The sequence below is a fragment of the Sturnira hondurensis genome, unplaced genomic scaffold (assembly GCF_014824575.4).
Source record: "Sturnira hondurensis isolate 20B ecotype Veracruz unplaced genomic scaffold, ASM1482457v3 Scaffold0013943, whole genome shotgun sequence".
NCBI classification, from domain to species: Eukaryota; Metazoa; Chordata; class Mammalia; order Chiroptera; family Phyllostomidae; genus Sturnira; species Sturnira hondurensis.
Window position 1 is genome coordinate 275,390 of NW_028086574.1, and position 144,179 is coordinate 419,568.

The window sequence follows — 144,179 nt, forward strand, 5'->3', positions numbered from 1 at the left end:
AAATTAGCATATGAAGACTGGACATCTCATGAATGCATAAGAACCTGGTAAGTTTCGACTCTATAAATAGGCTCAGAAAGATATAATAGACTCTTTAATTCAATGGACACAGTACTTCCACTTGTTAAAAACAGCTTTTGTTGTGGTAACTGATCTTCAGAACTAAAATAGAAAACAATTTGGGAAGTATGAAAAGATGTTTTGTGGTCACAGTATGCCCTTATGCCCTATCTTGTCAGTTATTTCTGTTGACTTTTATACCTCTGTCTGGAGTATATTTGAAGAGCTCCTCATGATTAGTTGTGTTTTTTGGAAGCCAGCACACAGCCACAGCATTTAAGCATAGGACCATCAGTCTATATTTTTAATAAATGTACCAATAAAAAATAACAATAGCCAGCATGTACATGAAAAGGTGCTTAACAGGAATCATCAGAGAAATGCAAATCAAAACCACAATAACGTATCACCTCACACCTATAAAAACTGCTGCCATCAAGAAGAGATAATAGTCTTGACAAAAAAGTGAAAAGAAGAGAACCCTGTATGCTTATTCATGGTATTTTACCTGGTCCAGTTACTTTGGAGAACAGTATGTAGGCTCTTCAAAAAATTAAAAACACAACTACCTTATGACCCAGTGATTCTACTTCTGGATATTTATCAAAAAAAAAAAGAAAGAAAACAGGTTGTTGAAGAGACATATGCACTTTCATGTTTATTATAGCATTGTTCACAACAGCCAAATGCCACCAATGAATGAACAGACGAAAAAGGATGTGACGGCCTGGCTGGTGTGGCTCGGCTGGTCAGAGAGTCATCCCATAGATCAAAAAGTTGTGGGTTTGATCCCTGGTCAGGCCATAAAGAAAAAAAATGGGATACACAAACACACAATGGAAATACTACCCTCTACGACAACATGGATGGACCTTGAGGACATTATGTTGAAACAGGTCAGAGAAAGACAAACACTCTATGATATCCCTTATTATGTGGAATGTGAAAGCAAAAACAAAGTTGTAAAAATAAAGGATACCACTGATGATTACCAAAGACCGGTGGTGGGTGGGGGGAATAGGAAAGACTGTTAAGGGTACATACTTGCAACTAGTACATAAATAGTTCCTAGAGATCTAATACACAATTTTGAGGTCACAAATGGTAAGTGTAAACATCAAACTTGGTAAGAGACTAGATTGTATTTGTTCTCACCACTAGAAGTGAGTGACAAATCTGAGATATGATAAAGGTGTTGGCTAATGCTAGGATGGAAATCACTGTGCAATATAAATGTATTATATCAATATATTGTACATGTAAACTTATGCAATTTATGTAAACTTATGTCAATTACATCTCAAAAGCAATAAGTAAATCTGAGACCTTAAATGGTCCAATGGTATAGTAAAACATACCCACTCACAGGTGAGTACTCAGCTCCTTAGAAATAAAATAATTTTAGGCAACAATTTTTTAGCATTCTCATTGAATTTTAAAGTGCATCATAAATGAAGTCTTCACATTTATCACAAAACCTTACGCTTCTCAATGACTGAAGCAATGTTTATACAATAAAGGATTTCAATAAATACTTGCAAAGCTACACTCATGGGTGGCGCTCCTGACAGGTGACGGGGACAGGGCCATTTCTCAAACACTGCTGCTACCTACCACCCAACAACAACAAAAACAACAAAAAACAAATAATCATGGGTTTGCCAAGGAAACCCAAAAGAAGTAAGAACATTTTGGGGGGTTACATTTACTTTTCTTCCTCCTCCTTTATATGTTTTTTGTTGTATAAACATTCCTGTAACTGCTTTTCAGTGCTAAGGGTAAAACTATAGCTGAAGGTTTTTGTAATTACATGACAACCACAAATTCTCAGATGTAGAGTAAGGTCCTACAATGAGTTAACTTCCAGTAATTCTTTAGATGACAAAAGGTGGTGATTGGTGAAGATTTTCTCCAAGTGATGACAATTTCGGGGTTTCTCTTGAGTAAAATTTTTCAGATGCTGAGTAAGACATCTCTTCAGGTCAAAAGATTTTCCTCAGCCCTGGCTGGTGTAGCTCAGTGGATTGAGTGCGGGGCCTGTGAACCAAAGGACCGAGGTTCGATTCCCAGTCAGGGCACATGCCTGGGTTGCAGGCATTTCCCAGCCGGGGACTCAAGAGACAACCATACATTGACATTTCTCTCCCTCTCTCTTTCCCTTCCCCTCTAAAGAGAAATAAAGAAAATCTTTAAAAAATTTTTCCCCTCAGGAGTTTCATTGGGAAGGTCTTTCCCCAGTATGAGTTCTCTGAATTTACTAAGGTAAGTCCACTTGCAAAAGGCTTTCTCACGTCTCTCTACTCATAGGGTTTCCCTTCAATGTGAAGGGAAAAGGCTGGGTGAGAAATGAACAAAAGCAGAAGGTGAGTCCACATTCACTACATTAGCAGGTCCCCCTAGTGTGACTCCTCATGTGTTGACTTAGGGAAGAGCTACCACAAGAAGCTCTCCAATACTCTTTAAAAGGATTCTCTCATGTGCATCCTGTTATCCCACAAAGAAACCCCTAAAAAGCAAAGGCAGGCCTTTCCGCATTAGTGCACTCAGGGCTTCTCTCCTGTGAGAACCCTCACGTGATGAGGGAGAAAACAGCTGTCGCAAAAGGCTCACCCACATACTCTGCACTCAAACAGAACTGGTCCAGAGTGGGAAAGTCACAAGAGACTCACATTCTCTGCATTCATGAGGCTTTTCCCCGGTGAGAGCCTGCTGGTACTCCATGAGGTCTGGCTCCGGTTGCTGGCCCTCCCTCCCTCACCGGAAGCACCCACATGGCCTGAGTACAAATCCCCACATGCTGACTGAGCTCTGCCCTCCTGAGAAAGGCTTTCTCACATTCACTACAGTCACAGGGCTGCACTCAAGCATGACCTGCTGATGGTACAAACATGCTAGTATTTGTTGAGCCTTTTCCTGTGTTCCTGCCACTTGTAAAGATCCTTTCCAGCATGGACTGTGGAGTGCAGGTTATTATTTGTCCCCACATCATTGTGTTCAGAGGTCATCTTCCTGGGGAGACTCTGCTGGGAAACTGTCCCTGGGCTCCCTGCACTGGGAGTCCTTTGACACTGCCCAAGTCAACTGACCCCAGAGTGAGGCTCCCTCCAGTAGGGGTGGCTGAGAAAAGGAAGGCTTTATCACCCGAGGCTATGCTATCCTGCCTAATAGGAATCTGAGACTCATACAGACTTATTAGTGATGTCTGCACAGAAAGGCCTCCCCATACTGTGCCCCTGCGTGGCTCCTCCCCACTGGGGGGCCTGGTGATGGACAAGCCCAGAGCTGGCCAGAAGTTCTGACCCTCCCTGCAAACATAGGCCTTCTCTACCACAGAGAAGCTGCAGCTCTTCACAAACAAGGCCTGGCCCTTTCACTTCTAAAGAATTTCTTTGCACACTGCTGCTTCTGCCTCTGATCAAGTTTTACACTGAATCAGAAGTCTCCCTTATGTGACACAAGTCACTGCATGGTTGCTGACCAGATGGTGTTCCCTGTAGCTCAGCCATGTGCAAAGATGTCTTTCAAGGCTGGACCATGCATGTCACAGCAGTGAGCCTGTTGGGTGAAAGGACCTGTCTTGGGAGCTCTCATCAGAGACACTCTCACAGAACGCCCTGCTCAGAGCACTCATCCTCATCCTCTGCTCCACACCAGCCGCCTGGGGGAGATAAATGCTGGTGAAGTCCAAGTTTAATGGGGGCAAGTGGGATCTTGTAACAAACATGGTCTGATGCAACCAGGGATGGGTCCATGGGATTGTGGCCAGAACATGCACACCAGAATCAGGATGAGGAGGGGGTGTGGGCCTCAAAGGTCACAGAATGGAGGAGACGTCATAGGGCAGAGGACTGAGTACCAACAGATGAGATGCAAAACTGAAAGGCTGGGGGACTAACAGGTACTAAGGTCGGGGTAGAAATGACAAGTGAGCAAAGCATTAAAAAAAAAAGGGATAAGTTAGCCACCGTGGCAGAAAACTGCTAGTAGACACAGCACAGAATGCTCAGGTAATGCTCAGGTAACGTGAGGCCAGTCCTGATGTCACCCTTCAAACAGCTTCTCACCAGGGCCAGGCCTCCTTCTTGTCTTCTTTCTGCACGTGGAGCTGTGTCTGCCTTCTCAGGAACCCTGACGCCCCTCTGGCTCCCTGTGTGTGACCCCGTGGGACCTGGAGACTGCAAGTCCTAAAGGGAAAGAAGAGCTAGTGACTGGTCAGCAGTGACACATGGCGACTCTCTCCACAGAGAAAATTAAATATTAAAAAAAAAATCTTAGCCCTGGCTGGTGTAGCTCAATGGATTGAGCGCAGGCCTGCAAACCACACAATCGGGGTTCGATTCCCAGTCAGGGCACATGCCTGGGTTGCAGGCCAGTTCCCAGCAGGGGATGCAGTTCCCTGCAGGGAGCGCAGGAGAGGCAACCATACATTGATATTTCTCTCCCTCTCTCCTTCCCTTCCCCTCTAAAGATAAATAAAATATTTTAAAAAATATTTTAAAAAATCTTGGCAGAAGGCCTTGCAGGAATAGCTTACTGTTCTTCAAAAGGAATGTTTACTTTAAGGCCTATAACTCCTGGAACAGTCAGGCCCCAGGAAATGTCAGTTAGACGAAAGTGGAGGGCGCTAGGAACAGAGAGACCAGGGATATAGACGGTCACCCCCCCCCAAAAGTGTAGCCAGGCCATTTGTACCTAAGGGGACGACCATGAGACTCATGACACCCAAATCACTTCTTTCAAAGCTTTAGGCAGTAAATGTTGGGGCTCTTCTAAGAGGAGGACACAGTGCCCATTGCCCAGCATTGGCACCCACACTACGTACTCCAGGGAGAAGTACCTTGATAGAACCATGAGACAGAGAACTGCCCTTTGGGAAAAAAAGCGGGGAGAAAACCCCCCAGCCCAGGACACTAGCAATCACACCACCCCCTGGCATCCAGGCCCATGTTAGGTACCTCCAACTGAGTGTGGGCTGGACCTAAATGCTTTTATAGTCAACAAAATGATGGGACATCACTTCTGAGAATAGGTTACAAAAATACAAAATTCTGTCTTGGACCTTGTCTCTTGCTCATGTTCACAGAAATCACCTGCCTTGTCACCTGCTTACAAAGAAGACCACATACATGGTAAGAAACTGAGGAAGGGCTCTGACCAATTCCCAGCCAGGATGAATTGACCTAAGAGCCCCCTGCTTGTATGCATGACCTTGAAAGGAGATTCGCCTTTTAAGGTCATACCTGGAGGTGAGATAGCAGCCCAGGACAGTGTGACAGCAAGGTCACAATTGGCGCCTTGGGCTACAGGTACCCAAGTAGACTATGTCTGATTCATTTTTTGGGAAAGATTTTTATTTATTTATTTTTTAGAGAGAAGGGAAGAGAGGGAGAAAAAGATTCCTGTGAGAGAGAAGCACCTACTGGTTGCCTCTTACACATGACCTGACCTGGACCAGGCATGTGCCCTACCTGGGACCAGAACCGGCAACCCTTCGGTTTGAGGGGCAAAGCCCAATCAACTAAACTACACCGGCCAGGGCAACATACCTAATTCTTGGCCCCCAGACACTGTGAAATGATAAATGTGTGTTTTCAGCCTACTACCTTTGGGTAGTTTGCCATGTAGTAACAGACAGCGACACCAGGGCCTTACCCAGTGAGGACACCAGGGCAAAGTTCTCCAGCATCACATCGCGGTACAGGCATCTCTGAGCCTCGTCAAGGAGCCCCCACTCCTCCCGCGAGAAGTACACAAACACGTCCTCGAAGGTCACACAGCCCTGTCGTGAAGGGGACAGTTGAGCTCACAGGCAGCACAGCACCTCTCCCCACATCTCATTGCTCACACGAGCACTCCTGGGTCCCTCCCTGTCCCCCAAGCCTCTCAACCCAGAGGTACCAGGCCCTGGACCGCTAGGACCTGCCACCTCCTTACATCCCTTGATCACCGAGTCTAGCCCTGAGCAGACCCAGGCAGATGGCTCAACAGGTACTATGTAAACCATGGATCTGGCAGGAAGTGCCCCAAACAGTCCCCTGCCAGCCAGTTCTCCTGTTGTCGTTCAGACCAGGTTTCCAGACACGTCCAAACGTGGGCTTAGCCTTCCGCATAAGCTGCAGTGCCCGGACCTCGATGCTGTCAGTTCGCACTCCTCCCGGCTCTCCCCCGTCTCCACTCTGCAGCCAGAGGGGATCCGCTGGATGAAATGTGTATTAAATTACCCCCGTTCTCTGCTCCAAACTGTCAGAAGGAAAGCTTAGCTCTTTAGGCTGCCGATCCAGGCCCGACTTCCGCCGGCGGCTGCACGTTCCCATAAGTCCCGACTGAGACCCTGGTCACTTCCAATTCAGTCCCACTTTCAGGTCTTTGCACATGCTTTTCCCCGCGACTGGGACGCCCTTCCCAGTGTCGTTTCGTGCATATAATCCATGGCCTAGATCCAGGACCCTGGGTTAAAGTGATCCCCACCCAGACACTCCACAACCGAGAACCAGGATAAGAGCCCAGGATACCATCATCAAACCAAGGAGGAGCGATGACCATAAAGGTGAGATAGGCTGAGACCCTGAGGGACTCTCCACTCACCTGCGCAGGATTCATCAGCGCTGCCGGGAGGGCGACTCGGGAGGGTCACCTGCTATGTCCTGCACTCCGAGCGTTGCTATAAAATGGCGTAAAAAGCTACCTAGATCCAAGCCGCAGCCTTTGGCGGCTGGGGCGCGGGAGATGGGGGCCAGAGCTGGTGTCACAACTGCACAGACACAGGACCAACCAGCCACGTCACTCGTCTTCCTTGCTCAGCCCCACAGACACCCACACGCGTGAAGCCACGTGGTCCCCCTTCTCACCAGTAACTGCACGCGGACGGAAATGCTCCTGGAATTGGCAGGAAATACCGCCCCATTCGGCAATAGCGCCACTCATTGGCCCAGCACTTGGCAATAGCGCCAGCAGCCGCTTCCGCATAATACAAGCTATCTAACCTCTGGGCGCATGCGCTCTTTCCATTTTCCATGGCAACCCACCGTTGGCCCTCTTAAAACAGACCGGAAATAAAGACTGCTATGTAAAGATGGAGGGGAGGTTTCACTTTCTCTTAAAAACACCCAAGTATGTGTTGGAAATGCAAGCTCTGTGGCCCCACCCAGACCTAGTGAATCAGAAACGATGGGTACATCGCGGTATTCTGCTTTAAAGAATCCTGTGGTGCTCACTCCAGTTTGAGAACCTAAGGGGCTGCTCCGACTACAATGAGAAATACGAAGGCCCTCAGAGTGCTTACCATATGGTTAGTACTCAATAAATAAGAACCTCACTTACAGGCTTTCCACAGTTTGTTACCCATGGTCATCCATCATCTGAAAATATTGAATGCAAAAGTACAGAAATAATTCACAAATTTCACCATGAAAACATGCCCTCTCCTGCTCCAGCTCACTTGGGACATAATTTCTTTTTCCAGCATGACCTCTGCATACGCGCATGTGTGTGTAGGAAAAAACATACACTGTATAGGGTTCAAAGCTATCCTTCATTTCAGGCATCCAAAGGGGGTCTTGGAAGTATTCCTTGTGATTGGGGGGGGGATTACTGTATTAGTGTTAATTACTGATATTAGTGTTAACATCATAATGCTTTCATATACAGTACTGTGGGAGGTGAAAACAGGGATGCTTCTTTCAAAAATGCTTAGTATTTTTTATAAAAAAAAAAAAAAAGACTTCCTAGCCCTGGCTGGTGTAGCTCAGCAGATTGAGTGCGGGCCTTCGAACCAGAGTATTGTGGTTCGATTCCCAGTCAGGGCACATGCCTGGGTTGCAGGCCAGTTCCCAGCAGGAAAGGCAACCATACATTGATATTTCTCTCCCTCTCTCCTTCCCTTCCCCTCTAACGATAAATAAATAAAATCTTTTTTAAAAAAAGACTTCCTGATTCAGCAAGTAGCCTTCTAGGTTTTGATTAAGTTTCACATAAAGAGGACATATTTGTACTACCTGGCTTATTTGGCTATTTCTTAAATGACAGAGCAGGAGAGTTTCTTAAATTACAGGTAGGCATGTAATTGCCCAAGAGACACTATTATTGCAGGCCACACAATTTGGATCTTGGGAATATTAGGATTAACTGCCCTCAGGCCTGCATTACATGGTATTAAGCTAGTGACATGGGATATCACCTAGTTCACAGTAACCAGGACTTTCCTTCCCATCCTCCCCTTCTGACCATCACAGCAAGTAGACTGTGGTACAAACATGTGACCATGGGATGGCCCAGCTGAGGCTTCAGGAAATCATCAGGCCCTGTCCTCATCAATGCACCATCAACATCTGTCTTCATCACCTGAACCTGCAGCCCCCAAGAAAGTACTAAATCCTGGGGAGGTGTAAAACCTAGAATCACTGGGGATATCCCCAGGGTACTGCACAAATGCAAGAACAATTAAGACACAATTCACAGTCATTTCTACCAACATTTGATCGTCTACAATACATTTAAATGGTTCCAAATTAAGTGTGAGGGAAACTGGGACATGCTATCTTAACAGGTGTCCAGAAAGAGAAAATAGGATTAGTAAACATCCAGTTTGTCACAATCCATCAATCCGCTCACCAAGTACATGTATTTTATTATTTCTCCTATGCATTCGACACTGTCACCCAACAACTCAAAACCCCTATAATTACTGAGCTCATCTCACTGTGAACAATCTCTAGGGTGTGTAGTCCTTTGTGTCAGATTCAAATACTGTTCCTTACCACCAGGAAATTATCAACACAAAGTAAATTGTCTCCACCCATACCCAATATATAGGGGTTGAGGGGTACAGCAGGACATACTGAAGATGCTGAAGAAATCCTCTCCAACACAGATGTCTATTCTCAACAACAGTGTTTGTCAAGAAAGAGCATGTGCAGCCAAAAATGAAAAAATGTAACAGAAAACCAACTCACAGGAAATGAATGCTAAAGGTTATTCATTTAAGGTCAAAGGAAAGTGATCCAGGTGAAAGGTCTGCATCAATAGCAGTAATAAAGATCCAAGATAAGGATACAGCTGTGCATTAATACAACTGCTCACTGTCTGCATAAAGCATATTATATTTTTGAGTACAACAGAATTGTGCAATCCTCAGTACTATTCCTTATATTGTCCAAGAAGAAGGTAAAGGTATGAACTCTATGCTCATTTATGTTAAAGTGTTATAATTTTAGCTTAAACATTAATAAAATAGGAGTATATAAACTCCCAACTAAAAGCAAAGTTCACAATGTAAATAATCTGTACAAATTTTTAAAAGAAAAATACAAGAAACACAATTAGTAGTAACTTTGGTAGGTTGAAAAAATATATAGCAATATTCAGTTTATAAGCCACACTTCTAAGACATAGTATTACAGAAATAGATGAAGTAACACCAAATCTACAAAATCTCATCCAGAAAAAAAGAGAAACATTTCCCAGTCCATTTTGGAAGGACAGTATTACTCAGACACCAACATCAGCACAAAAAAATTCAACTATATACCAAAATGCTCATGATTTCAGACATGAAATTCCTCAACAAAATTCTAGCAAACAGAATGCTGTAATACAGCCCCAGCTGATAAAGCTCACCAGACGGAGGGTGGACCTGCAAACCAAAGGGATGCTGGTTTGATTCTCAGTCAGGGCACAGGCCAGGGTTTCGGGCCAGGTCACCAGTAGGGGGCGTGCAAGAGGTAACCACACATTAATGTTTCTCTCCCTCTTTCTCCTTCCCTTCCCCTCTAAAAATAAATAAATAAAATCTTTAAACAAACAAACAAAAATAAATGCTGCAATACAGATATAATAAAAGAATTGTATTTCATGACTTGGCAGGGTTTATTGAAAGAATACAAAGCTGGTTCAACATTCAAAAATCAAAGCAAGCCTTCATATCAATAGGCTACATCTGAAAAATGACATAATCATCACATCAACTGAAGGGAAAAAACATTTGACAAAATTCAACACTCTCCCATAATGAAAGTTCTTAGAAAACTAGGAGGGAAACTTTCCAAATGGAAGAATGTCTATATGGAAACCCACAGCCATCATCACATTTAATGATCAACACTGAATGCTTTCTCCCTAACATTAAGAACAAGGCGAGCATGTCCTCTCCCACTACTTCTACTCAACACTACACTAGAAGTTCTACGCAGTACAATAAAGACAGTAAAAAGGATATGAAAAGTCTACAGATTAGGAAAAGAAGATGCTTACTATCTGCTGGTAAGATAAAAGCATGAAACAATCTACCCCCCACCCAGCTGCTGTAATTAAACAAATTTTAAAAAATCACAGGATACAAGGTTAACATAAAAAAATTAATATTTCTCTATAACAGTAATGATCATGTGCAAATAAATTTAAAACTCAATACCACATACAATGACATAAAAAAGGTGCCTACAAAAAAATCTAACAATATGTTCAGGATCCACAGGCTGAAAGTTACAAAACACTGATGAAATAAATCCAAGATCTAAATGAATGGAACCATGTTCATGGACTAAAAGACCAACATAATAAAGATTCCAAATCTCACCAAAATGACCTATAGATTACTTTCTAGCAAAATCCCAGCAAGTGGTTTTATAAATATAGACGAAGAACATGATAATTTTTAATGGAAAGACAAAGGTAAAAATGGTATGGAAAACGAATTCAATTTTAAAAAAAGAATAAAGGTAGAGGAATCATGTTACCCAATTCTAATATCTAATGATGGCTACAGTAATCAAGATAGTGTGATACCTATATTATTACAGATCAATGAGATAACACAGAGAACTCAGAAACTGACCATCACAAATATGCCCAAACAATTTTTGGCTAAGGAGTAAACACAATTCAATGGAGGCCAAATAGTCTTTTCAAGAAATGGAGCCAGAAGAACAGAATATACTTACGGGAAAAATACAAGAAAGAAACTCAACCTAAACCTCATCAGGTAATACAAAAATTAACTCAACATGGACCACAAATTTAAATGTAAAAGTTAAAAGTATAGAGCTTTTAGAAAATACTTGGGACTAGAGGCTGCTGAAGAGGATGAAGAGGTACCTTAACAACAGTACCATTAATTAATATGTGAGAAACGGCTTTGCCTACAGTGGCAATACAAATCTATAGTCACTTAAAAGGCCCTGAGGAGGATTCACAGTGAAGACATGATCATCTTTCTGTACAGTATATTTCTGTGAGGTAATAGTATCACATGTAGCTTTAAAAAAAAGGCAAAGGAGAAATTCCAAAATACCCTGAGGAAAGATATTAGTCATTAGTTTTTATACCAGGACTAACCCTATGGTGACAACAGTGAAACTCACACACACCTGCATGTACATATGCCTATTTTGTGTTAAAATTCAAGTTAATTTAACAGTGAATCTTCACATAATCTTTTTGTTTTGTTTTTTAAAAAGATTTTATTTATTTATCTTAGAGGGGAAGGGAAGGAGAGAGGGAGAGAAATATTAATGTATGGTTGCCTCTCATGAGTCCCCTGCTGGGAACTGGCCTGCAACCCAGGCATGTGCCTTGACTGGGAATCAAACCGCAGTTGTTTGGTCCACAGGCCCATGCTCAATCAACTGAGCTACAGCAGCCAGGGCACATAATCTTTTTGAAGATTAAAAATGAGATGTGCCCTGGCCAGTGTGGCTCAGTTCATTGGACTGTTGTCCTATAAACTGAAAGGTCATAGGTTTGATTTCTGGTCAGGACACATGCCTAGGTTGTGAGTTCAGTCCTGGTCAGGGCACATACAAGCAGTGACCGACCCCTTGATGTTTCTCTCCCTCTTTCCCTCCCTTTACTTCTCTCTAGAATCAATGAGCATGTCCTTAGGTAAGGATAAAAAAATAAGATGCATTCTCTGTATTTTTTTTACTTTATCTCATTCTTTTAGTTCAGCCACATTTTATTTTCTTTTGGCTCTAATTCAACCCCTAGAAAATTGCTGAAGTGAAAGTCTCTCTAAGGAAGACTAAAGCTTAGAAATCACAGTCAGAGGGTACAATCAGGATTCATCTGGGGAGGTTACACAGTGACACTGTAATCCTCACCCCACAGGAAAAAAAAGAGAAAAAATGAACAAGTAGTTCAAGATGAAGACTGAGTTTTGGATGATTAAAGAAATGAAAAAATGTATTTTTAAAAATCTGACTTCATGAGTACCTTTTTTAATGTTTGTCACTTTCAAAAAGAAATTTAATGGTCTGAATGGCATCTTCTGTATCATACGTACATCTTTATCTGAATATAAAAGCATTCCATAATTTAAGCCTTCATATTTCTCAGAGATTCACGCTGTTCACAGGTAGAGGCAATGTTGTAGAACAAAGGCTTTCGACTGTTTTCAAACATCCTCAAAAGCCTAACTCTCCTAATTTTCGACAAACGTGAATGTATACACAGAACAAATAAGGGAACAAGGCCCTCTAATCTGTTCAAGAAGCTGTGGTTGCATTTGTCTCCTTGCCTCTATGTCTCCTCTTTCTTTGTTTAAATACCCCTGAGATAATTTTGTAGTATAAACTGAGAAAGATGTGGCTGAAGGTTTTGCTGGATCAAAGTTCTCAGATGCAGATTTTCAGATGCAGAATGAGATTCTAGGCTGAGTCAATTTCTAATATGACTCATTAGAAGACAAGTGATATCCTGTAACAGGTTTTTGCACAAGGAAGAAAACTGGGGTGGTGGTGGTGTCGGCGGGAGGGTTCCCTTTGGTATAGATTGTCACATTCTGGCAAAAGATTTTCCGGTTTAAACAACAGTTGTTTAAAATGTTGTTTAAACAACAGTTTACATTCAAAAAAATCTTTCCCCAACAGGAGTTCTTGGAGATTGACTGAGGATTATCCACTTGTGAAGAATCTTCCTGTCTCTATTCTACTTGACAGCGTTTCTCCCAGTATGAACCCTTTGATGCTGACTAAGGGATGAGCTGCGACCAAAGGCCTTTCCACACTCACTGCATTCATAGGGCTTCTCTCCAGTGTGGATGATGGAGTGTCGAATGAGGCTTGTGCTCCAGCAGAAGGTTTTCCCACACTCCATGCACTCGTAGGGCTTCTCTCCACTGTGAATCCGCTGGTGCCGCTTGAGGCCTGACCTGCGGTTAAAGGCCTTCCCACACTCACTGCACTCATAGGGCTTCTCTCCAGCATGGATGCTGATGTGTCGAATGAGATCTTTTCTAGTGCTGAAGGTTTTCTCACATTCTTTACACTCAAAAGGTTTCTCTCCAATATGGGCCCTCTTATGCAAGATGAAAGTATAGCAGTAGGTGAAGGCCTTACCACATTCATTGCACACAAAAGGCTTCTCCCCAGTGTGGATGATGGAGTGTCGAATGAGGTTTGCCCTCTGGCAAAAGGTTTTCCCACACTCCATGCACTCATAAGGTTTCTCTCCACTGTGAATCCGCTGGTGCCGCGTGAGGTATGACCTGCGGTTAAAGGCCTTCCCACACTCACTGCACTCATAGGGCTTCTCTTCGGTGTGGATGCTGAAATGTCGAACGAGGTCTGAACGATTGCTGAAGGCTTTCCCACACTCTTTGCACTCATAGGGTTTCTCTCCAGTGTGAGCCCTCTTATGCAAGATAAAAGTGGAGCAGTGGGTGAAGGCCTTTCCGCAATCACCACACACATAAGGTTTCTCCCCGGTGTGACTCCGCTGGTGCTGCTTGAGGTGTGACCTGCGGTAGAAGGCCTTGCCACACTCAAGGCACTTGTACGGCTTCTCTCCAGTATGGATGACGTAGTGCTGAATGAGGTCTGTGCTGTCACAAAAGGCTTTTCCACACTCCTTGCATTCAAAGGGTCTCAGTCCACTGTGAGTCTGCTGGTGCCACGTAAGGTGTGACCTGCGGTTGAAGGCCTTCCCACACTCCACACACACGAAGGGCTTTTCTCCCGTGTGGATGATGTAGTGCCGAAGAAAACCAGTCTTATCACGGAAGGCTTTCCCACATTCTTTGCACACAAAGGGTTTTTCTCCTGTGTGGCCCCTGTTATGCAGGACCAAATTGGAGCGGTGGGGGAAGGCCTTTCCACACTCACTGCACACATAGGGCCTCTCTCCAGTGTGGATCCGCTGGTGCCTGGTGAGGTGTGACCGGCGGTTGAAGGCCTTCCCGCACTCCAGGCACTCAAAGGGCCTCTCCCCTGTGTGGATCAAGTGGTGCTGCAGGAGGTGGGTGCTCTTGTTAAAGGTTTTCCCACACTCTGGGCATTCGTAGGGCTTCACTCCAGTGTGAACTTGCACATGTCGGACGAGGAAGCATTTCTTGTTGAACACTTTCCCGCATTCCTCACACGTATAGGGCTGTTTTCCTTCATGAATTAAGGGACCTTTCACTGTTCTCTGTGACTCTTGTTTAGATAAAGCATCTCCTGGAGAAAGAGGCTCCTGCACGGTCAGGGAGTGCAGACCCCCGCCTCTCCCTAAACTGCCACATTCAGGGCTCAGTTTCCCAGGAAGCTTCCCCCTCAGGAGATCCGTCCCTGGTCTTGGGTAGCCTTCCTGAACTTCTGATGGTCCATCTTGGTCTTTGCCTTGTCCCACATGAGTGTCCCCTGAGTCTCGCTGAGTCAGTCGCTCCTGAGGTGAGATGTCCTCAGACAAGGCCTGGTGGGAAGGGTGGGGCTCTGTGGTCTTGGGTGTTGTGCTGTTACCTGAAGAGAATTTGGAATTCAATACACAAAAGGGTTTATTAATGATGGAAATGCAGAAGACACAAAGTCACTATTTTAGTGAGAGCAGGGAGATGAAAATGGTTGTTTGAAGCTGCTGTGTTTTCAGATCTGAAACTCAGGTTTGTGATTCCTTTTTTTGGTTCTTAGACTCTTGAAACCTTGAGAGGGGAGACCCAGAGGGAAAGGACGGATGGGGGACAGAGTGTCTGGAGACCAGGGGCAGGTGCAGACTAATGAAGACACCGTGTATGGTGAGACGCTAAAAGCAAGAACACCTCAAGGTGCTACAAGGGGCCAGTAATGAGGCACCTGTACAGCCGAGATGGGAGTCAGGAGGGCTTCCTAGATGGCACGTGTGCCTTATGAGCTGAGTTCTACGAGAGTGGCAGAAGTGGCCAGAAAAAGCAGGAAGCCCACCTCAGCCTTAGGACACAGAATGAAAAAAAAAAAAAAGCAAAAGCAAAAACCAGTCTTCCCAGAATCAGGGAACAACAGTGTCTAAGAGGACAGAGTTGGAGAAAGTACAGCCCCTGACAGAGTTAGTGTCCTTACAAGAGGAGACACAGGACAGCTTCCTTCTTTTCTCTGCCACGTGAGGACAGAACAAGAATATGACCACCTGTAAACCAGGAAGTGGGCCCTCACCAGGTCTGCCAGCACCTTGATCTTGGATTTCCCAGCCTCCAGAACTGTCTGTGGCATTCTTGTTATAACAGCCCAGACAGACTAAGATAGTAGGGTGTGAGTAATGTTCTCACTCTTGAGTGAGAACTGGTGATGTGAAGTGCATTATTTTAAAAAAGAAATGAATCAGCAAATAAAAAATTTAATTAATAATCAATCAGTCAAGGTTTTTCATGAATCAGGGATGGCAATGTGTCATAATTATGATTATGTGGCAATTGTGGCAATTATGATTATTTGAACAATAAACCTGAGTTCCACTTAACAAAAGGTGGAGGGCACATGGGTACTGTGGTTAAGACCATGGTCTCTGACCACAAAAACTCTAGGTTCAAGTTCCAGAAAAACTCACTATTAGCTTTGTGGCACCTGGTAAGGTACCCTAATTCCATAAATCTTCACTGTCTCTTTTAAATAATTAAGCTAAAAATAGAGCTTGCCTTGTAGAACTGTGGGCTGGAAGAGTTTTATATGCTGCATATACTATGCTCGGTACAGTGCCAGACACTGAACAAAAAAAAATCAAAGCGTGTTAACTTTAATTTTTTATTATGGGCTAGCCACATAATATACTTCTAGACCTAGCTGGGAAACATTTAAGAATGTGTGAACTAATGGAAAGTATTAACAGTAGAAAGAATGGGCCGTGAGACGTTTGATGAACCAATGTTACAGTGGTCACCAGAGTGAGAGGAGAATGAAGGTCCAGTGAGAACAGGGTCAGGGAATCTGGGGGTCCAAACGCTCGAGCACAGTGCTGCCTAGAAGTCTGTGCTGTGTCGTGAGCCCGTGGGCATGGAGGTTACAAGGGTCGGCTCTGGAGCCAGAACACCTCAGCTCTAATTCTGCCTATACAGAGTCAGCTGACACTGGACAGATTCCTTAGCTGTTCCCGTCCCAGTCTCCCAGGCTGTCATGAGGATCAAGGGAGAGGGCACCTGCAAGCTCGTGGCACAATGTCAGATGCTGCAGGCGCTCAGTAAGTCATGGGCCAGGCTGTACTTGAGAATTAGAAGCAGGGGAGTGACTGTGTAAGGAGCAACCTCCAAGCTGTGGTTGGTGCAGAGGAACCTCCCTCAGGGCCTTAAAGAGCCAAGCTAACGACTTCACCAAGTGCTGGTGCAGATGGGGAGCAATGGCTGTTCTCACCTGCGAGTCGTGGAAATATACTCACTCTGCCCAACAGGCTGTGAGTTTCTATGAAAGCTGAATGCACTCCTACCTCATAATCTGTACCCCTCATAGAAATCAGTTCTTACATGTACCAAAAAAGCATGACAAGAATATTCTCTGGCCCTGGCTGGTGTGGCTCAGTTGGGTGGAGCATTGTCCTATAAACCAAAAGGTCACAGGTTCCATTCCTAGTCAGGGCACATGCTGGGGTTGTGGGTTTGGTCCCAAGCTGGGGCACATGCAAGAGGCAACTGATACATGTTTCTCTCTCATGTTGGTGTTCTTCTGCCTCTAGGCAGGGGTTATTCAGTAGAAGAGGCTATGGAGGTCCTGAGCCCAGTGAGGTGCTGGAGACACTGTATTGACCTAGATGATGGCTACAAGGGTTCATATATATGCAAAAGTTTATCGTGCTGACCTCTTCAGATTTTTGCACAATGCAGCACAGGAGTTAAACCTCCTTTAAAAAGTACAAAAGCCCTACCCAGTGTGGCTCAGTGGACTGAGTGATGGCCTGCAAATCAAAGGGTTACTGGTTTGATTCCAAGTCTAGGGCAAATGCCTGGGTTCAGGCCAGGTCCCTGATAGGGGGTGCATGAGAGGCACTCACTCACTGATGCTTCTCTCCCTCCCTTCCCCTCTCTAAAATAAAATAAATACATAAAACCTTTAAAGAAGTGCAAGAAATTGCTCTGGCTGGTGTGGCTCAGTGGATTAAGTGCTGGCCTATGAACTAAAGGGTCGCTGGTTCAATTCCCAGCCAGGGCATATGCCTAGGTTGTGGGCCAGGTCCCCAGCAGGGGGCATGTGAGAGGCAATCACACACTGATACTTCTCTCTTTCTTCTCCTTTCCTTCCCCTCTCTCTAAAAATAAATCTATCTTAAAAAAATAGTACAAGAAAGCATAGTAAATGGGAGGCATGAGATGCAAGTGTAGACATCTTTTCTAAGAACAGACAACTTCTGCAAGAAGAGCGATTATCCAGGGAAACGAGAGTTGATGCCGGTGTTAAGCCATCGGAGAGGTATCAGCACCTTTTATTGACTATCCCTAAATGTGAGGCCCTGAGCATATTTTCTTGCTGTGTAGAGAACAGATAAAGTTACAAAAGAAGAAGAAAAGAAGTGAAGAGGGAGCTTCCCAGAGAAGGTGTGATCTACAGCCGGGGGTAGGAACTGGCCGTGATCAGAGCGAGACCTTCCCAGGTAGGTAAGAAGAAAAGTTACATAGAGGAGACATTCAGACTTAGAAGCAACACAGGAAGAAGACTCTGTTTTAGTCTCCTCTTCTTTTTAAAAAAGACTTTATTTATTCATTTTTAGAGAAAGTAGAAGGGAGGAAGAAAGAGAGGGAGAAAAACATAAATGTGTGAGAGAAACACTGACTGGTTGCCTCTCGCACGCTCCCCAGCCAGGGACCGGGACGGCAGCCCAGGCCTGTGCCCTGACTGGGAATCAAACCAGCAACCTTTCAGTTCACAGGCCAGTGCTCAACCCACTGAGCCACACCAGCCAGGGTAAGACTCCATTTTCGATATGAAACTGCTGAGACAGCCACGACACAACAAGATCACACAACCTCCCCGGGGCCATAAGGCTACTGTGCGTTACAGCTTGCTTTATGCCAGGCAGCTGGAGCTGAGAAAACAAAGGTACCTCAGACACCCCAGGACTTCTCCCAGGAGTGGTAAAGAGTGTGACAGGGCTGGACAGCGGGAGACAGAAGGACCACAGGTTAAAGGCTCCATGGATCCCAAGACCCCACAGAGGCCACAACAAGAGGATCACCACAAATGGAGAGGCAATGGTCACGTCGCTGTCTGAAAGTGGCCATGATTCCCAACCTGGCCAGCTGCTGGCACCCACCTGGGCAGGAGCTCAGGAAGAGTCCTCTCTTCAACATCTGTAACTCCAGGCTGCGCTCCAACAGGTAGATCAGTTCTGGCTTAGACAAAGGACAGCCTGTTCACAGGAAAGAAAGAAGAAATGGTGATTTGGGTAAGAATAAAGAAAAACCCTCAGTCTAGTCTGGGACTTCAGGATGGGGAGGAGACCTTGGGATGAAGCTGCTCCCATCCATGCACAATGCAGCGGACTGGAAACCAACGGCAGAAACACCATCCTTGGGGCCCACACACTGTGGACATTAGGTCTGGCTACGTAGATAGCACCCGTTCTCTTTTATTTCTATCCTATGTCTAAACGGTACCCCAACACCATTCAGATATATTTCTGGAAGAGCTTTTTGAGTTAGTCCAAGCCAGGGGCCTCAACCTCCCTGTGCATTAGCAACCTTGAGGGCACCTGGTTGCCACCACACAGACCCATTCAAACAAAACCTTCCCCTGGTTGGTGTGGCTCAGTGGATTGAATACTGGCCTGCGAACCAAATGGCTGCTCGTTTGATTCCCAGCCAGGGCACATGCCTGGGTTGTGGGCCAGGCCCCCAGTTGGGGGAGTGCAAGAGGCAACCAATTGGTATCTCTTGCACCATTGTTTCTCTCCCTCTTCCTCCCTTCCTTCCCATCTTTCTAAAAATAAATAAATAAAATCTTAAAAAAAGGTATCTCTGGGGTAAGGCTCGGGCACTCGTAGGGTACTGCACACTTGCCAGGTGGAGGTGGCCCACCTGGGAGGTCTCTGTCATCTCACAAATGGCACTCCTGATCACGTGTAGTCTGAGATCAGCACATGACCTATACCAGCCACCCCAAGCAGAGAAAGCTTTATTCCAGAAAGGGCCAAGGGAGCGCCTGCAGCCCCTGTTGTCCTCACAACTCCTGTTAGGGAACCAGCCTTAGCATTAGGACTGAGGACCGGAAGGTAAAATAAAAAGGTTTACTTGTCTTACTTGACCAAGCAAAACAGTGTGCTCAAAATAATAGCAACAATGTATTGGGTTATGTATCCTTACGTATATATCATATGTATGTATGTGTGTGTACATATATACGCTTAAATGTAGGTAAAATACATGACAGCAATAATGCAAAAAACAGGAGGGAGGAATTAAGATTTTTTAAAAAGATTTTATTAATTTTTAGAGAGAGGGGAAATGAGAAAGAAACAGAGGGAGAGAAACATTGATGTGAGATATAATAATTGATCAGCTGCCTCTCATATGTGCCCTGGCTGGGGACTGAACCTGCAACCCAGGCATGTGCCCTAACTGAGAATCGAACTGGCAACCCTTGGTTTTGAAGGATGATGCGCAATCAACAGAGCCACATTGGTCAGAGTGGAATTAGGATTATTTTTGTTATAAGGATTCAAGCTACCTGTGAAGTGGACTTAGATTAGTTAAATGTATATTGCAAACTCTAGGGCAACCACTAAAAAAAGTAAAAAAAAAAAGTTTAAGTCATATACTACGGAATAAGAGAGAATGGAATAATATAAAATACTCATCTGAAACCACAAAAGGCAGAGAAAGAGTGGAAGAGAAAAACAGGAACAAAGAACATGGACAACAAATAGAAAACAGTAACAAATCTGGTAGGTATTAATTTAACTATTAATAAGCACTTGAAATATCAAAAGTCTCAATGCTCCCATCACAAAACAAGAACCAGCTGCATGTTTTCTATAAGTAACCCACTGTAAATATAAAGACACATACAGATTAAAAGTAAATGGATAGAGAACATATCATACTACTATTAGTCAAACGAATGCAGTAGTGGCCTTAATTACTGACAGAGCAGACTTAAAACAAGTGATCAGAGGTAAAGAAGGGCATTACATAATGATGATGTGGCAAATTTTCCAAAAGACAAAAACATCCTTAATGCGTAGGTGCCTAAAAACGAATCATAGCACTAAATTATATAAGGCAAAAACTAATAGAATAACAAGGAGAAACAAATGAATCCTCACATCACAGCTGTAGACCATAGTACTTGTCAGAAATGGGCAGATACAACAGACGTGAAGTCAGTAATGACACAGTTATAATCAATACCATCAATTACCTGGATATAACTGACAGCTATAGACTACTTTATCCAACAGCAGAATATACATTCTTCTCAAGCTCACATGACAGATAATATTCTGGTCCATAAAACACACCTTAATAAATTTTAAAAAGAATAGAAATCACACAATATATGCTCTCAGATCACGAAGGAATAATTAGAAATCAATTAACAGTAAGAGAACTTGAAATTCCCCAAATACATGGAGATTAAGCAACATGCTTCTAAATAACAAATGAGTCTATGAAGCAATCTCAAGAAAGAAAAAAATATTTTGAACTAAATGAAAATATAACTTAGCAAAATTTTTGAGATGCACTGACAGGAAAATTTATAGTACTGAATGCATATTTTTAAAAGGAAAAAAATCTAAAGTCAATTATACAAATTTCTACCTTAGAAAGCAAGAGCAAATTAAATCCAAAGTAAACAGTACAGAAAAGTCAGAATTAGAGCAGAAATCAATGAAATTGAAAACAGGAAATCAATAGAAAAAAAATCAATAAAACCAGAAGCTGGTTCTCTGAAAAGATCAATAGCAATGGTAAGCTTCTAGAGAAACTAAGGAAAAAAAAAAAGAGAACACAAATTCCTAATATCAGAAATGAAAGAGGAGGCATCACCACAAATTATATGGACATTAAAAGGATATTAAAATACTATTAACAACTCTATGCTTACAAATTTGACAACCAAGATGAAATGAAACCAATTACATGAATGACACAATCTGCTAACACTCACACAAGAAAAAACAGACAATCTTAATAGGGCTATATCTGTTAAGGAAATGGAATAATCAAAACCTTCCAAAAGAAAAAGCACTAGGCTCAGATGGGGTCACTGGTGAATTCCACAATACACTAAAGAAAGAAACTATACCAATTCCCTAGAATCTTTCCCAGAGATAGAAGCAGAAGGGGTATTTCCTAACTCAGTCTAGGAAGCCAGCATTACTCTAATACCAAAGCCAGATAAAGACATTCAAGAAAACTACAGCATCCCTCATGAATACAGATGCAAAAAATCCTCCACAAAAATACTAGCAATTCAAACAACGTATAAAAACATTATATATCACAACCAAGTGGAATTTATCCCAGAGATTCAAACTTGGCTCAACATTAGAAAATTGGTTAATGTAATCCATCACACCAACAGGTTAAAAAAAGAAAAATCATACAAACATATCAATAGATGCAGAAAAGCATTTGATAAAACCCAACATCCATTCAATAAAAAAAAAACAACCTCTCAGCAAACAGGGAATAGTGAGGAAATTCCTTAAATTGATAAAGAACATCTACAGAAACCCCTACAGCTAATATCCCACTTAAAAGTGAGAAACTTGAAGCTGTCCCGCTAAGATCAGGAACAAGGCAAGGATGTCTTTTATTACCACAGGTTTTCAACATTGTACTGAAAATACCAGCTAATGCAGTAAGATGGAAACATGAAATAAAAGGTATTCAGATTGGAAAGAAAGAAAGTTGTCTTTATTGGCAGATGCCGAGATCATATACACAGAAAATTCAAAATAATCAATGAAAGACTTCTAGAACTAATAAGCAATTATAGCAAAGTTGCAGGATGCAAGATTAACGTACAAATTCAATCGCTGGAATGACGCAGAAAAGGTTGGCATGGCCCCTGTGCAAGGGTGACACACGAATTCATGAAGTGTTCCACAGTTTCTAAGTCAACTGCTTTCCTATATACCAATAATACACAAGTGGAATTTGAAATTTAAAACATATTACCGGGCACATAAAAACCTGCACATAGATATTTATAGCAGCTTTATTCATAACTGCTAAAACTTGGAAGCAACAGACATGTTCTCCAGTAGGTGAATGGATAAATGATATAGTACATCCACACAATGGAATATTACTCAAAGCTAAAAAGAAATGAACAATGGAGCCATGAAAAGACACGGAGGAACCTTAAATACATACTACTCAGTGAAAGAAGCCAATCTGAAACCATATTACGATCTGGAAAACACAAATGGAGTCAGTAAAGATTACTGGTTGCCAGGTATTGGTGGAGCAGGTATGAATATACAGAACAAACGGGATTTTTAGTGTAGCAAAAGTACTGGGTATGATATTGTAAGGATGGATACATGTCATTCATTGTACATTTGTCCAAACCCACAGAATGTAAAATAGCAAGAGAGAACCCTAATGTAAACTGTGGACTTTGGGCGATTATGCTGTACCAGTGTAGGTTCATCAACTTTAACAAATGTATCACTCTCATGGGAATGTTGATAGTGTGAGACAGAAGGGTTAAGAGAAATCTCTGTACCTTCCTCTCAATTTTAATGTTAATGTAAAACAGTTGTAAAAATAGCCTTTAAAAAACAATTACTATGTGTAAGATATAGCATATCCCAGTGTCTGTGCCAAACAAATTTAAAAAATTTTTAAAACGGAATTTAATATAGGCACTAATTTAGAAAAAAAGACATTTGAAATATTGAGTCTTTTCATTCAGAAATAAGGAGTCTTCATTGATCTAAGTATTTTTTCAGGTCCTAAGCAAAGCGTATATTATTCTTCCTTCCATGAAAAGTTCCATTTTAGGATTTCTGTACAGCATGAAGTACATAATGTGCTCAGCACTATTTTATACACGAAGAAACCAAGACTCAGGCAGATAAAGTGATTGGTTGAATTCATGAAATGATAAATGCCTCAGCTGAGACAGAAACCAGGATCTAGCCATCTGGCCTACTTAACTACAAAGCCACACAACATTGTTCTAGAAAATGCTGAATCCAACTAAGGATGATGACCATGACAATGAGGACAATGATGAGATCATTAAGAGTAGTGAGCAGCAGGGGTCACAATTACTAACCCTGCACACAGCAAGGTATCACCAGGTATTGTTCCAAGACATTTACTTTCAAAACAGCCCTGTGAAGTAATACTGTATTATCTCATTTTACCTATGAGATAACTAAGGCCGAGAGGGTATCAGTATCTTGCCTAGGAACATACAACTCAAAAGCAGCAAAGCAGGACTGGACACCAAAAGTTGGGCACCAGACCCTCGTCTTCAAAGTGCTGCACTAAGGAGGAAATGAAGAACACTCCTGTACAGGGACAGCAGGCTCCGACCAAGTAGGCTGTGGTGGTAAGATGGGAGTGTGAGCAAGAGAATTCAATTCTCAGGGAACAAGGGGCAGAGGAAGGGGCAGACTTATGGAGGCCAGACTTGAGCATTTTAAGAACCACTAAAAATAAAAATTTGGGCTCTGGCCAAGTGGCTCAGTTGGTTGGAGCATTGTACTATGCACCAAAAGGTTAGGTTGTAGGTTCAATCCCGGTCATGGCATATACAGGAGGCAACTGATCGATGTTTCTCTCTCACATCAATGTTTCTCTCTCTCTCCTTCCCTCTAAAAATCAGTGGCCATATCCTCAGGTGAGGATTTGAAGTATATATTTATACATAAATAAATAATTTTAAAAATAAATAAATAAAAATTGGTAATTCCACATAGCGATTTGGTCAAATTGAGACATTTGCACAAATGTTAAATATCATCTATTATCAACATTTTGCATACAAAAAAAGACTATATATCAAAAAATGCAGAGCTTTTAGCCCTGGCTGGTGTAGCTCAGTGGACTGAGCACGGGCCTGTGAACCAAACAACTGTGGTTCGATTCCCAGTCAGGGCACATGCCTGGGTTGCAGGCAGGTTCCCAGCAGGGACACACGAGAGGTAACCATACACTGATATTTCTCTCCCTCTCTCCCTCTCTTCCCCTCTAAAGATAAATAAATAAAATTTTTAAAAAGCAGAGCTTTTCACAGTGAAGATGTACCTCTTAAAGTGAATGGATTAAGCTTTGTAAGAGACTCACTACAATGGCCCTATTTTCCTTACTTGCCGAGGAGCATGCTGGGAGAATTAAATGAGTGGAGAGAAACAATTAAAATATACAGAAAGAAACAGAGACAAGAAATGTCTGGGTGAGCCCTGGCTGGTGTAGCTTAGTGGATTGAGCGAGGGCCTGAGAACCAGATGATCGTGGTTCGATTCCCAGTCAGGGCACATGCCTGGGTTGCAGGCCAGTTCCCAGCAGGGGACTCACAAGAAGCAACCATACATTGATATTTCTCTCCTTCCTTTCCCCTCTAAAGATAAATAAATAAAATCTTAAAAAAAAAAAAGAAATGTCTGGGTGACCACTTCCTTCTACAAAACAGCTGAGTTGGGAAAAGCCACTGTGAAGACAGTGATAGGAGCTGAACCACAGAGAGAAATTAGGACAAGATCATGCTCCTCTAAGTCCCTATGCCAGTCCCTCAATAAGCCCCGCTGGAACACCTGCCTTTGCATTCTGTGAGGCACACCCCACTTCCTCCCAACACATCCTTATCCTTTGGCTGTGACCAAAGGCAAATTGTTTTTTGCCCAATATGACTGAAGCTGGGGGTTGGAGGGTAGACAGACTACAGAGGCCTTCTTGACCAGCCAGACCTGGAGACAGAGGGCAAAATGAATGGGGTGACAGGTCCTCTACTTGGCAGAGCTGGGGAGGACTCACCCAGAGACACCAGGAGCATGCAGGTCTCCAGCATCACCTCCTGGTACAGGGTCCTCTGGGCCAGGTCCAGCTGCCCCCACTCCTCACGAGTGAAGGTCACGACCACATCCTTGAAGGTCACAGACACCTGGAAAGTCATATAGAGGCAGCAACATTGGTCTTGGGACTACTGGATTAGCTCAGAGATGTACCTCCCAATGTAAAAGGTGCAGAGAGACCAAACACCTCCTGAGGGCAGAGCTCTGTGATGGGCTCAGGGAGGCAGACGCTGCCTTGCACTGACAACAGGTGAGTAGGAGACAGAAGCACACTATATGGAGCCAATGGAAAGGAACACTGGATCAGGACCATCCTATGTGGACTGTGAGGCACAGAATGGTGAGGACTCAGATGTCAAAGGAATGGAAATGGATATTAATGATAATGAAAAAATACCAATAATTACAGCAACTGCACTTAACACTCACTGGTCCTTACTGTGTGCCTGCCTTGTGCTGAGGGCTTTCTCCCTGGTGTGTTAAAGTAACTGGAAGTCTCTGACTCTGAAATTATGTTGCGATGTAAATGCAACATTTTCAAAATCAACACTTGCCTCCAGTGTAAACATGGGACCTCCCTTCATTTCTCAGAACCTTGATTTCTGGATCAACGCAATAATTCTCACTGATCAACGAGTTATAAGAATTAAAATACAGCCCTGGTTGGCATGGCTCGGTGGATTGAGTCCTGGCCTGTGAACTAAAAGGTCACTAGTCGGCACCAGTCTGGGAACATGCCTGGGCTGCAGACCAAGGCACGTGAGAGGCAACAGATTGATGTATCTCTCACACATCTGTTTCCCTCATACATCTTTGTTTCTCTTCCTCTCTTTCTCCCTCCCTTCCCCTCTCCCTAAAAATAAATAAAATCTTTTAAAAAATTAAAAATATATGTATATTTGTAAAAGAAACACTGGGGTGCCTGGCCACCGCAATACCATCATCGTCTCCATGCCCATCAGAGACCTGCAGTTCAGGGAGCTCTACCATTCACTCAAAGTTTACATGTGTCATGAGCAAGAGTCAAAATCTGAACACACGTCCTTGTAGTCCATAGTCTAATGTCATAACCCTGACATTCCTCCATTACCAAAGCAAAACCACAGTTGATGAAGATGGGAAGCACTTCAAATAAATTTCTCAGTTCCATTCATCTCAGCCACCGTGAAAAATATTTCTGTGGACATGGGCAGAAGAGCAGACTCATGACCACCCCCCACCTCACAGGAGAGTTACTTGAAGTGGTGGCACCTGATTGGGAAGTGGCAGGAACTGCTCCCATTCTGCACCTTGCAGAATCCCAGGGAGCATCCTCAACAAGCCATCATTTTTTTTTCTGAGTCCTGACAGCTTGTATTCCTGAGGAAAGAATACTGTAGGAACAGGGACAGGTGTTGCTGAAGACAATGCAAACTGTGCACTGAAGCCACGAAATCAGAACTGGATGATGTCTGCCCTGGCTGAGCAGGGAATGACCACAGTATGGCACTCCCAGGACATGTCTGAGCAGATGGTGAAGAGGAGAGCACGCAGGGACCGCGGCACCCTCACAGGTCCTCTGGGGAATCCTACTATCAATATACCTTCTTCCCGTCCACTCACTTCCACCTGCAGAAATGCCATGTCCCCCATTCATGCTCAAGAGCATCTATGGGAAAGAATCTAATTGGGTTTGCAAAGTTTACTTTATGTGTTAGACACAGGCCTCCCTATACACTGTTTCTAGAAAAGAGGGTAAAAATACAGACTGCCACAGTCACATACTAGTTATTAGTTTCAGCCACTTAAGGACCACGGTGAATTTGGGCCTCAGGTATTTCTTCTCCGAAGCAGTTATAATAACAGAACTCAGCTCTAAGGAGTTGAAGATGAAATGAGACGATATATTATGCCTGCCTGTCAGCCCACAGCAAAGACTCGATGCTTTTTGGTTGTTTTCTCTTTGTTCCCACAACGCTCTAACCAACTGAGCCACCTGGCCAGAACGAGCCTTCTCAAAATGGGTGACATCTGGGCAGAAGCCAGGAGAATTCTACAAGAAAGCCCTGCAAAGACATTGGAAGAGTCGCCAGGCAAAGGCCAGTGCACGGACATAGGCTGTGAATGGAAAACAACGGGGCAACGGTGAGGCTCGTGTGCCTGCAAAAGCAACCCGGTCGGTCAGAGGTCGGCTGGGGGCGGGATATGGACCTGCAGATCAAAGCGGCGGTAGGATTTACGGATGTGATGGGAGCCCTAGAAAGGAAGCATCATTCGTCCTTTGCGCACTGACTGAAAACGTGTCACAAACGCGACACTGTTACAAGTAAACGAAAAGGACAAAGAGGAATCCAATGGCTGACTTAGGGTCCATCCTGCCCAGGAGCCCCTAAGAACCAGCAATGCCCACGCACCTGCGCCGGGTCTAAGCACGCAGCCGCCATGACAGGACCCTGTGCACGTAGCGGGGTTCGGAGAGGGGCGACGGAGGTAGTTCCCACAGCCTCAGGCAACCATCTAGAGCAGGTGACTGCGGCTGACGGTCTTATTCGGAGTTCAGTTTCCCCGTGTAAGACACACACGAGGCCCACGGCGTCGCTTCAGGTATGCACGGGCCGAGGCCGGGGCCTCGGCGGGCGCTCACCGGTCGCGCCTTCCTGGTGCCGGCCCAGGAAAACCACTGGACCCGCCGCTCCAGACTCCACAGCCAGGGAAGGGCGACTGGGCACAGAAAGACGACGTTTATCAGAGGAACCAGAAGTCCCTCCCCAACCAGCGCGGTCCACAGGAAACGGCCTTTTCTCGGGCCGTGATTGGCCCGGCGCCTGCGCAGACACGTGCCGCGCAGAACCGTGCCGCGCAGCCCCCTGGGTTATGTAGTTTTGACTTGCCACCGTGTGTCGGTAACTAAGCACATCTTCTCCCGCGAAGCCCGGACCGCCCCGTCAGACCCGCCTCTTCACCGTGGGCACTCTCGGGGAACAAGGGGAAGCGCAATCGAGGCTCAGGAGGCAAAGACCTTCTCCCGCAGCCAAGGCGGCTGCAAAGCCCCGGAATCAACCCTGGGCTCCCGATTCTCTTGGAATGTAACAGCCATAAGAACTTCGGAAGTCCCGCCCTGACACTCTACCAAACGCGCAAACCTCGAACTCTTGGTCCAGAACCTTTGTTGGGTTTTCCCACGAGAAAGGAAAAATAGGGCCGGGGAAACAAACCTGGTTAGTTGAATACTTTCGCCGACTTTTGGGAAATAGAGTCTTCCCTATCTGTCTGGTACCAGGCCCTGGAATGACCAGGACCGAAGAATATTGTCTTTTTAAGTGTTAAGAGCCAGAAGCAGGAAATGGTTCCAGTTAGGGATTTGGATTGTTTAATTTGCATGTGAAGGACAAAGCCCCTATGCAGTTCGTTATCTCTAAGAATTGGCTACCCTGCGAAGAGCAGTGTCCCCCCACCCCAGCGAGCAAGGCCCTGAATTCAGAGAATCACGAACATAGGTAAGAAAATAATAGTTCACACTGTACAGCTAAAACATACAATATTGCATGTCAACTGTAATTTAATTTTATTTTTTGTTTAGATTTTATATGTACAGAAAGAAGGGAAGGAGAAACATCAGTGGGTGGTTGCCTGTCCCGCCCCACTTCTGGGGACCTGGCCTGCCACGCAGGCAGGTGCCCTGATGGGGAATCAACCTGGGATCCTTTGGCTCTCAGGCCTGCACTCAATCCACTGAGCTATACCAGCCAGGGCAAGAAATTATTTAAAATAAGAAAAATGTGAAACAAGTAGTCATGGAAAGGCTTTGACCCCAATGGTAGTGTCATCTGATTTGTTTTAAAAAGAGCACTCTGGGTGCTGCATGTAATTTAAGCCCATGAAAGTAATAGGGGACTCAAGACTTGGAAAATTTTAACTTAAGGTAAAAAGTCTAGCAAGTTAATATATATGTTAAAGCCTTCGTTTCAAAAACTACAGCTAAGGCCAGTCCTGGCTCATGGGAAAACAGCAGACCTCCTGGGGGCACTGCTAGAGATTACCACCTTGGGGACAAGTTGGAGGCATCGGCCTTTGTGTTCCAGGGGGAGACAGACACCACCCTCCCCTGGGAACAGCCAACTGCCCAGGACAGGAGTGTTGCAGCTTCTGAAGAATCTCAAAGCCATCACGGCACCTTGTTTACTATCTCCATTATGAAAGGTCTGGCCTGGAAAGACAAGATGGGCTGTTAGGGTATGAACCCACCATCTTCTCAGATTGCTGGCCATCTGAATAAAGCGCCCATAAAGATTCAATTGCTGTCATTGCTTATTGGGTTTGGTAGAGCAGCCTGAACACTGAACGCGGTTCTTTTCTGGTTACAAAAGGGGCAGGAGAGGGGGAAAATCTGTTAGAAAGTCCTCACTGCTTTCTGGATGTGTGGGGATGCTGCCCTAAACCAATGTAGTGATAGGTGAGGTTGTTTATCACAAAGTAAAAATAAGTTGATCAAAGAACACAACTAGTGATCGAATTAGTACAGAAATATGAATAAGGGCATAATGGCTTTACTGAATGAAGGGGTTGTTTCTTTAAATCTATCCATTCCTTACACTGCCTCCCTCAAATGTGAGGCATATTCCGGATAATACTATGGTGTATGTATTACACAAATGCTTTGAGACATGCTCAGGTAAATGATTGTTTTGCTGTAACAGAGTCTAGGCTAAGGGCCAGGGAGTTGGACTGCACTAAAGTATTAACTGAACGGGCCTCAGTTGCTCAAATGCTACACATTCCAAGGAAAAACTGGCCTGGACCAGCCCCAGGAAGACCACCTGATTGATACATGACCACCTTAGTTGCCTGGTCCATGAACCTGGATTGATTAGGGCAAGGAGATAGTGACTCCACATGTGAGACCATGAAAAGAGGTAGCTGAGGGCTATGGGCTCTGGATTGTTGGCTTGTGTGTAAAAGACATGCTCATAAGGGAGTCTTTGCAACCTCTAGCAATCACCTAGCCTGTGAGGAGCAGTCTCTACAGTACGAGCAAGGTTCCAGATGCCAAAACAAGAAGAAGGCCAGGATGTACAGCCAGGTAGTCTGACCGGAGGGCCTGGGCTCTTGTCACTGCCCATTTACAATTTAGCCGAGACCATTCAATTACAAGATTTGGAACACATCCCTGAGCAAACATTATATATCTTTAACCCTCAAAACACAAGAGTGACATCAGTGAGCACTCTGGAGGCATGCCACCTTCCACAATGGAGACAGAGAGGGCCAACTGCAGGCCAGAGGGTGAGTACAAAGGGGAGCTGCACCCAGAGACCAGGTTCCCATAGGTCTTCAGCACCATGTCTCTGTAGAGGACCCTCCTGGTGAAACTCATACAAATTTCCATGAATGTGACTAAGCCTGCAACAACACACTCTTTAATCTCAATTTATGCACATTTAATGATACAGGAATTGTTATGACCCCATAGTCTTTAAATTTTTTTTCTTTCTTGCAAAGGCTACAAGTTTCAACAGCAGGAACAAAGTAAATTTGAAATTGTTAACGTCTTTGCAATGGAAATATATAGCATTAACCTGGCCATCACATATTTGTAGAAATAATGGCAAAGGGGATATTTGCAAGTGGAATCACTTGCAGACAGGAGAAATAAGGTCCTTCCTCACCATTCTCTGTACTTTGTCATCACTAAATTAAATCGTAACTGCTTGGTAAGAATTTCCACTGTGACTTAACTGATTGTTTTAGCTATAAGAGTTTACATGTACATAAGCCCTTGCCTCAAAGCTATGACATTTTTTGTTCTGGCGAACGCATTTAATACTTGTTAGACATCTGAATTTATTCAACATTTCAATACCATTATAGTCTCTGTGAAGAGTCAACAGAGCAGGCCCCAGACTGCTATCCTCTTAGGTTCAGTTTGCCCTGGGTAGAGTTTGGAACCTTAGGTTTCCCACCATTCCCAGAAAGGGTGAATGGCTCAGTGGGCCTATTGTTTGAGTAAACAATGTGGTGTATGCCGGGGACCTGCTATCTTGTGGAGGTCTAGAGTCTTGGCTACATGCTAAACAAAGATTGCCCAATAAAATCCTGGGGCACTCAGTTTCTAATAAGCTTCCCTAGTAGACATTTCACACATACTGTCATAACTCATTGATGAAGCTTAAATTAAGTGCTCAGAACTCCTAAAACTCGTCCCTGATTTCCTGTGGACTTCAGTCCTTGAGACTTTTCCCTTGGCTATTTACTGTTTATTCTTTTGCTGTAGTAAATCATAGCTGTTGAGTAAGATAGTATGTTGAGTCCTTGAAGTCTTTATAGTAAATCATCAAACCTGGAGTAGTCTTGAGGCCCTCCAACACAATTATTCATTATGACTTGTAATGTCTTATAGATCTGGCCATAGAAGCCAGTGTAGCTTCTCTTAGACGTCATATCATAGAGTGTGCTGACTATACACACAGCTTTGTATATAATGAGTACTGTGAGGAACCCAAGCATTACAATAAAAACATAGTGTTGTGTGTGACCATTCACTAAAACACACATATTGAGTATCTACTAAGGAAAATAAAAGGGTAAAATGAACAAAATGCGACAGTGGCGGGATGCAGGGTGATGGGAAAAAGTGGCTGCGAGGTGTCTGTCTGGCTTGGACAAGACATAAGATAATAGGATTCACTGAGATGGTTTTCAGGTACCTCAAACAGTATCTAAAACCAAACATGTGCCTTGGCCCTTCCCTGCCTTCCCCCAACCTCAAACCCAGACATCTGCATTTTCTAGAGATATAAGAACAGATTAAGCAGCCATTAAATAGTGAGTTTGGTTTACCTCCCCAGCATGAATGGCCAAGATGTTCTGTCAAATGAGAAAAGGAAGTTACAGCTGTATGAGCATTATTTTGCCTGTTTCAGTAGAAATGATTGGTGACCAGGAAAACAAAGACTCACCCTGAGAGAAGGAACACAAGAAAGTGATAAGGGCATGGATTCTGTGGCTAACTGGCCTCCATTCCCTGATCTCATGCTTCCTCATTGATTGTACAACTTTGGGCAAATTCCTCAACTTCTGTTCCTTAAGTTTTCTCATCTGTAAAATGGGGACATTACCTACCACATAGACTTGTTTAAATTGTTAAAAGGTGATGTGTGTAAAACATTCAGATCAGTGATTGATACAAAGTAATACCACATGTTTGCTTGTTCTTATTATGATGATGCACCCAGCATCATGGCCATCTCTCTCTCTCTCTCACACACACACACACACACACACACACTCTCTCTCTCTCAGTGTATGTGAATATGGAGGTGTGGAGGAAGGATGACCAGTAGGTAACAGACATGAAAATCATTCAACCTGGATATACGGATTTGGGGGAAGTGTAGGTCATTGTGAGTAAAATACCTTGAGGGAATTAACTCACCTGTGGAACACATCATAATTGGGAAAGTAATGACCATGGATGAGGCCTAAGAAGCACTATGGTTCAATAGATGGAAGACACAGATCCTCTGAAAGAGAAGGGAAAGAACTCATAGAAACCAGGAAAGGACTTTCAAGTCAGAGAGGAGGGCAGCAGAAAAAAGGTCCAATATCGGAGGTAGGGAGTGGGAGAGGGAAAGGGGCAGAACTGAACTTTGTGAGACCTGCTTAAGTCAGGTGACAGTGGTAAAGGCCATTGTTTAGTTGTCAATGGAGGGAAAGGAAGAGAAGCGGATTCACCGCTAACACAGAATGTGTCTGTGAAAGGAAAGAGAAGGGCAGAGCTCAATGGGCACGTGAGGCCGAAAGTGCCTGGAGGGTGAAACTAGAAACTTGAACACAGGTATTGATTATGAGGAGAGAAGGGAATTAAGAGGGAAAAGTTAGAGAACAAGCAGTGGGGGCATAAAACAAAGACGGAGATCCTAGAGAAGCTGGGGAAAGGGAGTCTGTGTTCAGCCCCAGAGAGGAAGGCTGATCCTGAAGGGGGGCTGACCCCTTCTCCTGTGTGGCAGTAACAGCGTTTGGGGAGCTGGGGAATTTTACACAGAAACCTTCCCTGGAGAGCACAACTCTGGACAATCTGCAGACCACCCCCAGTTATATTTGTTCTTAGAAATATTTGTAGATACCGACATAGGAGACTGTAGGCCTTCGATTCCTCCAGAGAACCATGACTTTGGACTACTATGGTTTTGCCTGTTTTCTCTGAGACCTCCTTTGGCATTAAAGGAGGCAAAGAAATCAAAGATGTATAAAAGAACCCAAGAGAAATCAAACAATGGAAAAATTGGAAAGCCAAACTGCAAACTCACTGGGTGATCTCAACAGATTAGATATGAGAGAGAAATCAGTGAGCTCACACAAAGACAAAAATGAAATCAATTAGTCTGTGCAACAGAAAAAGTACATTGGAGGGAAAATGCAGATGAGAGCCTCATGGACCTCAGAAACAAAAACAAGAGATCTACCCCATGTTACTAAAGTCCCTGAAAGGGAGGAGAAAGTGTGGGGCTGAAAAAACTATTTGAAGAATTATTAATATGTTCCCAAATTTGGCAAAGGGCCTAAACCAAACAGATTCAAAAAGCTGACCAAACAGGATTAACCCCCTCTAAATTTCATGCCACGTTATACTCTACTCAAACTTCCGAACTCTGTATAAAAAGAAAACAACACTGAAAGCAGCCTGACAGGATGCATCACTGATAGGAAACAACAGATCAAATGGCAGCAGATTTCTCATATGAAACCCGGGAAGGCTAATTCCGAATCTTATATCACACAACAATATCCTTTAAGAATGAAGGGGACATTAAAAAAAAAAGAATGAAGGGGCATGAAGACATTTTTAAATAAGAAACAAAAACTTTTGTTACCAGAAAGACCTACTCTAGAAGAGTATGGGAGTTAGTGATGAAGAAAGGAAATGTTAAGGGGAGAAACCTTGGGACTTTAGGAAGAAAAAAAGAACAATGGAGTGCATAAAAGTAAAGGTGAACAGACTATACTGCTCATGAGTTTTGTAAAAACTGTTCAAAAGATGAAGCAAAAGAAATCAAATCACCAAATACAGCGCACAGTGTATGAACAGGAAATAATTACATTAAAGAATGGAGAATGTAAAGGGACCCAATGAAAGTAAGGTTTCTAAGTGCTAAAATGCTGACGTAGGTTGTGATAAGTTATGTATGTATAATACAATACCTAGAGTAATCACTAAAATACAAAGAGATATACACAAAAACATCATAGATATAACAAATGGAATACTAAAAACTAAAGTAACCCACAGGAAGCCAAAACAGAAACGAGGGAACAATAAACAGGAAACAAAAACAAAAATCATGAAATGGCAGACTTAAGCCCTAACATATCATAAATAATTTTAAGTGGTCTAAATAAAACAATTTAAAACCAGAAAATGGTAAAATGAATAAAAAGAAAGCATGACCCAAGTATATATGCTATTCACAGAAACTTATTTCAAATGTAATGATATAGATAAGGTTGAAAATGAAATTATGGAAAAATATAAACCATGAAAACAACCAAAAAATGCAATAGTGACTATATTAACATCAGATAAAGTATAATTTGAAGCAAAGAAAATTTACAGGGCAAAAAGTGACATTAAAGAATAATGAAGGAGTCAGGAGACCAAGATGGCATACTGATCCTAAATGTGTATGCACCAAACAACAGAGCTTTGAAATACATGAAGCAAAAACTGATAGAACTTAAAGGAGGAACAGACAATTCCACAATTACATACGGCAGGACTTCAACAGCCATCTTTCAGCTATTGATAGAAATACAACACAGAAAATCAACAAGGATATAGAAAATCTGAGTAACATCATCAACCAACAGCATTGTGTTGACATCTACAGAAACCCCATTCAACAACAGCAGAAGATTTTTTTTCAAGCAGCCTTATATAAGATTCATTGAGACAGACTGTATCATTGATAATAAAATGGACCACAACAAATTTAAACAGCCAGATAAAACATACAACAAACTAGAAACCAATAACAAAAAGAGGGCATGAAATATGCCAAACTGGTTTAGAGAGGAATTCATGAATGAAGAAATGTTTAGAACTGAATGAAATGTAATGAAAACATATCAAAACTTGTGAGATGAAGCTAAAACAGTGCCTTGCTTGAGGAAGAATTATACAATTTAATGCTTGTGTTGAAAAAGAAAAGCTCAAGTCAATAATCTAAGCACTCCCCTCTAGAAACTACAGAGGAAAATACAACCAAATCAAGTAGCAAAACAAAAGAATATAATAAAGATCAGAAAATCAGTGAAATTAGGAACAGAAAGACAATGGAACAAAAACTGATACAAAGTGCTAGTTCTTCGAAATGATCAAAGCATTGATAAATACTAACAAGACTGACAAAGATAAAAAGAGTTAAAACATTTCCAATATCAGGAATAAAAACAGGATATATAAACAAATTCTGCTGCCATCAAAGGAAGAATAAAGGCATACTTGAAGCAAATGAGAAAATTTAGGTGAAATGGTATAATTCCTAGGGAAAAAACAAACAATGAAAATTCATCCAATATGAAATAGATACTCTCAATAGTTCTATCCATATTAAATAAAATAAATACATAATTAAAAACACCCAAAAGAATACCTCCAGGACTAAATGGTTCACTGGAGAATGCTACCAACATTGAAAGAACAAAACCAACTCTACATATTGTCTTCTAAACAACAGAAGAAACAACTCTCAACACATGTCGGGAGAGGCCAGTATCACACAGACATCAAAACCTGACATTGACCGTACAAAGCCAGCAAACAAACAAAACACAAGAATGAAAGTGAGAGAAAACCCCCCTAAATATTATCTTTCATAAAAATAAGGAAAACTTCCTCAGTAAAAATACTAGAATACTGAATACTGTAATATATACAATTATACTCCATGATCAAGTGGAGCTTATTCCAAGCATACAAACAATATTAGAAACATCCTATCAATAGTCTACAGAAAAGTAAAAAAGGTTGTATCGACCGAGAAAAACATTGGACAAAACTCAACACCAACTCAAAATAACAAAAAACCCCATCAAATTAGGAATATAGGAAACCTTCTAAACTTGGTAAGAAAACTTTATGAAGAAAACCTTAAGACTAACATTGTATTTAATGATACAAAACTGAATGTTTTTCCCCTAATGTCAGGAACCAGGCAAGGAATCTGTCTCACAACTCCTATTCAACATTATATTGGAAATCCTAACTAGTGCAGTAAGACCAAAAAAAAAAGATATACAGATCAAAAGAAAGAAAGAAAACTATCTCTATTTGTAAATTATACTTCTACAGAAAAATTTCAAGCATTCCATCAAAACAAACGGTTATAGTTCAGCAAATCTGCAGGATGCCAAAAACAATATCAAAAAATCATTATATTTGTATACTACCAAAAATCTACAAAAATTGTATAAGTTATTGAAATTTATAAAAAGTCATGAAATAATACTTAAATGCAGAGATATATTATCTTATATAAATGGAAGACCCAACAAAATAAAGATGACTATTCAACAAATTGATCTGCCAAGTTAACTCATTTTCTATGAAAATTTGATAAAGATTTTTTTGGTTAAAAAAAAAGTCAAGCATATCTAAAAAATTCAAAGTAACTTGGAGAGATAAATTAGTTTTAAATAAAAAATATGGACAGAATAATCACTTTACCCAATTAAAAATTTACATATAACTACAGCCATCAAGTAAACCAACAGTACAGGACCAAGGATATATTGAAGTATTAGGTCTTTAAAACCACATGATGAAAAGACTTTTTAAAAAACAAAGCCTTAAACAGTGTTAACTGGTGCAATAAAATGTGACCATTCATATGTGTACTCTTATCTCACATAGAAGGGTTATTTGATGGTTCAAGCTTTCCTATTTCTCACAAAAATTAAGCTCCTTAAGAGTAGAGACAATGTTTCAGAACAAAGATGTTCAATGGAAGTTTCCAGACCTGCCCTCATTGTCAAACTCTCTGGACACTAGACAGCAATGAATATATATGTATGAGACACATAAAGAATGTAGGTCCTTTACCTCGGAAACAAAACTCTCCTCCTGACACCAAACTAAGAAACCCGTGACAGAGTGTCATAGGTATGGCAAAGAGTCTGAAAGAAACTGATTGTAGTTAATTTTCTCTTCTAAGTCTCTCCCTTCTTTTTGGAGAAAAAAAAAATTCCTGAGATAACACTGCAGTGTAAACTAAGAAGATACAGCTGAAGGTTTTCTAAGTGCCTAATAACCACTGGGTCACTCTCCTGGATGAATTCTCAGATGCAGAATAAGGCTCTAGGCAGGGTCATTTTTCAGTATGACTCATTAGATGACAACTGGTATTTTGTAGTAAGTTTCCTCACAGGGAGGAAAATTGTGGGCCTTTTCTTTGGTATGAATGATTAGATTCTGAGTAAGATGTTTCTTCTGGCAAAACATTTTCCACAGTGTTTACATTCAAAAAGTCTTTCCCCAACAGGAGTTCTTGGAGATTGACTGAGGATTGTGCACTTGTAAAGGGTCTTCCCACTTCTGTTTCACTGACAGGGTTTCTCCCAGTATGAACCCTTTGATGCTGACTGAGGGATGAGCTACGACTGAAGGCCTTTCCACACTCACTGCATTCATAGGGCTTCTCTCCAGTGTGGATGATGGAGTGTCGAATGAGGTTAGTGCTCCAGCAAAAGGTTTTCCCACACTCCATGCACTCGTAGGGCTTCTCTCCACTGTGAATCCGCTGGTGCCGCGTGAGGCCTGACCTGCGGTTAAAGGCCTTCCCACACTCACTGCACTCATAGGGCTTCTCTCCAGTGTGGATGCTGAAATGTCGAATGAGGTCTGCCCGATTGCTGAAGGCTTTCCCACATTCTTTACACTCAAAAGGTTTCTCTCCAGTGTGGGCCCTCTTATGCAAGATAAAAGTGGAACAGTGGGTGAAGGCCTTTCCACACTCACCACAAACATAAGGCTTCTCTCCAGTGTGGATCCGCTGGTGCCTCTTGAGGTACGACCTGTGGTTAAAGGCCTTCCCACACTCCAGGCACTCAAAGGGCTTCTCCCCAGTATGGATGACGTAGTGGTGAATGAGGGCTGCGCTCTCACAGAAGGCCTTCCCACACTCGCTGCACTCATAGGGCTTCTCCCCTGTGTGAGTCTGCTGGTGCCACATGAGGTATGACCTGTGTTTAAAGACCTTGCCACACTCGAAGCACTCATAGGGATTCTCACCACTGTGGATGATGTAGTGTCGAATGAAACCTGGCCTATCTCGGAAGGCTTTTCCACATTCTTTGCAAACAAAGGGTTTTTCTCCAGTATGGCTCCTGTTATGCAAGACAAAAGTGGAGCGATGGGTGAAGGCCTTTCCACATTCAGTGCACTTATAGGGCTTCTCTCCACTGTGAATCCGCTGGTGTTGGGTAAGGTGTGACTTGCGGTTGAAGGCCTTCCCACACTCCATGCACTTATATGGCTTCTCCCCTGTGTGGACCATGTGATGTTGAAGGAGGTAAGTGCTCTTACTAAAGGTTTTCCCACATTCCGTGCATTCATAGGGCTTCACTCCAGAGTGAATCCTCTCATGTCGAGCAAGGAGGCGTTTCTTGTTAAACACTTTCCCACATTCATTGCATTTAAAGATATCTTCCTCTTCCTGAATCATGGGATGTTTATCAAATTCATGTGAGTCATGGTCAATCAGAGCACCTCCTGGAGAAACTGCCTGCTGCACAGTTCTTGAACACACATCATCAGCTGTCCCTAAGCCATCATGTTCAGAGCTTGGTTTCCTAGGAAGCTTCTTCTGTGGATCTGTATCTGATTTCAGCTGTCCTTCTTCCAATTCCAATGGCCCCTTCTGATCCTTGCCATGGTCCACCTGGAAGTGTTCTGGTGATTCAGCAACTTGTGCTAGTTTCCGAAGTGAGGCTCCCTCAGATATGGCAGTTTCACAAGTAGTAGGTTCTGTGGTCTTGGATTTTCCTTTCTCACCTTAAAGAAATCCAACACACAACAGGGCCTGTTAGTAATGCCAAATTGAAAAAAAAAAAAAGCATTTCAGTGATTTAAAAAAAAGGCAAAAGTAGTGCTTCCATGTCTGCCACATTTTGTTACCTCTGAATACCAAGATTAAAATATCTTCCTTTTTAAAAAGATTTTATTTATTTATTTTTGGACAAGGGGAGGGAGGGAGAGGAACGTTATTTGGTTGCCTCTTGCGCACCTCCTACTGGGGACCTGGTCCGCAACCCAGTCACTTGCCCTTACTGGGAATCAAACCAGCAACCGTTTGGTTTGCAGGCCAGAATTCAATCCACTAAGCCACAACAGCCAGGGCAAAATTTCTTTCTTTTCAAGTCCTTGGACAACTGACACCTTGAATGGGAGACCTAAGGAAGTAGCTGGATTAACAGAAGAAGTGCTGGAGAGGAGACACAGTCAATTTCAGATTGGGTATTTATGCAAATAGGTAACTCATTTGGGCCCCTACATTGTTTGTGCTGATGAGATGACTATGTTCAAGGCCTACCCACACTTGAAAAAGTAACCGTATGATTACAGTGTTGGGGCACTGAGCTGTTTAACTGGGCTTCTGGAAAAAATGGAACGAGGGCAGGAGACTGAGTAGTCATGTAGGTAATTAGTCAATCAACAGTGTGTATGAAATTGGAGTCGATAAAACTGAACCATGATGCAAGGTGAAATTCTTACACTGGAAATACTTCATGCATGTATTGTCAACATCCTTGCAAGGAGTTTAATGAGTCCCCGAGGACATGGTTCATGTTTGGAACTCCTCCAAAAACTCTGAAAAACTTCTCATGCAGATCTACTGGACAAAGATTTTCTTAAAACCATCTTAAGGAAGTTCAAAAAGCTGAGGGAAAATATGAAGTAAAAATAGTTATGTATAAACAAAATGGAAGTATCAAGAAAGAGTTATAAAACCTAAAAAAGGTACTTTCTGAAAAAGTACAGTAAGTGAAATGAAAAAAATTACAAGAGGGACACAAAGAAATATTTGAGTAAGAAGAAGAAGAAATCAGTAAACTTGAAGACAGGAGAATGAAAATGATCACATCTCAGGAACAGAAAAGAGATTGAAGAGGCCTGACTGGTGTGGCTAAGGGGGTTGAAGGTCATCCTACAAACCGAAAGTTCACAGGTTCAATTCCCAGTGAGGTCACATGCCTGGGTTGCAGGCCAGGTCCCCAGTCAGGGGCATGTGAGAGGCCACTGATCAATGTCTCTCGTACACTGATGTTTTTCTCCCTCTCTTTATCCCTCCCTTCTGCTCTAAAAACAAAATTTTTAACAATGACAACTCCCCTCAAAATGGAATTGACCAGAGTCTAACAGACCCGTGATACACCACCAAGGGAACTGATATACTCATTATGGGATTCCCAGAAGAGAGAAAGGTTAAGAGAGAATACTAGAACAAAGGGCTTAAAACTTCCAAAATTTTAATAAAGGTATCGATATAAACATCCAAGAATCTCAATGAAGTCCAAGAAAAATAAATTCAAATGGTCTCACTCTAACCCTGNCGAAAGTTCACAGGTTCAATTCCCAGTGAGGTCACATGCCTGGGTTGCAGGCCAGGTCCCCAGTCAGGGGCATGTGAGAGGCCACTGATCAATGTCTCTCGTACACTGATGTTTTTCTCCCTCTCTTTATCCCTCCCTTCTGCTCTAAAAACAAAATTTTTAACAATGACAACTCCCCTCAAAATGGAATTGACCAGAGTCTAACCAGAGTCTTGGTGGTGTATCTGTGATACACCATCAAGGGAACTGATATACTCGTTATGGGATTCCCAGAAGAGAGAAAGGTTAAGAGAGAATACTAGAAGAAAGGGCTTAAAACTTCCAAAATTTTAATAAAGGTATTGATATAAACATCCAAGAATCTCAATGAAGTCCAAGAAAAATAAATTCAAATGGTCTCACTCTAAGAAAAATTATAATCAAATGTTTGAATACCAAAACTAAAGACAGTATCTTGATAACATGCATGAAACAAACAACTCACATAGAAGGAATCTTTGATAAATTTATCAGCAAAGTTCACATCAGAAACTTGAGAGACCAGAAGGGAGTGGGTGAATATATTCAAGTGTAGAAGGAAAAAACTGTCAATTAAGAATCATGCATCTGGCAAACTGTCCTTTAAGAGTGAGAGAAAAATTAAAACATTTTGGACTTCCACCAAGATGGAGGCATAGGTGGAAACACTATGCCTTCTCCCACAACCAAGTTTAAAGACAACAAAGTTTTAGTAAACAAAAACGCAGCCAAAACACAGAAAATTGAACTATACGGAAGTCTGAAAACAATGAACCATTCTACCAGACCAGTTTGAACAGACCAAACATTATGACTCAAGAACAGCTCAAAGTTCCAGAGCCTATAATCCTAAGTGACCAAGAAACAGCCAACCTTTCAGATGCACAGTTCGAAACACTGGTGATCAGGATGCTCACAGAATTGGTTGATTTTAGCCACAAATTAGAGGAACATATGAAGGCTAAACTGATTGAAATGAAGGGAAATGCAGAGGAAACCAATAGTGATGGAAAGAAAACTGGGGCTCAAATCAAGGGAGTGGACCAGAAGGAAGAAAGAAATGACCAAACAGAAAAGAAGGAAGAAACAATAATTCAAAAAAATGAGGAGAGGCTTAGGAACCTCCAGGACATCTTTAAACGTTCCAACATCCCAATTATAGGGGTACCAGAAGGGGAAGAGGAACAGCCATGAGNAACCATAGAAATGAAGATCACATGGAGGGTTAGTAACAGGGGAGTAGGAAGAGGAGAGTGGGGGAAAAGGTACAGAGAAAAAGTAACATAGATGGTAGGTAGAAAATAGACAAGAGGAGGGCAAGAATAGTATGGGAATGTAGAAGCTAAAGAACTTACGACACATGGACATGAACTAAAGGGGGGGAATGGTGGAGGAGGGGGTGTGCAGGGGGGAGGGGAATGAAGGGGGGAATAGAACAACTGTAATGGCATAATCAATAAAATATATTTAAAAAAATTAAAACATTTCCATAGATAAAAGCTGAGGGAGCCCAGGCTGGTGTGGTTCAGCTGGTTGGGGTGTCATCCCATGCACCAAAAAGTTGAGGGTTATTGATTCTTGGTCAGGCACATGCCTAGGCTGTAGGTTCAATCTCCAGTTGGGGTGTGCATGGGAGGCAACCAATCAGTGTTGCTTTCTCACACTGATATTTCTGTCACTCTTTCTCCCCCTTCCTCTCTTTCTAAAATCAATAAACATTTTTTTAAAAAAAGCTGAGAGTGATTGTTGTAACAAGAAGTTCTCAAGGAAGACTTGCCAGGTGAAAATGAAAGGCCACTAAACAAGAACTCAAACCCATACAAAAAGATAACAGTTTTAATACAGATAAATACATGGGAAGTTATAAAAGCTAGTATTGTAAAAATGATTTTTAACTCCACTTTTTGTTTTCTACGTGATATAGAAGATGATTTCTTTTTTTACATTTTTAAATCTAAAAGCTAGTATTGTTGTAACATCATAACCCCCTATCTAGTTTCCTACATAAAGAGACTAATGCATTTAAAGGAGTTATTAGTTTAAGATTTTTGGCATAAAATAAAGATGTAATTTTGTGACTTGAACAACTGAAAGGAGTGAGAACAGAGCTGTAAAGGAGGATTGTTTAATGTTACTGAAGTTTAGTTGGTATAAAAGCAAATCATTGTTGCAACTTTAATACATTAAATGTAATCCTACAAAGAAAATAGCAATAGGAGACTATAAGCAAAAGGAAATGAGAAAAGAATTTAAATATTTTACTACAAAAAAAACCCCAAACTAAACATAACAGAAGACAGTAATTCAGAAAATGAAGGACAAAAAAGCTATCATGCATGCAGAAAACAAATATTACGATGACAGAAGTCTCTCTATATCAGTAACTACTTTAAAATGTACATCTACTTTAAACTCTCCAATCAAAAGACAGTTTGGCAGAATTGATAAAACCTCATGATCCAAGTAGATGCTGTCTACAGGAGACTCACTTTATATCCAAAGACACAAAAAGAATGAAAGTAAGAGGATGTAAAATGATATTCCGTGCAAATACTAACCAACAGAGAGCAGTGGTAGCTTTAGTAACATCAGACAAAAATAGATGATATCAAAAGAGATAACAGGACACAATGAAGGAGATTCTATACCCAAAAGGATTTGTTCTGAGAAATATATCATTAGGCCATTTAGTCACTGTGCAAACAAAGTGTACTCACACAAACCTAGAAGTTATAGCCACTATATTGGCACCTAGGCTACATGGTATAGCAGGTTACTCCTAGGCTTCAAGCTTATACAGCATGTTACTACACCGAATACTGTAGACAATTTTAATACAATGGCAAGTATGTACCTAAACATACCTAGAAGTAAAAAAGGGACAATCTAAATGATTAAACTGAGATTATAGTCTTACAGGACCACCACTGTATATACAGTCTACCACTGACCAGAATGTTATCTGGAGCATGACTATAGTGATAAAGATATAATACAACAAAAAGACATAATCGTAAATACGTACTTAAGGAAAGCCAATCAAAATATATAAATCAAAAACTGACAATGGAAGGGAGAAAGAGACTTCTACAGTAATAGATGAAGACTTCAATGCCTTATTCTCAATAATAGAACTGGCCAAAAGGCAAGAAAAAAAATAAAGGACTTACCATAGTAAACCATCTTAAGCAAACAGATATAACATTCTACCTAACAACAATAGCATACACATTCTTCTCAGGTGTGCATGGGACATTTTTCAGGGTGAACCACATCTTAGGCCATAAATTAAGTCTCAACAAATTTGTTATTTATTTTTAACTGTTGACACTATTACAGATGTGCCTCATTTTCCCCCTTCCACCAAGCTCCCACCTACCAGTCTCAATAAATTTTTAAAAAAGATATACAAAATATAATCTGTTTCTAATGAAAACAAAAACTTAACACACCAAAACTTACACGATGCAGTGAAAATAGTGTTGAGGAAAATTTAGCACTAAAAATGCTTACATTAAAAAGAAACAACTCAAATCAAAATCTAACTTCATAATTTAGAGAAGTAAGAGAAGAACAAACTAAGCTCACTAGCAGAAGGAAGGCAATAATGAATATTAAATACAAATGATATGAAGAATAGAAACACAGAGAAAATTAAAAAACAAGTCCTATTCATAGCTCAGCTGGTTAGAGGGTCATCCTGATACACCAAGGTTGTGGGTTCCACCCCTGCTTAGGTTGCGCACAAGAATCAACCAATGAATGCATAAGTAAGTGGAACAAGAGATCAGTGTTTCTCTCTCCCTAAAATAAAAAAATCAATCAAAAATTGTTTTAAAAGGCCCTGGCTGGTGTAGCTCAGTGGATTGAGCACAGGCCTGCGAACCAGGGGATCGCTGTTCAGCTCCCAGTCAGGGCACATTCCTGGGTTGCAGGCTGATTCCCTGCAGGCCAGTTCCCAGCAGGGGATGCACAAAAGGCAACCGTACATTGATGTTTCTCTCCCTCTCTCCTTCCCCTCTAAAAATAAATAAATAAAATCTTTTAAAAAATAAAAAAATAAAAATAGTCACAGGAAAAAAAATTGTTTTAAAAACCAGAAAGTTGGTCTTTGAACACATCAACAAATGGACAAAATTTTAGCCAGATTAACCAAAAAAAAAAGAGAAAAAAATTAAATTACTAAAATGAGAAACAGAAGTAGAGACAGTCCTGTCAATTCTACTTCCTCAGAAATAATAATAGTAATAATAAGTGTAACGGAATACTGTGAACAAGTGTACATCAACAAACTGGAAAACCTAGATGACATGGAAAAGTTCCTAGAAACATAAAAGCTACCAAGACTAAATCATGAAGAAATACAAAATCTGAATAGGCCTATAATTGGAAAGGAGATCAAATTATTAATCAAAAATCTCCCACCCTGGCTGGTGAAATTGAGTGCCGAAGGGTCGCCAGTTTGATTCCCAGTCAGGGCACATGCCTGGGTTGCTGGCCAGGTCCCCAGTTTGGGGGTGTGTGAGAGGCAACTACACACTGATGTTCCTCTCCCTCTCTTTCTCCCTCCCTTCCTCTCTAAAAATTAATAAATAAAATCTTTTAAAAAATCTCCCAACAATATAAAACCTTGGACCTGATGGCTTCACTTGCAAATTATACCAAATATTTTGAAAGAATACCAGCTCTTCTCAAATCCTTCCAAGAAACTGAAGCATAAAAACACTTCTAAACTCATTCAGAGACCAGCATTACCATGATACCAAAGCCAAACTACAAGAAAACAAAGCTACAGGCCAATATCCCTCACGAACACTGATGCAAAAACCCTCAACTATGCAGCAGCAAACTGAATCCTGTAGCATAAACAGTCTCCCCAAATCCATGGGGTCTCCAGGCTGCAGGGTCTTCTGTTTGTCCCCATCTGGGCTCCTACCTGGACAGGTGCTTTGGGAGAGGCCCTTCTTCACCGTCCGCAGCTCCTGGCCATGTTCCAGCTGATGGATCAGCTCATGTCTGGGGACATGACAACCTGTTCATGGGGAAAAATGAGGACATAAGGATTTTTGGGAAAAGAAATAAAATCTCTCAATCTAGTCTGGGACTTGAGGATGTGGACAAGACCTCAGAATGAAGCCGCTCCCATCCACACAAACAAAAAATGACATGTGACCTGGAATCAAAGATGTGTCATAATGACATGGAGTTTTTAATCCTTATACTAAGTCAAAAACTTAGTATATAGAGAGTTTAATCACAGTCAAAAGACTGTGACAGGGAACTTAAATGCATTATATTGTTCCAAAAGTGAAATGAATTTATGGAGTCATTTAAGCAACTGACATTCAAAATATTGGCTCTCTTCTTTCAAAAAATGAAAGATTTATTTATTTTGAGAGAGAGAGGAAGAGAGAGAGAGGACAGGGAGAGAAACAGTGATCAGTTGCCTCTTGCACACGTCCCAACTGTGCACCGGACCCGCAACCCAGGCATGTGCCCTGACTGGAATCGAACCAGCGACCTTTCACTTTGCTGGATGATGCTCCACCAACCAAGCCACCCCTGTAAGGGCTTGACTCTTTCCTTTCATAACAAGGTATGTGCAGGGGTGGGAGGTGGGTGAAGGTGGAAGAGGGTATGGGGGGATAAATGGTAATGGAAAAAAATACAATAAAAAATAAACAAAAACAAAAATAGAATAAAATAAAATAAAACAAAGTATGTGTCTTCACTGAGCTAGGTCTTTTTTAGACCCTGTTTTATATGATTCTGCTATGGGCCAGAGGCAAAATGAGGATTCTCTCTCCGGATTTCCTCATAGCATCCCCAGCAAGTATGTACTGTAATCAGCCCCGTTGTATGGATGAAGGACCCAAGCCTCCACCAGATAATATGATTTGCCAAAGAGACGAGAAGTGGTGAATGGCGGAACCAATAGGGAAACCCAGGTCTAGCCTTCTCTGCTGTCTGTGCTGTGTTACCACAAAGCTATAGGACTCCGCTCCAGAAGGTGCTGAGTCCAGACATGAGGACGATGAAAATCCCAATAAGCGTACAACACTAGTGATAGCAGCACGGTCTTCAACTGCTAACCTGCTCACACCAGGCACTGCTCTGAGTCTTTTCCGTAAGTCACCCGTTCAGCCTTGCCACACTCCTAAGGAGTAGATACATTACCCCATTTTACCAAGGAGCACGGTAAGGCACACACAAGTTCAGTAACTTGCCCAAAGAATGCCACACAGTTTTCAAGCAGCAGAATTAGACTGAATACCAGGGCTCTGGCTCCAGACACTTGTCTTGCAAACACTCCACAGCAAGGAAGAAACAGGAAACACCCTTGTGTGGGGCAGCAGCCTGAAACCAAGTGGTGGTGAGGCAGGGACCTGAGCAAGGAGATTCATCCTCCGGGAACAGGGGCTGGGGGAGGGGCAGACTCAGCGACCGGAAACTTCAGCAACTCATGAACTACTAAAAAATAAATCTGAGAATCCAACTAAGAGATGGTACAGAAATTTACAAAAACATCAAATATCATCTTCAGCATTTCACAAAAAAGGATTACTACAAAAAGTAATACAGAGGACAGCTTCAAAAAATAAAGAAGTGTGCTTTACACTGGGTAAGTTCAGCTGTATAAAGGACTCACTGCAGCCGCCAAGTCTTCTTGACTTTGCTGAGGCCTGGGGCACTCTGAGAATTAAGTGGCTGGAACAGGAAGTGCAAGGAACAGGCCTGACCTGCAGCCAGTGCTCCAAGGACCTGAGCAAACTGTGACTGTTATTAATCAGTTTTCTTAAAAGTGGCCCTTTTTTTCTTACATTGCTTTAAAAAGGGACTCCTGTATCACGCTGGTAAATGGAAAACAGTCACTTTCCTTGATGGCAAGTCAACCTGTAAGTGCAGCAGTGAAACCAGCAATGCACACTCTGTCTTTGAAAAAGGAAAATTAAAACAGGTGGGAGGTGGGGGATAAGATCAGCTCTGAACCCAGACTTTCTCCCAACAACCATCGAGAGGCAGGAAAGGACAAAATGAAGGAGCAACTTGCGCAGGGTGTCTCTGTGCCCCTGAGGAGGTGGCCACGCACCCTCGAAACAGGGTTTCTCACCCTCTGCGCAACTGACATCCAGGTCCAGGCAACTGTTCTTCGGCGAGGCGAGGAGGGAGTGCCTGGCCTGTGCACGGTGAGGATGCTCAGCAGCACTGCAGGGCTCTACCCACTAGGTGGCCGGAGCAACCTCACTCCAGTTGTGACCACAAATGGCTGCGGACACTGCCCAGTTCCCCTGGGGAACAACATTGTCCTCGATGAGAACCTCTGGCTTAGAAATACAAACGGGGTGGTAGAGAAAGCAAGTGTGACAGGGCAGGTAACAGCTGCTGAGGGGGATGTGAATGGGCCAACATGGAACAATCATATAAAAGGCTGAAGCTCCCGACTCACTCTCCAGGCAGACGGAGCCGCAGTGCAGAGCCCGAGCGGGGGAGGGGCGGGCGCAGGTATGTGCATGGGGAGCAGCAAAGAGCCGGCTTAACTGGAGACAGTGAGTGAAGGTGAGTGATGAGGTTGGCAGGGACAGATGCCGGACTTTTGATTTTTTTAATTTTGTTATCAAATACCTAACTATAGCAAACACTTCCTCATTTTGTTTAATCTCTTCTCATTGACACAAATCATACTTCCAGTTCTGTAAACACAGGCGTGCCTTGGATTCTCAGCCCTCCTTTCTCTTGGGCTAGGTGGTCCTGAGATTATTTGCAAGCACAAGACCACATAAGCCATTGTTTCTCAACCCTGGCACTCTTGACAAGGGGTCACAAACTCCCTACGCAGAAAAAGCCATTCTGAATAGCGTGACATGAGCAGCCCCAGAGAGAGAAGCCAGGACAAGAGACCCCAGTTCCTGCACCAGTCCTGCAAGGGCCTGACTGGATATCCTGCCTCTGGGTCCTGCTCGCAGGACCTTTCCTTCCATCACTTTCTGGAATCAAAAGGGACACTATGTTTCTAGCCCAAGACACATGGAAACCAGGCAATAAGAGGTGAGTTTAGGAAATGACTGAGGCTGTGGGGACGAGGAAACTGGGCTCCTGAGACCTTCCTGACCACTGGGTCTGGAGCCAGAGGGTGGAAAAAGGAAGTGGCAGAGCTGGGGAGGACTCACCCAGAGACACTAGGAGCCTGCAGGTTTCCAGCATCACCTCCTGGTACAGAGTCCTCTGGGCTGGGTCCAGCTGCCCCCACTCCTCCTGGGTGAAGGTCACAGCCACATCATCGAAGGTCACAGACACCTGGAAAGTCAAACAGAGGAAGTCGAGTTGGCCTTGGGGCTGCCAGATGGAATCAGCGATCCTCTCTGAGTCACAGTAAAGGTGCAGACATCCAGGCCCAGAGCCACAAGCACCTCCTGAAGGCCGAGCTCTGTGCTGGGCTCAGGGGAAGGTGGGCAATGCTTTGGACATAATACCACAGTGTAGGAGAAAAGCCCCGGCAGGAGCCATTGTATTTGAGACAAGACAAGGGAAGTGGCATACGGATTGTGAGATGCAGACAGTAAGAAGGGCTCCAGGATGTCAGAATGAAAATAATGACCCTAATAATATCAGTAATGGTAATAACAGATGTGCCTGCCCCATGCTGAGGGCTTCACATCATGTCTTTTCTTTACCCCCCACTACAGCTGCCATGCAATTTTATTTTATATTAGTTGCATCATGTCTTAAAGTGACTAAAAGTCCTCAGCTCTTTTCTTTACTATAATGAATAAATGTATTGTTTTATAAAACTTCATAAAAGAGAAAACCAAAGATTCCAAACCCGCACGACAAGTCCCCAGCCCTCAAGCCACCACTTTCACCATTGACTCCTGACCAAACACACTGCGCGTGGAGTTTGCCTTGCCCGTGTTTCTCCCGCCGCCACATTCTACACATTCTCCCCCATGCGAAACGCCCTTAGCATGGACCCCCTCGTTAAACAATTAATTCAGCCCCTTCACTCTCAGACCCACAGCCTTGCTCCTGCAGATCTATCATTGAAGTGCTCCCAGATCGAGGGCGTATAAGGAAGATGACTGGTAATGGGGGTGGGGGGTGGGGGGAACCACAACAGAACTATGAAAACAAAAACAACAAAGAAAGAAAGAAAGAAATGCTCCCAGACAATGGCTGGTGGTTTTTCCCCTCCACCTTCAGTGCTCACCTCTCTGCTTTCTAGCTTCATCCTCCTCCCTAGAAGTTTTGACTTAACATTTCAATTAAACTCTTCGAAATCCCTAATAAAGGAACTGGTCTGTACACAGGGATCCTGCAATAGTACTCATTTCTGGTGCTGGATGAGCTGACATCGCTGAATACATTTTGGACAGGTAGATAAGAAGAGAAAACTCAAACAGAACCTCCACATTGACGACCAGATGATATACATTGAAATAATATGAAGTCTCTGACATGCAATCACAGAGCATCCTGTATGACTGGTTAGGATATAACTTTCTTTGGTTAGTTTTAAGTTGGAAGTAGGTTAAAAAATTAGGAAAAGGGGTTGTTATCAATCAAGTCCTGGCCACTTGGAGCTGACAGTTAACGGAATCACGCTTTAAAGATGGTGATCTGGCTTCCTGCGTGGTTCACTGTCTGTAAGGGCCTAGTCTCCTGGGCAGGTGGCTGCAGGTTGTGGGTCAACGCTCTGTTTTCCCGTCTTGTCTGCCTACTCTCCATTCGTATACTTAGCCTCTCGCGCTCTAAGACTGCAGATTAAAGTGACAAACCAGCTCTACTTTAAATAATCGACAAGGACAAAGAGGAATTCAATGGCCGACCTGGCCTCCACCCTACCCCAGGAGCCCTCTCCGAACCGGCAAAGAAGTTACAGTGCCCAAACCACGGTGCACTCACCTGCGCCGGGTCCACGCACGCCGCCGCCATCACAGGACCCTGTGCAGCTGGAGGGGCTCGCAGAGGGGACGACCGAGGCCGGTCCCGCGGGCTCACGCGACAGTCACCTTTTCCCTGCCCTCGGGGTGACCTCGGCTGGCTGTCGCACTTCCTGCGCCCGGGGAGGCTCACGGCTCGTCCAAAAGGGTGCGTCTCAGCCTCCCTTCTGATCGTTTTCCAAGCGCCCCACTAGAATCGACCACAAGCAGCGAGTGCCTCCCCACAGCTGGCGTGGACCGAACGGTCGCACGTAAATAACGTAAGAGCCACGCCCAGAAGGACCGCCCCATAGGGGAAACATTGGACTATCATTGGTCTAGCGGCTGACACTCGGCGCACAGTTTTCTGGGTGATGTAGTTTTTCTCTACAAGCCCCAGCAGCAGAGCTGGAACCAGAGCTGGAGTCAGTTGGGTGTTTAGTACTAACCCCACCCACCCTGGCTGGGCGACTCCCTTGATTAGACTGTTGTCCGGGTAGGGTAAGGCTGCGTCTTGTTTCTCGAGGACACACACAAGAATCAACCAATGCTCTGGCCGGTGAGGCTCAGTTGGTTGGGCGTTGTCCGGCAGGGCGAAGGATTGCAGGTTTGAATCCTCATCAGGACACGTGCCTGGGTTGCTGGTTCTATCCCTGCCCGGCGCGTAGGAGAGGCAGTCAAACGAATATTTCTCTCCCTGTCTTCCTCCCTGCATCTGAGAGTGGAGTGGCTGAATTATGTTTAATGAGGGGTCTGGTTATCACAGGCCTGTGTCCTGCACCTGCTGGACATTTTGCATGGCAGAAAATGCGTACAATGTGGTGATGGAAGTAATATTGCCAAGGCAAACTCCATATGCAGTGTATTTAATCAGGAGACACAGTGATTACAACCATGTCTGCAATGAACAGAATGTAGATTTGATCTCCCAGCTGAGGAGTCTAGATGTTGACTCTGGTGACAGCACCTTATTGTGGATAAAGAAAACAACAGCTACATGAAACTTTTAAGAGAGGAATATGGGAAGTTTGGAAAAACACTCCCTCAGTTACTGCAAATGGTTTCTGAAGAGAGGATGTTACATTTATTATCGTTAGGGATAGTGTATTCTGAAGCAATTAGAAAATGATACACCCCGGAGGTGCTAGTGAATTCATTTGAGAACTAGGTGGCGCTGGTGTGCAGCGAGACATTTTATTGCAAAGATGCATGTTGCATGTCAGCATGCTAGTCCTGAAAACGTGGGGGTTAGTTGAGTCTAGGAATCACTGTTATAAGTGGTAAGTTATACACCACTGGAGTGTTTATCTGCAGAAAGCAGTTGCTAATTTTTTTTATTAAAATGATTTGTATTTATTTAGGGAAGGGAGGGAGAAAGGGAAACATGAATGTGTAGTTGCTTCTTGCATGCCTCCACACTGGGGACCTGGCCCAAAACCCAGGCATGTGCCCTGACTGGGAATCAAACTGGCGACCTTTTGGCACTCAATCCACTGAGTTACACCAGCCAGGGCAACAGTCACTAATTTTCAAGGAGAGCGGTTAATTCACCATCTCTGGGGGTCAGGTGGGGCATCATTTTGACCCCCTTAATTATGCAACCATAAAGACCTGGTACAAAATGATTAACCTTTTATTAACATGTTGTATTTGAAAAGAGAAGAAACTGAAGGCAGATGAGATAGCGGGGTTAGGGGAATTTCTTGAACACACACACAGGAACAGGGGCGGACAGAGCTCAGGAAGCCATCTGGGCAGATGGAGGCATCACCCTCCGAGAGTGGGCCCGCACCCAGGGGTGTTGCAGGATCTGGGCCAATGGCAGCCGCTCCGAAGGCTGGTATCTGAGCAGCTTGCTGATCAAGTCTTGGGCTCCCAAAGGTATTGATGAAGGAATCCTGAAGTCAACCTGATGAGGCCAGAAAAGAAACAGAAGTATGGTTAATTTGGGGGGTCCATGTTTTTTCTGTTCTGAGTTCCTGCAACGCACTGGATCTAAAGAGACAAGCTTTGTGCACACCCAGATTGTGCACGCCCAGTAGCCACCACTGACGGGCTTCCCTATGAAAGATCACAATGTGGCCATCTCACCTTGAGGATGCGTCTGTAGGTCTCAGAATAGGAGGTGCTCTCAAAAGGTGGATTTCCCACCAGTAACTCATAGCAGAGCACCCCAATGCACCACAGATCCACCTTCTCACTGTATGTTTTCTGCTCAATCATTTCTGGAGGCAAGTAGTCCAGAGTCCCACACACTGTCTTTCTCCTAGAAGAGGACAAGGAAGAAAGTGCTGCCCAGAGGCCCAGGACAAAGGAAACCTTCCTCCCTTGGCTCCCAGTGAGATGGGAGACCCTAGGAAGTGCCCTCCCCAGCATGGGAGTTTGGAAACAAGTTTTAATATGAACTAGGGTTCAGAGAAGGCAAGTACTGGGTCCTGCCAATTCCATATTTTGGAATTACTCATAATAAAATCTTAAAAGAAAAAGGAAGGAAGGAAGAAAAGAAAGAAGGAAAAAGAAAGAAAAGGAAAAGAAAAAAGAAAGCTATGGGGCTGGCAGCTAGGGTGGTGGAGGAATTGGGCAAAAAGGAAAAAAAAGAGGAAGAACTCATGAACACAGACAACTGAATGGGGATTGTTGGGGGGAGGTGGCTGGATGCAAGTGGAAAGGGGATAAATGGTGATAGGAAAAAATAGATAAATAAATAAAAACAGAAGAAAAAATAAAGATTTGGAACAAACTGCTAGTGCACGGAGAGAGTTCAAAAGTGAATTATGGCTTATTCATCCAATAATTTGGATGATTTACTTCCGAAACTTCCTGAAGTTATGGAGCAATGGTTATTTATTTACATGGAAACTTACCGGTACAGTTACATGTCGACAGAGTTTTTTTTTAAAGATATAGTTAAACCACATTCTTTGTCTCCAAATACGTAATATACACATTTGAAAAAGGCAGTAGATCTATGTGCCACTTAATGACAGGGAGAGATGTATCTGAGAAACGCACCATTCGGTGCCCATATCATCCTGAGAACATCATGGAGGCACGTACACACACCTAGACAGTCTAGCCTACGACCTGCCTGGGTGGCGTGATATAGCCTATTGCTCCTAGGCTACAAGCCTGCACAACATCTCAATACACTGAATACTGTAGGCAATTATAACACAATGGTATTTGTGCATCCAAACATAAAAAGGGTACAGTAAAAATATGGTATAAAAGATACAATGGTGCACTCTAGGGGACACTTACCATGAATGGAGTTTGCAGGACTGTAAGTTCCTCTGGGTGAGTCAGTGAGTCACTGATGAGGGAATGTGAAAGCCTAGGACATTACTGTACACTAACATTGATTTTATAAATCCTTTATGCTCAGAGGACCACTCACCAGTCAGCCAACCTTCTATTGTTCCCCTGATGTTTTAAAAAGGAAAAGGAAAAACAAGAGCCTTTGTCTGCCATAATTCTGCTGATGTGTGAGTAGGGCAGTGCCCAGCTCCCAACCAAATGTACTTTGTCTTTTTAATGAGGAAACTGGTCCTTCCATGAATGACCTGCCATAATCTGTATGTTTGGATTGAGAACTTGAAAATGTAGAGTAGGCTTTATTTATTATCATATGGATGTCACCTCTGTGACTTTGAAGTAAAAGGTAAAATTATATTGTAGTCTATATTAAAATACTGTACACTTAGGGTACACTAAATTCATTTTTAATTTTTTTATTCAATAGTAAGTTAAAAAAATTGTTCCCCTCATCCAAGGACATTTTTTCATTGCTTTCAGAGAGAAGAAAGGAGAGGGAGAGGGGGCAATGAGGGGAGGGGGTGGAGAGAAAGAGAGAGATCAGTGTGAGAAAAAAATGGTTGGTTGTCTTCTCATATGTGCCTCAAATGGGGATCAAACCCACAACCCGGCATGTGCCCTGACCAGGAATGGAACCCACAACCCTCTGGTCTACAGGACAATACTCCAACCAGCTGAGCCACAATGACTAGAGCTTTATTATTTTTTAAAACTTTGACTCTCTTGTAATAACTTGGCTTAAAACACAAACACACTGTACAGCTGCACAAAAATATTTTTTCTTTATATCCTCATTCTATACTTTTTTATATTTAAAAATTTTCTCCTTTTAAAAATTTTTGTTAAAAACTAAGAGACAAGCCCTGGCTGGTGTAGCTCAGTGAATTGAGTGTAGCCTGCAAATTCCCAGTCAGAGCACAGGCCTGGGTTGCAGGCCAGGTCCCCAGTAGAGGGTGTGCAAGAGACAACCACACACTGATGTTTCTCACCCTCTCTTTCTCCTTCCCTTCCCCTCTCTCTAAATATAAAATAAATAAAATCTTAAAAAAAAAACAACTAAGAGACAAACCCACACATTAGCCTAGGCCTAGACAGGGTCAGGGTCAGGATCAGGACTTTCACTGTCTTCCACCTCCACATCTTGTCACACAAGATCTTCAGCTGTGATAACACAAATGGAACTGTCACCTCTTGTGATAACAATGTCCTCTTCTGAAATACTCCCTGAAGGACCTGCCTGAGGTTCTCATTAAGGTCACTCTTTTCAGAAATACCTTGCACTGTGGTTTACTTGTCCCCACCCCTTTCTTTTCATCACAAATTTGCTTTTAAGCAAATTATCATGGATGTTCTTTTGGGGTCTATGTTTTCAAACTTTTTAAGGAGCTTATTGAGGTATGCAAAAGCTTCTGCTCAACACTTCTCTATAACGTTTCTTGAGGGTTCTCCTTTTTCTTCTGCCGTTTCCCTTTCTCTTGCCTTTTCTTCAGCTATGCGTTCCTGTTCCNTTTCAGAAATACCTTGCACTGTGGTTTACTTGTCCCCACCCCTTTCTTTTCATCACAAATTTGCTTTTAAGCAAATTATCATGGATGTTCTTTTGGGGTCTATGTTTTCAAACTTTTTAAGGAGCTTATTGAGGTATGCAAAAGCTTCTGCTCAACACTTCTCTATAACATTTCTTGAGGGTTCTCCTTTTTCTTCTGCCGTTTCCTTTTCTCTTGCCTTTTCTTCAGCTATGCGTTCCTGTTCCAGTTCAACAAGTCCTCATTAGTCAGTTCCTCAGCAACCATGTCCAGAAGCTCCTCAATGTGGTCCTCATCCACACCCAGGTTAAAGCTGTTTGCCATCTCAACCACAGCCCTACTGATTTTGGCAGCCTCCTCATGTTGGCAAATCCTTTCAAGTCCTGGACAAACCTCTTGAGTGTCTGCTTCCAGATGCTGCTCATACACTCCTTGGTGACATCATCCCAAGCCCAAGCAAGGTTCTTGTTGCAGTTACAGATGTTGTAATCCTTCCAGAATTGCAGCGGTATAGTATAATAATTACACAACCCAGTAACGATAGTCATTTACAGTACTATCATTATCAATTATGATATACTACATATAACTGTATGTACTATTTTATACAACTGGCAATGCAGCAGGCTTGTTTACATCAGCATCACCATAAACATGTGAGTATGTCAGCTATGTCATGTCATTAGGCAACAGGAATTTTTAGCTCCGTTATAATCTTATGGGACCCCCATCGTATATGCAGTCCATCACTGACCAAAGAAAACATCATTATGTGGTGCATGCCTGCATTCAAACATAAACCCACATTTGTATCTGGGTCTTACATGCAAAACTGGATCATTTCTTCAAAAAAGTTACTTATTTATTTTTAGAAAGAGGGAGAAAAAGTGGGACAGAAACATCAAGGCAAAAGAGAAACATCCATCCGTTGTTTCTCGCATGCACTCTGACCAAGGACTGAAACTGCAACCCAGGCACATGCCATTACCAGGAAGTGAATGGCAACCTTTTGCTTTGCAGGATGATGCCCAACCAAATGAGCCATACCAGTCAGGGCATCCTAACTAGTGCCCAGGTCCCACCCCACAACCACCTTGACTTACCTCAGTGAGGGAGTATGCACAGACCACCCAAAGTCTGCAATCTTCACTTCACCCCTGAACCCCAGCAGCAGGTTCTCTGGCTTAATATCCCTGTGAATCACCTTATTCTCATGGCAGTAGGTCAGGGCATCTGCCAACTCCTCCATTATCTGTGTGAACAAAGAAAAAGAAGTCTGGTCCTGACAGGTGTGGCTAAGTGGAAAGGGTGTTTTCCTGCAAGCCAAAAGGTCACAGGTGTGATTCCTGGTCAGGGCACATGCCTGGATTGTGGGTTAAGTCCCGGTTGTGAGAATGTGAGGCAACCAATTAATGTTTCTCTCCCTCTTTCTCCATCCCTGCCCCCTCTAAAAATAAATAAAATCTTTAAAAATGTTTTTAAAAAAAGAAGGAAAGAAAAAGAGTCTGGCCCTGGATGGTGTAGCTTGGTGGATTGAACATGGGCTGTGAACCAAAGGGTTGCAGGCCAGGTCACCAGTAGGGGGTGCATGAGAGGCAACCACACATTGATGTTTCTCTCCCTCTCTTTCTTCCTCCCATCCCCTCTAAAAATAAATAAATAAATCTTTTTAAAAAATCTCGTTTTCTACTTCTAAGCCAGGTTCCACTCACTAATACAGCAAACTCCCTCATAGCCAGCCTACCAATGTTTCACCCCATAAGGTAGTGAGTTAGATTCTGTAGCTTACAACCCAAAAATCCAAACTTATACACATAACTTGTTCATATTCTGGGATAATTTGGGTATCCAAATGTGAAACTGTAGGCTACATGTCATTATACAAAATATATAGAATAAAATTCAGCGGCAAATAAAAAAGCAAAATCTGGACATTCATGACAGCCACATGTGGTGACCCTCCCTTTTCACCAGCCCACAGTAAATTCAGGGACCCCAAAGCCTCCATGACCCCCATCTCACCGTGGCTGTACGGCACTCATCTAAAGTGTGGCTCTTTTGAAGCTCCTTGTACAGCTCACCCCTTGGAGCGTATTCCAGAATCAGGTACACACGACGGGCATCATGGAAGTAGTTGTATAGGCGTAGGATATTGGGGTGTCTGGAGGAGAGATGCCGAAAGGGTCAGACTCCTCCCTGAGGCCAAACTCATGATGCTATCACAAGTGAATGGTCACACAAGAAGCAAAAGGTACTGGGACCTGAATAATAGCCTGACCTGGGAGAGCATGAGGGGAAAACAGGGAATGGGCATTAGGTGCATGACACACGGAGCCCCTATATAGTGTAATTGTAATGAATTGCTGAGAAAAAATCTTCCAGGTGAAAGCAAGGGCCTATTTGGGGATAGTTTTTGGGGAAAAGCTGGGTTCAGATGTCAGAGATAAAAGGGGACACAGAATGCCCTGGTCGGGTAGCTCAGTTGGTTAGAGAGTCCCCCAGACATACCAAGACTATGGGTTTGGTCTGGGCATATACAAGAATCAACCAATTGATGCATAAGTGGAACAACAAATCGATGCTTCTGTCTCTCAAGTCAATCAATTAAAACATTTTTTAAAAAAGAAGTGCTCTGGCCAGGTGGCTCAGTTGGTTTGATAGAGCGTCATCTATGCCAAAAGGATGCCAGTTCAATCTCTGGTTGGGCCACATATGGGAGGCAATGGATCTGTGTTTGTTTTTCTCCCTTCTTCTTTCTAAAATCAGTGAACATATCCTTGGTTGAGGATTTAAAAGAGGGCGGGGGAAGCAACTAACGAACGCATAAGTAAGCGTAACAACAAATCGTTTTTCTCTCTCTCTCAAAAAAAAAATCAATGAAAAAAAAAGACGTCACAGAAGAACAAATGTAAGAACCAGAGTGGAACTATCATGCCTAAACATTCCTTACTGTAGATGCGCCTGAATTTCGATTTCTCTGCGCAGCTGGTGTTCCATTCCCTCCTTCTCGAGCTGGGACTTGAAGAGGACTTTCAGAGCCACAATGAAATGGTTTTCCTTGAGCCGAGCTAGGTACACATTCCCAAATTTTCCCTTGCCCAGAGGACGCCCGATGTCAAAATCGTCAATGGTGAGGCTCCGGCTAACAGGAGAAGAAACAAAAAAGCCTCAGTTTGGGAGATCAGCGGACCTCGAGGGCTCGCCATCCTCTTCCATGCACCCTCCCTCAGCCCTTTTCGCTTCTCCAGGGCCCTGCCAGGGGTTTGGGCTGCAGCTCTCAGTCCCACGAGTCGACACTTCAGAGGCACACTCATTTTTCATCCCTCCGTCCCACTTTCCTTCCTCTTGCAGATACAAAGCCAAAGGCACTCACGCGGCGGGCACGCTGGGCAGCGCTGGACCCTCTGCAGCTGCTGAAAGAGAGAGCTGTCAACGCTCCTTTTTTGCGCGCCCCCACCCCCCACAACCGACCGCGGGCAGTTCCTCTCAACCCTCTTTTTCTGGTCCTGGTTCTTCTCCCTATCACCTGCGGGCTGAGCATTGCCCAACTTCACCACAGGCTGAGGGACACTCATGAGGAGAAGAAACGATGGCGAGACGATGCCCTCCTGAGCCCTGCGGAGCGGGGAGTGAAGGTCCGGCTGATGCCGAAAACGGGCCACAGGAGGGAACACAAAACACCGGTTGGGACTCTTCCAGTCCCAATACGCGTCGTCGGAAGGTAGCCGGTAGGTCCTCCTTCGATTCACGGACGGTTCGAGAAATGGCCGGGCGAGGCTGAACTGGAGGCCTTTTACCGTTCGCACCCAGGCCCCATTGGCTGAGACGGTAGTTCCTGACCGGTTTCCATTGGTTGAAATTTCTGAGGCCAGTATGCGAGGACGCTGAGCCAATGAGACGGCAGTGCGGAAACCGGAAAGAGGCGGGACCTGGGGCAGCTGCCGAAGCGCTGAAAGCTGAAAACCAACTAGCGGAGGAAAGGCCAGAAAAGGTGCGGGAATCTCCCCTGAGTCCTGGCGGGTCGCTCGGTTGGTTACAGCGTCGTCCCTTCCTGTACTCCAAGGTTGCGGGTTGGATCCTGGGTCAGGCCACATATAAGAATCAATCAACTAGATGCATCAATAAGCGGGGCGACACACCCATGGCTGGTGTGGCTCAGTGGATTGAGCGCTGGCCTGTACGCATTGAGTGGACACAGTCACTAAGTGACAGGACGTGTGAGTGAATATAAAGCAACTCCAGGAAGTTGCTGGCTTTGCTGGAGTTGGAAATCTCCCAAACCACTTGTGCTCCCAAATGCTTAAAGGTCATGTCAGGTTCAAGCCCTTCGCCATCACACAATCACACACATAGTGAGGGCTTCCCAAAGTTTAGGCCTCTGTTCTCCATATTCTGTGCTCTTGAACTCACCAAGCCCACCTGAACACCTATTTATTTTATTTCGGCATATTACAGAAGTTTCAACATTTGAATTTGAATTCCTTGAGAGGCAACTGATAAATTGTTGAGGAAATAGAATTTACTTTTTAAAAATATTTTATTTACTTATCTTTAGAGGGGAAGGGAAGGAGAGAAATATCAATGTATGGTTGCCTCTTGTGAGTCCCCCTCTGGGGACTGGCCTGCAACCCAGGCATGTGCCCTGACTGGGAATCGAACCGCGATCGATCGTGTGGTTCACAGGCCCACACTCAATCCACTGAGCTACACCAGCCAGGGCAGAATTTACTTTTTAAACATGAATGTATTTTTAAATTTTATTACTTAGTGACTTTAGAGAGATCGTGACTTTATTGTTCCACTTATTTATGCATTATCGCCTGTTTATTGTATGTGGCCTGAATGAAGATCAAACCTGCAACCTTCATGTATTGGGACAACGTTCTAACAAACTAAGCTACCTGGCCAAGGTGGAGAAATAATAATAATAAATCCAACCCAGAAAATATCACCACAAAATTAGTAGAGAAGTAAGTGTTTATTATTGGATAAGCATTAAATGAGAATGTGATTTGCATCGGATATTCACCAACATTGAAAAGACAGAATCTCACCCTTTCATTGAGCCAAGCAGACAAAACCTATTACATGTTTTCAAAATAATGAGTCCTGAAGTAAGAAAAATGTGGCAGCAACATTTGTTACAGAGTTCACCCAAAATTTACCTAGTAATTGGAGGACTACCTGCCTTTATGTTGGTTTTCTATAAAACAGACTTCTCATTCTTTAGAACACAATGGAGTTTTGCAACTTGGAGCAAGGTGCCCACCAAAGTCAGACTCCTTCCCTTTCACAGGATTTCATCTCAGAGATTGTTCCCAGGTCTTTGAGAATGACATTTCTGAGTTGGGAAGTGTTCTCGGGTGTTTGAAGAAAAGCAAGGCTAGTATACAAGGCTAGTGTGGCTACAGCTGCATCTGCAGGCACCAGAGTGTACAAGATAAGGTAGATAAATGGAGACAAGTTTTGTAGAACCTTGTCCATTGTAAAGAGGTTGTAACCTGCAATGTGTTCTATTTGTCCCTGGTATTTGCTTAATCAGGTGAAACGTGCAGCCTTGGAAGTGATGAAGGAAGTTTATGTTCACGGGTCTCTATGGAGCAGGAGTTAGGGCTTGCCACCCAGGGCCAGGTGGGGAAAGCAGCAGGGTGGTTCAGGAGGCAGAATTCCCAAGGAGAAAACATGGCCCAGCCCCTTTGTTGTGTTTTCTGCAGGAAAGAGAAGGCAGGGCAGGTAAACACCTTAGGATTGGGTGGTTTGAAAAGTATTGCAGAACTTCAGAGCATAGCAGGTTTTGCTTGCCTGATACCTGACCCTGGAGTTTTTTAGGACACCGAAAATAAGACTCCTCCAGTTCAAGAGCCAGAGGGAAGTGGTTAGTTTGCATAAGAAGGGTGAGATTCAGTGCAGGTCGTTGGATATAAGAACTGGCTAGCTCTGGGAGGGGCAGTATCTCTCCAGTCGATGAGGTCCCAAATGCCAAGGCAAGATTACAGAAAATAAAAATATATATAGTTATTACAGTGTGAAATAGGTAGCCATTGTGCGGTTCTGAGCTAAACTGTATAGGTAATTTGATTTGTGCACTAAAGTTAGTCTGGGTGCTGCAGAGAAATTAGAAAATTAGAGTATAGGAGCGACGAGAGGATATGGTGAGGATAATGACTTAAACCACTGCAGTGAGAGGGAAGGTGGTTTATCACAAAGTACAAATAATAGTTAATCAAAGAACNTGGGAAGTGTTCTCGGGTGTTTGAAGAAAAGCAAGGCTAGTATACAAGGCTAGTGTGGCTACAGCTGCATCTGCAGGCACCAGAGTGTACAAGATAAGGTAGATAAATGGAGACAAGTTTTGTAGAACCTTGTCCATTGTAAAGAGGTTGTAACCTGCAATGTGTTCTATTTGTCCCTGGTATTTGCTTAATCAGGTGAAACGTGCAGCCTTGGAAGTGATGAAGGAAGTTTATGTTCACGGGTCTCTATGGAGCAGGAGTTAGGGCTTGCCACCCAGGGCCAGGTGGGGAAAGCAGCAGGGTGGTTCAGGAGGCAGAATTCCCAAGGAGAAAACATGGCCCAGCCCCTTTGTTGTGTTTTCTGCAGGAAAGAGAAGGCAGGGCAGGTAAACACCTTAGGATTGGGTGGTTTGAAAAGTATTGCAGAACTTCAGAGCATAGGAGGTGTTGCTTGTCTGATACCTGACCCTGGAGTTTTTTAGGGCACCCAAAATGACTCCTCCAGTTCAAGAGCCAGAAGGAAGTGGTTAGTTTGCATAAGAAGGGTGAGATTCAGTGCAGGTCATTGGATATAAGAACTGGCTAGCTCTGGGAGGGGCAGTATCTCTCTAGTCGACGAGGTCCCAAATGCCAAGGCAAGATTACAGAAAATAAAAATATATATAGTTATTACAGTGTGAAATAGGTAGCCATTGTGCGGTTCTGAGCTGAACAGTATAGGTAATTTGATTTGTGCACTAAAGTTAGTCTGGGTGCTGCAGAGAAATTAGAAAATTAGGGTATAGGAGCGACAAGAGAGGAGATGGTGAGGATAATGACTTAAACCACTGCAGTGAGAGGGAAGGTGGTTTATCACAAAGTACAAATAATAGTTAATCAAAGAACACAATGAGTAATCAAATTAGTACAGAAATATGGATGCAGACATAATAGCTTTTTAGGATGAACTGGATGTTTCTTTGAATCTCTCCATTCCTCACACTGCTTCCTTTAAATATGAGGCATGTTCCTGATAATGCCCTGGTGTATTTGTTACAGAATGCTTCTTTACATGGAGATAACCAAGCAAATAGGGTTGTTTTGCTGTAACAGAGCCTAGGCTAAGGGTCAACGGGTTGAACTGTACTGTTAACTGAACAAGCCTGTTTCGCAAACGGTACACGTTCCAAAACAAAACTAGCTTTTGACCAGTTCCATGAAGACCACTTAAGTCTTTTTTTTAAAAAAATATTTATTTATTTATCTTTAGAGGGGAAGGGAAGGAGAGAGGAAGAGAAACATCAATGTATGGTTGCTTCTCGTGCATCCCCTGCTGGGAACTGGCCCCTGCCGGGAACTGACCTGCAACCCAGGCATGTGCCCTGACTGGGAATCGAACCGCGATTGTCTGGTTCACAGGCCCGCGCTCAATCCACTGAGCTATACCAGCCAGGGCTCCACTTAAGTCTTGAAATACTGTGCAAGTGTGATCTTTATGCCTAAATCTATATACCTCACTGTATCAGTTTGATCACATAATCTATGCTAACAGTGTGACTCATGGTGAATGGTGGGGTTTGTATCTTTGCTCTGGATACTGGAGACAGTGTCCATGGGCAGTCTTTTTTTTTTTAATTAGAGATTTTATTTTTAGAAAGAGGGGAAGGGAAAGAGAAAGAGGGAAACAACAATGTGTGGTTGCCTCTCGTGCACTCCCTACTGGGGGCCTGGCCTGCAACTCAGGCATGTGCCCTGACTGGGGATCGAACCAGTGAAACTTTGGTTTGCAGGCTGGCACTCAGTCCACTGAGCCACACCAGCCGGGGCCATGGTCAGTCTTTTAAGTATTGCATTGCTCAGTTTAGAGATGTCTGTGGCCCTGGCAGGGCAGCTCAGTTTGCTACAGCATCATCCAGATATGACAGTGTTGCAGGTTCAATCCTCAGGGCACATACAAGAAGCAACCAGTGAATGAAAACGTGGAACAACAAATCAATGTTTCTCTCCCTCTAAAATCAATTTTTAAAAAATTTAAAAAGGAAATGGAGGCTTCAAGAGAGGGGCCCAGAAAAGAGGTACCTGGGGGTTGAGAAACAGAGGTAACCTTGCCCAGTCAGGGGTTTTTATCCTCAGTAAGTAAACATACCATGCAGTGCTGAGGGGAGACTGAGCGGATCAGAATCAGGGGGGAGCCATTTTATGAGTCCAAGTCATGTGGAGACTGAGGTACCTATGAAATACCCAAGTGGGAACAGTAAGATGATCCAATTCAGGTCTAGAGCTCGAAAAAGTCAGGAGTGAAGAAATAAATTCCCATTTGTTCAAAGTAAAGATGAACTGAAGCTAAGAATGCAGTTAGGGCCTAAGGAGGGACCACATAGTGAGATTACAGGGCTGGGAAAGTCTTTAGAAACTTCAAAACTGAATGAGTGGCTAGAGGTGGAAGAGTCATCAAGGAGGGGTAGACATGAGAAGAGAAATGAAGAGTGATGTCACAGAACCAAGGTAGAAGTGTGTATTTCAACGGTCAGTGGGATCAGGTCCAGTCTCGAGCACACGAACAAGGGCTTAAAATGTATAAACCTAGGAGTCACTGTCATGCTTTGCCAGAGTGGCAGGTGGCATTGCTGCAAGGAAGTTCACGAGGCAGGGAGGTTTGGGAAGGAGAGAGGGCAAGTAAGTGGAAATGGTGACGTGGAAATACCACATAAAGTCCCAAGGGCTCCTTAATGGCTGGAGGAGAGGGAGAGTAAGGGAGAAAGACCAAGTGGCAGTTGAACAAGCTGAGATACAGGGAAGATCACAGTGGTAATGTCGTCTGACACTCATGCCAGTGTGAGGACAAGTCACTAAGGTGAGGGACAAAGGAACAAGCAGATGAGACATAGGTTTGCAGGCAGCCAAGATGACAGATAAAGTCAGTCAGGGTTCAAGGAGACAGAGTGGGAAGGGAGCCCTTCAAGTGTATGAGGACCTGTACCTGAAAGCAAGGACATGGAAAGAACGAGAAAGAGCTGCAATAGTAAGCAGTAATGCTGAAGACGACAGCTACCACTGTGATGAGGATGCTACCTACGCACACATAAAAAACATTACACATAAAGTGGGGCAAAAGGTTTACAGGTGTACATGAAAGTTTATTATTTCCATACAACTGTAAACCTCCTTTTGTCCCACCTTGTACATTAGGTATATACATGTTTATATAGCACATACATATGGTCCTAATGGTGTGCACACAACACACATGTACACATAGGTATGTGTATCAGTATTAGGATGGGGCAGGGTCCTTTCTCACCAATTTCCTCCGTACTTTGTCGTCACTAAATTAAATACTGGCCAGTCTGGAAGTTCTACTGTCACTTAGTAATTTTTTGGTTACAATGGTTCTGTGCACATATAAGCCTACATACACCCCCAAGTTTTGATTCTCATATAAGGAGTGGCTGGGGGTACCCAAGCTTTCTGTGTAAACACTGTTGTTTTTTATTTTTTAAAAAAGAATTGATTTATTTTTAGAGGAAGGGAGAAAGTGGGAGAGGAACATCAATGTGTGGTTGCCTCTCACGTGCCCCGCACTGGGGACCTGGCCTGCAACCCAGGCATGTGCCCTACCTAAGAATCGAACCAGTGACCCTTTGCTTCGCAGTCTGGTGCTCAATCCACTAAGCTACACCAGCCAGGGCACACTGTGGTTTACACTGAACACCTGCTAACCTAGAATTTGGTACCTGCTAACAAGAGTGCCTCCTACAATTCCGGGGCAATGAGTCTCTAATGAGCTTCCCTAGAAGACATTTCAATCTGTTGTAACTCCTTTAGTGGAGCTTCAACTAAGCACATCCTTCTATGACTTCTGAGACAGGACTATTGAGAACTGTCTCTGGGTTCCTGTGGACCTCAGTCCTTGTGCCCTTTCCCTTGGCTGGCTTTCCTTTGATTCCTTTTGCTCTAATAAATCATAACAGTCTTCCTAGCAAACCATCAAACCTGGGGTAGTCTTGAGGACCTCCAACACAATCATTCACTGTGACTTAAAATCTTCCTAAAATCTTATAGGAATAAATAAAATCTGAATTAGATCTGTCCATAAAAGTTCTTGTAGACTCTCTTGGAGGATAACATCATGCATTGCGCCGACTACAGTTATTGGTAAGCGCTCTGGGAGGCACCCAACATGAGAACAAGAACACACTGCTATGTGTGGCCAAAGACACGCATGTTCTCTGCTGAGGAAAATGAAAAGGTAACATGAACAAAATGAGACAGTGGCTGGATGCGGGATGATGAAAGAAAAATGGCTGCGAGGTATGGCTTGAACAAGACAGAAGATAGTGAGATTCACTGAGATGTTCTTCAGGTACCTCAAAAATGCCTAAAAACAGATGCGTGTCTTATCCCTTCCCTAACCTCCCTACCTCCAACCCAGACACTATTTTATACACACATTATGCAACCATTAAAGAGTGACTCTGGGTCCTGACCAGTATGACTCAGTTGACTGAAGCACTGTCTCATAAACTGGGAGGTCAGGGGTTCGATTCCCAGTCAGGGCACATGCCTGGGTTGCAGGCCAGTTCCCAGCAGGGGAAGCACAGGAGGGAACCATACATTGATATTTCTCTCCCTCTCTCCTTCCCTTCCCTTCCCCTCTAAAGACAAATAAATAAAATCTTTTTTTAAAAGAAATATTTAGAACTAAATAAGTTGTTATAAACATACGAAACCTTATGGAATGAAGCTAGAACAGTCGGTCAGGGAAATTTATAGTACAGGTGACACCTGAACAATGCAGGTTTGAAATGTATGGGTCCACTCGCATGCAGATACCTACCTTGTTCAAGAGCCAACTGCGTTTTCGATCTGCAGTTGGGAATTGGTGCATGTGGATGGCTAAGTTATACGCTGAGTTTCAACTGTGTAGGGAGAAGAGGGGGGAGTCGATGCCCCTGGGCCCCACATCATTCAAGGAACACCATACTTAATGCTTACAATAAGAAAGAAAAACATTTGCCCTGGCTGGTATAGCTCAGTGGATTGAGCATGGGCTTGCGAACCACACGATCGTGGTTTGATTCCCAGTCAGGGCACGTGCCTGGGTTGCAGGCCAGTTCCTGGTTCCCAGCAGGGGATGCACGAGAGGCAACCATACACTGATATTTCTCTCCCTTTCTCCTTCCCTTCCCCTCTAAAGATAAAGAAATAAAATATAAAAAAAAAAATTTCAAATCAATAATCCCAACACCCACCTCAAAAAATACAAATAGCAAAATACAACTAAAGCAAAATAGAATAAAGAATAAAGATCAGAAGAAAAATTAGTGAAATTAAAAACAGAATATAACAGGGAAAAACCAATGCTATAAAGTTCTTGTTCTTCAAATGACTAATAAAATTGATAAATGTCTAAGACAACACATTTCCAAAATGAGGAATAAAATGAGATATAAGTAGAGATCCTCCTGACATTAAAAAGACAATAAAAGATTACTTCAGCCCCGATCAGTGTGGCTGAGTGGGTTGGGCATTGTCCTGCAAAGTGAAAGGTCGGTCAGTGGTTCGATTCCCTGTCAGGACACATGCCTCAGTTGGGAGACTGGTCCCTGGTTGGGGATGTATGAGAGGCAACTGACAGACGTGTCTCTCACACATGTTTGTTTCCCTTTCTTTCTTTCCTTCCTTCCTTCCTTCATCTCTCCCTCCCTCTCTGAAAATAAATAAACCTTAAAAATTACTTCAAATAGGGCTACGAAATAGAAAATTTAGATGAAATGTAACAATTCATTGAAAAGGACAAACTATCCAATATCCAACATGAAATACATATTCCCAATACTTCCATACTTACCAAAACCAGACGAGTTAAAAAAAACACCCCAAAAAACTAACATCATTAGTCAAGAAATCAGAAAACTTCCTCAACAAAATATAATAAAATGGAATGCTTTAATATGGTATATTAATGCTATATAAAAAGAATTATACTCCACAACCAAGTGAGATTTATTACAAGAATGCAAGGCTGGTTCAATATTCAAAACTCATTGCAATACTGTAATATCAATAGGCTAAAGAATAAAATCAGATCATCAATCGATGAAAAGAAAGCATTTGACAGAATCCAATACTTACTCATAACAAAAAAAATCTCAGCAAATTAAGAATAGAGGGAAACTTTCTAAACTTGGTAAGAAAACTGTGAAAACAACTTACAACTATTATCATACTTAATGATGAAAAACTGAATGTTCCCCCCTAGTATTAGGAACCAGTCTAGAATGTCCCTTCTGACTATACTATTCAACTTCACACAGGAAGGCCTAGCTAGTGCAGTAAGACAAGACAAGAAAACAACAGGTATATAAATTGGAAAGGAAGAAATAAAACTGTATTTGCAGCTGATATTTTTCGGTAGAAAATCCCAAAGGTTCTAGCCAAAGAAATGGCTAATAATAAGTGAGTTCAGCAAGGTTGCAGGATACCAAAACACCCCAAAAACGATTACACTTCTGTGTACTACCAAAGAGCACGTGGAAAATAAAAATTTAAAATTAATGACTTACTATCACTCAAAAACAAAAGCCTAGATATCCTAACAAAAATTTTCAGAACTTGGATATTGAAAATTATAAAATGCTAACAAAATCGAGGATGACTTAAATAAATGTAGTCATACCATGTGCTTGTTCATGATGCCAATTCTCAAACTGACGTACAGTGTGAAATAAATTTCTATAAAATGAGTAAGACTTTTTTGGTAAAATAGACAATCTTAAGATTTATATGAAAAGTTAAAGGAATTAGGAAAGCTAAGCCCATTTTAAATAACACAGAGAGGAATCACTTTACTCAATTTTAAGATTTCCAGTCTAGCTACAGAAATAAAAAAATTGGGATTAATAAAGTTTTAGGTTTTAAAACTACAAAGACAATGGTCTTTTAAAAGTCAAAGCCTTAATAATCTTAACTGGAACAATAAAATATGCCCATTTATACATGTATCCTTATCATCTTAAATACCCACCCTCAACTGTCTCTCTTAACATTGGATAGCCACGAATGTATACGAAATACATAAAGGATCAAGGCCTCTGCCCCTAAAACATTATTCTTGCCCCAAGTAAACTAGGTAATCCATGACAAAGTGCTACAGGCTTAACAGAGAAGTCTCATTGCATTTTCTTTTCTAAGTCTCCTATTTCTTCAGTTAAAAAAAAAATTCCTGAGATACACCGCTCTGCAAACTAAGTAAAAAACTGGAGGCTGATCACTCCCTTACAGGTGAATTCTCAGATGCAGAATAAGGCTCTAGGCTGTGTCAATTTCTAAAATGTGTCTTCCTGTGACAAGTGATGATGAACAACAAAAGGTTTTCTCACAGTGAAGATTCTTGTGGGGTTTCTCTTTGGTATGTACTATCAGATGCTGTGGTAGATGTTTTCTCTGGTAAAAGATTTCTCTCAGGGTTTACATTCAAAAAGTCTTTCCCTAACAGGAGTTCTCGGAGAGTGAGTGCAGTCTGCCCGCTTGTGAAGGGTCTTCCCACTTCTGTTACATTGACAGGGTTCCTGCCAGAATGCATCCTTTGATGCTGACTGAGGGATGAGCTACGACTGAAGGCCTTTCCACACTCACTGCACTTGTAGGGCTTCTCTCCAGTGTGGATGATGGCGTGTCGAATGAGGTTAGTGCTCCAGCAGAAGGATTTCCCGCACTCCATGCACTCGTAGGGCTTCTCTCCACTGTGAATCCGCTGGTGCCGCGTGAGGCCTGACCTGCGGTTAAAGGCCTTCCCACACTCACTGCACTCATAGGGCTTCTCTCCAGTGTGGATGCTGAAATGTCGTATAAGGTCTTTCCTAGTGCTGAAGGCTTTCCCACATTCTTTACACTCAAAAGGTTTCTCTCCAGAGTGGGCCCTCTTATGCAAGATAAAAGTGGAGCAGTGGGTGAAGGCCCTACCACATTCCATGCACACAAAAGGTTTCTCTCCAGTGTGGATCCGCTGGTGCCTCTTGAGGTACGACCTGTGGTTAAAGGCCTTCCCACACTCCAGGCACTCAAAGGGCTTCTCCCCAGTATGGATGACGTAGTGGTGAATGAGGGCTGCGCTCTCACAGAAGGCCTTCCCACACTCGCTGCACTCATAGGGCTTCTCCCCTGTGTGAGTCTGCTGGTGCCACATGAGGTATGACCTGTGTTTGAAGACCTTGCCACACTCGAAGCACTCATAGGGATTCTCGCCACTGTGGATGATGTGATGCCGAAGGAATCCTGGCCTGTGTCGAAACACTTGCCCACATTCTTTGCAGACAAAGGATTTTTCTCCAGTATGTCTCCTCTTATGCAAGACAAAATTGGAGCGATGGGTGAAGGCCTTTCCACATTCAGTGCACTTATAGGGCTTCTCTCCACTGTGAATCCGCTGGTGTTGGGTAAGGTATGACTTGCGGTTGAAGGCCTTCCCACACTCCAGGCACTCATAGGGCCTCTCCCCTGTGTGGATCATGTGGTGCTGAAGGAGGTGCGTGCTCTTAATAAATGTTTTCCCACACTCCGTGCATTCATAGGGCTTCACTCCAGAGTGAATCTTTTCATGTCCAGCAAGAAGATGTTTCTTGTTAAACACTTTCCCACATTCGTTACATTTAAAGATATTTTCCTCTTCCGGAACCATGGGATGTTTATCATATTCATGTGAGTCATGGTCAAGGAGAACACTCCCTGAATGCACTCTGTTAGCTGACCCTAAGCCTCCATGTTCAGGGCTCCCTGGGAGCTTCTCCTTCGGCGGGTCTATCCCTGCTCTCAAGTATCCTTCCTGCATAGATACTTCTGATGGCCCATCCCAATCGTCGGTCGGGTCCATTCGTGAGTCCCCTGCAACTTTTTGTGTTAGTTGTTCCTGGGGTGAGAATCTCTTGGGTTGGGCAGGCTCACAGGTGGTAGGTTCTGTGATCCTGAGTTTTACTTTGTCACCTAAAAGAAATCCAATACACAAAAAGGCATGTTAGTAATGTCAACACAGAAGAAACAAAATCAGCACTACACTGTACGCTGTGTGTTGCTACCTCTGGAATCCCAAGATTGCAATTTCTTTCTCTCCTGGTTCCTGGACTACTGACACCCAGGGGAGTGGCTGGGTGACAGGGAAGAGTGTCTGCAGTGGGCACAATGCCATAATTCCAGACTGGGCATGGCTGTCCACAATGATGACTCTGTGTGGGCTGAGTTTCCTCTAAGCAAGTGCATCCCATGTTGCTACATGAAAACTCGGGAAGGATGTCTAATGCAGCCCAGATGGAAGACAGGAAGTGTATAATGCAAAGTTCATTCCCCCCAAAAGAAGTATAATCTTTTTCCCAACTCCAAGGAAGTAATCTCTAAATTCTGGACATTTCCAGAATGACAGACATATCTGGGTTCTTCATGGAAGGCCCCAGGAAACACATCTGATAGTTTATGACAACAGATAACTCATTATGGGCCCCTACATAGCTTACAGTAAGGAGATGACTCTGAGTAAGGTCTGGCCATACCAGAAAGACCATGTAATTAGAAAGGTGGGGCTTTGAGCCACAGGTACTAGTGGAGCCTCTGGAAAGGAGGGCTAGAGACTGAGTCCCACTAGCAAAGACTCAGTGAAATGAAGTCACAAGGAGAATCTGGACACTGAGGCTCTGGGGAGCTTCCTGGGTTTGTGACGCTGCACGCTCATACTTCTACACGCCAGTGCCAGGGGGAGAGAAGTCGCCCCCTGAGAATATAGAATCTTCATGTCTGGAACACTTCTAGCCCTACATTCCACATCCCTTCTAATATGGATCTTTTGTCCTTAATAAGTATGATAGTGAGTACAGGGGATTTTAGGGAGTTTTCTAAATCTTTCTAGCAAATAATTAAGCCCGAGGGTGGTTTTGGGAAATCCCTGAACTTGAAACAAGTGTCAGAAGGCCTGGGAAGTCTTGGATTCTCTTACCTTCACCTTTAGTTTGGCTAACACTATGCAGGAAAAATCAGGGCTTTCCAATGAGAGGTGCCCATGATGTGAGTCCCACTGGCACCACAAGAGCTACCACAAAGAGAAAGGGGGAAGGACACAGCAGCCATGGGGGACAGAAGGTACGAGGGCACTGCTGAGAGTGAGAGGACAGTGAAGAGGAGAATCCGGGATGGACAGACAGAGACAGTGAGGACTGCTAGGCCAGGGCTCATAAGGTGAGCAGGACTGGGGTGAACACATTGAGTCTGGTAAACCTAAGGAACGGTTTGGTGAAGACTGGCAAAATACACACAATCTACACGGAGAAAATGTTAACATTAAAGGTGAGGTCGGCCCTGGTCCGGTAGCTCAGTTGGTTAGAGCTTCATCCTGAAATGCTGAGGTTGTTGGTTGGATCCCCAGACAGAGCACACACAAGAATCAACTAGTACGTTCATAAATGAGTGGAACAACAAATCGCTGTCTCTTTCTTTCCCTCTCTCCTCCTCTAAAATCAATTAATCAATCAAGATGAAGTTCATCTGTGAAGAATTTAATAATAAAAACCCAACCATTCTACCCAAGTGAATATATAAATTCAATACAATTCTCTGTAAAGTGCTAACTGGTTACCGTGGAACATGACAGTCTGACTGTTGATCTGCATGAACAGCAGAGGGGAGTATAAGGAGAAGGACCTTACCAGATAATGCCAGATTTTAAGGCCTGGCAGTACTGGCACAGAGAACAGACAAATAGGCACTGGAAGAAGAACAGAGAGTTCAGGAAGTACACTCACCCATACAGTGAGCTGGCAGACATCGGGAGGCAGAGTAGCTTGGCGGTAAAGCACAGATACAGAGTGAATGGAGCTGGAAAAACTGGTGATGTGGAGGAATGACCTGTCTCATATTGAACTCAAATGCTGCCTCAGATCAAAGAGTTAAGTGTCAAACACCAAATTTTAAAACTTAAAAACAAGAATATCTTCTGATGTTGGGAGTAAAGCAAGAGTTTTATGCAAGACAAAAATCATTCATCATGTAAGGAATGTCATTAATATTATGCAACACGACACTAAAATAAAGGCCCTCTATTCAACAAAGTAACTTTAAAGACAGTGAAAAGACAAAATTACAAAACAGAAAACTCTTATCTGTAACATCTATAGCTGATAAAAGTATCTGAATATACAAATCCCTACAAATCAAAAAGCAAACAAGTTAATAGAAAAACATGCATCTGTCATGAAAATGACATTTCAAAGATGAAAATATAAGTTGGCCCTCAATCATATGATCAGGTGCTAAAAAAAAAAGGAGCCCAATTGTGTATCCACTTGGTAAGCAAAAATTGAGATGCCTCAGAACAGCAAACACAGAACAGTACATGACCAAGGGAATAGCACTGTCCTTTGGGAGAAGTGCAGAATGATCTGGGCTTCTTAGAAAACAATGGTCATTATCGTGGAAGCCTGAAGTCTGCATAGCCTATCATCCAACCACCCCAAACCAAGAAAACGCAAAGACTCCCCTAACCGGGGCAAGATGCCTAGTCCACATGAATGTTCTAGGCAGCACTGACCATGAGTGAAAGGATGTAAAGAAATGAAATGCCCCAGAGAGTGGTTGAATAAAATGTGAGACAGGAGCAATTTTAATTTATTTTCTTCAACTGTGAGGACCTTGAGCATATTTTTACGTTGAACAGAAAAAGAATGAAGTTACACAAAAAAAGCAAGTAAGCGAAGAATACAAGTGAAGGGAGAATTTCCTCATAAAGCTGTGATGCAGACCCTGGTCCAGGCACCAGCTATGGTAGGGGAAGACCTCTTCCACCAGTGAAAGGAGATGCCACAGACAGAAGAGTCCGTGAGAGTCTGTGAGAGTTTGCATGTGTGTGGAGGGGTGAGGAGCAAGTGATGGAAGGAAGCAGACCTGACCTTCACCGGAAACCCTGCTGACTTGTTAGGTGGCCCTTGGCTGAGACAGCTGTGGTGGGGGAAGGGATCACTGTCTGGGACAACAAGGGGGCTGCTCATATAGGACACAGAGCTGACCCGAGGCACAAGCTAACGTACAGAGCAGTTAGGAGATGGTTAAGATTCGGACAGCTTGCACTGTGTGTAGCGACGGATCCAGGAGATGGAAGTGATGGAAAGGGAAAACGACTGGGGACGGCTGGGTGCAGGGACTGACAACAGTGGGGGCGAGTCCTTCTCTGAAGCTGCATCCAGTCTAAGTTGCTTCAATGACAGGCCCATTCGCTAACACTGGGGCGGTGGGAGGAGTGAGTAACGTCATGGGGTCCCCGCCAGGCATGCTGACTTTGGGGGCCCTTGAGACTTTCAGGTGGAGACCTGGGACTGAAGAGAAGGCAGAAGGCTGGGAAAGCCTCTGAGGGGCTGCTGACACTCACAGGCTGGCTGAGCAGCCCGAGGGACCAAGAGAAGGACAGAGCCGACTCTGTAGCGCACCCATCTCCACACGGATGCCCCAGTGCTCTCCACAGCTCACAGGTGGAGCGGAGATCAACGTCACCTTTTGGCCTCACCACACAGGAAGCACAGGAACAAGGGGGTGCCTGTGTTTCTGATGGACACTTAGGAATGGATGGACGGAGAAGGTGGGACGAGGGCAGGCAGAGCACAGCTGGAGAGAGCAAGCGCACAGGAAGAATGGCCCTTTTCCTCAGAGTTCAGTGGAAAATGGGAGACTCATTGCTTGTTATGATAAAACACGAGTAATGCCCACATCTTGCTTTTCACGAGACACTCAGAACGGCTCAGACACTGTGCTGAGCAGTTTTATGCATTAGCAGTACGTCATCACATCCCCAGACAAACTGATGGCAAAGACCCCATTACCGCCAGCATCTTCCAGCAACAGGCCGGGTGCAGCAGGCTACCCTCACCAAACCCTCTGCTCTCAGATGGCAGCCATGGCCTCAGCACACTTCCCGGCCCCACACACCCAGGGGTGCCCAGATGCCTCAGTCCTGTCAGTGGGATGGGAGAGGCACTCGTGTGTGTGAGAGCAGGCATGACACCTCCCCTCCCCTCTCCATTCTCCTCTGCCAGCTGCAGGATGTCAGGACAACCTGAGAGCCACAGGCTGATGACAGAACAGACACGGGTCCCCGAATAACTGTGTGGTTTAGAGCTCTGGGAGGACCCCCCGGTCCCTGCTGTGACTAAGAAGAGCTTCCATATGCTGAACGTTGCAATTCTGGAGTCTGATCTGGAAGCTAGTTTTCACTTATGCGAAGACACAAGATTGCAACTTCTTTATGGCCAGGGAGCTGGTGATTGGCAAGCCTGTGGGAGACTGAGCCCACAGATCCTGGCTCATACACCTCTATCTTCCACAAGGTCAAAGGGTCCATGGTCAAAGGCTCCATGGCTTCCAAACTGCCAGACTGGCCACAACAACAGTCTCCGCAGGGATCCATGGCCAGGGTCTCGTGAAGGTCTCCAGGCTTCGGGTCTTCTGTTTGTCCCCATCTTGGCTCCTACCTGGACAGGTGCTTTGGGAGAGGCCCTTCTTCACCATCCGCAGCTCCTGCCCACGCTCCAACTGGTGCACCAGCTCAGGACTGGGAACAGGACACCCTGTTCGTGGAGAAAGAAGGAGGGCATGAGGATTTGGGGGAAGGAAATAAAACCTCTGTTTGGTCTGGGACTTGAGGATTGGACAAGACCTCAGAGTAAAGCTGCTCCCATCTGCCCAAACAAAAAATGACATGTAACACCACGGACACTAACACCATCACTGGGATCCAAACGCTGTGGCAGTAACGCTGGCTGTGTAGACAGCACTATTCCCTTCACTTCCATCACATGACATTACACATCTGCTCAGTTGTATTTGTGAGATCCTGGGAAACAACCCCCTCTTCCAGAAGGTGTTTTCTAACTAAGCCCAGTAAGTGGGTCTCGACCCCCTGTACCTACATCACAACCGCTGGGACGCCTAGTACACATGCAACTGAAACCAAACCCCTGCAGCAAGGGACTAGATCTTGGGAGACGTGAAAACCTCCCCAGACGATTCTGGTACCGACAGAGGGTTGAAAAGCCCTGGTTTTCCTATTGCAAGGGCTGAAAAGCCCTTGTAAGGGGCTAACAGTTTGAGGTGGCCAAGTGACCTGCATTGGCCACTCTGGGGAGAGAGCTTCATCCCTGGACGGCTGACTGAGGGGACCTGCTACCCTGCTTGTCCTGCAGCATCCTGGGACTTCTGTGAGGTGACTGCCTCAGGACCAAGGAGAAAGCAAAGACAAAGACACTGGGTTAGCACCCACCAAGCCAGGAGCCAGCCCCACCTCTGAGGTTCTTGGTAGGTAAAATAGTGTAATAATAAATCCCTTGCAGGGTGAAGGCTGGGCTGGTCTGTCCCATGCAGCTGAGCGCAGATGCAGGGAAGAAGGCTCAGGGTGTTTACAGACAAGTAGTGAGATGCACCACAACCCACAGAAGGCTCCGGCAGATGCCAAACCACAGCCCAAGATCCACCAGTTTTCACAAAGTAAATGTTCACTCAAGTCCGCTACATGCCCAGGCTTGGTGATGGGGCAGGGAACAGGTGAACAAGACGTTCCTTTGGCTCTGTTAAGGGTCTTCCCTGTGACCTCAGGACCTTTGCATGTTATCAGCCCTTCTACCTGGAAGGCTGTTCTCAGCCCTCCTCACTCCTTCCTGCTGTAACACTTTTGTGTCTCAGCTCCAGCATCACTTTCTAAACTTTGCTGAACTGTGGCTCTGGGACCACGTTCTTCCTAACATCCATCTGGCATAACCATACTCCAAGGACTGTGCCGAGCAACGTAAATGCATCATGCCAGTTAAAATGGAAATGACTCTATGGAATAACATCAAACCCGGTGTGTGACTTCAGTGATCTCCATCTTTTTTACCTTTAGCAGAGTTTTGAAGGTGTGAGCCTTAGACTGTCTGTAGTTCACAGCTACAATGACCTAGGTCTGCAAGGCTCTGAGTCCCTAGCTGCCACCATGTTTGGAAGAGACCAATTGCATCCATGGTCCACACACCAAATCTCTGTGCTGGTGACCCGGGGGCAACTGGGATAACTGGGTACCTGACTACTGCACAGGAGTCTGTGCTTGGATCCAAGTAGGACTGCCTGAGCCAACCACACCTGAGATCAGCTGAGTCACCTCCTCCCATTCTGCAGAAGACTGACATCCCCGGTGACGAGGACACACAATGGTCCCCAGGAAGGGTGAGGGTGGGCATAGGTACTCACTGGCATTATGGTGTGGGGTGCCCCTCACTTTTAACTACAGCCTTGCATAAATTTCCCAGTTACAGTGCCCACTGCCCCAAAACATTCCAATTTGAGCACAGATGCTCGGACACAATATATCGCTAAAATGAGATTTTGGCTGGAAACATGAGAGCCCACAGACCCTGCTATAAATAGTTAATATGGTCCAATGTAAGTTGAAAAAGAGCATTTGGGGAGTAAAAACCATGTAAAACCAAATAAATAAAGGGGAGATTATGCTCAGTGCCCTGTTTGACAGCCCAGCTGCGCTCAGGAAAAATGACCCATATGGTGGGTTGCTACAATTGGAATACTATGGTCCCATACACCAAGGTCCCCCTTATGGATTGAATCGTGTCCCCCTAAATTTCACGTTGAGCCCTAACCCCCAATGTGATAGTATTTGGAGACAAGGCCTTTGAGGAAGTAGTTAAGGTTAAATGAGGTCACGGGGTACGGCCCTAGCCTGAATGGACTGGTGGCCCTAGAAGAAAGAGAGAGAGAGGGCCTCTCCCAGCCAGAGCGAAGGCCATGTGAGGACACAGCAGGATGGCAGCCAGCAGGACAGGTCATTAGAGGCAGCTCTGTTGGCACCAGGTCTGGGAAAGCCACTTTCAGAACTGCGTGAACATAAATGCCTGTTGTTTAAGCCACAAAGAAACGGCTGCCAGAGCTGACTAACACAGTCCACACACCCAATATCTGACATTAGTAAAATTGGTAACACCAAACAATCAGCAACCAGCAATTACTTTGTGCTTCTAGATTTGACTGAAGATCCTGGTCAGCGCCTATCTCAACAGCCGCTCAGCCAGTCTTCCTCCACGTCTGAAGGGAACAACCCTCCTTTCCCAGGCTGCCCTGGGGCAGCCCAACAGCTCCGCCACCGAGCACAACCCTGGCAGACCAGACCTCCTTTCCGGAGCGCAGGTACTACGTCACACGGGTGACGACGGCCTTGTCCAAGGAAACTAGTTTTAGGTAACAGTACTATTAAATGCTATTTTAGGTCTTACGGCAATATATTCCTCATTCATAACTTTTACTGCATCTCACAGATACTGAAACTTACAAACCAGTTCCCCTTAATTGAGGCTCCCTGCAGCAAAGGCTCTAAAATCGGTTCAAAATACCATCACCCCCATTAGTGGCCTCAGCGCCTCCTTCACTTCAGAGTCACCGACTGGCTCTTGTGCCTCCTGGAGTCTGTCACTTTCCAATGCCCTAGGTGGCCCACGGGTTTTGATGGGAGAAACCGTCCCTGTTGGCTTCCTGCTATACACCATCATAACAATGACTACCGACACACCAAGCTTTCCTGAAGAGAAAGACTCTCACAGACCCACAGCACTGAGCCTCCACACCCAGGGCCCACGATGCTTCCTGTCACCAGTATGGCACAGCTCCCGAGGCCTCAGCACACACACGGGGCAGAACCCAACCCGGCCCTTGGGTATGGTCCCCTGCAGGTGATATGGCCTCCCCACTGCTTAGTCCCTGCCATTAAAATGAAAGGAGCAGCTTTTGTTGCTTATAACAAGGCCCATTTCTATAACTGAGTTCATGTTCATGTTAATGAGGTGATTTCTGGAAAGTCCCTAAGGACAGGGGACTAGACGCCAGAAGACACCTGGTCCCCTGCCAGAGGACGTCAGCCTCCACAGACAACCCTGCCTGAGTGGTTCGGGGCAGTACCGGCTGGTGCGCACACTGAGGTTAGGGGAGGATGGGAAGCCTGCCCCTCTCCCGTGCGGCTGTGTCTGAGCTGCATCCTTCGTAACAACCAGGCAGCACTGGGAAAGGCACTTCCTGCTTCTGAGAACTGCTCTAGAAGACTATCAAACGTGAGCAAACCTCCACCTTATAGCCAGCGGCTCAAAATGAGGGGCAATGGACTGTGACTGGCATCTGAAGTGGGTGGGAAGGAGTCAGAAAAGCTACCTTATGAGGCTGAGCCTCTACCTTTTAAATTCCAGGTACTTAATGTCAGAATTATTAAACAGAAAAAGGTTTCTTCCTTTTTACACACACACACAGCCCTCCTTTTAGCACACCTCACAGCCTCACTGAGATGTTAAGACACCCCCTAAAATTTCAGATTGATTTTCTTGGCTAATGCTACATAAATGGGAAACTTAGCTATGGGTCTCCTGCAAGGACTTCTTATACTGTATCTACTTGTGTTTCCTTTTCACTCTCAGAATAAAACGTTTCTCTATTCTTTAGGGCAACCTACATCATACTTTGTAAAAATCTCCACTATCATCACCCCAAAGTTTCCTTAATATGATGTGAAAACATCAGAGGACCAATTATTTAATTATTCTTTTAAAGAAATTTTCAGTTTTACAGTATTCTGACATTTTCAGAGTCTTACCCTTACCCCTTGTTGGGCTAATAATGCCTAGTGCAACTTACTGGGCAGCACGCCTTTCATTCACAAACAATCCAAAGCCATAAACTTCCCACACCCAGCCAGCATTTCCCCTGCCGGAGTCAACCAAGGCCCAGCCTCCAGGAACAGCCCTCACTGCCCCAAGCAGGCTGGAAATAGCCCCACGAGCCAGCCCTGAGCTGTTGACCTGCCCCGCCTTCCCTTTCCCACAGAAACGCCCATAACTGCTCTGGGCCCTGCTTCCCCACAATCATAGCTTCCTCTAGACCAAAACTGTGCTTCCCCATGTGGCTCTGGGAGACACATTGTTTGTCTCCCCTTCTCTCAAGTGCTGTGATAAATTCTCCTTTCAACAGCATTAACTTCTCTGTGTTACCCGTCACTAAGTCACCTCGTAAACGAAATCCTTCAGGTACGAATTAACACAGTGGGGATGCTGTGGGAATTAAATGAGTGGAACGTGAACAGTGTTCAGAGAACCTGTGCTCTGATGGTTAGATGCTTTTTTGTTTTCTTTTTTAAAGATTATGCTCTGGCCAGGTAACTCAATTGGTGAGAGCATCGTTCCGGTTGCTGGTTTGGTCCTTGGTCAGCACATATACAAGAATCAGTCAATGAATGCATGAATAAGTGGGACAACAAATCACTGTTTCTCTTACTTTTCCCCTTCCTCACTCTCTCTTAAAAAAACAACAATAAATAAATGTTTTAAAGAAGACTTTATTTAGTCTGAGAGAGAGAGGAAGGGAGAAAGAGAAAGAGAGAAACATTAATTGGCTGCCTCTCACACATCTGAAATCGAGGACCTGGCCCGCAACGCAGGCATGTGCCCTCACTAGGAACCAAACTGGCGACCTCTCAGAACCAGTGCTCAACCCACTGAGCCACACCAGGCAAGGCTTAACTGCTTTTCTTAAAAGCAACCTACTTTTTCATTTTCTTAGATTTCTTTTCTTTTTTTTAAAGATTTTACTTATTTATCTTTAGAGGGGGAGGGAAGGAGAAAGGGAAAGAAATGTCAATGTGTGGTTGCCTTTCGTGAGCCCCCTGCTGGGAACTGGCCTGCAACCCAGGCGTGTACCGACTGGGAATCGAACCTTGATCGTATGGTCTGCAGACCTGTGCTCAATCCACTGAGCTATGCCAGCCACGGCCATTTTCTTAGATTTCTTCAAGAAAGGAATCTTGCATGGCTCTGGCAAATGGGAAACCCAGAGTCACCTCCCTTGATGGCAGGTCACTGTGAAAATTCAGCAATGAAATCAGAACAGTGTTATTAAGTCCCAGTGAGCTCAAGCTACTGCACAGGGCTGCCAGCCTGAGGCTCCACCCCAGCCTGAGGCTACTCTGTCTGTAGAAATGAGGAAAGTGAAGGTGTGTTGAGATTCAGCAACAACCCACACTTGCCATCAAACAATTAGGGGGCAGGGCAGAGAAGACACAAAGGCGCAGTCTCCTTAGGGTACTCTCAGGGCCAGACGTCCCGTACCATCAGGAACAGGGTTGCCAGCCTAGCAGGACTCTTTCACTGGAGAAAACGCTCTGCCCGGAGACCAGCAGGTATCGGTCCTGCCCACTATATGAAGGAGTATCCACATCCCAGATATACCCACCAGAAACATCTCCAGACAGCGCTGAGTTTGTCTGGGGAGCAGATCCTAGGGTCAAGAGCTGGTAGAGAAGGGTCTAAACAGAATGAGGAGAAAATGAGTGGGATGGGGGAGAGCTTCCATCAGGTCTGGGTCAGGATGCAGCACCGAGGAGGTGGGGACCGTGAGAAGGGGTTGTTGCATGAAAGGCTGCAGCGCCAACACTCCCAGGCAGACAGACAGCGAGGGCACAGCAAGTGTGCCTGGGGACGCCAAGCTGGGGCCAGGCTGGAGCGGAGAGCTTCGGGAAAGCATGTGAAGCAGGGCCAGACAGGGACCCTTTATTCTAAAATGTTTCGTGGGGGAGGGGGGCGAGGGGGGCGAGTGGAGGTGGAAGAGGGTGTAAGGGGGATAAATGGTAGTGGGAAAAAATACAATAAAAAAGCAATTTTAAGAAAGGAAAGAAAATTTAAAAATTTTTCATTAGAAAATATTTAATCTGCCAAGATTTTCTAATTTTGCTTTATTTTTAAATGACAAAACATTCTTCTAGTTCTTCCAGTAAAAACAGGTACGCCTTGCCCTAACCTCTGGATTCTCAGCCCTCCCTTCCCTCGAGCTGAGTGGTCCACGTGATTATCTTCAACTGCAGGACAACCTAAGCTGGTGTTTCTCAGCCCTGGCACTCTCGACATTTGGACTGGATGATTCTTTGTTGAGGGCGGCTGTCTTGTCCACTGTAGGATGCAGCAGCATTTCTGGACTCTGCCCACTGAATGCCAATACCACCCACAACTCAGCGGCGACAATCAAAACTGGCCACAGACATTGCAAGTATCTCTTGGGGGACAAAACTGGCAACTGTTTAGAAGCATTGGGACCTTAAGGAAGTAAGAGACCATCATGAAGATATAAGAGCATAAAGAAGGCCCAAGACTAAGACCTGTCTTAGACCTGTGTTAAGAACAACACCTGGTGTGAGCGCAGGCCTGCAAACCAGACGATCGCGGTTCGATTCCCAGTCAGGGCACATGCCTGGGTTGCAGGCCGGTTCCTTGCAGGCTAACTACCAGCAGGGGATGCACAAAAAGGCAACCGTACATTGATGTTTCTCTCCCTCTCTCCTTCCCCTCTGAAGATAAATAAATAAATAAAATCTTTAAAAAAAAAAAAAAAAAAAAGAACAACACCTGGTGGCAACAAGGGCAAGGGCCTCCCGGGGAACTGCCTGACTCACCCTGTTCTGGGAGAACATCCCATCACAGAACCCCGACAAGTGCCCTGTAAGGGACACTGGGGCCAAGCAGGCTCATTCAATCAGACCCCTCTCTGGAACACAAAATTAGGAACCTCCAACAGAGGCCAGTCTGTGCTGGGCACTGGGGTGAGAAATCTGGGTGAAAATGGGCTCAGTGGCTATTGCTGCCTCAAAGACACCCGAGAGTCCCCCGAGCAGCAAAGAAAGAATAAAAACAATATAAAGAAGCAAAAAAGTAGGGACAAAGAATATAGGGGTCACAGAGAGCAGGGACTGAGGTGGCCAAGCCTGTCACAAACTCCCTACGCAGAAAAAGCCATTCTGAATAACGCAACATGAGCAGCCCGAGAGAGAGAAGCCAGGACAAGAGACCCAGGAGCCTGGGCAGAATCCGGTGGTTCCCAGTTCCTGCACCAGTCCCACAAGGGCCCGACTGGATATCCTGCCTCTGGGTCCTGCACGTAGGACCTTTCCTTCCATCACTTTCTGGAATCAGAAGGGACACTATGTTGCTTGCCCAAGAGACACATGGAGACTAGGCAAGGAGATGTGAGTCTAGGAAATAACTGAGGCTGTGGGGACGAGGAAACTGGGCTCCTGAGACCTTCCTGACCACTGGGTCTGGAGCCAGAGGGTGGAATAAGGAAGCGGCAGGTGACCCCCACATGGCAGAGCTGGGGAGGACTCACCCAGAGACACTAGGAGCCTGCAGGTCTCCAGCATCACCTCCTGGTACAGAGTCCTCTGGACTGGGTCCAGCTGCCCCCACTCCTCCTGGGTGAAGGTCACAGCCACATCATCGAAGGTCACAGACACCTGGAAAGTCAAACAGAGGAAGTCGAGTTGGCCTTGGGGCTGCTGGATGGAATCAGCGATCGTCTCTGCATCACAGTAAAGGTGCAGACACCAAGGCCCAGAGCCACAAGCACCTCCTGAAGGCCGAGCTCTGTGCTGGGCTCAGGGGAAGGTGGGCAATGCTTTGGACATAATACCACAGTGTAGGAGAAAAGCCCCGGCAGGAGCCATTGTAACTGAGATAAGATAATGGAGATGACGTGCAGATTGTGAGATGCAGACAGCAAGCACTTGAGGTAATCAGAAGAATGAGGGAATAATAATAATATCAGTAATGGTAATAACAGATGTGCCTGAGTCTCACTGATTCTGCAATTGCCTGCCCCATGCTGAGGGCTCCACTTTCTGGTTCAAGGGACCAAAACTCCTCAGTTCTGTCTCCTGTGGTTTGTATCCAAACTTTTTTTGATTTATTGATTTTAGAAGGAAAGCGGGGCGAGAGAGGGAGAGAAACATTGTCTGTTCCACTTATTTATGCATCCACCCGTTGATTCTTGTACTTTTCCTTGCCCCAGGATTGAACCTGCAACCTTGGAGTATGGGGACCATGCTCTAACCAACTGAGCCACTTGGCCGGGTCATTTACACCAACTTTTGCTGTGAATCCACTTTTGTCACCTCTAAAAATGTATCTGTGAGCACGGACAGAGAAGCAGAGCTTCACCAGACTTCACAGGAGAAACACCTGAAGGGGCAGCACCTACCTGGGTAATGTCCGGCCTGAGCCGGCGCCCCACACGCCATGGGTCTCTGGTCTCCCCGGGAGATTCCACAACAAATCATTAGCCTCTTTCCCTTCCTGAATCCTGAATGAACTTACCCTTGGGGCCAGGGAGCACAAACAGTGACCACCAGATGAAGAGCCTTGCCAATGTCTGTCCTGGCTGAAGATAGGTGACCCCCTGCACATAGGCTGCGACTGTGACAAGAGGAGCCTTGGACTGGTCAGTCACTGTCGCGGCTGAGGATGGGTGACACCCTGCACTGTCACCCTCCCAAACCAGTCTCCGCAGCTGCAGGAACCAGGGCCACCCCCCATCCAGGCCCTCCTTAAACAACCCATACACCTGGCCTTTGTCCGTGCACTTCCGCCTAGAAACCCTCACGTCTTCTCTGGCTCCTTTGTCCAGGGTCACTTGTTGGAAAACAGGTGACCCAGGGAGGACCCCTGCAGGATTCAGTGGGGGTTTGGGATTGACGATGGGAGCCCTAGACGAAGCATCACCCATTCTTAAAGCAACTCAGTGACCACCTGTTAGTGGCACAACACCGTTTAGAACTGGGGACAAATTAAATGACAACCCAGGTCTACAGGCTTGGTCAAAGCCGCCGGGTGACCCTCCTCCCAGCCCGTCAGCTCCGAAATCACCGTCAATCACCTGCACCTGGCGGGGCGGAGACGCCGCCATCGTGCGACCCTGGGGAGGCGAGCACGGGCAACCTCGGCTGATCGTCGCGCAGCTGATCCTCGGCTGATCCGGAGACCGCAGTGTCCTCCGTGGACAGGGAGCGGCCCTCGGCGACGACGGGGATGAAGGGCGAGCGCACAGACCCTGGGGAGGCCGCGGCCCAACGGGCGGCCAGCGGAGTCACGGTCCGGACACGCGCTCAGAGATGAGTCCGACCCGCCTCCCCTGCTCGAGAAGGGGAGCAGACGAAAGGCCCGAGGACAGGGACCAACCCCGATCCCGGCTAGTTAGGGACTCCTGGGACAAATGGCGTCCTTCGAGAAAAACCCGGAAGTCCCGCCCACGTACACGGGCCGCCGGAAGAGCCCCAATTCCCGCCTCGGACGCACGAAGCACAGCCTTCTGGGTAACGTAGTCCTCTACACCACTATATCCAAAGCCGCGAGGGGGGGGCGTGTTAACCAGGAAGTCATTCTTGGCGTAAAAGGCGCACTAGGTAACGAAATTGAGGGGAAATCGAGGCCCTGGAGGCAGAGAAGTTCGCCCTCTTCAGGGAAAGTGTAAAGGCACGGGGCTGGGGCCCGGAATGTCCTGGTGACTTACCCACTCGTGTTACTCCCCAGATTTTCTTTAGGACAAAAAAGTAGTTTAAAAACCCTCCTGAGGACAACGCCGGAAGTCCCGCCCCCATACATCGTTCACTCAGGTACTGAGCTCTAGTAGAACTTACTTGCATCAGAACTTCCTTCTTGTGATGTATGAACTTAGGAGTTACGCAGTTGGGCCGGAATCACCTAAAGAATGCGTTTACCATCCCCTGGGGTGGGGAGGCGGCCTGGAGGAAAACTCAACATGTCAACATAAGACAACATGGAGAGAGAGTTGGAGCCTGGGTATCTAAATTTGAGAGTTATCTAAAACGTATTTCAATTCATGACTCTAGATAAGACTATCAAGAGAATGAGCGTAGACTGTAGAGAATGGACAGAACATGAACCCTGGAACAACCTCCCCTTTTGTTAAGTGTTTGATGACAAGAAACCAACAAACTCAAGTTAGGAATTCTAACATCTCCCTCCGGAATATATTTAGCAATCTTAGAAGTCACCTTTCACGGGCCAGAGGCGGCCAGACGTTGATCTCTCCCTCTCTCTCTCTCCCTTCCTTCTGCCTAAAACTAAATAAATAAATAATCTTTAAAAAAATTTTATTTATTTATCTTAGAGGGGAAGGGAAGGAGAGAGAGAGAGAGAGAAATATCAATGTATGGTTGCCTCTGGTGTGTCCCCTGCCGGGAACTGGCCTGCAACCCAGGCCCGTGCGCTGACTGGGAATCGAACCCGTGATCCTGTGGTTCGCAGGCCCGCGCTCAATCCACTGAGCTACACCAGCCAGGGCTAAACACCAGTGTTTTGAAAATTATTGGCCATTATGCAGAGTAAATTATCTAAAATCTGCATCCTGTCCTGGGGCAGATTCACTTCTATTTTATTAGGAATTGGAAACTATAATGGAGGTTTTAAAAAATGTATTATCCCCATGTTCCTCGATTCTGATATTCTAGCATTTCCCTTTATTATTTTTCTCACATGAGAAAAAGTTTCTCTGAATTTGATAACAATTCTGCTCTAACAATGCTAGTGTTGGATAGTTGATCATTTTCTGTTGCTAGAATATTAGTTTTCTAGTCAACCTTAGAACTGCTTCTTATAATTTTGATCCATTTCTACACTTTTTTTCTTTCCTTGAACATTGCACTAGTTGGCTTTTTAGATGCCATATATATATATATCTTTACCCGAGGATATGTTTATTGATTTTAGAGAGAGGAAGGGAAAGAGTGGGAGAGAGAGAGAGAGAAATAAAGAAACATTAGTGTGAGAGAGAAACGCTGTTCTGTTGCCTCCCATACGCCCCATGACCAGAGATTGAATCCACAACCATTTGGTGTACGATGCTAATCAACTGAGCTACCCAGCCAAGACCTAAATTTTTAAAATTTTATTTTTCTACACAGAATAGTGAATTTATTCATGATAAACAACAAATGAAAGTTTCACATAAAGAACTTGCAAAGATGTGTAGGATAGACCTGCAATCTATGCATTATAAAAAATATTGGTATAAGATTTTAGAACTGGAAAAACATTACAGATTCTTGAAGCCTCTCCTTTGACATGGCATAAATTATTAAATTTCTATTAGGAAAAGAAAAGGAGTCCTATCTAGTCCTTCCTGGATTCTATCATTTCCTTCTAAGAAATGATGGAATTAGTGATGGAGGGACATGAGGATCACCACTAATGATTAATGGGAGGGGTTAGTCATATAAAACCAACCTCACCTCCAAGCTGCTGTCTCCTGGTTGAAGACTGAGACTTCTCTCTTCCCACATGGCTCAAAACAATTCAAATAGTAAGTTCACACACCTGACTATGGTTTCAGTTCCTTTGGTTTGGGGAGGAAAATGGGCTAAAAACCTATGGGCTTGTCAGAAACTGTGGAAGTTCCATTTCTCAAACTTCTAAATTACTATATTGGAGTTAAGGAAAACCGGTTTCTGTTATGCGTTACCAGTAAAGGCGGTTTTCCATGCACTTGAACACTGGGAATTTCACAAAGATGCTGTAGGGAGGAAGATGGGGGAAAGGAATGCGGGAGAAGACACACTCCAAGAAGGAAACTGGGGGAGGCATCAAAAAGTTCAGAGGCCAGAATGTCTTCTTCTCTTTTTCTTTTTTAGTTTATTGATTTTAGAGAGAGAGAGAAAGGGAGAGAGTTCCCGCAATCTCCCTCTCTCTAACCAGTTTCTGGTCTTTGCTCAACTCCTTTTCTTTTTATTGAATTAATTAGGATGACACTGGTTAACAAAATTAAACAGGTTTCAGGTGCATCCCACAATGTTTTAGGTGTGGTTGTTAATGATTGTGAGTTTGCTGTTATTTTACTGTTCATATTTTTATCTTCTTTTTTTGTATGATTGTTCTTTATTTTTTTAAAATATATTTTATTGATTATACCATTACAGTTGTTCTATTCCCCCCTTCATTCCCCTCCACCCGCACACTCCCTCCCCCACCATTCTCCCCCCCTTAGTTTATAACCACGTGTCTCAAGTTCTTTAGATTCTATATTTCCCCCACTATTCTCGCCCTCCCCCCTATCTATTTTCTACCTACCATCTATGCTATTTTCTGTGCCTTCTCCCCCCTTCTCCTCCTCCCACCCCCGTTTCTAACCCTCCATGTGTTCTTCATCTCTATGGTTCCACTCCTGATCTAGCTGTCCTCTTGGTTTGCTTTTGTTTTAGGTGTGGTTGTTAATAACTGTGAGTTTGCTGTCCTTTAACTGTTCATATTTTTCATCATCTTTTTCTTATATAAGTCCCTTTAGCATTTCATATAATAAGGGCTTGGTGATGATGAACTCCTTGAACTTGACCTTATCTGAGAAGCACTTTATCTGTCCTTCCATTCTAAATGAAAGCTTTGCTGGATAAAGCAATCTTGGCTGTAGGTCTTTGGATTTCATGACTTGGAATACTTCTTTCCAGCCCCTTCTTGCCTGTAAGGTCTCTTTTGAGAAATCCGCTGACAGTCTGATGGGTACTCCTTTGTAGGTGACTGTCCCCTTATCCCTTGCTGCTTCTAGGATTCTCTCCTTCATTTTAGTCTTGGCTAATGTAATTATGATGTGCCTTGGTGTGTTCCTTCTTGGGTCCAACTTCTTTGGCACTCTCTGAGCTTCCTGGATTTCCTGGAAGTCTATTTCCTTTGCCAGACTGGGGAAGTTCTCCTTTATTATTTGTTCAAATACGTTTTCCACTCGTGGCTGTTTCTTTCCCCCTTCTGGTACCCCTATAATCCGGATGTTGGAACGTTTAAAGATGTCCTGGAGGTTCCTAAGCCTCTCCTCATTTTTTTGAATTCTCATTTCTTCATTCCTTTCTGGTGGGATGTTTTGTTCTTCCTTCTGGTCCATTCCATTGATTTGAGTCCCAGTTTCCTTTCCATCACTATTGGTTTCCTGGACATCTCCCTTCATTTCAATTAGTTTAGCCTTCATATGTTCCTCTAATTTGTGACTGTAATCTACCAATTCTGTGAGCATCCTGATAAATAGTGTCTTAAATTGGGCTTCTGAGAGGCTGGCAATCTGTTGGTCGCTTAGAGTTATTGGCTCTGGGACTTTGAGTTCCTCTTGCGCCATCTTTTGGGCTGTTTGTGCCTGTTAAGTAGCAGGATCGGAGCCCTAGGTTTTCACCAGAGCAGGGCAACTCAGTCGCTGGGTTGTGACGTTGTATGTGGGGGCGGGGTCAAAGAGGGACAATGGCTTCCTGCTGCCGCGACCCCCACCGGCACCACAGCCACCACTGTCACCAGGCCCACGTGTTTCGTTCCACTGCACGGGAGTGTGCCACCGCTGTCAGCCCTCCACCACTGGGTTCGTCCCCTGGGGCCTGCGTGGTCCATCTCACTGTGAGCGAATGTGCGACCTTGGTCAGTCTGCCCTGCACCCCGACTGGCTTTGGGCTGCCCGCGCCTAGCGCCTAGGTCGGGGGATCTGTCCTGCTCGACCCAGCTCCACTGCTGGTTCCGCCTCTCTTACCGTCCCCGTTGAATGGTTCGTAGCTGTCGGACTTCCGTATAATTCCGTTTTCTGGTCTTTGGGTGTGTCCTAGTTCTCCAAAACTTTTGTTGTAGTCAAACTTGGTTGTGGGAGAAGGCACAGTGTTTCCACCTATGCCTCCATCTTGGCGGAAGTTTATATTTTTATCTTCTTTTTCTTAGATAAGTCCCTTTAGCATTTCATATAATAAAGGCTTGGTGATGATGAACTCCTTTAACTTGACCTTATCTGAGAAGCACTTTATCTGCCCTTCCATTCTAAATGAAAGCTTTGCTGGATAGAGCAATCTTGGATGTAGGTCCTTGCCTTTCATGACTTCTAATACTTCTTTGCAGCCCCTTGCCTGCAAGGTCTCTTTTGAGAAATCAGTTGACAGTCTTATGGGAACTCCTTTGTAGGTGACTGTCCCCTTATCTCTTGCTGCTTCTAGGATTCTCTTCTTAATTTTAACCTTGGGTGATGTAGTTATGATGTGTCTTGGTATGTTCCTCCTTGGGTCCAACTTCTTTGGGACTCTCTGAGCTTCCTGGACTTCCTGGAAGTCTATTTCCTTTGCCAGATTGGGGAAGTTCTCCTTTACTATTTGTTCAAATAACTTTTTCCACTTGTTCCTCTTCCCCTTCCCCTTCTGGTACCCCTATGATTCGGATGTTGGAACATTTAAAGATGTCCTGGAGGTTCCCAAGCCTCTCCTAGTTTTTTTTGAACTCTTGTTTCTTCATTCTGTTCTGGTTGGATGTTTCTTTCTTCCTTCTGGTCCATTCCATTGATTTGAGTCCCAGTTTCCTTCCCATGACTGTTGGTTCCCTGTACATTTTGTACAGGTGGGCCTTCATTTCACTTAGCATAGCCTTCATTTTTTCATATAATTTGCGACCAAATTCAACCAATTCTGTTGGCATCTTGATTAACATTGTTTTGGACTGTGCATCTGATAGGTTGGCTATCTCTTCATTGCTTAGTTGTATTTTTTCTGGAGCTTTGATCTGTTCTTCTGTTTGGGCCCTTTTTTGGGGGGGTCTTGATGTGCCTGTTATGTAGTGAAGGGTGGAGCCTTAGGTGTTCACCAGGGTGGGGCAACCCACATCTCTGGGTTGTGATGCTGTATGTGGGGGAGGGGTCTGAAAGGAAACAATGGCACTTGTTCCACTCTCTGCCAAATTTCATTCACTTTCCCCAGTTCCCACAAACAAACTGGGCCCTTCTGGTGCTGATTCCTGGTGGGTGGGCCTGCGCATGTTCTAGGACTCTATGGGTCTCTCCAATGAGCTCTCCTGTGACGCTGGGAGTTTCTCCCTCTGCCTCAACCCCCCCACCCCCAGGTGTTTTCAATCAGTGGTTTGAGGCTTTATTACCCTTGTGCTGGGACTCTGGGTTGCGCGATCCATCCCACTCCCCAGTTGATCTGTGTGAGAATGTGGGACTGTCCTGTCTGCAATACATCACCTCGCCGGGTTTGCCAGCTGCTGCCTTGCTCACCCCACTCCACAATCCACTGCCTCACTGGGTCCACCAGCCACTGCCTTACCCACCCTGGCCCTCCAGCTGCTACCTTGCTGTTAGTTCTCTCTGCCCCACCTACCGGTCAGGATGGATGTGTCTTCTTTAACTCCTTGGTTGTCAGACTTCTATACAGTTCAGTTTTCTGTCAGTTCTGATTGCTTTTTGTTTTTAAATTGCTGTTGTCCTTCTTTTGGTTGTGCGAGAAGGCACAGTGTGTCTACATATGCCTCCAACCATGTGCCCTGACTGGGAATCGAACCATGATCATGTGGTTCGCAGGCCCGTGCTCAATCCACTGAGCTACACCAGCCAGGGCCAACTGGTACTCTTCGAGTGGAGAAAGAATTTTCTCTCTCTCGAGGCCTCCTGATCCAGGTCTTCTTTTCAGCAAACCAAACATACATTGTGTCTCCTCTGACACAGTCCTCCTGGAATGGGCCTTCTCAGGGAGAGGCAACGGGTTCCAAATTAGCTGGAGATGGTGGGACAGGTTTGGGTTCCTTGTCTGCATCTGTGAACCGATCTGTGTAGTCTTACCCTGACCCTTGGTAGAGAAGATAGACACTGTCGAACCTGCTACATTTTCTCCCAGTTACACACTCTCACCTCGGCATTTGTGAACAGCCCTTATCCTGGGGCTGATTCCAGAGAGCAACTCGCTCAGGAAATTGGGGTTCAGGCGTCGAGTCCACGTGAGTGATAAGGAATTTGATGGCCTCATCTACTGGGGATGGGGATGTACGGGAAAGGGGGCCACAGCTCTGAGCCAGGCGCATTCCCCTTCCAGGGCCTTTCATGACCTTTCTTGCTTCCTGTTGCCTGGTAGGTTGTACCTCCTGGAACCCACTGGCTCACCCTCTCACCCTTTGCAGTTATTTTCCATCATAATGTTGTATTCCCTGTGCTCTGAACAGTGATACTCATTAAGAATTGGTTGAACCCCGGCCAGGTGGCTCAATTGGTTGGAGCATAGTCCCATACACCAAAAGGTTGTGGGTTCAGTTCCTGGTCAGGGCACATGCCTCGGTTGCAGGTTCGATTCCTGCATACTGGAAGGGGTGCATATGGGAGGCAACTAATTGATGTTTATCCCTCACGTTGATGTTTCTCTTTCACTTCCTTTCTCATTCTCTGTCCCTCTCTCCCTTCCTCTCTCTCTGTGATCAATGAATATATCATCAGGAGAGGATTTAAAAAAATAAAGGAATTGGCGAATGAGGGATGGAGGGACGGAATGTTGCTTTACACTATGAGCCAGGCACTTGGGTGAGAACTTTCTATCCAATTCTTCAGCTTTATAATTATCCCTGTGTCTGCTTTAGAGGTTTAACATTTAGTTCACACCTAAAATATGGCAAATGGCCCTGGCTGGTGTGGCTCAGTGGACTGAGCACCAGCCTGTGAACCAAAAGGTCACCAGTTTGATTCCGGGTCAGGGCACGTGCCTGGGTTGCAGGCCAGGTCCCCAGCTGCAGACACGCAAGAGGCAACTGACTGATGTTTCTCTCCCACTCTTTCTCCTTCCTTTCCCCTCTCTCTAAAAATAAATAAAATCTTTTTCAGAAATGGCAAATGGACAGAAATTCATAGAGGCAGAGTACAAACTGATGGTTGCTGGGGGTTGGGGGGTGGGGTGGAGGATGGGCACAAAAAGAGAAGAGGATTAAATTAAGTACAGATCTTCACTTACAACATAGTCACGGGGATGTACTTTACATGGGGATGAAAGTACGGCACAGGGAGTACAGTCAATAATATTGTAATAACTATGTATAATGACTGGTGGGTTCTAGACTTACTAAAGTGATCACTTTGTAAGGTATAAATGTTGAATCACTATGTTGTACACCTGAAACCAATAGAATATTGTATGTCAACGATAATTAAAATATTTTAGAAATTAAATAGAATTTAAAACTATCTAAAAAAATAAAAGAATCACATAAATGGAGATCACAGGGAGGGTTATCAGTGGGAGGGGATGGGGGAAGAATGGGGGAAATGGTACGGGGACTAAAAAGCATAAATTGTAGGTACGAAATAGACAGGTAGCGGTTAGGAATAATATGAGAAATGGAGAAGCCAAAGAACTTGAATGTATGACCCATGGACATAACTAAGGTGGGGGAATGGTGGTGGGAGGGGGGTACAGGGCAGAGGGAAATAAAGGGGAGAAAAAAATGGGACAACTGTAATAGTATAATTAATAAAATATATTTTAAAATATAAAAAATTTAAAAAGAAAAGAAAGAAAAGCCCTGACTGGTGTGGCTCAGTGGAATGAGCATCAGCCTGTGAACCAAAGGGTCACTGGTTTGACTCCTGGTCAGGGCACACGCCTGGGTCGTGGGCCAGGGCCCTGGTTGGGGGCATGTGAGAGGCAACCACACATTGATGTTTCTCTCCCTCTCTTTCTCCCTCCCTTTCCATCACTCTAAAAATAAGTAAATAAAGTTTTTTTTTGTTTTAATAAAAACATGCCCTGGCTGGTGTAGCTCAGCAGATTGAGTGTGAGCCTGCGAATCACACGATCGTGGTTCGATTCCCAGTCAGGGCACATGCCTGGGTTGCAGGCCAGTTCCCAGCAGGGGACTCACAAGAAGCAACCATACATTGATATTTCTCTCCTCTCCTTCCCTCTGAAGATAAATAAATAAAATATTTTAAAAAATAAAAATAAAAAATAAAAAATAAAAACAACAAGAAAGATTTAGCTCAGAAACGTAGCAGCCTGCCTAAGGATTCATTACTGCCAAATCGTAAAATGGAATATAATTCTGTCAGTGGTGTGGAGGGTGTGTGTGTGTGAAATGTATACATAAGTGTTTATAAAATTATGTATGAGTATATATAATATATACATCTAATATGCATGTGTATGTGTAATGTATGGGTGCAAACAAGAAGCAGCAGTGAATATGTCTTATGGGGTAAAAAATATCTTCCTAGAAAAATAGGTATTTTTGACAGGAAGATGGAAAAATTCCACGCAGAGGGAAGAACTGAAATATAGACATGGTACTTTATGGATAGACCAGCACTTGTATTTTGATTTTATTTACTTATTTTTAGAGGGAGGGGAAAGGAGGGAGAAAGAGGGAGAGAAACAATGATGGGTTGCCTCTTGCATGTCCCCTACTGTCTCAGGCACGTGCCCTGACTGGGAATTGAACCACTGACCTTTCAGTCTGCAGGCTGGCACTCAATCCGCTGAACCACGCCAGCCAGGGCTAGCCCAGCACTTGTAATGAGGGGATCATAGGGACTTTCAGGATATGAAACCCACCACTAGGTTGTGAAGGTACAAGGGGTGAGATTGAATTTTTGTAAAAAGATTTTATTTTTTAAAGAGAGAGGAGGGGAGGGAGAAAAAGAGGGAGGGAAACATCTATCCGTTGCCTACACGCCCTGACCAGGGATCAAACCCACAACCCAGGCACGTGCCTCAACCAGAATTGAACCTGTGACACTTCGTCTTGTGGGATGACAACCCCAACAAACGGAGCCATGCTAGTCATGGCCAGAATTTTGAACTTTATCTTCAGACCTGTTAGATTTTCCTAGACGTTACATAGAATATCAGTGGTTTTGGAATTAAGCCTAAAACAAACCACCTCTATCTCCCCTTGGCTTTCTGGAGAAAAGAGAAAAAAAAAAGCAGTGGTGAAGCTTGCATGACCTCAGTTACTTTAATGAACTCTCTTTGTTTTACCCATTTAGATTTGGTTTCAAAATCGAAGACCCCGGTGGCGTGTCCAGAGAAGTAAAGAACCCAATGAACCTTTAGAACAGGAATGAGACCAGGAATTGGCCATGGGTCAACAATGCCAGGAATTGGCTTTGGCCACAACCATGGGGGAACAAGACCAGGAATTGGCCATGGCCATGGGGGAACAAGACCAGGAATTGGCCATGGCCATGGGGGAACAAGACCAGGAATTGGCCATGGCCATGGGGGAACAAAACCAGGAATCGGCCACGGGGGAACAAGACGGCCATGGTTCCTGAAGACTCTTCTGCCCAAGGCCTCCCACTGCCCACTTCCAGCCCCAATTCCAGTCCAGAAAACCCCATAAGAATGTGAATTTTTTAACTTTTAATTAATTTACTTTTATAGAGAGGGGAGGGAGACAGAAAGAGGGAGATAAATGGTTGTTTCTTCCATGCTCCCAAATAGGGCCTGGTCTGCAACCCAGGCATGTGCCTTGACTGGGAATGGAACTAGTGACCTTTTGGTTTGCAGGCTGGCACTCAGTCCACTGAGCCACACCAGCCAGGGCTAGAATATGAATTTTTTGCTCACTGGTATCTCCCCAGTGCCTGATTCATAGTAAACAATAAACTTCTTTTTAAATCCTCACCTGAGGATATGTTTATTGCTTTTAGAGAGAGAGGAAGGTGCGGGGGGAGAGAGAGAGAGAGACACCAATCAGTTGCCTCCCATACACATTTTTGATTTCCTGACCAGAATCAAACCCACAACCCTTTGGCACACGAGACGACACTCCAACCAACTGCGCACCTGGCCAGGGCAGTAAACTTGGGTGGAAGGTGCAATTCAGTTAGTCGAGAAATGAATCCTCAGGTGTGTTCTGCTGGAGGTGGTAGGTCCCACGTTAGACTACAAAGGCAGGAAAGGGTTGACTTCCACGTTGTATGCATAAACTGGCTTCTTTGACTTTTCTTTCCCCTTATCTCTTCCTCCTTAGGTACAGAAACTACGCTCAACGGCACCTCTCACTAGCAACCGTCTTATTTCACTGAAGCCAGAACAGGATGGACTGAGACACACATCAGTATATTTGATGTCATCAGCTGGGGCTCCAAATCTCTCTCATTCTTCCAGGGAACATGACCTTCTAAACATATCTTCAACTTCTCTGGAGGCTGAGCCTTCTGGAGATGGTAACGGGGACTTCAGGAGGCAGGCAGACCAAGGCACCATATGGCCCTACCAACGGAACCTGGCTGCACACTTTGGCAGATGTCAAGGAACATGATGATAAACTTATTTATATCTGTTTTTAAAAACCTAAACCAATAAACCTAAGCTATTTTTTATTTACCAAAGAGTAATATTAACCTGGCTGGTGTAGCTCAGGGGATTCAGTTAATTTTAACAATACCATCTGGAGGTAGGAAATTATCTCACATTTACAACGTATATCCATTAAACACAAACACAGACACAGACTTTTTAGCCATAAAAAAAAAAAAACCTGGCCGGGTAGCTCGTCCGGTAGCTCGGTTGGTTAGAGAGTTGTCTGTCCCAATATGGCAAGATTGTGGGTTGGATCTCAGCTCAGGGCACACACAAGAATCAACTAATGAATACATAAAATAAGTGGAACAACAAATCAATGTCTCTCTCCTTCTGTTTCTTTAAATGTTTGGGGGTGATGGATGTGCTCACTATATTGATTGTGCTGGTGGTTTTATGACTGTATACATACATTCAAATGCATGAAAACAATATCAAGTCAAATTTTAAAAACATTAGTTAGGATGAAAGCAACGATTAAGGAATCAGAACAATGTCTAACTTGTGGGGACTCAATTTAACAGGGAAGAACCCTGGGTTAGGTAAATGAGTCTGTTGGAATTTCCTTACAAAGAACCTTTTATTAGATGGCGTCCACTGCCACCTAGTGGTAGCAGGAGGAACTGCCACAAAAATTCACAGATGCAGATGCAAATTGTAGAGCAAGATAAAATATATTCGAAGGAGATGTTTGTATCCAGGAATGTACAGTCATTGTTTTTCCATAAACTGCACAGACATTAAAGGTAGAAAAATGTCCCAAGAGGCTCTTAACTTCCCTTTATGTTGATGACTTCAATGCTTCCTGGCACAATGAAAGGAATTAAAAAATAATAAATTAAAAAACCCTGGCCAGAGAGTTGACTTGGTTAGAGCATGATCCTCACACCAAGGTTGAGGGTTCGATCCTCAGGGCACCTATAAGACTCAACCAATGAATGCATGAATAAGTGGAACAACAAATCGGTGTCTCTTTTTCTCTCTAAACATCAATAAAAAGGAAAAAAAGCAAAGATGAAAAAAAAGGAAAGAAGAAGAAGAAATATGGGTTATTTAGAGCAGGGTTTGTCTGGGTAATTTCCCAGACCACCTAAACCGGAAACTCTGGAGGGGCCCAGCATCATGTGTTCACCCCTACCCTACCCTCGCTCCTGCATCACGGGATTCTGATGAATCTCTATTCAAAAAAACCCCACCAACGATTTTATTTATTTTAGAAAGGGAAAGGGAGGGAGAAAAACACAGATCACCTCCCTCTTGTACACACCCAGCCCAGGGACAAGAAACATAGGCCAGGCATGTGTCCTAACTGGGAATCAAACTGGCAACCTTTTGCTTTGCAAGAAATACCCAACCCTCTGAACCACTCCACTCCTGTCTGTAGCTTGGCTTTGAGTTTCCATGATTGAGGCCTGTGGTTTTATACCATGGGCGATGCTGCCACCTAGTGGGCATTTGGGGGACGTCCTGAGACATTTTTTTGTTATCACAAATAATAGTGTGGATCGGTGCAAGGGTATCTAGTGGGTAGAGGTCAGGACCCGGACATCCTCCTGTGATAAAGAATTATCCAGTTCCAGCCTTGGACAGGTGGCTCAGTTTGTTGGGAGTGTCGTCCTGTGCACCAAAAGGTTGCAGGTTCAATCCCCAGTCAGGCCATATGCCTGGATTGTGACAGGCATGTGCAAAATTGAGGTTTCTCACATGGATGTCTCTCTGTCTCTCTCTCTCTCTCAAATCAATAAACATATTCTCTAGTTAGTACTAGAAAAGAATGATCCAGTTCTGAATGCCAATAGTGCCCAGGTTGAGAAACCCCACTCTACTATGTAATTTACCTCCACACTTCACCCCATTCAGCTGTCTTACCTGTGCCAGCTTTGCACATCCATGGGACCCTCATCCATGTCCCCAATCCCCCAAATATTTAACAACCTGCAGGGCACTAAGAAATCCTAGTGAGGGCCTGACCTCACTATGGGATCTGCCTGTGGGCATTCGCCTTAGTAACCTTTGCTTAATCATAGGGATGTCTCAGATTTATACTTTTTTATTATTAAAAATGTTTAATGACAGTGACATTCAGCATTATATTAATTTCAGGTGTATAGCATAGTGATTAGACACTTGTGTAACTTACCAAGTGATCCCCCCAATAATTTCCAAATCAGTGGAGGTCCCATGGCTTTCGGAGACCTGAGGGTCCACCTGGCCACTGGGTCTCATGTGAAAATTCTAATGACTCCTTCTTCCTGCTCACTCATTCCTGATTAAAAGTTGTGGACTTCTTTTTTGTGTTTAATATTCCAGAAGCTTTATTTGATTGGAAAGTGGCATGCCTATCTCCTCACAAATAAACACGTAAATATTCTAAACAAAATGTTGTCATACTCTATTCAATAATAACATAAAAGGATGATGTGACCAAGCTGACTTATCAGGAGTACAAAAAAAAGTCTGATATATTCATCATCCATTAATGATGGGAGATCTTTAGAAACTAGCAATAAATTCCAGCAAATATCAACAGCAACGATGAAGTATTGAAAACATTTCCCGTGGGGTTGGGGATAAGATGATGTTCACCCTAATGGTATCTGCTAAATGTCACATTGGCCCTTTGCCCTTCAACCTTGTCCACATGTCTGATTAATTTTAATGACTTACGTGGAGGTCCTCTGGATTCAGAAGCCGGTTTCTAATCTTTCTCCCTGTATCAACTTCAACCCATAGCACGTTACCTCCTTCTACTAAAAAATTCTGTCCGCCCGCCCGCCATCTGCCTGCACTGTGGTCCAGATACTGTTACATTCACTCAAATGACAAAGACAATCTCCCAGGCTCCCACCTCCAGCTTTCCCGTCTTACCTACCTCAGACTGTCACCCCCACCAGCCAGGTGAGTCAGGCCCCCAGCTCTCCTGACATGGCCCTCTTCCCTAACCCTGACCCCAGGTCCTTGGACTTGACCTTCAGCATCCACTTTCTGCAGCTCTCTCCAGAATGTCCCCAGGAGACATTGTAACTCATCTCCTCGCCACTTTTCAGTCCCCTGATTGATGTTTTTTTTTTGCCTGGTGTGGGAAATGTCCCTGCTAACGTTCTTGAGAGAGTAACTAAGATGCTACACAGATGCATTAAATAATATTTAAAGGAAAAAAAAAGAAGCCCTGGCTGGTGTAGCTCAGTGGGTTGAGCACCAGTCTGTGAACTGAAAGGTCACTGGTTCAATTCCTGGTCAGGGCACATGCCTGCATTGTGGTCCAGGTCCCTGGATGGAGAGGAAACTGAGCGATATTTCTTTCTCACACTGATGTTTCTCTCCCTCTCTTTCCCTCTCTCTAAAAATAAATAAATTAAATCTTTAAAAGAAAAGAAATCTCTTCTCTTTGAGTCATTGTATTGCATACAAGATAATGTAGTTTGGTTCAAATGCCTTTAGCCATTTTAACATCTCTTTCAAATAACAGCAATGAAAAAGTTAATACTAGGTTAGAACCATGGATGGTATTGTGGTAATAGCATCTGATTAGTAGTAAACAACATTTTTTGTGTGTATTTTCCTTACGTCTCTTTTTTAACTGTATTTTCATTGTTGGCACGATTACAGGTCTTCCCATTCCCCCCCCCCGCTTTGCCCACCTCCCCCCGGCCCTCTCGCCCCTCCCCTCTGGATGTCACCATTCTGTCGTCTGTGTTTATGGTCAGGATATGCGATCTTGGCTAATCCCTTCGCCTCTTTCACTCAGTTCCCCGACCCCTCCCCTCTGACAGCTGTCAGTCTGTTCCATGTGTCCATGCCTCTGTTTATATTTTGTTCTTCAGTTTATTTTCTATTCCATTTATGGTAATTACAGGTGTTTCCCAGAACAATAGTGAGTTAAATTCCCTTTAAAGACAATATTTATTTTAGATATAACTTAGAATACTCCTCTACAAAGCATTGAATAATACAGCCAAGACGCCCGTACAGCAACATTCGTCACGGTGGTACGTGAAAAGCTGTACTTTGGGAAACACCAATCCATTAGCCACACTCATAGCTCCAGTGGCCTTTCTAAAATGCAAGTAGGACCATATCATTCTCCCAAGTCAAAACTGCAGTGTCTCTGGGAGAAAGAGACACTACTTTCCCAAAATATAGCTTATGAGAGAACACACCTAACATTCAAGTCCTGGCTTCCTGATACCACGCTCCCCTCCAGGGAGCCAGGGCTGCTTGGAGAAATGGCCTAGTACAAGGCTGGGGAGGGGAGGTACAAGATGAGCCTGGAACATTGTGCCCGAAAAAATGGGCTCCAAAGTCTTTTTTTTTTCTTCTAATGTCAAAAAGACACAGCAGCCAGCTGGAAAGTGTTCCCATGACCAAAATTGGAACAATTCCAGGGAAAAGTAAATTCTAACAGTAAGACATTATAACCTATAAACTAAAGTTAGAATTCATAAGTCAACAACAAATTGATAAATATGGGGGGAAGGAAAACCTAATTTAGAGAAGTATGCCAACAAACAAATATAGAATGAGGGATAGAGTTAGAAACTCATAGTTGTGGGCAAGAATCCTCAAAGGCTACTATCACTAACCATAAATAACTGGTTAGTGATAGTAGGAGAAGAAACAGGCTATTTATAGATCTCAAAGGATCCCCCACAGATTATTAATTAGAAAGGGACAATGATAACATTGCAGTGGCGGACACTGCTCTAAACAAACAAAAGTGAACACTGTCAACATTAGGACAAGTGGATACCAAAAACATCCTGACAAAATGCACTGAGAAGAAACCAAAGTCACTTGTGCAGCCAAATGCACATCTTAAAGTCATTTTTTTTTCTCTCTCTCTCTTTTTAATTCCTTTATTTATTTATTTTTAGAGAGAAGGGATGGGAGGGAGAAAGAGAGGGAGAGAGACATCAGTGTGTGGTTGCCTCTTAAGGGCCCCCAACTGGAGACCTGGCCCTCAACCCAGGCACGTGCCCTGACTGGGAATCGAACTGGCGACTCTTTGGTTCACAGGATGGCGCTCAGTCTACTGAGCCACACCAGACAGGGTGCTCCTTGGTATCTCTTATGAGAGCACCCATCCCATTCGCGAGGCTCCACCCTCATGATATAATTTCCCCAAAGCCCCACCTCCAACACCATCATCACATTACTGATTGGACGTCAACACAGGCATTTGGAAGGATCACAGATATTCACTCTACAGCCACCCTGTGCCCCTCTTACCTGTGACAATAATATTCTATGTATATACATATTATGTGTATATTTTATATGTTGATATATCACATATTTTAGCATATTTTATAATTACCTAATATGCTGTGCTCTGGCCAGCGTGGCTCAGTGGGTTGGAACACCGTCTTATGCACCCAAAGGTCACGGGTTTGATTTCTGGTCAGGGCACATCCCTAGGTTTTGGGTTCAGTCCCCACTCACGGTGCGTACAAGAGGCAAACCAATCAGTGTTCTCCTCTCATCGTTGTTTCTGTTCCTGTCTCTCTCTTCCTCCCTCCGCCCTCTCTGAAATCTATAAGCATGTCCTTGGGTGAGGATAAAAAAGAATAATGATATGCTGTATTACATTACAAATATTTATATATTATACATTCCTTCCCTCCTTTTGTACACAATGGTGGCGACCATTCACATTACTGTCCACTTCACTGTACATTCGTCTCTTTTGGTCCCTAAAGAAATTCACACTTTAGAATTTTACACGGAGGCATAAAATCCCATTGAATGCATTCATCAGAATTTGCCTAGCCTGTTCCTTCTTGAAGAATACCAAGTTTATTTCCAACAGCTTATTATTACAAGCTATGGTATGACGGAAATCAGAGTTGGGCACAATTTAAGTTAGCATACGACCCGGAAGTAATGAGTGTGGTGCCGTGTCCCTGGCTGATTTTGACCGCCCCACGCTCTCTGTGTTTCAAAATATCTACCTGCACGGATGAGTGTTACTATCTCTGAATTCTTCACTCTCTGTCCATTCTGCTGAGGACCATTATATAAAATCAGTCTAAAGATAAATACTTTTAGTTTATTTTCCATACACCCCTGCACAAACTTTCCTCTCTCAACTGCCACACCTACTTGGAATTATGGTATTTTAGAGCCAGGATGNTTATATATTATACATTCCTTCCCTCCTTTTGTACACAATGGTGGCGACCATTCACATTACTGTCCACTTCACTGTACATTCGTCTCTTTTGGTCCCTAAAGAAATTCACACTTTAGAATTTTACACGGAGGCATAAAATCCCATTGAATGCATTCATCAGAATTTGCCTAGCCTGTTCCTTCTTGAAGAATACCAAGTTTATTTCCAACAGCTTATTATTACAAGCTATGGTATGACGGAAATCAGAGTTGGGCACAATTTAAGTTAGCATACGACCTGGAAGTAATGAGTGTGGTGCCGTGTCCCTGGCTGATTTTGACCGCCCCACGCTCTCTGTGTTTCAAAATATCTACCTGCACAGATGAGTGTTACTATCTCTGAATTCTTCACTCTCTGTCCATTCTGCTGAGGACCATTATATAAAATCAGTCTAAAGATAAATACTTTTAGTTTATTCTCCATACACCCCTGCACAAACTTTCCTCTCTCAACTGCCACACCTACTTGGAATTATGGTATTTAGAGCCAGGATGGCCATGCTTTTGAAAAAAAAAGTCTTGGAAGAAAACACAGGAGGCGCATACAGTTTCACAGGAAAAAAGCAAGCAACCATTTGCTGGAGCAGGTGGTCAAGGCTTGATTCCTGTGCCCTCTGCTTACTGGGAATGTCCCAGCCATCGAAAGTTCCACCGGGAAGTACCTGTCCCGAGATTTTTGAACTGCGATGAATAACAGCAGCCTGTCCAAACCGAGAGCAGTTCATTTCTGACTGCACCGCCCAAACTAATCTCCGTTTGCAAACACTCCTTCCGAGGCACCAAAAGCAGTGTAATTTGGGTCAAGAGTCCTGGCTGATTTTTCGGTTTCATTCAAATTATTATTCGTTTCTTGGGGTGCTTGGGTGCTAATGGTTACCACAAAACACATGCCCAACGTCTTTTGAAACAAGGATAATTGGAACCCCTGCTATTGTGTTTCTTGGGGAGAAAGACACTTGAAGCTCTGAGCCCGGTTTTCATTCTTTTGTAAGGAGTTTCTCGCAATTTCAGTCAAGGGTCTGCAAAGGGCTGGGCGCTCCATCAACCCGGGGAGGAGGCCGAACGATATGCGGATGAATGGGGAGAAGGGGTCACAGGAGTGTCTCTACACCCGAAGCAGCTGCTGACCCGGCACCTGGGATTTCTTACCGTCAGCAGGAGCTTGCACTGACAAGTTTCTTTCCTTTCTGTTTTCTTTCCTTTTCTTCTCTCTCGCTCTCTCTCCTTTTCTTTTTGCCTTTCTGCCAAAACCCCGTCCAAGGAGACCTTTAAACAAAGACTAAGGCGCCTTGGGTGACCAACAGTGTGGGGTGGGGAGGGAATCCGGGACATAACCATCTACCCGTCTAGGCTGTTCTGATGTGACTATTCCTCCTCCTTCTCCGGGGCGTTCTACTAACCGCGACCGATACTGTTGCCACGGAGACTAAAGCTGGAGTGGGGACAGGAAGGGGTAAGGAAGATGCAGGTGAGACTCCAGACTGCAATTTCCAGGCTCTCAAGTCGCACAGTGTGTGGTCCCAAAGAGTCAGTCTAGGCCCAGAGCAGGTGGTCAGTAAATACCTGTATTTGTTATTTGTGAAGAAGTGAAAATACAGGGTCTTTGGTCATGGATTTCACCTCCCTGAAGTCTCGGTTTACAGGAACAGGGCTGTGGAAGCCATTCATTCATTGCTCCCTGACTAACCAGGCCTCCCTGCGCAGGTGGACACTGGGGATTCCCTGGGTCAGCATCACCTGGGCAGGTGGCGGCTTGTTGAAATGCAAATTCCCGGGCTCCTCCAGACTTCCTGAAGCAAAAATACCTCGTCCAGAGTTTCCATCCACCTTCACAATCCATGACCAGGCCGGGCCTCACCCTGGTCTGGGAAATGCGCGCGCACGCTGCGGGCGCGCGGACACTGCGCCCAGCCCTGGGTTCGTTCCTCTCTGGCCACATTGGCCTGTCCTGCTCCTACTGGGCGCCCAGTCCTGGGCACGGCGAGGGACATCTGACCGTGGACTGCCAGTTCAGGGTCCGGCGCAAAGGCCCAGGGACTCAGTTTCCCCACCAGTCAAACACATCAAGGCTTTCATAGTCCACACCTCTGCTCCCCCAGCGACCACCTCTGCCCATAAACCACCAACGACAGCTGGACGATGACCCCACTTTGGCAGGGTTTTCACGTGGAAGGACCCTATGTCTCAGAGCCACCGAGGCATGGGAGGAAGGGTTCCAACCCCTCCAGCCCCAAACTCAAAACTTTGCGGTCACCTCGCCACTTTCCCAGGACAGGGGGTGGCCCGGGGCTCAGTCGGAGAGGGGAGGGCAGCCTCAGGCACCTGGCGGGAGGGGCGGCACCAGAGACGGGCATCCAGGCCCGGGAGGTCGCGGAGGACCTAGTCTCCGCCGGCCCCTCATCCCCTGCGACATCCCTGTCCCACCAGGGAAACTGAAGTGGAGAGGGGACCGCCTCCCCCAGGGTCCAGGGGTCCCTAGGACACCCGCGCTCACTTCGGTGCGGGCACTTGGCCAGCCCCCACTGATCCCGGGGGTCCAGGGCCCCCCAGGACCCCAGTGCGGACCTGGAAGGCGCTCTGGGGACCGCCTGGCGAGTGTGGGGGCGGGCAGGGCACGCGGGGACACTCACCTCCGAGCCCGGGGCCCCGAAACGTGGACGAAGGGAGGCTGCCATGGGACTCACTGGGAGCGGCGTCTTCGCGGAGGTCGGGCTGCAAGGAGTGGGAGGGGCCGCTCGGGTCACGTGTGCGCCAGGTGTGCGACCTGGGCCGCCAAACCCGTGCCGGCCGCGGGGGCGCGCCTGCCCTTTCGGGGGGCCACCGGCAGGGGCGCACCGTGAGGTCACTGAGCCCCTGGTCCTGCCCACGGGCTGCCCTGTGGCCGGGGCCCCTCCCCGGAGCACCGTCGCCAGGAGACCCCGTGCAGCCAGGGCTAGGGTGCTACCTCATTTATTTTATTTTATTTTATTTTATTTTATTTTATTTTATTTTATTTTATTTTATTTTATTTTATTATTCCATTCTATTCTTTATTATTTTATTTTACTTTATTTTACTGTATTCTATTCCATTCCATTCTATTCTATTTAAATTTTATTTTTTTAAAGATTTTATTTAGTGTTTTTAGAGAAAGGGAGGGTGAAAGAGAACGGGAGAGAAACATCAACGTGTGGTGGCCTCTCCCGCGCTCCCCACTGGGGACGTGGCCGGCAACCCAGGCATGTGCCCTGACTGGGACTCCAACCTGGGACCCTTCAGTTCGCAGGCCGGGACTCAATCCACTAAGCCACACCAGCCAGGGCTATTTTATTTTACATTGATTGTTCAATTATAGTTGACATTCAAATTGATGGTATTGTCAGGTCTACAGTTTAGTGGTTGGATATTTATATAATTTACGAAGTGTTCACCCCAATAGATCTAGTGTCCACCTGGCACCACGCATAGTTATTACAGTATCGTTGTCTATATTCACTGTCCTGTAGTACTATACATCCCCATGACTATTTTGTTAATCTCTTCCCCAACCGGGGATCAAACCCACAACCTAGGTATGCACCCTGACGGGGGATCAAGCCCCGAAACTTTTGGTGTACAGGACGACGCTGCTATCGACGGGGCCGCCCGGCCAAGGCGCCACAGCAGTTTTAGACCTGCAGTTTCCACGTGCGCGCTCCGCTCCTGGCCGTTGACTGCTTGGAACGTGGCTAGTCCAAACTGAGATGTGCTGTCACTGGGAAACCCACACCCACACCGGGTTTCGAAAACCTGGAAGTAAAAACAGAGTAAAATACCTCACTGGTCATTTTTCTTACACCGGCATCATTGGTTCAAGTGGTAGTATTTTGTATATGTTGGGTTTGGTAAAACTTCTTAAGATGAATTCCACCAGAGTGTTCTTTTACCTTTTTAAAGTCTTCCCCAATATAAAACTGCAAAAGAAAATTTGTATTTATTGATTTTAAAGAGAGGGAGGAAGGGAGATAGAGGGAGAAATACCGATTTGTTGTTCCATTTATTCATTCATTCATTGGTTGCTTCTTGTATGTGCCCTGACTGGGGATTGAACCTGCAACCTTGGTATATCTGGATAATGCTCCAATCAACTGAGCTACCTGGCTAGGGCTGTGTGTGTGTGTGTGTGTGCACGCACGTGCACACACACACATACACACTTCTTATATACATAATAAGAAGATATATATATATATTCTTAGGTATCATTCTAGGTGCTTTGTAAATATTAACTCAGGCAGTCCTCAAGATAATTCCTATTTATTTATTTAATTTGCTTGCTAATCCCATTTTAAAGCTGAGGAAACTGAGGCACCAAGAGATGAAACTGCTGGCCCGGAGTCCCAGCATTAACTAGTGGAGAAGCTGAGAGTCAAATGTAGACAATTGTGTTTAATCCATGCTTCCTACTCAGTGGAACATTGAAAGTTGTAGAAAAGTGGGTACAAAAACTACTATCGTGTTAAAAAAAACAACAAAGAGGGGTAGGGGGCCCTGGCCAGGTTCTGAGTTGTTTGGAGTGCCTTCCCCCGCACCGTAAGGTTACCGGTTCGATCCCAGTTGGGGCAGGTACGGGAGGCAACTTACGATCGCTGCTTCTCTCACATCAATGTCTCTCTCTCCCTCCTTTCTCCTCTCTCTGAAATCGATAAACATCCTCAGGTGAGGGTTTAAAACATTTTTTTAAAGGCAGGAGGAGTGCCCACTGACAGTGTGATACACTCAGCATTGAAGTAATTCGTGTGAGCGATGTCACTTCCAGGAAGGGGACAGGGTGGCTTGGGACGAAGAAGGTGGAATTTTCAGTGAACAGTATTTCCCAGAAGGTGATTACGTTCGTGGAATTAAAATGCAACCACCATTGAAAGTGTACTACCATTGAAAAAGGGAGACTTCTCAAAATTGAAAACAATACCGTGGCTTTGTCTTCCCAGAACTCATCCCTGTTTGCCCTCGTGTTAAATGTTTATTTCTGTGGGTTTGAGCCACTGCATCCAAGGTGTATGAAGCATCGTTAAAGGGGGCTCTGAGGGCTGTTTCTTCACCCCGCCCCGGCCTCCCATGGTCTACCAGGGACACAGCCTGGAGTTTAAAAGAGGTAGATAACTGATATATTAGTGTAATGATTGACGTTCACTGCTGATTTAATCAAATGAATAATCATGGAATAAAGAAATAGTTAAGGAGCCCTGGCTGGTGTAGCTCAGTGCATTGAGTACAGGCCTGCGAACCAGAGGATCGAGGTTTAATTCCCAGTCAGGGCACATGCCTGGGTTGCAGGCCGGTTCCCTGCAGGGAACTCACGAAAGGCAACCATACATTGATGTTTCTCTCCCTCTCTCCTTCCCCCTCTAAAGATACATAAAAAGAAAGAAAGAAAGAGTTAAGGAACGAGTGGAGACACTGGAGAACAGCTTGGGTTTACATCACTGGCTCTTTTGGGTTCCTAGCAAAGGCAGCAGAGACCCCCACAGACCCTCCCCGCGGCTTTCTGCAAAGACCCCCTTTTCGAGGATACATTTGAATTGTATAAGAACCCCCAACGTGAGCAGACTGCTAATGGGCACCCTGGCCGCAGTCTGCCCCGTTCCCCCGCCAGGCTACTGGGCATGTTTCTGCCTCCAGGGCGGCCGTCGGGCAACATCCGTTGCTATGGAAACCACAGCGGGCCGGGAACTGCAGAGGGCTGAAACCGGAGTAGGGAGGGGCGCAAGAGCCTGGAGTTTTCCAGGACTGTGTTGACATGGGGGTTCGGATTCCCAGCCTGGGCTCCAATGCAGCCCCCTGAGCTGTTTGTGGGGGGATTACTGGGGACAGCGGCTGTGACAGGAGGCTTCTCCCGCTACTCCTACTCGGAAGCCCTCACCACATGCAGAAAAGCGTCCGAGTTCATGGGGGGCCCTGGGGACCACGCGCTCAGCTGTGCCCAGCAGTCAGCCCCATGCCTGGCTGGTCCCGGCCAGTGTTACCCAAGAGGGGCCTTCAGCCCCCTCCTGCAGGGTCACCAACCAAGGTGAAGTTTGCTAAACATGCAGATTCACGGGCTCTTTCTTAGAGAAAAATAATTTCGGGAATCTTCCCGTGTCCGTCCCGCCATCCTGTTCCTACCTTATTTTCTCCAGATGGCCTATTTGTATATTGCCCTTCTCTCCCGTTCAGTGTCAGGGACTCTCCATGAGCAGAGCTGTGTCTTAGTCACCTCTGGGTTCGTTGTGTCTTCGATAGTCCTTGACACGGAGTAGAGCTACCGTACCTATAACCTGGCTCGAATGATTGAATAAATAGGTGGATGGTGTATTAATGGATGGATGGATGAGTGAATGGATGGATGGGTGGATAGATTGGTTGATGGATGAGTGAATTAATATATAGATAAGTGGATGGATGGATTGGTGGACGGGTGGATAGACTGACTGATGGATGAGTGGATGCATGAATGGATCCGTGGATAGATGGATGAATGGATAGATGGATGGATGGAGAGATGGATGGATATATGGGTGGATGGATGGATGAATTTGTCCTGTTCTGTTACACCGTAATCTCATAGGAGTTTACTGCAATGGAGCATATTCTGAATTCTTCTGGCCTCTAAGGAAGGTAAATGGTATAATCCTGGTTCCCACCTGTTTCATATATTCTCCAACAGGAGGAGTCAGATTCCAGGACAAGGATGAAGCACAGTTTCCACCAGATGAAGAGCTTTTTTTTTGTTCCAGCTTTATTGAGGTATAATTACAAATTAAAACTGTAGACATTTAAAGAGTATAATGTGATTATTGTGTAAACAATGTATTCATCATCTCACAGTTACCATTCCACTTTCTTGTTTTTAAAAAAATCATTTTTTAATATTTTAAAAATATTTTTTAAATTTTAAATATTTTTATTTTATTTTATTGATTTATCTTTAGAGGGGAAGGGAAGGAGAGAGGGAGAGGAACATCAATGTGTGGTTGCCTCTCATGTGTCCCCCGCTGGGAACTGACCTGTAACCCAGGCATGTGCCCTGACTGGGAATCAAAACTACAACCCTTTAGTTTGCAAGCCTGGGCTCAGTCCACCAAGCCACACCAGCCGGGGCTAAAAAAATTATTGATTGATTTGAGAGAGAGAGAAAGAGAGATTTGCTTTTCTACTTACCCATACATTCATTAATTGACTCCTGTAAGTGCCCTGACTGGGGATCAAACCTGCAACCTTGGTTTATCGGGCTGATACTCCAACCAGCTGAGCTACCCAGTCAAGACCTTCCTTTAATTCTTTCGTGTGTGGTGAGAACACTAACCATCTAAGCTCCTAACAAATTTCAAGTATGCAACACAGTGTTGTTAATGATCACCCATAGCTGTGCATTAGTTAGTGGGAGATCCTGGGTTCTCACAGGTCGGCCCATGTGTGGGGGCACACTTTCACCTGCCTTCTGCCAGTGGTGTGCCTGGATCTGAATCGGGTTAATTAGCTGTGCACCCCTGGACCAGTCACTCAGCCTCTCTGTGCCTCAGTTTCCTCATCTGCAAAATGAGGATCATAATGATGATGCCCATCCCATGGGACATTGTGGAGATCGAAAGGGAAAATGCGTGTAATCTCTTCACACAGAACTTGCACGTAATGGAGGCTCAAGCTGAGTCCTATGGAGTTACATTTCAAATGTTTTCTTTATTTCATAAGTATATTTGAAGACTGTCTTCTTGAACCCCACACATTCAAAATATCCTGTAACCAACATGCCATCGATATAAAACACTGTTAACGAGACGTTGCACATTCCTTCCTTCAGACAACGTCTCCGAAATCCAGTGCGCATTTTATACTTCGCAGCACAAGGTCAGTTCGCACTTTTCCCGGGCTCAACGGCGGGCCGGGTGTGGCTGGGCCTGCCACGTTGGAGTCACATGCTGAAAAAAAATGGCCAGCAGAGGGCGTCGTGACAACAGCAGGCAGTACCTCTAAACCCGATCCAACTGGAAAGAAATGTATCCGATCGCCAGAGCCTGAGAAAGAAGGCGGCTCACGACCCATGGACTCCGTCCCTTCTCCGTTTTGTGTCTTGCCTTGTGTCTCATCTTGCTAAGGAGATGGAAGCCGTCGACAGCAAGGACTTCCGAGCCTGACGACTCAGATCCAAATCCCGCTCCTCTGTGCCCAGGCTGTCCACCCAACTGACCCCAGCAGGGTCCAATTCCTCCTCCGGCCTCCAGTGCAGCCCCAGAGCCTCTTGGGCAGCCAGGGCCATCCTGCTGGGACGGACACCAGTCTAACCATGACCCTCCCCTGGCTAACGTCCATCAAGAGCCCCAGAAATATTATTGCTATTATTCCCTGTGGACGTATGCCTAGGTTGTATCCAACCTTTGATAAGTAAAAATGATGGCGTCATAAATAACCATGAAGACAGTGGGGTGCAATGAGGTTACTGGGAGAGAGAAGCTTCCCAGAGCAATGTTGATGTGCTCACGCTCTGGGCATTTCAGATATTTTTAAAAATTCTTTAATTTTTCTTAATGAGAGTTGACATTCAATATTATGTTAGTTTCAGGTGTTCAGCCTAGTGGTTAGATATTTATACAACTTAAGAGGTGGCCACCCAGATATTTCCAGTACCACCTGGCACCATCCCTAGTTATTACGATATTGCTGATCGTATTTTCTCTACTGCACTTTATATCCCCATGGGTATTACGTGTATTTAAAAGCGACCTGCCCTGGCTGGTGTAGTTCAGTGGATTGAGCGCAGGCCTGTGAACTAGAGGATCTCGGTTCGATTCCCAGTCAGGGCACATGCCTGGGTTGCAGGCCAGTTCCCAGCGGGGGACACACAAGAGGCAACCATACATTGGTGTTTCTCTCCCTTTCTCCTTCCCTTCCCCTCTCTCTAAAAGTGAGTAAATAAAATCTTTTTTTTTAAAAAAAGCATCCTGATACTTTGGCATCCTGAGCAGGGTGCTGCCACGTGCTCCCCAAGATGACCAAGTCTTCCACGCCGACTCGTTGCAGCGAGCAATGCCCCTCATTGCTACCACCTGCACAGGGCTGTGCGGTGAAGAGCTAACCTTTCCCACAGAAAGGTTTGTCCCTTTGTCCTTAGATCCTGGGTATAACCTCTGAACCAGGGGTGTCAGACTCATTTTCACCGGGGGACCACATCAGCCTCGTGGTTGCCTTCAAAGGGCCGAAATCATTTTAGGACTGTATAAATGTAACTACTCCTTAACAGTTAAGGAGTTGAAATTACATCCGGCCCTTTGAAGGCAACTACAAGGCTGATGTGGTCCGCCCCCCCTCCCCTGCCCCCGGCCGAAAATGAGTTTGACACCCCTGCTCTAAGCCCTTGGAATGTTCTTGCTAATAAGAGTTTCTTTGCTTATCCCCAGGAAGGAGAAAAGGCTGCCCCTTGAGCTTTGACTGCTCTCCACTTAAGACACAGCCTGGTTTCCGTGCTGCAGAAGTGTGTGTGTGTGTGTGTGTGTGTGTGTGTGTGTGTGTGCGCGCGCGCGCGCGCGGGGGGGGGGCGGTGGAGGTAGGAAGAGATTCATCTTAGATAAGACCAAGGAATTTTCTTCTTATGTCACTGCTCTGTGTCCTTGGTGTTTGATGTGGTAAGTGCTCAGTGCACCCCAGGTCTTCCTGCCTGCCAGGACAGCCCTGGCTGCTCCCGGGGAGCACAGCCCCCTCACCCCACACATCATTTGGCTGCAGAGCTCTCTGGAACTGAGCAAGAAGCAGAACACGTGCAGTCACTCAGCGAAGGGCCTCTCTGCTCAGAAACCCTCAAGCCGCCTCTCCTGCCCAAAATGTCGTCTGCATGTCCTGTTCTGCCTCTCTGGCCCCCTCACCATCGCGGGGTCTCTGAGAGCTCACAAAAACAAGAGTGTTCTCCATCTTTTCTGACAAGTTCTCTGAGGTGCTCGCGCTTCCCAGGGGTGGACAGACCTGAGCCATCTGTCACAGCGTCTGCTTTCCTACTGCTAATCCCCCCAACAACTGCGTGGGCTTCAGGCACCTCGAGCTGACCGTCCTGGGCTGGGGACATGCCGACCGACCACCTGTCTTGATCCCAGCAGCTGCAGCCGTGCTGGGGCTGGGGGGCCGCCAGGCACCCTGTTGTCTAATCTGAAAGGCGCTCCCTGCAAAGGCAGGGAAATCGTTCGCAAGATCACAGACGCCTGTTCATTACGTGTCCGGCAGAAAATCATAGCACCCACCACGGCACAGTTGCAGCACACACCCAGGCTTCCCCAAATTGGGACACACGGCTCAGCTGTTTTTTTCTAAACAGAGAACGTGGGGCATCAGGGAAGCCTCTAGCTGCCCTTCCTGTGGGACAAAGACGGTGTCGTAACAAAACCCAAAGTCCAAAGACTCCGGTCAGGCAAGCACAGCTCGTGGGGCCTTTAGGAACAGGCCGTGTCCTTCTGCGTGTGCTTCCAGTGCCTCCCCAGTCACTCACCAAAGTCACGGTTCCCAGGAACACCCTGTTCCTGTCCAGAGTGTTCCGTGCCGAGCTGGAGACCCGTGTGAGGCCCTCGTGGCAGCCTCATGCTCCCTGACCTTTTCTGGCCTCGGGCAGGGATGAGATGGTCCCACCTCCCAGGGTTACGTGAGGAACAGGAGGTGCTGAGAGCTGTGTGGGTCTCCAGGTGTGAGAGTGACTGGTGTGTGTCTGTGTGTCTCCGTGTGTAACTGTGTGTGACTGTGTATAGGTGTGCATGTGTCTATTTGTGTGTGTGGGTGTGACTGTGTGTATGTGTGTTTTCTGTGAAAGTGACTGTGTGTGAGTATATATGTTTGTGTATATATGTGTGAGCGTGTGCCTGTGTCAGTGTGTACATGAGTGTGTGTCTGTGTGAGTTGAGTGTGTGTTGTGTGTCTGTGTGGTCCCAGGGCTGGGAGGCAGGAATGGATGAATGGACCACAAAGAGGACCTTTAGGGCAGTGAAACTGCTCTGTGTGGTACGAGGGACACCCGTTGTTACACACCTGTGCGAAGCCACGGAACGCGCGCTGAGAGCGAACCCGAATGTGACCCGTGGGCTTTGGCCGATGACGATGTGTCAGTGTAGGTTCATCTATTTGGACAAATGTCCCATCCGGTGGAGGATGTGGATAATGGGGGAGGCTGTGCATGTGAGGGGCCAGGGGGTTTGTGGGAAATCTCTGTCCCCTGCTCCCAATTTCCCTGGGAACCTAGAAGGGGTTCTAAAAAAATTGAAGTCTTTATTTTTTTGTAATTTTTTAAAAGAGATTTTATTTATTTATTTTTAGAGAGAGGAGAAGGGAGGGAGAAAGAAAGGGAGAAAAACACCAGTGTACAGCTGACTCCCACACACCCCCCCCAACCAGGGACCTGGCCCGCAACCCAGTCATGTGCCCTGGTTGGGAATCGAACCAGGGACCCTTTTGTTCTCAGGCCAGCTCTCAATCCACTGAGCCACACCAGCCAGGGCAGCTATGGAGAAACCTTAAATATATATTACATTTGTCCCCACCTACAGAATCCACGACCCCAAGAGGGAACCCACGGCCACCCCGACTTCTGCTGTCTCAAATACCAACGTGCTTTAGTGGTTTAGCTGAGTCTCCAGCTGGGTGTTAAGCGCATCGTGGGGCTCACTTGAGGGGGCTGCAGAAGGGCCTGCTGAGCGGCCTGCTGCCTGGGGGGCTTCGGGGGTCCTAGAGTCGAGGTCAGGATCCACATCTGCTCAGGCAGCTGGCGATGGCCGAGAGAAGGGCCTCCGGTTTGCCCCTTGACCATTTCCAGCCTCTTCTCCGCACGATCCCTGGTCTCAGCCGCCTCTGCCTGATGGGTCTCCCCGCCTGCGTTCCCTTCCTTCCCCTTCTCCCGTCCCTCCTGGTTTCTATAGCAACAGCCAGAGGCTGAGCCTCACTGCAGCGGTGGGGGGGGGCTCCTGAGCTGGGGTCCTGGGGCCACAGACGCACGCCACTGCGTGTTTTGTGCCTTTTGAGATGCGTCATTTGGACCCCCTTTGCAGAGAGATGAGGTGGGGGTGGGAAGGAGGAGGCAGCCGCCACAGCGCCCCCCCCCCCCAATTCAGAGAGAGAGTATGAATCCATTCTCAGCAGCGACAACACAGCAGTTTCTGTCCTCGTGTTCACCTCCTTAGTGCCCTTGAAGTTGTACCTGAATCGCACAGAGTCGGATGGACACATACACCTGTGGGCACTCGTTGAGACACTTTGTCTTGCGTGTCCTCTACCTTCCCTGGGAAATGAAACCGCCCAGTTTCTGGCCTCTACCAGGTCGTTTGCTCATTCCTTTACCCCCAAATTATGGGTGTCGTCGGAAAATATTTATTGAGGTTCCACTATGAGTCAGCCCTGACAAATTCTCCACCCACGGCTCTTGTACTGATGTGAAGATATCAGTCAATAAATAGAACTTAAATAGCAGATGGTGACGAGTCTGTAAAGCGGAAGGAGGGTGAGGAGATGGAGAAAGAATGCAGGGGAGGGTCCTTTGATATCGGCTGATCCAGGAGGCCTTCTCGGAGGTGGTATCTGAGCAGACATGAAGGAAGAAAGGGCACACACCTTCCTATTATCAGGGAAATGGCCATGCTGGACGGACAGAAGAGCAACTGGGTGCATCTGGGAGAGGAGCACGGTGGTCCTGCTTGGAGGGCAGGAAGGAGGCCAGGACGCCTGATGGGGCGTGAGCAGGGAGGAAAGTGGATGGAGGTGAATTCAGAGAGGGAGCTGGGGACAGATCATGCAGCGTCTTTTAGCTGAAGTTTAGTGAATAAGCACATAATCAAATCCGTCACTAAGAGGCTCACAATTTTTTTTCTTAGAAATATATTTCCTTTCTTGGATGGATGGAAGGTTGGAAGAAGGGATGATGAATGGATGGACAGAGGCATGCCGGCCGGGTGGGTAGATGGGTGGATGGACGGAAGGCTGGAAGACGGAGGATGGACGGATGGGTGGATGGGTAGATGCTACAAGTAAAATAGACACTTCTTTTTGTTCTCCAAGGGGAAATTCTGAATTCTAGAAGTCCCCCTTAGTTTTTGTCCAGTGAAGATGTTGTCTATCCATGGAGAGAATGAGGACGATTGAAGGACGGTCTCCTCCGTGCATGCAAACACCTGTGCCGCGGGGTCATGTTTTCCTATCTCCACCCCCAGCCCAGACCTCCCTCCTGGGCTCCCGAAACACGTACCCCCCTATCGGCGGGATGTTGCCTTGGATGACATTCTGTATGAAGAGTGAAAGTCCAGAACTGCTGAAACTTTCCGCACATCCAGCACTGCAGCGACAGGTTGGGGTTCTCCAAGCCGTGTCTGTGCCAGGCCGCTTCTCTCCAGGACAGCCTTCAAGTCCTGCTGGATTTCCCAGTCTCTGCAGAAGGCTCCTTCTCCTAAGCCGGCACCGTCTCTTGACGAGCCTGCTGGTGTCCAAAATGGGGCAATGTGGGGAAAAGGTCTAGAATGCTTTATTTCTATTTCAAAGTTCACCTTTTGAAATGATCTATTTGCCGTGGCCGGTGAGGCTCAGTGGATTGAGCGCAGGCCTGTGAACCCAAGGGTCGCTGGTTCGATTCCCAGTCAGGGCACATGCCTGGGTTGCGGGCCAGGTCCCCAGTGGGGAGCACACAAGAGGCAACCACACACTGATGTTTCTCTCTCTCTCTCTAGCTCCCTCCCTTCCCCTCTCTAAAAATAAATAAATAAAATCTTTTTAAAAAGACTGAAATTTTGACACATGCTACAACATGGACAAACCTTGAGGACACTATGCTAAGAGACATAAGCTAGTCGCAGAGAAAAAAAATATTATGATCCCATCTCTAGGAGGTCTCTAAAGCAACCAATTTCATAGAGACAGAAGGGAGAATGGTGGGTGCCCGGGGCTAGAGGGAGGGGTGGGGAGTCACTGTGTGTTTAATGGGGACAGGGTGTCAGTTTTTACAAGATGANAGTGGGGAGCACACAAGAGGCAACCACACACTGATGTTTCTCTCTCTCTCTCTAGCTCCCTCCCTTCCCCTCTCTAAAAATAAATAAATAAAATCTTTTTAAAAAGACTGAAATTTTGACACATGCTACAACATGGACAAACCTTGAGGACACTATGCTAAGAGACATAAGCTAGTCGCAGAGAAAAAAAATATTATGATCCCATCTCTAGGAGGTCTCTAAAGCAACCAATTTCATAGAGACAGAAGGGAGAATGATGGGTGCCCGGGGCTAGAGGGAGGGGTGGGGAGTCACTGTGAGTTTAATGGGGACAGGATGTCAGTTTTTACAAGATGAAAAAGTTCCGGAAGCACAACAACATGAATCTATTTACTACCACACAACAATCCACTTAAAAATGGTTAAGAGGGTAAATGTTATCTTTTGTGTATTTGACCACAATAAAAAAAATTGGAAAAAAATGAGGGTCTTGGGAAGTGGGAGCTGGAATTATCCAGGGTTGGTATTTTGCCTAAAGAGTATGGGGGGGGGGTGGGGGGAGATAAAGAGATGAATAGATGGTAGATGATAGATAAGATAAATAGGTGATATAAACAGAGATGATACATAGACAGATGATACTTAAATAGATGATATGTAGATATTGATGGCTAAATACAGATAAATAAATGATAGATGAGAGACCATGATAGTGAAATTGAGTAGATGCAGAAAATGATAAATATAGATAGATAAGAGATAGACTTCACAGCCAAGTAGACAGATGATGAGACAGAGAGAGAGAGAGCTGAGGTCAGTAGAGAAGTCAACGAGGTCCCAGGATTGAACCCACAGTCTTACTGCAGAGCTTGGAAAATTCCTCTCTCTGCGGCTCTCTGCACCATTTTTAGCCCCTCGCCTCCAGGTTTCCATGGCAACAGCCAGAGTTCCCGCATCCTCTAGAAGAAGGCGGGAGGTTCTGTGAGGGGGACAAAGCAGGGAGAAGGATGGAGAGACTCTGCATCAGAGGTTCCTGTGCGTGTTTTATGTGCACTGAAATGCGTCATCGGCAGCCCCTTGGAGGGGAAGGCGGGTGTCAGGAGCCTCTGCGGGCGCGGGTAGAAATCCTGAGTGTCTTGTAAGTACCAGTGTGGCATGCTCTCAAAATACCGATGGATCACAAATATTGATTGAGCCTACTCTGTGTACCAGATGGTGCTCTGGACACGGAGAATAAAATGATAAGCAAAGACAGGCCCGTGTCTACCCCCCTGGAGCCAAGAGACGGCCTTCCATACCCTTGCTGAGGCGTTCATCCATTTGTCCTTCAAACAGCATTTACTGAGAATGTGCTTTGTGACAGACCCTGAATGTGGTGTGGTGACCCATCAGGGAGCCAACAGACAAAGCTCTGGTCCACCACAGCTCCTATTCTCGGGGGAAGAGGAGGTCACGTGTTGAACGTAAAGGAAGATTTCAGCTGGTAGGAGATACGGAGAAACTAAATCAGGATTGAAAAGTACAGAGAGCAAGCATATTTAGATTGGGTGGTCAAGGAGGGCTTCTTGGAGGTGGTGATATGTAAACCCAAATGGAAGGAAGGATCAAGTCATGGGCTACAAAGGAGAAGAACAATCCAGAAGAGGAATTGACACTTTGAAAAGCCCTGAGGCTGGATGGTTGTCTGGCTTTGGGACCAGCGAGGTGACCCGTGTGGCCATGGGGGAGACAGAGTTAGAAAATGGGCGGTGATTTGGTCAGAAAGGGAGATAGGAGCCTGACTGTTCCAGACGGTTGACAATCTAGTGCAGGAGCCAGCCAATTATTTTTTCGTAAAATACAGTGTTACGGAATCACTGCCTTTGTGCTTTAAAGGCAGACCTGAGACGTGACCTGGACAATTCCAGGAATCGGTGTCCAGTGCCTCATAGCGCCCCGTCGTGTGGCCTCGCCAAGTACAGACCCAGGAGGTGTTCCTAAGCTCAAGAGCACAGAGACCAGGAGTAATTAGGAAAGGATACATTTGAGTATTAATTTTGTTCTTACACATACTGGATTTTAAGCACATGTCATTTAATGTTTACCAAAGGATGTGCTCAATTTGCAGAATTCCTGAACACGTACCAAACAGCTCTTGCGCCCCAGCACACCGGCGCCGACAGCACTGTGGTCACGTCTGAATTCTGCCCAGGAGCCCGGAATGGGGAGAATCGGGCCCCACTCCTTGGGTGGGTCACACTGATCTCAGGTCTTAGAGAATATCTGGTCACAAGGGACCACAGTCCGCACAGAGCAGAACGCACATGACCTGAGACCCTGCTTCCTGCTCTGGGCCAGGCAGCAGCCGGGAGGGCTGCCTGGAGGAAGAGGGGGGCCCTGGAAAATTAATATAGCCCTTTTATCTATTGGAATCTTGTGGGAAAGATCTCTATTTATTCATTTTTAACTGTTTACATTTCTTAAAGACATTATTTATTTATTTATTTTTAGAGAGAGAGAGAGGAAGGGAGGAAGAAAGAGAGGGAGGGAAACATCGATGTGTGAGAGAGACATCAGCCAGGGAGGGACCTGGCCTGCAGCCCAGGCATGTGCTCTGACTGGGAATTGAACCAGCGACCTTCTGGTTTGCAGGGTGGCCCTGAATCCACTGAGCCACACCGGCCAGGGCATCACTGTTTAAATTTTTTCAGTGACACTTCAGAACTGACCTCCAGGCCTGAACCTCCCTCCCTGCAGAGGGAGCAGGGGGCAGCGGGGGGGGGGGGCACGGGAAGACCGTCTCCAGGTTGGGACCCCTCTTTGGAAAACACAAGCGTATGCTCGTGTACACTGGATGTAGTAAGAACTTTCTGACACGACACCCTCATGAGTGTGTCTGTCTGATTCGAAGCGCTACCACACACAGGAATGCATTTTCTCGTCCTGACAACCTGTAGGATGAGATGCTCGGCATGGCTGTGGGCTGTGGAGGTGGAGACAGGCTCGGAGAGGTGAGGTCGGGTGCAGCAGGTGGCAGATGAGGGACGGTTCCAGGAGGTGTGACCGCCTGTCACCTGTGTTCTCATTTTCTTTCCTTTGACGTATAAAAAGCTGTCCACACTTACTGAGTATGACTTGGCGAGTTGGGGAATAAGCAAAACCACCATCCCCACAGACTTACTTCTGCATCACCTCCCGTGGTTTCCTCCCACACTTTATTATTATTATTACATTTTTTTTCTTGCCCTGGCTGGTGTAGCTCAGTGGATTGAGCGCGGGCCTGCGAACCACAGGATCACAGTTCGATTCCCAGTCAGGGCACGTGCCTGGGTTGCAGGCCAGTTCCCGGCAGGGGACACACGAGAGGCAACCATACATTGATTTTTCTCTCCCTCTCTCCTTCCCTTCCCCTCTAAAGAGAAATAAATAAAATCTTAAAAAAATTTTTTTTCTCCTCACTCAAGGACTTTTTTTCATTGCTTTTATAAAGAAGGAAGAGAGAGAGAAAGAAACATGGATCAGTTGCCTCTTGCACACATCCAGACCAGCGACTGAGCCTGCAATCCAGGCCGGCGTGTGCCCTGACAAGGACCGAACACACAACCTTTCAGCTACAGGACGAAGATCTAAACCAACTGAGTCACACAGACCAAGGCAGATCTCACGTTCTTAATCCACTGATTCCTGCTTACAATTCCCAGAACCTTCCCATCCAGAGCCCCAGAACACTCCCATGGCCGGGGTGAGAAAGAAACACACCCATCCCCCTGGGTCTCAAACAGCTGCCTGGCTCCAGTCAACGCTGAGTCTGCCGAGTGCTGAGACTTCCAAGTCCTATAAATTCCAGCCAATAAATTCCAGCGAGCTGGAAGCTGTGAGGACACCCTTGTCCCATATCTGAGTTTATTGTCTCAGTCCAGATGCACTGGACCAGAATCCCCTCCAGAGACACCCACAGCTTTTTTTCAACAAGCACTTACTAAGTACCTCCTGTGTGCGGGGTGTAGGGCTTGAACCCCAGATCCTGCAAAGTTCCACCTTCTGCGGCTCCCTCTGTCCTTAGTTCCCTCAGTTCTCTTCCTCATCCTGCTGTGATCTCCACGGCGACCCCCTCTGTGGGCCAGCCAGGTGGGGCTTCTGTGAGAGCACGGGGTGTGGGAATGGAAGGGGAGTGTGGGACGGTGGTGCGGACGGACCCACAACCAGAGCCTCCTGTGCCTCCACCGGGGACCACACACCTCTTCCCAGCTCTCCCTGGAGCTCGGTCTGCAGAAGGGCGTGTGGGTGCCTGCCAACGGTTAGAACTCACACTCCGCCCTTGTTAGGGGCTCAGCTGGTTCCCCCCAAAATTCATAAGGTGGCCTGGTGGGGCAGCTTAGTTGATTAGTGCCCTCCGGATACATCAAGTTTGCGGGTTCTATCTCGTGGGCAGGGCACATACAAGAATCAACTAAAAAATGCATAAATAGCCCTGGTTGGGGTAGCTGAGTGGACTGAGTGTGGGCCTGTGAAGTAAAGGGTCGCCGGTTCGAGTCCCAGTTAGGGCACATGCCTGGGTTGTGGGCCAGGTCCCCAGTGGGGGACACATGAGAGGCAACCACACACTGATGTTTCTCTCCCTCTCTCCTTCCTGTCCCCTCTCTCTAAAAATAAATAAATAAAATAGCCATACATTGATATTTCTCTTCCTCTCTCCTTCCCCCTCTAAAAATAAATAAATAAAATCTTTAGAAAAATTTTTTTAATGCATAAATAAGTGGAACAACCAATCCATGTCTCTCTCTCTTTCCCTCTCTTTTCCTCTCTCTCACTCCCCTTCCTCTCTCTAATATCTTATTTGTTTAAAATATTTTATTGTATTAGTTTTAGGTGTACAGGCGTAGTAGTTAGACAATCATGTATTGTACAAAGTGACCCCCCGATATTTCCAGGACTCACCCGACACCATACATAGCCATTACAATATTAACATTATTGACTATACTTTCTTTTTTAATACTTTTGATGTCTATTGTTCAAGTATCGTTGTCTGCCTTTCCCCCCACCACCCCAGCCTTTCCCACCTCCCTCCCGTTTCCACCCCCACCTTGGTTTTGTCCATGTGTCCTTTATAGTTATTCCTTATTGACTATATTTCCTATACTTTCAAGGTCTTTATTTTTATTTTTTAAAACTTTTTTTAAAAAGATTTTATTCATCTGTTTTTAGAGAGAGGGGAAGAGAGGGAGAAAGGAGACAGACGCTGATGTGTGATTGCCTCTCCCGTGTGTCTGTGAGCCTGCTTCCATTTTGTTGGTTTCTCTTGTTCTTTACATTGCAGATGCAGTACACCTGAAACTAATACAAAATAATTGAAAAATGGTTTAAAGTAAAAAAAATGAAATTCCTTGTTTCTTTATTGGCTTCTCTGCTGATTGACTTCTCATTGACCGGAATATAAACCCCACGAAAGTGAGGAATTTTTCCTGCCTTGTTTACCACTGTGCTCCCAGGGCCTACCCAGCATGGTCAGTACCAGTTGAATGAATGAAGGAGTGCATGAATGAAGTGAGAGCTTCCCAGAGCTCTGAGTCGGGGCCGCGGGCAGGGGCGGTCTCTCTGAAGGGGAAACTCAGGGAGACCCGCAGAACCCCGCTCTCAGCCCGCCCCCAGCGCGCACTCACCTGGGGGCGGGGGTGGGGGTGGGCACAGGCTCCATCTCCCCCGGTCAGGATGCACTGCGCCAACTCTGGGTGTCCCCGGGGTTCCCACCCCCTTCCTCGGGCTCCACTGAAGCCGGAAACATTTCTCCCCACGGCTGAGGAGGGTGCGAGGCTGTTTCTGGGGGAGGGGGGCACGTCTAGCCCGAATCTCTCCAGACGCAGGACGGCCTGCCTGCAGACTGTAGTGGGCCCCAAAAGGGAGACTTTGGGGAGAGAGAGAGATGAGCTGGGCTTGGGCAGGGGCCTCTGACCTGAACAAGAAGCGGACACCGATGTTTGTAAATCGAGGGTGTAGCATTTTCAGTCAGAAAAAAAAAAAAACACGACCTTGTTTTTATCAAAGATTTTTGTGGTGGTTGAACCTTACATTGCTTATAAAGACCCGTCTTAGGGACATACCGACCTCTGCACTCGTTCACGGGGTCTGTCCCCGCCAACCCTAACGAACAGCTAAACACAAGCAAACAAATCTGCCTAAGTGTTTCCAGCTGTGAGGTGTCGCTTTTTACAATTTCGTTTCCAGATGTGCCGTTAGAGTTCATAGACTTTGAAGCTTGAAAATGTAAACGTTGAAGTACAGTGTCGCCTTTAGGTAAAAACAAAACTAAAGGCGTCTTTGCCTCCAGCAGCTAACGTTTATGAAACAAACACACGCTTTTCGTTATTCTGGGGCTAAACTCGCTTGTCCAGGTAGCGTGGGACTTGAAAAACGTCGGCTGGCCTTGCTTAGGCTATCTCCTATTTTGGGTAAAACATAACATGAAACTGCATTTTGGGAATGCTATGACTCGTATTTCGTGTTTATCCAAATGTGACAATCGTTTCTTGTATGATGAACGTATGTAATACAGCATGTATGTAATACAGTAAGGTTTGCACCACAGTTAAAAATTATAAAAGCAAAAATATAATGCAAGTTTTCACATCTTCCCCCTAAATTATTTAAAGTTGATTCATAACAGATATTCTTTGGTTTATTTTGTTTTGTTTTAACGAACTCATACAAAATGTATGAATTGGTGGGCAATGTAAAGAAATTTCTTTATACTTAAAGAAGTCACTGCAATTTAAAAAAATCAGCTTTCTGTTCTCTAATAGTGTTTATGAATTAATTTACTGCAGAATTATCTAATTATTATAATTGGGTTACCAATTAGGGCAAACTTTTAAAAAATGTTACATATTTAAAAACAATTTTATTTTATTTTATTTTTTCCATCACCCCTTATCCCCCTAAAAATGTTATATATTTTTAAATGTCATTACTCGTAAAAACTTTTGCTTGATTTTCTTACACATTCTCTTGCAGTAAAGCTTTCATTCTGAAATTGTTGTATTCCGATCTGATCCTCTGAAGACATTTAAAACAAGTTTCTGTGCCTGCAGCAGAAGCTAACTCACTCATTTTGGTTTTTTTTTGTTTTGTTTGTGGCCATAGATTTTCTGATGCAAATTATTTTAGGATCCCTGATAAAAGAAAGTCATTGTGTAGTAAATTATGGCAACAACATTAAAATCTGAAAAGCTTTAGAATAAATCAAAGGACATCCCCCAGTAATTTGGGGCACTGGTCTTTTGACAAAATACTTGCGTGAATGTTAATACTGTAAAATTCTGCATTATATAGGTGCTCATCTTAGCAATAAAAATAAATTATGCAAACAAAACGCGTTGGTTGTTTATCTGAAAGTGAAACTTAACTGGCATTCTGAATTTTTATTTGCTAAATCTGTGAACCTTCAATAACAATAATAATAATAATAATAAACTCAAATATTTATATATGCTTGAGGAGTACCAGGTCACCTAATGATTTGCCTGGAATATGTTCACGTTATAATTTAAGCTTAAAAAAAAGAAGAGAGAGACAAGAAGCCAAACAATATAAAAACATTCTGACCCCAGTTTTCAGAAGCAAATTTCACTCTTTCATTCCATTGTTCTTCAACAATTATCTGTCAACTTTCTACTAACCATCAGGTGTTGCAGGGAGCTTTGGGAACAGCTTTAGGCAAAACACAACACCCCAAATCACAGAGTGACATCCCAGACAAGAAAAGTGTGCAAAGAAAGAATAATGGATAATGGATCTCATTTATTCTAAGACACATTATTCAGATTTTATTTGTCCTAACTTAGTAAACAGCTTTTTTTCTTTTATAACAGTGCAACAGTGCCTGGAATAATTTGCCCCTTGAAATCCATAGTCTCAACAAAACAAAACAAAACAAAACCCCAAAGCCAAAACAAAACACTACCACAACAGCCACAAATGAATGAGATATTTTCTACAAACAGTTGATTAATTCAAATTTGATATCTTACTGTTAGGGGGAGAAAAGGGAGAAAAGACATGGCATTTCAGCTTAAACTTTTTTTTCCCCAGTAAAAGGAAGCAGAAATAAAGACACAAAGAGACTTGCTCTGAGCAGGGTGACCAGAGGTCTGTTAAGGAAATAATTGAACGGGAAGAGAAAGGTAGAGAAACGCTGGTGAAAAATAGAGTCCCAGGAGTAATTTGCAAAACGGATGGCTAACATTTAAAAAGTCTGCGCGTTGCAAACGGATGGGTCTCTGGGACCCTGACCACATTATGCTGTATCCATGGCAACCATTCCCTTCCCCGCTTCCATGGCAACGTAAAGAATGCCACTTGGCTTTGGCTGGAAGGCGGGAGACTGCGTGAAAGAGCCAGGAGCCGAGGTTCCACCGGCACAAAATACCAAACCGGGAGGTTTCAGCGACAGAAATTTGTTTCTCACGGTCCTGGAGGCTGGCAGGCTTCAGACCAGAGACCCACACGGAGGGGTCCTGGTGGGAACTCCTTGTGTTACTACCTTCTCCCTGTGACCTCTTGTGGCAGAGACACGAGATCATCTCTGCGTGTCTCTCTTTTTCTTTTAATTTTTAAAAATCGATTTTAGCCCTCGCTGGTGTAGCTCAGTGGATCGAGCGCGGGTTGAGAACTAAAGGGTCAGGGTTCGATCCCCAGTCCAGACACATGCCCGGGTTGCAGGCCAGGTCCCCAGTTGGGGCTACGTAAGAGGCAACCACACACTGATGTTTCTCTCCCTCTCTTTCTCCCTCCCTTTCCCACTCTCTAAAAATGAATAAACAAAATCTTTTTAAAAATTGATTTTAGAGAAAGGGAGAGAGAGAGAGAAACAGACTTCTTGCTCCCCCCCATCCTAGAGGAATTGGTTAATTCCCTATGTGCACCGACTGGGGATTGAACCGACACCTTGGTGCATCAGGACGATGCTCTAACCAACTGAGCGGCCTGTCCACAGTGTGTGTCTCTTCTTATTAGGACACTGATCCCATCATGAGGGCCCCACCTTCCTGACCTAATCACCTCCCAAGCCCTCACCACCAAATAGGATGGTAGCCCAACGCACCCCCCCCAACATTGGGGGTTGGGCTTCAACATTCGGGTTTGAGGGACATGAACGCCGCCGTGCCCATAGTAAGCCCCTAGCCTGCAGTCCGTGCTGGAGAACCGTTAACGCGGGAGTGTAACGGCTTTGAATTTCACGAAGAGGAAAATTGAAACAGGAGAAGACCTGAGAAAGCAGCCCTCACTGATTTGATGCTCAACTCATTGTCATCTGCTCAGCAAAGGGGCTGACCTCCTCACAGAAAAAAACGGGCAGTGGGGCTGGGACATGGGGTTCAGTCATTCATTCTTTCAATAAACCTTTAATGCATATTAGTAAAGGCCTACTGGGTGCAAGAGCAGGAAAACCCCAGCTTCCAGGGCTCTCTGAGCCCCTCCCTCAGCCTCTTCTTTTCCTCCACTGCCTGCGGTTTCCATGGCAATGGTGTGAGCCTTTCTGTTGCTATGGGAAGATCCTCCACGTGGGTTGCCTAATGTCCCTGAGAGATGGTGGTGGGTGTGGGATGGGTGGGGAGGGTGAAATTCAGAAAGGGCTCAGGTTTGCAACCGTCCCACCAATGGTCCACGCACACCTTTGAATGCCTTTACTTCTTATTATTTTTTAAATTTATGTATTAATTTTACAGAGAGGAAGGGGGGGGGAGACAGACACAACTTATAAATAAGTTGTTCCACTTCTTTATACATTCGGTGGTTGCTTCTTATATGTGCCCTGGACAGGGATCAAATCCTCAACTTTGGCAAATCCAGATGACGTTCTGGCCAACTGAGCCACCAGAAGCACAGAAATACTCACGTGAGGGTCTCTGCAGTCAGAAAGCACGCATCTCCTGCAGCCATCAGTGATAACAGCTTTATCTGCCTTCAGAATCCATCGGGTTGTTCCATAAACGTGGATCCAGCTTCTCTGGGTACCAGACCCTCACCGTGGGGCAGAAAATAAATGTCAGGCCACTCAGCACAGCCTCTGTTCCCCTGTGCTTTGTCCCAGCAGGAGACAGTCCCTCCTTCAGAAAGTTCGGTCCTTTGTTTAACAAGGTGTTGGTTATCTTCTTGTTTTTTTAAAGATTTACATGCATTTTTAAATTAATTAATTAATTAATTTTTAGTGAGAGGGGAAGGGGAAGAGAAAGAGTGGGAGAGAAACATCAATGTGTGGTTGCCTCTCATGTGTCCCTTATTGGGGACGTGGCCTGCAACCCAGGCATATGCCCTGACTGGGAATCGAACCGAGGACCCTTTGCTTCCCAGGCCTGTGCTCAATCCACTGAGCTACACCAGCCAGGGCCACATGCATTTTTTTAAAGAGAGGGGAAAGGAGGGAGAAAGAGAGGGAGAGGAAATCAATGTGTGGTTGCCTCTCCCTCGCCCTGCACTGAGGACCTGGCCTGCAACCCAGGCATGTGCCCCGACTGGGAATTGAACCAGTGACCCTTTGCTTTGAAGTCCGGCTGTCAACCCACTGAGCCACACCAGCCAGGGTTAAGACTTCCTTTTTTATTCTAAAGGCCAAATAATATCCTGTTGGAAGGATGGTCCACATTTTGTGTATTCATGCTTTTTGTCGTTGGACACTTGGGTTACTTCCACCTTTCAGCTACTGCGAGGAATGAATACTGCTGTTATGACCATGGGTGTACAAATACCTCTTCCAGTCCCTGCTTTCATTTCTTCTGGGTATATCCCCAGAGATGGAATTGTTGGATCATAAGGTAATTCTATGTTTCATCTTTTGTGGAACCACCACACCATCTCTCGTAGCAGCTGCACCATTTTACACTTCTATCAGCAATGCTCAGGGGAAGAACCCGCATGTTTACTCGCAAATAACAAAGGAGAAACTCGAGCATTCCAGGCTGGGATTTTAAACATATACTTAGTCTGATACAAGATCCCAGAGTATTCCATTTTGCGAGATTCTGGCTGCTGATTTTCAGCAACCTCCCCTTCTACATCCTAGCCAAGTTTCCATGGCAACAGATTGGGTTTGCCTGGGTTGCTAAGAAACCAGAGAACCCTGAAGAGGGCCAGGCTGGGTATCCAGCCTCAGTGAGAGGTGGAGAGGCATGGGGGCTCTCAGTGTGCAGTCCCCGCAACAGTGGCTCGAGCTCATCCTCTGTTCTTGTCCTTTCACGGCGTCTTAGTTCAGAAGCAACAAGTTGGCTCAGAGCCTCCCAGAGTCTAAGGAGTCCCACATTTTGCCCTGACTGGTGTAGACGGAGACTTCTGCCCAATGGACTGAGCGCTGGTCTTTGAACCAAAAGGTCTCTGGTTCAGTTCCCAGTCAGGGCACATGCCTGGGTTGCAGGCCAGGGCTCCAGTGGGGGCCACGTGAGAGGCAACCACACTTGGTTGCTTCTCTCTCTTCATCAAGTAACCAATGTCTCATCAGTGATCAACAGACCTTTTATTTTTTATTAAAACTCATTTTTTAAAACATTTTTTATTGTTGTTCAAGTACAGTTTTCTGCCTCCCCCCCGAATTAAAACTCATCCTTGCAACGCCCTACAAATCGACTGTGGTCTTGACTACACAGGAGTATAATCTGTCAAAACACATTACTTGTATGGTGACAATAGCTACATTTTCTTGTATGTCAATTATACACCAATAAGTTGAAGTCTATTAAAAAAAACACCCCTGTATTTTGCCATATATAACGCATGCTTTTTTGCCCAAATTTTTGAGGGAAAAACAAGGATGTACATTATACATGGGTAGTACTAATTCTGTGTCTATATAAATGTTTTTACTTATTTTATTTATGCTCATGTGTTAAAAGTGTAACTCTAGAAAGCAATAATGCTATCCACATGCAAAATAATACTCTGAAACAGGGTAGTCAGTTTTATATATAAATAAAAAAAATTGGTCCTGGCTGGTGTACGCCCAATCAGTGGATTGAGTGTGGGCCTGCGAACCAGAGGATCACAGTTCGATTCCCAGTCAGGGCACATGCCTGGGTTGCAGGCCAGTTCCCAGCAGGGGCCCACGAGAGGCAACCATATATTGATATTCTCTCCCTCTCTCCTTCCCTTCACCTCTAAAGATAAATAAATAAAATCATTTTAAAAATTGACTTGTCCTGGCTGTTGTAGCTCAGTGGATTGAGCCCGGGCCTACAAACCAAAGGGTCACCAGCTTGAATTCCAGTCAGGGCACATGCCCGGGTTGCGGGCCAGGTACCCAGTGGGGGAGTGCACAGGAGGCAACCACACACTCATGTTTTTCTCCCTCTCCTTCTCCTTCCCTTCCCCTCTCTCTAAAAATAAATACATGAAATCTTTAAAAAACTGCTATTACGCCCTGGCTGGCATAGCTCAGTGGACTGAGCGCAGGCCTGCAAACCACAGGATCGCAGTTCGATTCCCAGTCGGGGCACATGCCTGGGTTGCAGGCCAGTTCCCAGCAGGGGACACACCAGAGGCAACCCTACATTGATACTTCTCTCCTTCCTTTCCTCCCTAAAGATAAATAAATAAAATCTTTAAAAAAAAACTGCTATTTAAAAAAATAAAAATAAAAAATTGACCTGAAAAGTTAAAATGAAAGATTGTTTTCCTGAAAGTTTGGGCTAAAAGCGCAAATTGGGCACACATTATACACACAAGAGGGTACTATACACAGCAATATACGGAATCTTTGGCCAGGGTCAAAAACTTACTATATGAGTCCCTCAGAATTCCTAAAAACCCCACAAATGTCAAACAGAGATGTTGCTGATGTCAGCCACATCTGTTCTGTCCCTTCACCCTCCGACTGGTGATGTGGGCCTGTGTGCCCCATGGCCGGAAGCAGACGGATGTGGCCATGGAGGATGGGTTTTCCTGTGAGACAAACCGTAAAATTATAACATCAGGGCTTTGGGGCAAAAGAGGACACGGTAAAAGGGGGGGGGTGCCAGTTGAGATCTGGTGGTCAGAACAAAGACCTGCATGACGGAGGGAGCAAGACATGGGATACTGTAGGAAGGCCAGATAACCGTTTCAATAGGCCAGTGGGTGAGTGGAGAGTGGGTAGGTGTTGGGGGTGTTCTCACGTGTACCCACAGAATATTAATTTATGTGGGTCACTGAGTAGCTGCAAGAGGGGCTAATGCCATCGAAGGGTTTTGATTATTCTTGTTCTCAGAAGGAGGGAGGACTGTCCCGCAGTTGCCACTGGGGAGGCGCCAGAGAGAACGGCGGGCGGGACAAGGCACAGGGGAGTGGCTAAGGCAGAGCTTTCCCTGGAGTTCCCACGGGAAGTGGAGGCAGGGCAGGGGCGCCGCCTGGGGTCAGCTCTGTCGAATAACTACAGAGGCTCTGGGGTAGAGGGGCGGCCTCTAAGGCGCTGCCCCCGGCTCTGAGCGATTTAGGGCAGGAAATACGGACCTGGTGTGTGTGTGTCAGGTACAACACGTGGTTGCCATGCTCGGCTCCAGAGGAGGTGGTTTGCCTATGAAAGGAGTGTTTTAGGTAAGTTGTTTTTATCTTTAGGAATTAGCTGGGGGTGGGGGGCACTATCTCCAAGGGTCTGTAAGCTCCAGCACCTCCCTACTGAGAGTTGTCAAAACATCATCAGATACAGACAATAAAAAACATAAATAATGGTGCTGGGCGGATGGACAAACAGTTGGGTGGTTAAGTGGAGGGTGGATGAATTCATCCGACTATATCCATTTCCACCGCGAAAATGAGAGGAAAAGTTTTCCAAGTACAAGTAGACATGAGGTCTGTGACACACCTCTCCCATCCACAGTGCGCCTCCTCGAAGCACAGTCATTCATTCATTCATTCATTCATTCATTCACAAACATTTATTAGGTTCTTGCTGTATGACAGACCACAGTGATTAGAGCGCACATAATCTTTAGCCAAGTCATGGGACATTCTAGTCTCTGAGGCTCTCTCCCTCCCTCCTCAGTCTTTTTGGCTCCCCAATGCCAGCCGCAGTTTTCATGGCAACAGCCTCAGAAGCTCGTATTCAAAGAGAACAAGCCAGATTATCAACTTCCAGACAAGGTCCTCAGCGTTGGGAGAATTATCGTAAACTCCAGAGGCTGCTAGCTGGACAGCAGTGGTTCAAGCACATTTTCGTGCACGTTAAAGTGTACAGGGGGCCCTGGCTGGTGTGGCTCATGTGGTTTGAGAGCCAGCCTGCAGACCAAAGGTTGCCGGTTCAATTCCCAGCCAGGGCACATGCCTAAGTGCCTGTTGTGGGGCGTGAGAGAGGCACCCTCACACTGAGGTTTCTCTCCCTCTCTTTCTCTCTCCCCTTCCCTCTTTCTAAAAATAAGTAAATAAAATCTTTAAAAAAATGTAAAGGGAAAAACTGAAAAGAAAAAACACCCCACAACGAACAAAGAAGAGCAAAGAAAAAACAAAATGAAATGTAAACGGTGGCTGTATGACGACATAGGAAGGAAGGAACGAGTGGGCGGGCCCTGAAGACTGGTTTGTTAGGATCCGCAAATCTAACTCAAGTGTCAGCGATATGCACGTCACCTGTCATCATTATTCACTCATTGAGTCAGTCAGCAAACACCGACTGGGTCCCATTTCGGGCCCTAGGGAAAGGAAGGGAATAAAAGCAGGCACCTTCCCGACTCCTGTAGGCATTAGGCAATCAGAAGAAATATTTGTTCTTTGCGACAAAAAAATCATTTTTTCCTTCAACCCATATTTGGGGGAGTGGACACAATTGGGTCCATAGCAGGTACCTTGAAAGGATTAGGAAAACTCAAAGCCTGAATGTCGGAGTGGTCCCCAGCTTAGTGCCCACGGGTCCACAGCAGAAGCAAAAGCAAATTCTAGTGTATAAAACAGGCAGCTTCGTCCTGGGCCTCAAAGACTGTCCACAGGTGATTTCTCTTTTCTTTTTTTATTTTTTAAAAGACTTTATTTATTTATCTTTAGAGGGGAAGGGAAAGAGAGAGGGAGAGAAATATCAGTGTATGGTTACCTCTCATGTGTCCCCTGCTGGGAACTGGCCTGCAACCCAGGCACGTGCCCTGACTAGGAATCGAACCACGATCGTCTGGTTCGCAGGTCGGTGCTCAATCCACTGAGCTACACCAGCCAGGGCTCTTTTCTTTTTTTAAAAGCTGCTTTGAGAGCAAGAGAGAGAATTTATCGTTGCACTTATTGATGCATTCATTGGCTGATTCTCCTACGTGCCCTGACCAGGGATCAAACCCACAACCTTGGCAAATCGTGGGTTTGCTCTACAATATGCCCTATTGTACATGGATGCTCTAACCAGCTGACGACCCAGCCAGGGCCCCCAGGTGATTCTTCAAAGGCAATGATCAGTGCGCAGAGAAGAAAGCAGCCACACCTGGAGGGCCAGGAAGCAGAAGACGGCAGGAACCACAGATAATGAAAGCCTCGACCCAGTGAACCGGTGAACAATTCCTTTAAAAAGAGGTTGTTTGGGGCCCACAGTGAGGGTCGCTGTTAACATCAGCTTAATTGAAACAAGTTGCCAAAAACTGGACTGGAATCTCAGTGGTACAGGACCTGTTTCTAGACGTCGACGTGCTAAGGAGGACAGAGGCTATAATTTTATTGCTTTTGAAGACTTTCCCCCAAAGAACATTTGTGGGAGAGACTCTGCCCTCAGTGAAACCAGATCTCCCCAACTCCACACGGCCTCCCACCGGATCTGGCCCCTGGGCTGAAGGCTGTGTGTACGCGGCTTCCTGGGCCTTTCTGTGGAGGGAAAAGGGCAACCGCTCCCCTGGAGGACAAAGACCCTCATTTTAAGTCATTCATTTATTGCAAAGCAAACATACCACCCTGGGCACAAAGATCCATATTTTAAATCATTTATTGCAAAGTAAACACACTGTGTTGGGGACAAAGACCCTTAGTGGTAGTCACTCATTTATTGCAAAGCAAACACACTGTGTTGGGTTCAGAGCCTGGAAAATTCCAGCCGCAGGGTCTGTCTCTCTCAGTTCCTTTCCAACCCCCGCTCCTCCCCAACCCTCCACTCCGCTCCTGCTCCCACTAGCTTCAGGTTCCATGGCAACAGACTAAGCCTGCTTCTGATGCAAAAAAAGAAAAAATAAAAGTCCCATTAAAGGCTCTTGAAAGAAAATAGAGCTACTGATGTCCAACCAACCAGGATGGGGGATGGAGGAGACTCCTAAAGCTGCGGACATATCAATAGTAGCTCGTGCACATTAAAAATTTTTTTAATCGTAGTAAAAAATATATATCATACAATTGACCATTTTAACTCTTTTTATGTGCACAGTTCAGTAAAAGTACATTCACATTGTTGTACAACCATCATCACCTTCCATCTCCAGAATTTTGTCATCTCCCTCATCTGAAACTCTGTCCCTACTGGGGACCTGGCCTGCAACCCAGGCATGTGTCCTGACTGGGAATTGAACCGGCGATCCTTTGGTTTGCAGTCTGGCGCTCAATCCACTGAGCTACACACCAGCCAGGGCAGGTATAGAAATGTCAATGTGTGAAAGAAATATTGATCAGGTGCCTCTTAGACGTGCTCTGACTGGGGACCAAACCCACAACCCAGGCCCGTGTCCTGACTGGGAAATGAACTATTGTCTTATGTTCAAATATTTTACGTATGTGATAGAAAAAAAGACCCAGAATTTATTATAATTTCACTTTCCTGACTTTCATGGAGGCAAACTCATTAAAATATTTTCAAAAATCTATTTGCAGCCCTGAATATATCCAGCCCTGATTGATGTGCCTCAGTTGGATGAGCACGGTCTGGCGAACCAGAATGTGCGTTCTATTCCCGGTCAGGGCACACACCTGGGTTTCAGGCCTTGTCCTCTATCGGGGTGCCTGCGAGAGGCAACTGGTCAATGTTTCTCTCCCTCTCTCTCTCTCCCTCCCTTCTCCTCTCTCTAAAGATAAATGAAGAAAGAAAATAATTTATAATTCCTATTTCTCAAAAGAAGTTAACCTTTAAAAATGGACAAGAGTGTGGATAGAAGAGTATTCGTTTTTCCTTTTGACGCAGGCTCCAATACGGCTCAGCACAGGACTGTAGACTCTTTGTCATTCTTCAAAAATAATCTTTTTCAGATTTTATTTATTTTCAGAGAAGGTGAATGGAGGGAGAAAGACAGGGAGAGGAACACTGATGGGTTGCCTCTTGCTGGCGCTCCAACTGGACAGAACCTGCAACCCAGGCACATTCCCTCACTGGGAATCGAACTGGTGACCTTTTGTTTTGCAAAAGGATGCCCAACCAACAGAGCCACACTGGTCAGGGCCAACATTTTAATATTATGTTCATCTTGGGCTTTCTTTGCATTATTGCTTATTTCCAGTATTACCTTAAAATATTATTTATCTTGATGACTGAGTGTTTTTGTGCTGGTATTTGTTGAGTTTGCCGTGTGTCCGTCATTCCTTCGCACATTTCATCCTCCCATCAGCTCTGAGACTCAGGTCCTTGTTTTTCCAAATGAGGAAGGTGCGGCTCAGGCGTCAAGGGATTCCATCCCAGGGAGTCGAACTCTATGATTAGGAGATGAGCAGGCCACTCCTTCTCCCGTGCACCTCGGGGACTTCATCTGTCAAGCGGAAAGGTGACCTCGCCCACCTTGCAGATATGTCATGGGCAGTCAACAGAAAGCACTTAGCAGCGTGCCTGGGATAGAATAAGCCCAGTAAACCCGAGTTATTCAATAATGATAGTAATTACAATGGCGGGGACAAAGGCGCACCCACCATCGCGGGCCCCATCCAAACACAGGACTGCTGAGTCTGCAAATATGAGGACTCTTCATCTCCCAGCTAGCTCCAGGACACAAAGTATGTCCGTGGTTGCCTCTGTCCTTGACTGCGAAGTCACCTCCGTTTCATGTGCATGGCCCAGCTGGGGCCTTGGGGCCCCACAGCCCAGAGAAGCCTCTGAGTAAATGTTTGTCTTTCCGGGAGTTTACTTTGGTGGGCTTATCTCTTGCTTCCCCTCCTGTGGCCTTGGGGCTGTAAGAAAACAGCCTGGGTCCATGCCCTGGTGATCTTAGGTCCTGGAGACCATTTGTCATGGACTGAACGTTCAGTTCCTATGGGTGACACTGAAAACAGGAACCATTTTAATAGCTAACTTATTAGCCCTGAGGTTCTTTTCAACTGAGAGGCCCTTCGTCCCCCTATCACCCCCCTGCCCTTCCCTGTCCATCCCAGCACCTCTTCAGCCACCTGGGTCTTCTCGTCTTCTTCTTCTTTTTTTTAATCTTAAAGAATTTGATTTTCGTAGAGGGGTAGGCTGGGTGGAAAAGGACAGAAGGGGAACAATTGGGACAATGGTAAAAGTATAACAATACAAAGATTTTAAAATATTTTTAAAAACTGACTTTACAGAGAGAGGAAGGAGAGAGAGAGAGAAACACTGGTTTGTTATCCTGCTCACTGGTGCACTCACTGGTTGGTTCTTGCATGTGCCCTGACTTGGGATCGAACCTGCAACCTTGGCGTATTGGGATGATGCTCCAACCAGTTGTGCTACCCAGCAAGGGCTCCCTGTGCTTCTTTGAATGCGCTCGATGTGTTTCTGTTCCACAGCCTTTGCACAGGCTGTGCCCTCTCCCTGGAATGTTCTTTTCTCATAACTTCATTCCTCTTTCTCCTCAGTGGTCACAACCTGAAAAAGGTATTCTCTGACCGTGCCATCCCCCCACCCCAGTCTCTTTCTGTCCTGCGCCCCCTTTATTCTTTATCTCTTACACAAAGCATATTTTGTTTATGATCTGTCCCCTCCCCTAGAACCTAAGTGCCATGAGAATTTTCAGGGCAGGTTCGGACATATCGTTGCATCCTAGGGTTTCTCATTCTGGGCACTTTGGAGTAATTCCTTCTTGTGTGTGTGTGTGGGGGGGGGTCTCCTGCATGTTACAGGAGATTTAGCAGCATCCTAAGCCACTACACACTAGATGTGACAACAAAAATTTTTTCAAACTCCTCCTTGGGGAACAAGATTGCCCCCCTGTTGAAAACCACCACTATATCCTCATATTCTAGCACAGGTCCTGTCATGAACAACAGTTTATGAATGAATGAATGAATGAATGAATGAATGAACTATTACAGTAAATAACCCTTGCCTCCCTGTGCTTGTGGGAGACATGCCCTGTCTAACAGAGCAGAGCTGATTGAGTGACTTTCTACAAACACCCAAGGGAGCAATTTAATGGCAGGAAAGAACAGATCCGCAGGGCCTGAGGCCTCCCCCTGCCCATTAATTTTGTTTTCTCACCTGGTGCATAGGACAATGTTGGCTCAGCCTGTTGCCATGGAAACTGCAGTTGGCAGGAGAAGGGAAGAGTCTGCAGAAATGAGAGAGATAGAGAGAAAGAAAGGGAGGGGGGAAAGAGAGAGGGAGAGAGAGGCTCAGGGCTCTAGGGGTAAATGTATGTGAGTTTAAAAATACCCTACAGCATACACGCCACCCAATACAAGTTTGTGGAAAGAAGAGAATCTGGCTACCCAGGCCAGATTGCTCGGGTGGTTAGAGTGTCGTCCTGACAAACCAAGAGTGCAGGTTCAATCCCCGGGCAGGGCACATGCAGGAGTCAACCAACAAATGCTTGAATGAGTGGAACAACCAGTCAATGTTTCTCTCTCTTTTTCTTCCTCTCTCCCTCCTTCCTCTCTCCTCTATCAAAATCAATTTTAAAAAAAAAGAACAAAATTTGTTCGCCACACACACCCTACCCACAATGCATAAGGAGTCCAATTTTTCTACCTTCTCCCCAGTACTTGTTAATTTCTGTTTTGGGGTCTTTTTCTTTTTCTTTTCTTTTGACAGTAACCATCATACCAGATGTGAGGTGGCATCTCTTCGTCTCTCTGTGGTCAGACTTATGTATCTTTTCTTTTAGGCTCGTGTGCTTTCGTGACCCGTTAACTAGACCTTCTCTGTCGATAATGGTGAGAACGTCCACACACAGAATCTCCCTGACCTCAGCAAAAAAGCTGATGTGAGCCCTGTGCCAAGAGAAACTGTCCTGTCCCCAGGGTCCCTGCCCCAGTGCTCACAGTGGACTCTGAGCCAGAATGCAACAGAAAAGACGAAAAGACCATTCATGGGGAGACAATTTTCTCCCAAATCTCTGGTCCTTTGGCCAAACTCTAAGAATGGCAACATTCAGCCCAAGTGCCTGATAAATCAACCCGCCTTGAAATTTCTCCTGATTAATGAGCTAAATCCCAGACTGGTGTCCAAGCTCCACATATATTGCTTCTAACTTTGGAAGGGAATGGCTTTCTGGGAAACAGAAAACAGTAAAACAGTAAAATGGAGCCCACATACTAGACACATTCATTCCCAAACCATGGACATACTGGAGACCTGTTGTTTGTCTTGTAGGTAACACCCTTGAAGCTAGTAGCAAAAAGTTTCTCTTGACTTTTCTGGGGTTAACATCTTGACTCTAACATTCTGACAATGGAGTGACTTTTATTGGGGCCGTGTGGGCAAGAAGCACAAAGAGACCACTTCTGAATTCTGTACTACCTTGAATTAAAGTTAAAAATCAATGAGAGTGGTGTAATGAGACATAGATTATAATACAGGAGAAAAGTCTTTATGATCTCATAAATCCACTCTCTGTGTATGTATTTATAAATTCACCCACACAAACATATTGAAAAAGAATTCTTTCTTTCTTTCTCTCTCTCTCTTTCTTTCTCTTCTTCCTTCCTCCCTTCCTTTCTTCCTTTCTTCTCCACTTTCTTTCATTCTCTCTATGTGTAAGGGCCCCCCTTTCTTTTCTCCTGGTATAATTTTTTAAATTTATTTATTTTTAGACAGAGAGGAAGGAAGGGAGAAATAGAGGGAGAGAAACATCGATGTGTGGTTGCCTCTCATGCACCCCTAACTGGGGACCTGGTCCACAACCCAGGCAGGTGCCCTGACTGGGAATTGAACCAGCGACCCTTTGGTTTGCAGGCTGGTGCTCAATCCACTGAGCCACACCAGCCAGGGCTGATGTATATCTTTTTAAAAAATGTACTTTTCAATTGCAGTTGACATTCAATATTTTATCAGTTTCAGGTGTACAACACAGTGGCTAATCAGTTATATAGTTTAGAAAGTGTTCACCCTGTTAAGTCCGGTACCCACCTGCCACCATCCATAGTTGTCAGAATATTATTGTCAGTATTCCCTATGCTCTATTTTACACCCCTATGATTATTCTGTAACTGCCAATCTGTACTTCTCAATCCCTTCTCCTTTTACACTCAGGACCCCCCTCCCATTTGGCAACTCTCAGTCTGTTCTCTGTGTTTATGAGTCTCTCTTTTGTTTGTTCATTTGATTTTAAAACCCAGTGCTTTCCATCTCTGACCTTCCTCCACGGCTGGTCTCCCCAGGTCCCTTCTGTTAGCTCATGCAGCTCACGGGCTGCTGGACGCCCCTTCAATGTCCCAACAAGCCTCCACCTCCAGGCGTTCGCTTGTTCAACAGTTTGATGCACCCACATCTGGAATCTGTCACCTGGGATGTGACGAGCCCCTCACCCCTATTTGTCCAATGATTACATGCATGTGTCGAATGCCCTGATGTTTCAGACATTAGGGTCTGAAGGCAGAAAATGCTGGAGTTTGTTTCTCACCATTTCATCCGTCTTCAGTGTGGCTTGATCAATACATTGAGCAAATTAATGGGTATTGAAAAGTTTAGGCCGATATTCACAGTTCTTGTGGAGGTTTGAGAGCTCCTAGAAGGCCTGCAGAGGCAGTCCCATGTTTGTGTGCGGATACACCGGGAGGAACAACTGGGACCACACAACCCAGGGTTCCAGCATGGGGAAATACAGCCTCAAAACCTCAGACTGAAAAAACCTGTGAGGGTTGAGGCAGCAGGAGAAACTCCCAGCCTCACAGGAGAGTTCCTTCGAGAGACCCACAGGGTCCTAGAACATACATAAATTCACCCACTTGGAAATCAGCACCACAAGGGCCCAGTTTGCTTGTGGGTAGCAGTGGGAATGACTGAAAGCTGGCAGAGAGCTGAATAAGCATCATTGTTCCCTCTCTGATCCCTACACGCAGCACCATAGTGTAACAATGGGGATTGCCCCACCCTGGTGAAAACCTAAGGCTCTGCCCTTACTGTGTAACCGGTGTGCCAGACAAAAAAAATGGCCCAAATGAAAGAACAGATCAAAGTTCCAGAAAAATGCAACTAAGCAATGAAGAGATAGCCAACCTATCAGATGCACAATTCAAAACACTGGTAATCAGGATGCTCACAGAACTGGTTGAATATGGTCTCAAAATAGAGGAAAAAATGAAGGTTATGAAAAGTCAAATAAAGGAAACTATACAGAGAACCAACAGTGAAAGGAAGGAAACTGGGACTCAGATCAATGGTTTGGACCAGAATGAAGAAATAAACAGTCAAACAGAACAGAATGAAGAAACAAGAATTCAAAAAAATGGGAAGAGGCTTAGGAACCTCCAGGACATTTTTAAATATCCCAACATCCAAATTATAGGGGTGCCAGAAGGAGAAAAGGAAGACCAAGAAATTGAAAATTTATTTGGAAAAACATTGAAGGAGAACTTCCACAATCTGGCAAAGGAAATAGACTTCCAGGAAGCCCAGGAAGCTCAGAGTCCCAAAGAAGTGAACCCAAAGAGAAACACACCAAGGCTCATCATAATTACATGACCCAAGATTAAAGGTAAGGAGAGAATCTTAAAAGCAGCAAGTGAAAAGTAGAGAGTTATCTACAAAGGAGTTCCCATAAGACTATCAGCTGATTTCTCAAAAGAAACCCTGCAGGAAAGAAGGGGGTGTAAAGAAGTATTCCAGGAAAAGCAAGGACCTACATTCAAGATTACCCTATCCAGCAAAACTCATTTAGAACGGCCGTTCAAGTGCTTCCCAGATAAGGTTAAGGTAAAGGAGTTCATCATCACTAAGCCCTTATTATACGAAATGTTAAAGGGACTTATCTAAGAAAAAGAAGATAAAAACTACGACCAATAAAATGACAACAAACTCACAACTACTACCAATCAAACCTAAAAAAAAATTACAAAAACAAACTAAGCAAACAACTAGAACAGGAACAGAATCACAGAAATGGAGATCCCATGGAGGGGTATCAGTTGGGGAAAGGAAAGGGGAGAGAGGGGAAAAGGTAGGGGAGGACAGCGGGTGGGATTCAGTGTGCAGGGTAGAGGGGGATAAAAGGGGCGGAAATGGGACAACTGTAATAGCATAATCAGTCAAATATATGGAAAAAAGAAGAAGGCCTGCAGAGACCCAAAGAGCCAGTTTTGTTTTCTGCAGGGACCCCCATGATGTAGTGACACAGGAAATACAGGCCTGACCCAGGGACCAGGGGCTGCAGGTAGCACTGCTCCCCAGCCCTCTCCTCCCTGTCCCCCCTACCCCTGCCCACCCCCACCCCCCCCAGGTTTGGGCCCTGTGGAGGGGGGCACTCACTCAGCTCACGCCTCAGGAGCCATCACCTGACGTGGGAGGCAGAGGCGGGCTCAGGCTGTTGTTATGGAAACCATGGCCTGATGTGGAAGGAGAGGGGAGGGGGCCAGAGAGCAAAGGTCTGAGGAGACTGGAAATTTCCAGTTTTTAAATTAGACTGTGCTGGGGTCAAAGCACCCGGTTAGCACAAAGCAGGTACTTCCGGAGAGTCTGTAGAGAGAAGGGGTGTCTGTGCCCCTGTCCCCAAGTCTATCTGGACCCAGAGAATGTCCCCCTCACTGGTGTGTGTGCCAGGGAGACCCACACACCTGGGGCCCATCTTAGGAGATGAATTTTGTTTAGAACCAAAATCGTGCCAGCTGAAGACAGTGGACAGAACGGAGGGGAATAACTTCAGAGAACCGAGGCTCTAACCCAGTGGGTTGGCGCGCTGACTCCACATACAAAGGCTGCAGGTTTAATCCCAGGTCAGGGCACCGACAAGAATGAACCAATGGATGCACAAAGAAGTGGAACAACAAATCACTCTCTTTCTCTCTGCTTTAAACTGCTCAGCATATTCCACTGTAGGAACAGGCCTTAATTAACTTGCTCCTTCTCTTGTTGGTAGGGATTTGAGTTGTCTCTTCTCCTCCTCCTCCTTCTTTTTTTGTCATTATGAGCAATATCAGTGTCCCTAGTGCCCAGAGCACTGCCCAGGGTATAGTTTCTGCTCAGGAACTATTTGTCAAGTGAATGACTGTCCCAATGAGCATTCTCGAACTTGTTGCCTTGCCACATGTATGAAGGTTTCTTCTAGGACACACATCTCCAGCGGGCTTTTCTGAGTGGCAGGGCGATTGATACCAGCTTCCCCTGACACTGACAGGTTGCTTTTCAAAACAACCCTAGACGCACATTCCATCTGGGCACCCGGAAATGGACGCGCTCTGTGGGAACGGACACACTCTCTGTTTTTCATCTCAGCCGTGTCCTCCGCTCCTGAAGGAGTGTCTGTTTCTTAGCAGGAATTCAACAGATGTTTCTAGAAGATGAATACGTGGGTAAGTAAATGGGTTGTATTTGTGTAAATCTGGCTAATGATGGATATATGGGTTTCTAATCCAGTTCCTGTTTATTTAATGTGAAATGGTGAGATTAGTCTTCAAAACACAGTTTCTTTATCAAGCAAAGAATTTGTGTGTTTGTTTTGTCAAATCCTGTGGCACCATGGCCCCCCACATTCCCGGGGGCGCACATTCTATACATTTTTCCGTTGCCCACTCCTCAGAAAGACTGCTTTGATCCCCGTGTACTTTTGCAAACCTCTGAGGAGGGCAGAGTCCCAGAAGTGGATTTGCTGGGTCAAAGGGCAGCCACGTACTAAACTTTAATGTCTATTGCGAAAAGAACTTGCTGGAAAGATTATAGCCACTTCTAGCCTCACTGATTCCCCTGGAAAGGCATCCATTTTCTACACAACTGCTTGTCTAGTTTCATCCTTGTCTATCTTATAATGGGAAAAATGACTTGCCAGTTTTGTTTTTATATCTTTTTTTACTCTTTAACTTTTTGTATCTTCATCTGAGGACATGATTTTAGAGAGGGGAAGGGAGGGAGACAGAGAGGGAGAGAAACGTCAATGTGAGAAAGAAACATTAATCTGTTGCCTTTCCCATGCACAAACCAGCAACCTAAATAATGCGCCTTGACCAGAATTGAACCCAAACCTTTCCGTTTACGGGACAATGCTCCAATCAACTGAGCCACCCAGCCAGGGCTCCCTTTCTCTGTGTTTCAAAAAATTTTATTTTTTTTTATTTTTAGAAGGGAAGGGAAGGAGAGAAAGAGAGAAATATCAATGTATGGTTGCTTCTGGTACATCCCCTGCTGGGAACTGGCCTGCAACCCAGGCATGTGCCCTGATGGGGAATCGAACCGCAATCTTTTGGTTCACAGGCCCGTGCTCAATCCACTGAGGTACTCCAGCCAGGGCTCCCTGTCTTTGTTTTTTAGTACCAAAAAGTTGGGACATTTTTTTATACTTTTTTGAACATTTCCCTTTTGTCTTTCTGCGCATGTACGTATTTTGAAGTCCACACCATCCCCCATCACCCTGTTCTTAATTCTTTTCTTATAAACCCAATGGGCATATAAAAGATATTCTGGGACTTTCACCGGGTTACAAGCAGTTTAATCCATTTGGTCACTTTACTCTAGTTTACTTTCCTTTTCCCTTTTCTACCTACTTTTTTTAGCACTTATGTAGTCAGATTAATTCATCCTTTTCTTTTCATGGTGGTAAGCTCTAGAGTTGTGTTTACAGAGCCCCTCTTCATCCCAGTGATAAAAATACCCACCCAAACCCTGACTGGTGTGTTTCAGTGCGTTGGGCATTATTTGGCAAAATGAAAGGTCACCGGTTTGATTCCCAGTAGGGCACATGCCTGGGTTATGGGTTCGGTCCCCACTCAGGGAGTGGACAAGAAGCAAGCGATCAAGGTTTCTCTTTCACATCAGTGTTTCTCTCTCTCTCTTCCTCCCTCCCTTCTCTTCTCTCTAAAAATAAATAAAAAGATAACCCGCCCAAGCATTTGGGTGGCGAGCAGTGAATCAACCACCATAGCTCTCTCTGCCTAATGCTACCCTGCTTCCTCCTACTCAGTTACCGTATTTTTTGGACTATAAGGCATACCTCCCCCCCCCCAATTTGGGAGGAAAATGAGGGTGCATCTTATAGTCTGAATGTAGCGTACCTAGCTTGCTGGTGAGGGGTGGTGGGGTAGGGTCACAGGTTACTAAATATTTTACCACATTTTTTCTTCAAGATTTTTTTCTATTTTCTTCCTCTAAAACCTGGTTGCGTCTTATGGTCAGGTGCGTCTTATAGTCCTAAAAATACAGTAGATTCCAGGGCTTTTAACCTTCAACCAACTGCCCCTCCATCCAAGAAAGGAAATTCAGGGCTATAACATCATGTTAAATGAATAAAGACACCAAAATCCCAATTTTGAGCTGAATGAAATTCATTCATTAGTTCATTTATTCACATTCTAAAAATGTTTGAAGATCCTACTATGTGCCATGCATTCTGTTAGCCAGGGAGGATACGAGGACTTTAACTTTCCTCCCTTCCTCTCTTCCTTCTTTCCTTTTTCCCTCCCTTCCTTCCATCTTTCTGATGTATCCCCTATGCCCACCCAGCAGGACCCCAATCATGCATTGTTCCTTCCATAAACTTTTGCTGAATGAATCTAAAAACACCTTGTTTAAAGGAATAAATATCTCGCTCATCTCAACGCAGAGAGTAAAGAATGGGCCTTTTCCATTTTTTTCCTTGTGTCACCAGCTCCCGGTAGTCAATCTGTATTTGTTGAATAAATGAATAAATAAATAAATGAACAAGTAGAAGAAACCACAATGCTGATGTTGCTGATGCTTAGAAGATGTGTGTGTGTGTGTGTGTTTATTACTGGGCAGGGAGGCCCTTGCACCCAATTTTGTGACCTTTCGCCAAGTTCCCACTTAAGGATGTGTTTTGAGGTTGCACGAAGGCTGGAAGACCGAGCTTCCCCTGCCCCTGCTGCCCTTTTCCTTCAAGAGCAATTACCTGTTCCATAGAAGGAGGCAGGCTCAGGCTGTTGCCATGGAAATGGCAGCTTGAGCAAGGAAGGTGGGAGCTGGGGATGGCTCCAACAAGTCCGGAATTTTCCCGGCCCTGATATCAGTGTGTGAGTGTGGCGCTGGAATGCCAGGTGAGCATACCTTAGATGCATAACACAAGCTCGTTGAAAAGAATGAATGATCATGCCCCACCTGTTCCCCGTCCCGGTCTACAGATGTCAGGGAAAATTGTTCTTCTCTCTGTGGGGATGAAATGTGTGTGTCCACACTGTTTGCAGGCAGTGCTCTTTGTTAAGTAGATGGTGATAGGAACTCCAGAAACTAACACTCCGAGGTAAACTCGTAAGGGAAGAAGCTGTAGGAGCAGCGGACAGACGGAGCTCACCTGACAGGGGAGGTGAGGCCGGCAGGGAAGGGTGTTCCTCAGAGGTCTGTCTGTATAGACGCACACAACACTTCTTTCTCTCTTTTAAATTAAAAAAAAAATTAAGATTTTATTTATTTATCTTTAGAGGGGAAGGGAAGGAGAGAGGAAGAGAAATATCAATGTATGGTTGCCTCTCGTGCATCCCTGCTGGGAACTGGCCTGCAACCCAGGCATGTGCCCTGACTGGGAATTGAACCGTGATCCTTTGGTTCCCAGGCCCGTGCTCAGTCCACTGTGCTACACCAGCCAGGGCTCTTTTAAATTCTTTTTTAAAATGTATTGATTTGAGAGAGAGAGAAAAAGAAACATCAGTTTGTTGTTCCACTTACGTATGCATTGATTGATTGATTCTTTTTTAAAAATCCTCACCCAAGAATATGTTTATTGATTTTAGATTGAGAGGGGGAGAGAGAGAGAGAGAGAGAGAAAGAGAAATATTGGCGTGAAAGAGAAACATTGGTCGGTTGCCTCCTGTACTCTCCCCAACCAGGCATGGAACCACAATCTAGGTATGAGGCCTGACTAGGGATAGAACCCACAGCCCGTTGGGGTATGGGAAGATGCTCCAACCAACTGAGCCACCTGGCCAGGGACGTTGTTCGATTCTTGTGTGTGCCCTGACCAGAGATGGAACCTGAAACCTTGGCATATTGGGGAAATGTTCTAACCAACTGAGCTGCCCGGCCAGGGCTCAGGGCTCTTCTTTCTTTCTTAAACTTCATTCTCCAGTGACAGTTGACACACAATGTTGTATTAGTTTCAGGTGTT

At 45.1% G+C, this 144,179-nt stretch overlaps 2 protein-coding genes and 1 non-coding gene across 7 annotated transcripts; 1 reads left to right on the forward strand and 2 right to left on the reverse strand.

The window, feature by feature from the left end:
- Positions 1–11,950: 11,950 nt before the first annotated feature.
- On the reverse strand, positions 11,951–84,642 carry LOC118998261 (zinc finger protein 805-like). 3 transcript variants are annotated; one of them, XM_037062320.1, is made up of 7 exons: positions 84,244–84,642; positions 83,011–83,137; positions 75,309–75,404; positions 70,528–70,791; positions 51,061–51,065; positions 37,839–38,993; positions 11,951–14,280 (listed from the first exon to the last, which is right to left on the reverse strand). In XM_037062320.1, the coding sequence occupies exons 1-7, from the start codon at positions 84,403–84,405 to the stop codon at positions 12,982–12,984; spliced, it is 3,108 nt and encodes a 1,035-aa protein (XP_036918215.1). In that variant the 5' UTR covers positions 84,406–84,642; the 3' UTR covers positions 11,951–12,981. The 3 variants fall into 3 exon arrangements, with proteins under 3 accessions (XP_036918215.1, XP_036918213.1, XP_036918214.1); XM_037062318.1 differs by lacking the exons at positions 37,839–38,993; positions 51,061–51,065; positions 70,528–70,791; ... (1 more) ...; positions 83,011–83,137; positions 84,244–84,642 and adding exons at positions 18,517–18,612; positions 25,199–25,325; positions 27,630–28,208 and having other exon boundaries at positions 11,951–14,771; XM_037062319.1 differs by lacking the exons at positions 11,951–14,280; positions 51,061–51,065; positions 70,528–70,791; ... (1 more) ...; positions 83,011–83,137; positions 84,244–84,642 and adding exons at positions 45,776–45,871; positions 49,008–49,134; positions 50,740–51,014 and having other exon boundaries at positions 36,890–39,262.
- Positions 22,220–22,322, forward strand: LOC118998274 (U6 spliceosomal RNA). The gene has a single exon (XR_005068836.1). It is a non-coding gene; the product is annotated as a U6 spliceosomal RNA (small nuclear RNA).
- Positions 52,393–59,352, reverse strand: AURKC (aurora kinase C). Of its 3 annotated transcripts, none has more exons than XM_037062326.1 (7): positions 59,124–59,352; positions 58,971–59,007; positions 58,548–58,739; positions 57,620–57,758; positions 56,701–56,849; positions 52,848–53,022; positions 52,393–52,665 (listed from the first exon to the last, which is right to left on the reverse strand). In XM_037062326.1, the coding sequence occupies exons 1-7, from the start codon at positions 59,170–59,172 to the stop codon at positions 52,495–52,497; spliced, it is 912 nt and encodes a 303-aa protein (XP_036918221.1). In that variant the 5' UTR covers positions 59,173–59,352; the 3' UTR covers positions 52,393–52,494. The 3 variants fall into 3 exon arrangements, with proteins under 3 accessions (XP_036918221.1, XP_036918220.1, XP_036918222.1); XM_037062325.1 differs by having other exon boundaries at positions 58,971–59,010; XM_037062327.1 differs by lacking the exon at positions 58,971–59,007 and having other exon boundaries at positions 58,548–58,754; positions 59,090–59,352.
- Positions 84,643–144,179: the final 59,537 nt, after the last annotated feature.

Bases quoted from the DNA above. Each gene is read 5' to 3' on its own strand.
- AURKC (XM_037062327.1), bottom strand. From the start codon at position 59,172: ATGAGTGTCCCTCAGCCTGTGGTGAAGTTGGGCAATGCTCAGCCCGCA. The intron at 56,850-57,619 runs GTGAGATGGGGG...TTGTTCACACAG, and splicing joins ATGAGTGCCGTACAGCCACG to ATAATGGAGGAGTTGGCAGA. The intron at 52,666-52,847 runs GTGAGATGGCCA...TGGCCTCATCAG, and splicing joins CCTACAGACGCATCCTCAAG to GTTGACTTCAGGATTCCTTC.
- LOC118998261 (XM_037062320.1), bottom strand. From the start codon at position 84,405: ATGGGTGATGCTTCGTCTAGGGCTCCCATCGTCAATCCCAAACCCCCA. The intron at 83,138-84,243 runs GTGTATGGGTTG...TTGACTTTCCAG, and splicing joins AGTGCACGGACAAAGGCCAG to GTGTCTGTGACCTTCGATGA. The intron at 14,281-37,838 runs GTTCATACTGGG...CACCTCCTGCAG, and splicing joins CCCTCAGTCAGCATCAAAGG to CACCACTTGATCCACACAGG.